The sequence below is a fragment of the Papio anubis genome, chromosome 8 (assembly GCF_008728515.1).
Source record: "Papio anubis isolate 15944 chromosome 8, Panubis1.0, whole genome shotgun sequence".
Taxonomy (NCBI): domain Eukaryota; kingdom Metazoa; phylum Chordata; class Mammalia; order Primates; family Cercopithecidae; genus Papio; species Papio anubis.
In genome coordinates, this window is record NC_044983.1 from 25,942,654 (window position 1) to 26,075,575 (window position 132,922).

At 39.9% G+C, this 132,922-nt stretch overlaps 3 protein-coding genes, 1 long non-coding RNA gene, 1 other non-coding gene and 1 pseudogene across 16 annotated transcripts; 3 read left to right on the plus strand and 3 right to left on the minus strand.

The window, feature by feature from the left end:
• Window positions 1-4,128: 4,128 nt before the first annotated feature.
• Window positions 4,129-45,933, minus strand: CCDC25 (coiled-coil domain containing 25). Of its 5 annotated transcripts, XM_021942164.2 has the most exons (9): window positions 45,781-45,926; window positions 38,082-38,129; window positions 33,716-33,755; window positions 28,004-28,055; window positions 23,824-23,899; window positions 19,799-19,902; window positions 19,382-19,584; window positions 11,483-11,528; window positions 4,129-7,322 (listed from the first exon to the last, which is right to left on the minus strand). In XM_021942164.2, exons 1-9 carry the CDS (start codon window positions 45,806-45,808, stop codon window positions 7,293-7,295), a joined length of 627 nt encoding a protein of 208 aa, XP_021797856.1. In that variant the 5' UTR covers window positions 45,809-45,926; the 3' UTR covers window positions 4,129-7,292. The 5 variants fall into 5 exon arrangements, with proteins under 5 accessions (XP_021797856.1, XP_021797855.2, XP_021797858.1 ...); XM_021942163.2 differs by lacking the exon at window positions 11,483-11,528 and having other exon boundaries at window positions 45,781-45,927; XM_021942166.2 differs by lacking the exon at window positions 28,004-28,055 and having other exon boundaries at window positions 45,781-45,916.
• Window positions 26,318-26,408, minus strand: LOC116268776 (annotated as a pseudogene).
• A 963-nt stretch (window positions 45,934-46,896) lies between the features above and the next one.
• Window positions 46,897-46,998, plus strand: LOC116268690. Its single transcript, XR_004175863.1, has one exon. It is a non-coding gene; the product is annotated as a U6 spliceosomal RNA (small nuclear RNA).
• A 643-nt stretch (window positions 46,999-47,641) lies between these two features.
• On the plus strand, window positions 47,642-85,692 carry ESCO2 (establishment of sister chromatid cohesion N-acetyltransferase 2). 6 transcript variants are annotated; one of them, XR_002523739.2, is made up of 13 exons: window positions 47,642-47,854; window positions 48,743-48,811; window positions 49,602-50,406; window positions 53,390-53,483; window positions 57,200-57,257; window positions 61,104-61,221; window positions 62,355-62,486; window positions 65,465-65,554; window positions 66,169-66,312; window positions 73,294-73,469; window positions 77,012-77,098; window positions 81,488-81,633; window positions 84,637-85,692. XR_002523739.2 is itself a non-coding variant. In XM_021942160.2 (13 exons), the coding sequence occupies exons 2-12, from the start codon at window positions 48,759-48,761 to the stop codon at window positions 77,053-77,055; spliced, it is 1,761 nt and encodes a 586-aa protein (XP_021797852.1). In that variant the 5' UTR covers window positions 47,642-47,854; window positions 48,743-48,758; the 3' UTR covers window positions 77,056-77,098; window positions 81,488-81,769. The 6 variants fall into 6 exon arrangements, 5 of the variants coding, with proteins under 5 accessions (XP_021797852.1, XP_021797851.1, XP_017817374.1 ...); XM_021942160.2 differs by lacking the exon at window positions 84,637-85,692 and adding an exon at window positions 75,422-75,468 and having other exon boundaries at window positions 81,488-81,769; XM_021942159.2 differs by lacking the exon at window positions 84,637-85,692 and having other exon boundaries at window positions 81,488-81,769.
• Window positions 83,176-105,424, minus strand: PBK (PDZ binding kinase). 3 transcript variants are annotated; one of them, XM_009212749.4, is made up of 8 exons: window positions 104,973-105,424; window positions 100,128-100,205; window positions 95,174-95,267; window positions 90,467-90,609; window positions 89,729-89,898; window positions 88,009-88,138; window positions 84,287-84,466; window positions 83,176-83,780 (listed from the first exon to the last, which is right to left on the minus strand). In XM_009212749.4, the coding sequence occupies exons 2-8, from the start codon at window positions 100,183-100,185 to the stop codon at window positions 83,584-83,586; spliced, it is 972 nt and encodes a 323-aa protein (XP_009211013.2). In that variant the 5' UTR covers window positions 100,186-100,205; window positions 104,973-105,424; the 3' UTR covers window positions 83,176-83,583. The 3 variants fall into 3 exon arrangements, with proteins under 3 accessions (XP_009211013.2, XP_009211012.2, XP_009211014.2); XM_009212748.4 differs by having other exon boundaries at window positions 105,031-105,404; XM_009212750.4 differs by having other exon boundaries at window positions 105,310-105,330.
• LOC103886699 lies at window positions 105,403-116,880 on the plus strand. The gene is made up of 3 exons (XR_650479.4): window positions 105,403-105,912; window positions 111,906-111,981; window positions 116,257-116,880. It is a non-coding gene; the product is annotated as an uncharacterized LOC103886699 (long non-coding RNA).
• The last annotated feature ends 16,042 nt before the right edge of the window (window positions 116,881-132,922 follow it).

Genomic DNA, 132,922 nt, shown 5'->3' on the forward strand with positions numbered 1-132,922 from the left:
GGGAGGACAAGTCATGTATCTAAAGTCACATAGAAAAGGAGCAGAGGCCAGGCGCGGTGGCTCACGCCTGTAATCCCAGCAGTTTGGGAGGCCGAAGCAGGCGGATTGCCTGAGCTCCGGAGTTCGAGACCAGCCCGGCCAATGTGGTGAAACCCCGTCTCTAATAAAAATTAAAAAATCAGCCGGACGTGGTGATGGGCGCCTGTAGTCCCAACTATTCAGGAGCCTGAGGCAGGAGAATCGCGTGAACCCGGGAGGCAGAGGTTACAGTGAGCCGAGATCATGCCACAGCTCTCCAGTCCATGACAGAGCAAGACTCCATCTGATGCATAAAAAAAAAAATTAAAATTTAAAATAAATGAAAATAAACTCTAAAAGAGCGAACTGTATCCTAAATGCACACTGTGGAAGGTCTAGGAATGGAAATGGTGTGTGCCCCCTTTCCTTCAGTAGACAGTGCATTCAATATCCTCACCCACACATGAGCTCCTCTCCCATCCTTTCTGATGGGGTAAGAAGAGGCGGCAGCCCCGAGAAGCTCTGGCAGGCTGGGCGTGGGGAGATGATCAAAGGGGAGCTGGAGGTGCCTGGGGCCAGTCCTGTTCCACACGTCACCTGCAGACCTCCCGCTTTCTGTCCACCTGCCTCAAGCACCCGGGATGAGCTTGTGGCTTTCTTCTTTGAACCATTACAGAGCTCAGATTTTAAGCTGGATCAGAAAATTTTAACCTAAGAAACGGTAATTCACCCTGTAACTCGAACATCCAAATAGAGGCCCACTCAACGGTAGGGACACCAAGGGGCTCCTAATCTTGTTCTTCTTCATTTCTCAACTCATTATCTTCACCTCAGCCCCATAGTGCGGGAATGTGGTATTCTCTCTCGATTCTGAGCCCAGGATACAAAGCCAGAGAAGCTGGCCCCTCCCTCTAGCTAAGCACTTACTTCTGCCAGGCCTAGAAGCAGGCAGAATTCCCAAGTTCAGCTGAATCCAGAACAAGAGCTTCTGCCTTTGATTTTTTTTTTGTTGAAACCGGGTCTCACTCTGTCACTCATGCTGGAGTGCAGTGGTGAGATAATGGCTCACTGCAGCCTTGATCTCCCAGGCTCAAGCAATCCTCCCACCTCAGCCTCCTGAGTAGGTGGGACTATAAGGCAAGTGCCCACAACCTGGACTTTTTTTATTGTTTTATTTTTTGTAGAGATGGGGTTTTGCCATGTTGCCCAGGCTGGTCTTGAATTCCTGGACTCAAGTGATCAGCCCCTCTTGGCCTCCCAAAGTGCTGGGATTACAGGCATGAGTCCACTGCGCCTGGCTGCCTTTGATTTTTAAAAAGGTAACACTGATTGTCCCCAAGCAGGGGAACTGGAAACACTTTCACCCTATACCCTTTTATACCTTTTGATTTGCACCCTAAGTACCTATGCTTGTAGATTTTAAAAAATTAATTTTCCGAAAAGAAAAATTCTTCCTGACCTCAAAGCCCAGGAGATCTTTGGGGGCCACTCCTCCAGGACCTCCTGGGCTTTGGGGGCGTTAACAGAGGGCCTGAAGGGAGGTGGCAGCAGCTAAAATGAGGGGAGATTTGTGTGTTTTGTTTACCCGCTTTTATCTTTTTTTTTTTTTTTTTTTTTAAATAGAGACAGGGTCTCCCTGTCCCCCAGGCTGGAGTGCAATGGTGCTATCACAGCTCACTGCAGAATCAAACTCCTGGGCTCAAGCAATCCTCCCACCTTGGCCTCCTGAGTAGCTAGGACTATAGGAATGCCTAGCTAATTTTTATACTATTATTATTTTGTAGAGAGAGGGTCTCAACATCTTGCCCAAGCTGGTCTTGAACTCCTGTGTTCAAGTAATCCTCCCTCCTCGGCCTCCCAGTGTTGGGATTACAGGAGTGAGCACTGCACTCCTCCACCTCAGCTGCTGATGTACTGTTTCCACAGAAGTAAGGGAGACAAAAATTCCAAGTAATTGATGCTATTATTCTGGTTTTTTGTTTGTTTGTTTGTTTTGTTTTTTTAAACTATACCCCATTTCAGCAGTAATTGTTCTTTTAACTGAGGTTTTACTATGTTGCAAAGCCCCAATGGCTGGTTTTAAACATAGCAGGTAATTCTCTACCTTGGCAGAAAAGGACCCTGTGCCTCCTGCCCCCTTCTTGTTGAAAACACAAAACATTTTCTAAGAATAGGCACCAGTAAAGGTTTTTTGGGGGCTGGGCGCAATGGCTCACGCCTGTAATCCCAGCACTTTGGGAGGTCGAGGTGGGTGGATCACCTGAGGTCAGGAGTTCGAGACCAGCCTGGCCAACATGGCAAAACCCTGTCTCCACTAAAAATAAAAAAATTAGCCAGGTGTGATGGTGTGCACTTGTAGTCCCAGCTACTCAGGAGGCTGAGGCAGAAGAATCGCCTGGCGGGCAGAGATTGCAGTGAGCCAAGATCACACCATTGCACTCCAGCCTGGGCGACAGAGCAAGACTCTGTATATAAAAAAAAAAAAGGCTGTTTGGTAACCAGATTTAAGCTTTGTCTATTTCAGACCTTCCAACTGATTCCAAAGACTCTCCTAAAAGCAATTCCAGTTTTGAAATGTTATGTAAGTCTCACGGATGCAGAGTACATAAAATAAAATACAAACTTCAGAGTTTGGAAGGGCTATTACATGAAAATCAGGGCTTCACAGTGGAAGACGATTTTGGCAAGGCTAGGCTGGTTCCAGGGCACTGCACGGTGCCCCAAATATTTTCTTTTTCAGTCTGTGGTTTTAATCTGTTGACCCTGCACTGTGTCTTCACCAAGGGTCAAAAAGCTTCAAGTCTGACAGATCAGCCTTCACCACCTGAAAGATCCCAGTTCTCTTCTGAAATCATAAGCAAATGTTAGCCTTGTCTATGGAAAGCAAACTGCTGATGCAGAAACCAAAACACCAGCAGGAGCCCAGGCAGCTAAGGCCTCATCCAGGCAGGATGTGAAATGTCAGGCCATTTGTCTAATATTTTCACTGCAGTGGTTACTTGATGTTGGAACAAAGCACAACACTGACTTTGGAGAATTCCTTGGTTTTTTTTTTTTCAGCTTTAAATATTGGCATCCACTCACCAGGCTTGAGAACTAGAAAAGCTACATGGATTTCTAGAGTGAGCAACAATTTCCTCTGGCTGCCATTTCTTGCCAGGTTGGTGCCACTCAGCACACGCCAAGGGCAGAGACCAGCTTCTTGTTTCATCTGGCTATGGTGTAGACCTATAGTCACACCACTAAGGTAGAAAGCTCACAGCCCCTTCAATAACTGACACAATAATGAAATCAGAAAGATAAAACTAAACAATCCATTTAAGACAGAAAAAGAGGTATGTATAATCTAACAATAGACCCCAGTTAAAAGATGGCATTAGGTAGGTATTTGTATTGTCACTGCACTGCTAAGTCACCTAGTATATACACACATCTCTAAATTTTTCTGTATAAAAATTCTGGTTTCAAACTACATTCCTTATATAGACTAATTTACTTAAACATTTAAACCCCAGAACGCTAGCAGCTAAGGAAGTTAAAATCAATGGATGCTCTGACTAGAAATGTAAACCAAATGTGCTCTAGTAAACATTTAAGGATTCAAATATGCTTTTACAGCTGGGAGAAAAACTTATATGTTTGTGTGGCTCCTCTGAGCCTAAAACCTCCCTGCAAGCATTCTCACAATAGCATAAGCTCCATCAAAAAAAGAGGTGAAAATCTATCAACAGAACACAATCCACAGCCCTACAGTCATCCATGAAACCATCCAGAAAGTCTTCACATTTGCAGGCTCGCCTTGGCCAAAATTTCAGGCAGACCCCCCGGAATTTGGGGAGAGCAGAGGGTCAAGCTGTAAACTCCAAGTGCTAGTGTTCAAACACCGAGGTCTTTCAGCTCTTTCAATCCGCTTCCTGGAATTCTTGGGTGACCTTCCCTTTACTATGATTTGCTCCTCTCCTCCTGCTGTGACTGTGTGAAGGGCATCATCACATGGGGAGCAAGTACCTCTGTCTCCCCACTTGCCTGAAATAAGCAGGCACATCCCATCCGTGAGACTGGAACTTGCAGGAGAAAATGAGAAGTGAAATCTTTCACACACACACACAGTTCTACTCAAACTATAGGCTTTTATTATTGTATTTTACAGATCATTCATTCAGGACATGCTGCGTCTGGGGTTGGTATCGTCTCCCTTTTGAACGACAGAATGTGCATAAAAGTCTCTTGCCCACGCTGAACTCACACGTGCCTGGCAGGAAGGAGCTCTCACGAAGTGCCAGCTGGATGGGAGCTTGCCCGGGCAGCAGCAGTGCCGTCCTTGTTTCTGAGCTGCCACCTATTCACTGGAGTTAGGTGGGTCAAAGCTGAAATTTAGCTTGGAATTTAAGTTTCTAATTGTATACTTTTGGTTGTAGTCTGATTAGGTTTTAGTCTGCTTTAAAATCAAAAGGTCATCCAGTCACTCTAATATGATCATTTTGAATATGGAAATTTGTTATTCACATGCTGTACCTCAAATCAAAGAAAAAGCAGGCCTCAGTATCACGTGTCAGGAAAAATTAGAAAATTGTTCCTTTTCCATTTTGCCACTCTGCTCCGTTTTCCTCATAAACAGTTCCAGCTTGGAAAACAAGAACTTCCCCCTCTCAGACAGATGCAATAGTGAGAGGAAGGGCTTTGGTCTTAAACTAGAAGCTGCAGCTGAAACTCTCCCCGTCTAATCCTGCCGGCTGTGTGCATGGCTCACGCCATCTTTTCTGAGTGGGGAAAACCGCTGGCACTGAACAGCTGAAAGACTCGCTGCAATCTATGCTTCAAGAACAAGTGAAAGACAATACAACAAAACACATAGACACTGAAGAGATTCAACTAATGTCCATCACCTATTCTGCTAATGTCAGTGCTTTTCGATAAACTTCTCAACATCTGTGTTGGTAAACTTCTTAAGATTTGTTGTAGCCCAACCACGGTGACAAAGCTCCCCTGCCCATAAAGCCTAGACAAAAGTGGATAAGAAATATGAAGTCCAAAGCTATAGAAGACAGCAGTTAGGGAAGTAAACTAAACATGCCCCTCGCCTGCATGCTGATCAGAGTGGTGAAACTGAAGACAGTGTTGGCAAAGTGACTCAGACCCACAGCACAGATTTGATCAAGGGCACAGCTCATAAAAATAGCAACAATTTCGAATTCCCCTATCTAACGTTTAGGAAACAATCCAATAGCAAGAAATGAGAGCGGTTCAATGCCAACAGTTTGACCTGTGGGCGATCAACCTATAAGTCCTCAAAAGAAAACGTCCTCGCTTTCCCTGGGACCAGCAGAGATGGGGAAAAAAATAAAACACAGAGGCTGGGGAGTGGGGGCGTAGGAATCAACACAGATGAGGTTGGACAGTTACGAATTCAACAAGAGAATTCAGCAAAGAGACCTGGACATTTTAAACCAATGTAAGCTGAGAGTTAGGAAATGTTTAAAATTTGAGCCCCAGGACTTCTCATACTATAGTAAAAATATAGGTATTCTTCAAAGGCGCTATCTACACGTGTTGCAGTGTGAGGTACAAAGGAATTCTGGAGAAGCCGGACTCCTTGGAAGTATGGAAGGAGCACAGCTATGAATTCACAGTCAATCAAGAGTGTATCTGAGAAAGGACATCCCTTTGACCCAGTGAGCAGCTGGAAGAAAGAGGCATTTAGCAGAGGAGGAGAAAGATGATAGCCCCCTACAGAATCTGTCAGACTAAGCCTATGATGAATGAGGTTTTTTACAGTAAGATCACCCTCAAAATCAGCTTGTGGAATGGGGGCTACCCTTTTTATAGCAAATTCTAAGAATACATATATCAATGTCCTTCCAGATTAAAAAAATGATACTTTATTATAACTTTTAAAATTGCAGAACGTCAGACTGAATATCATGAGACACATAAACAAAACCACTCATCTCTAAAGTCATCTTCTATCACCTCTCAAAATTTGGCCAGTGAGTTATGCCTCCGTGAATTTTCCAGTTCAACCCCATTCACCAACGTGAAATAAATGGAAACACTAGCCTTTTGGTTTTGCCCACAGTTCCAAAGTGCTATTACAGGTGGAATATCTGCTGCAGGTCATTCTTGCTGCTGTGGGTGTGAGTAAAATATCCATCTCTTCGCCTCTGGTCCGGCAGGCTTTGTTCTCTTTCTCCTTGTTTTGTCTCCTTCTACAGGGGTTGCCTTACATACTGCAATCAAATCTTCTGCTCAGAATCACAACAGATAGCGAGTGGTTCACGTGAGAAGTAATGTTACATACTAAGTTACTGAATCTACAATGAGAAATTAACTCTGGGGTTACAACTCAAATATGACTTCAAGGTAAAGAAAATAATTACTTGGCTGGCTAGTGAAACGCTTAGTTCCTTCTAAAATCATAATTGCAATATGGACTTCTGTTTCACGCTGCATCCCAAGGCACAAATCAGGTAACCTACATCTCCCAAATGATCAACAGAGCACTCCATCCTATTTTACCCTCAATGCTGAGAAATTACTCCTGGGCCCAGAAGTTGTCGCATAGGTGGCTTGGGTTACTTGGTGCTCAGGCAACAACTGCCACAGGCCCCACCTTGATGAACACCACCAATTTCTTTAAATATGATGATACTAAGATGGCGGCCCCTGCTCAGAGGAAGCAAGGATATAAAAGCTGGGACAGACTGTTGAGGGTCACTACACTACAGACTCAGATGACACGATGGAACGTGAATACTGAAGCTTACAATCTTCTGAAAAATCTCTTTTTCAAAACCCATACGCCCTTTTTTCTAATCGGGAAATCAGGGACAGGGAAACATTCGCATAATTACCCACCAACATGTTCTTCTTAACAGAAGTGAAGATTATTTTAAGAATATGAAAAGTGTTTCAAGACATCTGTTTTCAGGGACAGACCAGAGCAACAGAAGTACTTTTCAGAGTTGGTTCATTTTAAAGTCTATCTCAAGAACAAGCCTGCTTGACACCAACCTGCTTTCACAAGGTACCAAGACATGTTCTGGCAAAAACATTTTCATGTTAGGTTATATGCTGTCAAGTTCAACTATTTTATACATATCTGATCCTTTTTTGTCAGCAAAAAAGGTACAATTTTTTTAAAACTCGAAAATCAATAATTTCTGGGTAAGATGAAGGTAGAATTTTGGTTGTATTTTATACTTCAGAACACAGATGAAACCAAAAGGTCTGCAATTGTCTCTACATTCACATCTTTCAAAGGTCCTTTTCTCCTTTTACATGAATTCATCTGAATCATTGCCATCCTGTAGGAAACAAAAAAATGAGACCATAAAAGCCTTGACAATAATTCAATATTTAAAATTTACAATTATCTTAATTAGCGAGCTGCCTTCTCATCTCAGTTGCTGAGTTCACAAGGTAAAATAATTAAATTCACTCATCACTTCTCCAACTTAAGTTGTCAGTTTCCTGAGATAGCTGAATTAACAGCTATATTCCATGAGGTGTCATTACATGGCCTGATTACACAGCAATAAGTGACCACTGATTTCTAAATAATGAAGTAAGTCCCACCTGACCTAGTACAGTGCAAAACAAATGTGACTGTAAGAAAACATGACACGTCCTTCAACAAATGTACCAAGCAAACACCACCTCAATATCCTCATGCCAGCAATTCTGCCAATATGCAAACTATTTCTGGCCTAAGTTCCAGTAATCTGAGCCTCAACATTGTCACAGATTTGGGACTTCACAACATGGCTCTGATTTCTTCTTCTTTTTTTAATAGGAAAGGCCATTAGGAAGTCAAACATAGGCTAGTTTACCAAGTTAGCTGGTTTGTGACATTTTTTAATTTAAAAAACCTGCATAACGGTATACAGCACAAAGGGACTGATTTCATTGCGTGGCTTATGAGCAAGTCCTGAAGGCCACACACAAAGGTAGAGCCCTGACTCCTTTTTGGACAACATTCACTAAGAGTGTGCATTCTGATTTGCTTGCCAATGTCACAATCTGAACACTCCACTTGTTTTATCTTCTTTCTCTTTCCCATTGCTTGACACCAGCATTGTTAGAGAAAGGGATCAGACTAAGGCTTATCTAAATGGCCCTTATTAAAGATGGTAGAGAAATACGATACGGGTAGAAAACATTAGTTCCTGTGAAGTCTGGTTTTAGCTCCAGCTTCACTTAGTGGTTTTCTCTGTGCTTCTCTTCCATTAGCATAATGAACAGAAGCCACGGTAAAAATGTCTTCGATAATTGTACAAAGAGCAGACTAATGACTGTGTTATATCCAGGCGCCAAGAGTATGATTGCCCTAGAGTCTTAATCTGAAATAAAAGCAGTAGCAATGTTTGAAAGAGTCATTTAGTATCTTCAAATGCCAGCTTTAGATCCCAAACACTGAAGATGAACAACTCAGTAAGACAGTCTGGGTTGTTATCAACGAGAGTTTAAGCCATTCCCTGTAAAGGCTGTGGGTTAGATGTGCAGAATTCCCACTTGTCTGGGGCTATGTTTTGGAATTACAGTAATTACTCTTCTTGATGAACCTGTATAAGCTAAATTAAAACTTAAGTCCTCTATTACATAAACACTTGCCCTTAACTGAAAAATCAACTGATCACGTTCTAAATTGGATCATAAAACATCTGTATTGCTTACACTTCTACACTGCTGGTGGGAATGTAAACTAGTACAGCCACTATGGAAAACAGCCTGGAGATTCCTTAAAGAACTAAAGTAGAACTACCATTTGATCCAGCAATCCCACTACTGGGTATCTACCCAGAGGAAAAGAAGTCATTATTCAAAAAAGATATTTGCACACACGTTTATAGTGGCACAATTCACAATTGCAAAATCGTGGAACCAACCCAAATGCCCATCAATGAATGAGTGGATAAAGAAACTGTGGTATATATGTACAAAGGAATACTATGCAGCCATAAAAAGGAATATATTAACAGTATCTGCAGTGACCTGGATGAGACTGGAGACTATTATTGTAAGTGAAGTAACTCAGGAATGGAAAACCAAACATTGTATGTTCTCACTGATATGTGGGAGCTAAGCTATGAGGATGCAAAGGCATAAGAATGATACAATGGACTTTGGGGAAGAGTGGGAGGGGGTAAGGGATAAAAGACTGCAAATATGGTACAGTGTATACTGCTCGGGTGATGGATGCACCAAAATCTCACAAATCACCACTAAAGAACTTACTCATGTAGCCAAATACCACCTGTACTCCAATAACTTATGAAAAACAAAACAAAACAAAACACAAACATCTGTATCCCTTAACAGAAGATGGTTACAAGGAGAATTAGTCTATTCTTTTAAAGTATGGAGAAAAACTATAAAAACATTTTCACTGAAAGAGAGAATAAAAACACCCAGTGCAAAACTTCCTTGGAATCTTGAACCTGATTCATACTTGGAGCTCAGGAGCAGGGGTTGCAAGCAACAGAGGGAGAGTAAGGGTAGAAAGGTTAGCAATCTTTTGGGCTACAAATTCAATTTCCTAGTCTTAGGACTTTTAACATCCATCACTGATCAGATGGTGTTTGTATATGTACGTATGTAGGTGGGTAGGTAGGTATGTATATGTGTGTGTGTATTTGTTTATTTCTCAACTCTAGAATGATATACAAACTTTAAAAATCCATAATGAGAATGAAATGACTAAGGTCATGAAATAATATGGGGGCTAGATTTCTGGTGGAAAGTAGCCTCTAAAATACAGAAAAGTTCAAAAAGCAAAATAAGCCCAACAATGACATCTGAGCTGTGGTATGTTCAAGACTACTGTTTAGCGATAAACTGTTCCAATAGTTTCAAGAAATCTGAAATTAGCTTCCAGAAAGGATTAAACACATCTCATCTTTTCATAATGATACTCTGGAAAAATAGCAACCAAAGACTATATGAACAAGGGATAAAAATATGACTATTTACAGAGTAGGTCAAGGAAGACTTTCACATCGATGTGTCTTTGCTTCAATTCTGAAGCAGCCCTGTGGAATAATATGTCTCCAGTTTACTGATGATCAATACTCCCTCAGAGAGTTTAAATGACCCAACCACTGTGACAAAGCTCCCTTGTCCAAGGGATTTTTAATCCCTCACGATTAGCAAATGATAGTTAAGTCTCTGAACTTCAAATTCAAAGCTCTATTTAATTTAATAATGCTATTCTGGAATTTTTCAGGAATAAATTATAAAGAAACGTCTCCGATTCATAAAGGAGCCTCATAAATTTAGTTCTTCATAGATATGGGATTAAGAATGTTGTTCTTACAAATTTTTAGAAGCATATGTAGATATAAACAAGATGTAAAATCCTATTACTTCTAATTCATGCATTAAATCTGGGGTTTGACTAGATGACTTATAAGGGATCTTAAATTCTGTTACAGTTGGCCCTTGATTTCTTTATCTGTGAATTCAACCAACCTCAGCTCAAAAATATTTAGAGGAAAAAAACAATTTAAAAAATACAATTAAAATAATATAAATTTTAAAAATACAGTGTAAGAACTATTTACATAGCATTTACACTATTTAGGTATTATAAGTAATCTAGAGATAAAGTATATGGAAGGATGTGCATAGGTTATATGCAAATACTACTCCATTTTACACAAGCGACTCAAGCATCCTAGGATTTTGGTAGCTTCAGGAAGTCCTGGAACCAATCCCCCACAAATACTGAGGGATGACTATATTTTTTAACTATACTATAAAACATGCAAAATCCCAAATATATCCACCCAGTTTCCATTTTTTGCAGACTGCTCAATAGCAGCTAAATTGTGCTATCTCTAGGTACTTCAAGACAAATTTTGGGAAAGACAGCCTCAAGGACAACAATTCTCCGACACAGTTCCAGTCAAATAATTAGATGCGATGTTAAAAAGATCCTTTCAGTACTGTGTCATAGGTCACCATCCGTTTTTATCCCAGGTCCTAAGGAACATGAAAACAACCAATTTTGTCACTTAGGCTTCACTTAGTCACATAAGATCTTAGGGTAAGTACTTTTATTTTAATTGAAGGTGATAATTTTGTTCTCACTCAATTATAATATGGACTCTACAGTCACAGTGATATAGAACACTAATAAATGAAGGCACTTTTGCATGCCTGCAACCAGAAAAGAGGGGAAATTGAATAAAGTCCTGTAAATATAAAATGAATAGACCTGTATTCCACAGTAGACAAGCTCTGACAATCTCCTTCCCTGAGATGAGCTACTTAACAACACACATGAGGAAGTCCACAGGGAAGGAGGCGCAATGCCTAACACACTCTAGCCTGAGTGGTGTCCTGGTTGCCAAATCACAGTCACCTATTTGCAACATGTAAGGCAATAATGGCCAGTAACACAATTATTAAAAACCCTTAGTGAATTATTTCAAGGCAAACATTCATGCAAACCACCTGAACATACCTGATTTGAAGACATATTTTCAACTTTCATTAGTGATGAATAGCTCCTAGAAGGAAAAAAAAAAACACACACACATACATTTAAAATATGGTGATCCAGTCAACAAATATTTGATGAACATTTCCTGTGTATCCAGCACTGCTCAGGGGCTTTAGAAGAACCGCAAGAGCTATTAGATATAATCTCTGAGCTCAAGGAGATTGTAACGTTCAAAGGATACATATTTATAAACAATAAAAAAGATGTGCACAGCACTTAATAGTTTACAAAGTGCTTTCTCCCACTTGTTTCATGTCACCACCTCCACAATAACTTGGCGAGACAGGTGGCATTATTCCTACTTTTTAGATGGGGAAATTCACCTACGGCAAAGATCTGATATGATTCACTGCTTAGGTATATAGCTCAGACTGTAAATGCTACAGGAATTCAAAGGAGGAAACACATCAGTGTGGGCAGGAGCTGTCAGGGCACCCTTCACAGACAAGGGAGAACCCAAATCAAGCCAATCAAGTGGGCAGGATGAGTGAGGGGGCATTTCAGATCCAGAGAGCGGGATGAGCAAAGAGACAGAGATGGTATCTATATGACTTGCTGAAGATCCAGCTAACTCGGGCAGGTTCTCAAAGTAAAGTAATGGGAAATCAGGCTGGATGTGGGGTCCAATTATGTTGTCTTGATTGCATGACTGAACACAATGTGTTCAGCAAGAAGCCATAATACACAACTGTGTAAAGCCATAATGAGGTTCGATGGGTATTTATTAAATATCCATGATGCATAAGACCCTGTGCTAAGCCTGGGTGGAGGGTCGGATGAGAAGAAAACAGAAAATGATGACTAACACAAAGCCTGGACCCACAGAACTTACTAGGAGGGGAAATAAGACTTATTCATCAATAACTACAGTGAAAAGTACTATTAAAGAATACACGGCTGGGGGCAGTGGCTCACTGTGTAATCCAGGCACTTTGGGAGGCTGACACGGGAAGATCACGAAGTCAGGAGTTTGAAAGCAGCCTGACCAACATGGTGAAACCCCATCTCTACTAAAAATACAAAAATCAGCCAAGTGTGGTGGCGTGCGCCTGTAATCCCAGCTACTCAGGAGGCTGAGGCAGGAGAATCACTTGAACCCGGAAGGCAGAGGTTGCAGTGAGCTGAGATCGCACCACTGCACTCCAGAATGAGCAATAGAGCAAGACTCCATCTCAAAAACAACAACAACAACAACAACAAATACACAAAGAGACAAAGGAAAGTGAGACTACATAATACCAATGTTTTGAAAAGAATAGTCTGTAGCAAACAAGAGTAGAGAGAGGAGAGAAGTGGTCAAGGCAAGAAGGTCCATTCAAAATAACAGTATTTACCATTTACTAGGTGTCCTTTATTTGGTAAGAACTGTAGAAAGCGCTTTCTACATAAATTACTGCTAACCTCTACAACCACCTAATAGGTCAAGGAGTATTTTAAGCCCACTGTACAAAATAAGAAAGCAGAGTCAGGGTGGTTAAGTACATTGTCCAAGGTCTTAGAGATAAGAAGATATGCCAGCTTTTGAACCCAGGTCTGACTCCTAAGCCCACACTCTTACCAGGCCACAGCTTACTGCAATACCCCAATTTGAGGGCATGAATCCCTGCAGTCAACAGCTGTAATGGTAAGACGGAATACAGAGAAGAAACAACAATGACATCAAGGTTTGTTGCTTGGGTGATTTGAAAAAATTAAGAGAAATGGGAAAATGTTGCAAAGAAGATGTGCCTGGTTTGAGACACGCTGCATCTGAAGTCACAGTGAGACACCCAAGTAAATATGAACTGTAGAAACTGAAAACTGAAGACCAGTGGGAAGGAGAAATGTCACAGTCAAAGATAATGAGTTGGGAGACACCGGAGGGAGAGACCAGGAAGACTTTCCCTCTGGAGAGACCTGCAAGCTTGTAAGAGTAAGTGGTATCCCCAAGGAATTAAAAACAAAAAGAACAACAACAACAACAAAACACCAGACAAGATCAACGGGTTGCATGAGCGGGAGGAGAAAGACATGTTGATGAAACGAAAGTGGTGAGAGCAGAGAATGTCAATCCTGACTGCATCTGAAAATCACTCGTGAAGATTTAAATGGATCCATATGCCCAGTTGTGGGGATCTACCCAGGCTGAAGAATCACTGGGTCAGAATTGCCATCTATGCGATAATGAGGCACAAATTCACTTTTCTTGGGCCAGGAGCAGTGGCTCACGCCTGTAATCCCAGCACTTTGGGAGGCTGAGGCATGCAGATCACTTAAGGTCAGGAGTTCAAGGCCAGCCTAGCCAACATGGTGAAACCCTGTCTTTACTAAAAATATAAAAATTAGCTGGGCGTGGTGGTGCATGCCTGTAATCTCAGCTCTCCAGGAAACTGGAGCAGGAGAATCACTTGAACCCAGGAGGTGGAGGTTGCAGTGAGCCGAGATGGTGCCACTGCACTCCAGCCTAGGTCACAGAGTGAGACTCAGTCTCAAAAACAAAACAAAACAAAACAAACAAAAAAAACAAACAAAAACAAATTTACCTTTTTTTTAGTTTCCTCTGAGCTCCATTTCCATTAGTCCAACTACCTCCCTGACATCTTTTTGGAGATCTCAAGGGTATTTTCAGATTCCTATGTCCCTATCCAACTCATGGTCTTCCCCCTACCAAACCAGTTTAGTTCTTTTCCAGTGTTCCCCAGCTCAAAGAATGGCATCACTATCCATTTCATTTCCAACTGGAAACCTAGGAGTTCCATTCTTAGCCCCCTTTTCCCTGCCCTTCACCTCAATCCAAACTATCATCAAATCCTAATGTTTTACCTAGAAAATTATCTCTCATTGATCCACTTCTCTCCACCCCAAGTCACCACCATATTCTAAGCTACCATCATCTGTGATGTGGAATGCTCTTAACCTAGTCACACCCACTCCGGTTCCCTTTACAATCAGGTCAGCAAAGTGACCTTCTCAAAACACAAGCTTCATTGTATTAACCCTTGCTTAAAACCTTTTGATGGCTTCACAGTGCTCTTAGGATGAAGACAAACACGGCCAGCAAGGCCTGCGTAGACTGGCCCCTTGATCCAAGTGCCCTCTCATCCCTGCTGCTTTAGACATTTGGGACTTTAGTCCTGCATTTTGCCTTGCTGTCCCATACAAGGTCTTTGCATAGATAGTTCCCTCTGCTTTAGAGCACTCCTTCCAACTCTTTAGCTATCAGAGTTTTGATCTTAACTTCAAGACCACCATATCAGGGGACAAGTGTGGTGGCTCATGCCTTTAATCCCAGCATTTTGGGAGGCTGAGGCAGGAGGATCACTTGAGCTCAGGAGTTTGAGATCTGCCTGGGCAATATAGCAAGACCCCATCTCTACAAAAAATAAGGATATTAGCTGGGCATGGTGGTGTGAGCCTGTAGTCCCAGCTACCAAGGAGGCTGAGGTGGGAGGATCACTTGAGCTCAGGAGTTTGAGATCAGCCTGGGCAACATAGCAAGACCCCACCTCTACAAAAAATAAGGATATTAGCTGGGCATGGTGGTGTGAGCTTGTAGTCTCAGCTACTAAGGAGGCTGAGGTAGGAGGATCACTTGAGCCCAGGGATTGGAGGCTGTAGTGAGCTACGATGGCACCCTGGCATTTCAGCCTGGGATACATTTGGCATGTGTTTAACAGAAAGAGACATACCAATTGTTTCTAGTTTTCTGAATCCATGGAGATTATTAAAATATACAAGTGATTAGCAACCGCTTAGAAAGTGGGACTAATTAAACTTTTGAAGCAAAAATTGTATTCAATGAGACTGAGAATTATTTCCCCTCAGTTAAATACGAATATTTTATATGTTGAGGATGCTATGGGAGAAAGCCCAGAAGATACAAAAACTGTGTTTTGCTTTTTAAGTTTTGTTTAAATACAATTTCTGAAACTCATAAAATCATACGAATGCCCTAAATTTTAGTAGCATGCAGTTTAACGTGAATTATGCCATATATAAGTTACTTGGTTTTTATTGAATAAAAATTACTTTAAAATTGAAACATAAAAGGAATCACCATACCAGGGAAGCTAATCTTAGTACATTCATGATGTACGACTAGTCACTCACTGCATAGACAAAGCACTCTGTCACCTGTAAGGGGACGCAAGGATGCACGAATGTTTCCCTGAAGGAGCTCACAGGTAACACGAGGAGGCACAGCACACAGTGTTATTTACAGTAGAAGGCAGTGGCAATGTGTATAAGATAAACAAAAAGAGGTACAAAGAAGTCGGTTCTTCATGAGACTGTCACCCATTTAATTAAGTTAATGGTTTCACCATTTCCTCTCCTACATGTTACTTCATTCATCCTGTAAGTCTACCTTTTCCCAATATTCCACAAAACCTATAAAGGCTCTTTATCACTTACAACATGAAATTCTGGACCAAAGGAAACCTTTAAGTCACTCTACAATATACCGAATTTTTCATTCTTTCACTTGCCTACGTGTGACCTTGACTCTGGCCTTGCCGGTTTGTTCATTCCTTGCCTCAAAGGAAGCATGATACAGACTATCGGCTTCAGGATTAGACTTGAGTTTGGATTCCTGCTTTGTCAGTTACGGGCTAAAATCTTTCCACATTATCCTCCATGCTGAAGTAAGCTTTGCCTGAAAATCAAGTTCATGTCAATGTTCAAACTGATGATACATTTTCTGACTTACCATTTCACCTGGGTCTTGTACTTCTCTCAATCCAATTACCTGAGCTGTGGGTTCCAATTCTGATCTCCCAGTCTCTATCACAACTTTTTATTTTTATTTTTTGAGACAGAATCTAGCTCTGTCACCCAGGATGGAATGCAGTAAGCTCACTGCAGCTTCAGCCAACAAGTCTCAAGCAATCCTCCCACCTCAGCCTCCAGAGTGGCTGCGACTATAGGCTTGTACCACCACGCCTGGCTAATTATTTTATTTTTTGCAGAGACAGAGTCTAATTTTGTTGCCCAGGCTGGTCTCAAACTCCCAGACTCAAGCAATCCTTCTGCGTCAGCCTCCCAAAGTGCTGGGATTATAGGCATAAAACACTTTGCCCGGCCCCATCTCAACTTTTAAATATCCCTCTCTCAGGTAGCCATAGTCCTTACTCTTTGTTTTGACTGCCTTAACCTCTCATCTGTTACTCACCCATCCTCTATTTATGATGCTTCCCTGACTATTGCTTATTTCTTCTGGTTTCGACATCTACATGGGTTGACTTAATTTTGATGTAATAAATGTTTGGTTCAGTAACATAAAAAGCCAAATAAAAGAATGCAAAATTAAAAGACGGTAATAGACATAGATTTCTATATCTTGGGTGGAAGATTCAAAGACAGAAAATTAAAATGATGCTAGCACTGCAAAATGTAAAAACAGATTACAAAACAAGTCAGGAGCTTAGAGCCTATTGCCGGAATTTCACAGAAGCTGCGGAACACAGCAAACAGTAGCTCCGGATGTGCCAAGCAAACCCTTGCAATGTCACCGCGTCCCATTCCCGGCACTGCAGCCCTGTGCCACGTTCTTCTATCTTCTGCAGCATGTGACAGAAAGTTGTCTGTGTGGCATATGGTTAATGGAAATAAACATAGCGATTGTTTTTGGTTTTCTGAGATCCATGGAGATTATTAAAAAATACAAATGACTAGTGACAACTTAGAAAGTGGGACTGATTAAATTTTTGAAGCAAAAATCTTATATTCAGTAAGATTGAGTTTTCCCTTCAGTTAAAAGGAGTGTTTTATATGTCGATGACACTATGGAAAAAAACCCAGAAGATCTGAAACTGTGTTTTGGTGGACAAATTTTGTTTAAATGCTTGTAATTTTTGAAACTCATAAAATCACATAAATGTCCTAAATTTTAGTAGCATGCAGTTTAATTTGAATTATGACATCTATAAATTACTTGACTGATTTAAATTGAATAAAAATTACTTTAAAATTGAATAAGTTGAACAGAGGGCAGAAGAGTATAGTAAGTAATATGTGTAGGTTTGAGAATCAGACTGAGACTAAGTAGCCACATGAGCTTGTAGCAAGTTTCTTGATTGCTTCTCAGGCTCAGTTTCCTCTTCTATAAGATGCAGATAAAAATCTGCTATGGCTATTGTTAGCATTAAATGAGAGAATGCAGTAAACCACTTCGCAGTGCAGTGTTTGGCAGAGGGAAAATGTTCAGAAGGGTTAGCTATTCTTCCTTATTCAATGTTATAAGTAAATTAGGTGATCTTATGTTCCCAATATGATGTTCCATCATGTTTCTAAACAAAATTATGTTCGATTCATACAAAGGGCACTAAAAGGCATGTTTTCAATTTCCCCCCACTCCAAACTCAAAACAAAAAAGAATTAACTACTCTAAATCCTGCATCACTCAGAATTCCACACATTTTACCTCACTGATGGCGTTAATACCGTTTCTTTCACTTCAAACACAAAGCAGATTCACAATTCTAGGCCATATCAAATATTTAAACATATATGTTAGTTGGCCTCATATTAGCAGATTGTAATTCAGGGTAACGTTTCTGAAGCTCTCCATATGAACACTGTATTTTAAATGAAGCTACTAAGCCTGTTTTAGCAGAACCCCAACCAGAAACACGTGCATGTGAATAATAAATAACAGTATGTGTTCATTATACCTACATTCTGACCCAACAATCTTTCTAAGAATCCACGGCATTCCAACGAAACTGGGTTAGGACGTGCCCACGCAACATGTTTCTGATTCCACACCATTTCCAAAGGCAATATATGTTATCAGTAACCCTTTTTTCTTTTTGGTATATGTATTGCAAATAACAAATCATGGAAAAATCTAGGAGTTCTGTGATGAGAATTTGCAGGATTAATTTCGTTTAATTAGAACAACTAGGGGCCCTTCGGGTACAGCACTGTATGGCAGAACATCCACATTCTAGTTTCTAGAACCTATAAATATGTTATCTTCTATGGCAAAGTAGACTTTGCCGATGTCATTAGTTAAGGACCTTAAAATGGAGAGATCATCCTGAATTATCTGGATTAACCCAATCTAATCACACTGTTCCTTAAAAGCAGAGAAGGCAGTGGTCAGACAGGGGACTGTGACTATGGAAAGCTTTGGAGAAGGAGCCACAAGCCAAGAAATGTGGGTGCCTCTCAAAGTTGAAAGGAAAGATTCTCCCCTAGTGCCTCCAGACACTTTGATTTTAGCCCAGTGAGAATACTACCGGACTTCCAATCTTCAGACAATAAATCTGTGTTGTTTTAAGCTACTACATTTGTGGCAATTGGTTTCAATGGCAATAGAAGACTAACAATCATTATTGTCATGGCTTCATTAGAATTCATGTCTTCATTAGAATTTCAGGAGCCAAATTGTACTTGAAATATTTAGCTGTTTAAAAAGGTAGTGCTTTGAAACAGGCCTTACCACATTACTTTAAACTTTCAAAACGTAGAAAAAGAGTTTTAAAAACAGCTTTGAGAATTACTAGCATTGGTTTTTAGAGCCAACACAACTTTATTTAAATAGCACAGCTAGTCAATAGTAAACCCCTCCCAAAGCACCTTTTCCTTTCCAGAAGAACTTTACAAACCAAACCAAACTAGGGATAACCTATGAAGGTTTCTCTATGAATAAAATTAGTTATTTTATTTCATCCACTTTCATATCCTGCCGCCATAAACAAGCAATTCTTTTAACCAACACATTAATATAAATGCCTTTTTTAAAAAACTGATTCAAGGTTCTGAGCTTGTTACATGTCCCTCCTTCTACCAATATATCATTTTTAATGGCTAATACATGATTAAAATAATCAGGGAATAATCTTTGAGGCCAGTCTCAATGCCACAGCTCCGACATACCTAAGTTCATCCATTTCCCTCTTCTTCTTCATTTCTTCTTTTTCTCTCCTTTTCATTTCCTGAATTTGGGCTTTTTTCTCATTCCTCTCTTCACGATCTCTGCATTCTTTCTCTGCTGCTAGGTCTGGGAACCGCTCCACTTTGGTCTTTTCTAATCGGTTCAGGATCTCATTTACTTTCTTCTCCACTGTCACAATTTTTACCTTTAAGGGAGATAGGAGAAAAGATATTGCATCTTTTTGTTTTTTTCTCCCAGAAGAGGGGTGAGGCTTTCCAGGGGTTTAGCAACCCAGTTTAATTCCCTTTAGAAAACACACATCATGCTCAGCCCTCAACAACAATGGTGTCAGACAGAAAAGATAGGATACTCCATTCAGTATCAGGGCTCCGCCTCCTTCAGTGGCACAAAACACTTACATCCTTCTGCCTGTGAAAGCCTATCTGCCCCACATCCATGTCAGCTGTTTTCTTCAGGTTAGACCACGGCGTATATACCACATTAACGTTGTTCATCTTGCAGCCTGCCAAGAGAGACTGTCTTCAACATGCAGGCAGGATGAGACTGAGCAATGTGTTCCCTTACCCACTGGCAAACTGCCATAAGCCGACAAGGGAAACGGCTTAGAATGAACAGGCCACCCATTGTTTTAAACCACCAATACTTTTTCAGAACCACCCACAAAAGGCAAATGGTAAAGCTGACAAAATTCAGACGGAAGTATTACTATGGCAAGTAGGGGTCCATGGATTAGCTTCAGGGACTTCTGAGGACTCTCTAACATTGGATGCAAAATGTATCATTGTGGTTTTTTTTGAGAGAAAAGGACTGAATACGTTTCCTCAGATTCTCAAAGGACTCCTTGACTCTGAAGGTTAAGCAGCACTGGAAAGCCATGGCCTGGGACTCGCAAGCCCTGGACTCTAGCCGGGACTACCATGAGCTACCCAAGTCCCTCTGGAGAAGTCCCCCGGCCCTCTGAATCGCATATGAAATGTGAGGAAATTGGACTAGTTGAATAGATTTTTTGCTTATATTTTCTTTCAGCAGTGGAACCCTTTTACTAAAGAAAATACAGAAGTCATCAGAGCAGAGGCACTCTGGATGGGAGGAGTGCCAGGTGCCCTGTTCACTCCTCCTCCTACCCCTTCCACCACCTCCTCCACCACTCATGCCCTCTACCCCCAATACCCTCCCTGGCGGCTCTGGAAATCGCAGTTTAATCACTAGTCTGATGCTCTCTCTGGTCCTTTCAAATTAGATGGCAAGAGATTTCAATGCTTATTAAATCCCCATGTACACTGTAAAAAGCTGGAAGACGACTTTACCCAAGTGTTCAAGGTTAACACCACCAAAAATGGCACAAAATGACATCATGTGCTGCCTGACTATAATGTGCAAAACTTCACTTATGTAATATTTCTGCCCCAAAGTGCATGATGGGATTCTAATCCAGAGGAAGCGTCAGACAAACCCCAACTGTGGGTTAGTAATCCCATTACTACAACTGGTCTGCACTCTTCGAAAAACAAAGCAGCATTTCTGGATTAAAGGAGACTAAATACAGCACAAGTAAATACAGCACATGGCCCTGGATCCAAAAAAAAGAAAAAGCTATAAAGAAACAGTAGTGGGACAAGTGGCAAAACTTAAATATGGACTGTATATCAGAACACAGTATTCTATCCATGTTAAACTTCCTGAATTTTACCACTGTAATGCAGTTATTTAAGACAATGTCCGTGTTCTCCAGAGAAACATGTTCAAGGGTCATGATATCTACAATTTCCCTTCAGATGGTTCAGCTAAAAAGGTTAATGAGTATGCTATATATAAAGCAAATAAATATGGAAAAATTTAAAAATTGATGAATCTAAGTGAATGGTATATGGTAGCTGTACTATTCTTGCAACTTTTCTGTATATCTGAAAGTTTTTTCAAAATAAAATTTCTTTAGAAAATCTCCATGTGCAAGGCACTGTGGGGGATACAAACATGATTAGACAATGACTCCTGCTCTCCACGACTCTAACGGAGCAGGGCAAGCACATAAATAACTTGGATTAAAAGGAGAACTGATCAAATGCTGTTGGAAAGGTAGAGGAAAGTGCTGAGACAGCACAGAGAAAGTGGGGCCACTCACAGCTGAAGAAGGAAAAGCCTCCATCGAGGAGGCTCACAGAGCTCAGGGGTTATGCCAGAAGACTTGAGCCAAATGGGGTGACATCAAATCCAGTCTCTACTGCACTTTAGACCTCTAAGACCTTGAAGAAGTTCCTTAATTCTCTTTAAGATCAGTGTCCTCCTCTATAAAATGAAAATAATATCTAACTCAACAGGGTGGATAATTTGTACTTAGCACAGGGCCAGGCATGTAATTAATGTTTCATCAATGTTAGCAATTACTACCACCACTATACCTACTATGTGGACCTTGAACCTTAGCTTGCATCTGGACTCTGATGACTGACAAGGACAAACCTGAAGGCAGAGGGAACAATACAAGCCGGGTGCAAGGTCAGAAAACAGCAAATATTGGCTTTGGCTGTAGGGTGAAATACGTGAAGGAAAAGAAGTCCGCAGTCAAATCGGAGATGCTTAAATACCAACTTCAGAAGTCCGGACTGAACAGTTTAGGCCGAGGGGAGTCAAGAAAGTTTCTAAACTTTTAAAAGTTTAATCTGGAAAGATTCATTGGGTGAACAAAGAACAGGCTGACCTAAGATTCTAGACCTATGACCCAGAACAGGCTGATTCTACAGTGATGAACGAGTTTACCCCCAATGTCCTTGGTTCTGATCACTGCAGGTGGTCAACCAGGGGAAAATTTTGTCCCTACAAAGTGCCACAAGCGGAGTGTCCTCTAGAAATCTCAGAGCAAAGACCGTTTTCTCCACGCCTTAGCACAGTATCTTCTACTGACTCACAAGAGCAAGACCCTTGGGCTTAGCTCCTTATTTGCTAGCCGAGCTATCGTCGCAGAAGGCTGAAGAGGAGAGAAAGAGTAATTCAAGGTCATGACTCTTTGCTCCTCTTTGTTTTCTCTAGAACTAGTAAACTAAGAAGAGATTAAGAAGAAAGCAGCTGGGCCAAGAATAAGGCCTCCAAAGCTCTTTTGACAAAGGCATGTCTGCTAGCCAGGGGCATGGGAAGGCATAAGGACATGTGAAGGAAGTTGGAACACAGAAGAAAAGAATACAATGACTGTTTCAATTCTTATTATTTCAGTAACTGAAGATCTTTGCTGAAAATCTTAGAAAATTCTGTTCTACTCATAAAATGGAATGTCCCAAAATGTATTACAATTTGTTGACTTATAGAGTTGAAAATCAGTGGCTCTGTAAAGCAAGAGTTCTACCTTCTCTGGCTAGGTGCTGACTCATCATTCAGGCCGCCTAAGTGAAGGTGTGGGAAGCACAGTCTGAGTGACGGGGAAAGGGGAATGCTGCGCTGCTCTTGTCCTGTAATTGCCAACCCCTGGTACCTGTTATCAGCTGTGGGTTTGCCCCATGTTTATCTTCTACCCAAACCATGATTGCTTTCCAACCCTCTGGAGCATCCTTCCACTCCATCTCAAGCCACAATAACCTCTACCTGATCTAGACCTATGTTCTACACCCTAAAATCGGATCTACTGGCTCATCCTTAGCAGAGCACCACCTCCTAGTTTCCCTTCTTAAACCCCACCTCTAACCTAATAATCATCCTTCTTAACCCTTCATGACGATTAGATGAAATCTTGCATGGCATAAATAAATACCAGGTAATCACCAAGCACAGTATGCCAGGCCCCACCTAAAACACTTAGGCTAATTGTTCTCAACCCACACTGCACAGGAGAATCACACAGAGGACTTTTAAAAGCAGTGATACTTGGGAATCACCCCAGACCAACTAAATAAGATTCTCTTCAGTGGGGAGGGGAAGTAACAAGATCAACTGACTTGACAACTTCACAATTTAAGAGGGAAAAAGTATGTAAGAGGAGGAGAGAAAGAAAAAGTAGAAAAGCACGATTTGGGGACTTTTCTAGAATCTAATGACAAATAATAGAAATAAAGGTATCAAACAACATTAAAAATAAAGCCACAAAACACATTGTTCTTGCTTAGCTATCAACATCACCAAATTTCCCAAAGTCTTTTTATAATAACACTAAGTACAGACAGATCTAGACAACCTTCTATTCAAGGTAAGGAAACAGTAAAAAGAGCTGAGACTCAGATAGGACCATCAAAATGACAGGGGTGGGGAGATCAGTTTTCAGTTATTTGACAGGTAGTAAAATTGCCATCCATCTTAAAGAACAAAACATGGCAAAGGCACAGCACGTGTTATTCCTTTGATGGAGGCCAAAGTCAAGAGCATGCTCACTAAAATGTAATCCACTTCAGACACAGAGAAAGTTAATGCTAATTCTAAAAACATCACTAGGAAAACTGACCTTGAATGCTATTGGCCTTCACAAGGTGGGCACAGTCCATCAGCACTTCCTTTGGGATGTCTTCTATATTCTCTCCCTGAAATACAAAAATAAACCAATTGGTCTACTACCTCATTATCCATTGACACCGGAGCACTCAAAGGGCATCTGCTGCCTTATCTACCAGGTATGACTTTATTATAAGCGAGGTTCTTCAACTGTTACAGAACACTGAAAAGTAAATTTACTATGTGCATTATGAGAATGTTTAAAATAAGAGAACGCTGTAATATGAAAAATACTGACACTTAATAAGTAAAAACAAAACAAAATAGGAAATGAAAATAACTGCCAGAATATTAATTATAATTATGTCTGAGTAATTTTTATTCTCTTTCTTCTCATTCTGACTTCTAGAAACCTTGTGGGAAAATGGTGCCTATTTTTGACAACTGGATGTCTTCCTGGCCGAGGTCCCTATGACCTTCCTCTCAAAAGAAAATGTGTAGTTTTAGTTCTCAGACATCTGGTAGGTCATCTATCCTCAGCTTTAATCAGGAAAAAAGTTCTTGTTGTGTAGATCTCAACCATTCATTATAAGGAAGAAATAACAGAAATGACACTGATCCTTTTTCTCTACAGAAATTTGTATCAAAATCAAAGATGAATAAGTGAGGTGATGCCCCTTTTACAGACGCAGAAACAGGCCAGTTAAGTAACTTGCTCAGAGTCACGTGGTAAGTAAGCAGCAGAACCAGAATTCAAAGCCAGCAGTCTGGCCCCAGAGTCTGAATAACCCCTTAGTCTTACTGCATTTCCAACACTTCCTTGGTACCTACTAAGTACAACGGCTATGTCATTTACTGCAGGAAATTAATCAGGTAAAAGTTCCTCAAGGAGCACACACTTTCAAACTGGGCACATTAGGCTGGGTTTAGGGGCTCATGCCTGTAATCCCAGCACTTTGGGAAGCCAAGGCAGAAGGATAGCTTGAGCCCAGGTGTTCCAGACCAGCATGGGCAACACAGTGAGACCCCATATCTACCAAAAAAAATTAAACTGGGCTCATTATGTGCTTCCAAAAGAAAGTGAAATTGAACTTCAATTCAAACAAGTAATAATTGGTGATAATGTGAACTTAGGACTACCACCAGTATTTTCCATCTTCTGACACAGCAGATTCCCCAAAGAAGACATTAATCTGACCCAAAATGAAACTTGGTAATGCCATAATTTGTTTTCTCTAAATCTAATAGTTCCAAAATGGCAAGAAGTTGCCTAAAAGAACTCAGAATTTTGCTCCAGCATAGAGTTCATAATCCTCTTTTCCTTCACCATATAGTCCTCAAAAACATAAATAGTATGAGATGGGGCAAAATGTTTAACCTTGCCAGTAAACTAAAAAGTGAGTATTATCGCCATAATGAAGTAGCATCTTATATTCATCAAAATGGCCAAAAGTTTTTTTTTTATTTTTTAAGTTATAAAACCCAAAAAGATTTTGGTAAACCTATAAACAGTAGAGAGCATTTTAAATAAGCACTGTACTTTCAGAGAGCAATCTGGCAACAAAGCAGTTACCAAACTATGTACATCTTTTGACCCAGGAAATCCATTCCTAAGAATTATTCTAAAAGAATAATGAAAAACAAAAAAACAAAACATAGAACCAGAAGGTAGATCATGAAAAGTTATTTCTTGGGATTCATAATGCTGGAAAATTGTAAACAACCTATATTCTAAGAAGGGAGTTTCATATTAATTGCAGCATATTATTAACTCAATGCAGTCAGTCAAAATAACAAATATGAAAATTATATAGCAACATAAAAAAGTTCACAAAATGTCACGTTAAAAAGTAATCAACCAAGGGATGTCAAGCTGGAATGTGGACAAAAGAATTTAACTGTGTTACAAACACAGGACATCACATCACTGAAAGGGGTGGGGAAAAAAAAGGAGCTTACAGCTAACTTTGGAAAATGATGTGTTTTTGTTGTTGTTGTTCTTGAGACAGGGTCTTGCTCTGTTGCCCAGGCTGGAGTGCAGTAGTGTGATCATGGCTCACTGAAGCCTCAGCCTCCGGCCTCAAGTGAGCCTCCTACCTCAGCCTCCCGAGTAACTGGGACCACAGGTGGGTATCCCACAACCAGCTAAATTTTCTTTATTTTTTGTAGAGACAGGGTCTCCCTATGATGCCCAGGCTGGTCTTGAATTCCTGGGCTCAAGTGATCCTCCTGGCTCAGCCTCCCCAAGTGCCAGCATGGAAAACAACGTTTTGACTGGAAATGCTTTAAGGCAAAAAGCAAAGGATGACAATCAGAGCCATCCCCATGAGCTCATGTTTAGCTTAGTATAAATACAGATGGAGAGATACAGAAACAATTACGGATATGTGCATATGCATGGGTTAGTACACATACATGTATCTCCTTCTCTGTCAGCTCAGAGGGCCGAAAAGCAATGACACTCCAGTGGTAACAGGCACACCCAGAGCCTAGATCTTTTTAAATTTTTTCACATCAGACATGACAAGGTTCAAGGGTGGCACATCTCATACACGCACATGAACAGCCAATCACCACACTCATAAACTACAAAAGGATCTGTCTAGATCTTGATTTCAAAACACCATACCACTGAAAAGAACCAAGGTTCCTTGGAGAAATGCCTGATTCTGGAGCTGGGACAGGGAAAACACAAGACGAGCCTGGAACTCTCCGTAGTGCCAGAAAGCAAGGATGTGCTCAAAGAACAAAAGGATGGGAGCAAGTCAGAGGACACGGGAGCACACGGAAGCCCACTGAAAGAGTTCCAGCTGAAGCTGCAACGATATCAGAGTAAAATAACCCGGTTCCAGAACATATCTCAAAGGATAAAATAAACACAGGAGTCTAGGCTGATGCAAATAAATGACAGAATACATAAATAGGGGAAAAGAGAAAAATGTTCCTTCCAGAATTCCAAATAATGTATATGACACTCCCATATCCAGGAAGTAGTGCTTAATTCCATCCTCCACCTCCTTGAGTATGGGCTGGACTTAGTGACTTGCTTTCAAATAAGAGTAAAGAAAGGGGGAGAAAAGCGACCTTGTAGTAGAGAAACCTCCAAACGCTACGCTGGCCAGGCCATCAAGGCCCACGTCATCAATGATAAGTCATGGTAATGCACGCACCCGATACGCTGTGATGAGACAGGCACTTCACTCTGTGATATTCTCCCCCTAAGCCCATAACCCATCTAGTCACGAGAAAATATATCAGATAAATGCAAACTGAGCTACAGTCTACAAAATACCTGATCAGTACTTCTCAAACTGTCAAGGTCATGAAAAACAGAGAAAGAATGGAGAAATTGTCAAAGACTAGAGGAGACTAGGCAGACACAACTAAATGTAATATGGTACTCTAGACTGGCTACTAGAACAAAAAGAGGGCATTAATAGAAAATTGGTGAAATCCAAATAAAGTCCAGAGTTTAGGTGACAGCAACATGCCAAGGTTTGTTTCTCCATCTTGACAAATCTGCCATAGTAATGTAAGACATTAATGATGGAGGAAACTAGGTGAAGGGTAGATGAGAACTCTGTATGACTCCTGCCACTTTTCTGTAAATCTAATATTTTTCCAAAGTTAAAAGTTTATCAAAAAGAAAGCAGTACACTCACAAGCATATATACCCTATGATTCAACTATATAAAATATACGAATAGAGACAGATTGGAAAAATAGTGGTATTGCATTACTAGAGGCCATTAAATATTTTTTCCTTTATTACTAGCATGTTCTTTTAAACTTCCTAAAGAAGCCCAGGATAGCTGGGAACACAGGCCCTTCACTGAGGCAGGAGAATCACATGAGCCACACATGATATCCACTGGAGGAGACAGAAAGTCTGGGAGTGTCAACTGAATTGAAAGAAAAGGAAAGCAGAGATGACAGACAGCACACCAGAAGTGGCAGAATAAGCAGTGCGTCTAGCTGGGAAATATGTACACTACCTCCTTCTACATCTCAAAAATCATCTAGAATGTTACAGAGTGATTTTCTGGGTCAGAGGGAAGATATGTCTTCATTTGTTAACTTCTAGATTTGCATACCGACTTATTACTTTAAGCAATTTAATTGCAAAAGATAAAGAACAAGATACGACGCATCATCAGGAGAAAAGTCAAGAATCCATGTTTAAATTCAGTTACCTTATGTAATCGAAGGTATACATGAGCCGAAGAGAGTTTGTCCACATGAAACCTACAAAGAATGAAAACCACTTTTAGCAAGAGGTACAAGACAATTATCTCCTCAGGCCACATGCCATTTAAAGCATTCTGTTCTAAAAAGTGTTCACTCCATGCCTGCCACATGTGAAGCATCATGAGGAGTATACAGCAGAGTCACCACCTCCAAAGGGCTCCCCATCACCATGAAGAGGTACGAGAAACACTGAGTTATGGAGCTGTGAGTAAGGGCCAAGATGAGCAGAGATACTAAATATTAACTTGCTGGGAAGGGTGATTTTTCAAGATATAAAAAGAACTATCAGTGACCAAAGGCTTCATGATTAAAAAGGAGGCAGTGAGATTTGCTTGACCCCTGACTGAAGCATAGGACTTAGAGCAAAACCAAGGAAAGGAATTTCAGGTGAAAAGAGTGGGGAATGAAAGAAGTCAGTGAGTCTCCAATGCTGCCAGCCTGGGAGATAAGCAGAACCACAGCTTGGGGGAAACAGACGACAGTTTTGTGACATCCCAAATTTCAAGCGATAGCAAAACAATCCAAAAGAATGTTGAATAGAGAGCTGGAAGAGTGAGGTGGGGCCTAAAGATGCTAAGCAGAACACATCATTAAATGGGTTACAATTCAATAATGTAACCCAATAATTCACAAGCCCAGTAGTTCATCCAGCCCTACGTTCTGACAGTGATACTAATATATGTCTCTTGGGTGAGCACTGTCCTTTATTGACATTGTCCTAAAAACATTCAGAATGTCCCCCACCCCTTAAATTTACCTTTCATTATGACTCTATCAATCTATCAATTTAATTAAACCTTTTAAAATCTATGCAACATTCAGGATGTGAGATTTTTATGTTTTCAGTTCACCAAATGAACTTGACTTTCTCTTTCCAATACCCGGAAATGCCCCCTCAGAATCCCAGCATCACACAACAAACAAGGTAACGCGATTGTCACTTCGTGATTCTGTTAACTTTAGTTGATATGGTTTGGATTTGCGTCCCCACCAAATCTCATGTCAAATTGTAATCCCCAGTGTTGGAAGTGGGGCCTGGTGGGAGGTGACTGGATCATGGGGGTGGATTCTTCATGAATGGTTTAGCACCATGCCCTTGGTGCTATTCTTGTGACAGAGTTCTCATGAGATCTGTTTAAAAGTGCATGGCCCCAGCATCCTGCTCCTGCCATGTAAGACGCCTCGCTTCCCCTTTGCCTTCCACCATGATTAAAAGTTCCCCAAGGCCTCCCAGAAACAGACACTGCCATGCTTCCTGTATAGCCTGCCAAACCACGGCCAATTAAACCTCTTTTCTTTACAAATTACCCAGTCTCAGGTACTTCTCTATAGCAATGTAAGACGGACTAATACATCAGTCATACTGCTTCCTTGGTCCTTACCTTTCCAGACTGAAGAATGTTCAGAAAATCCTAAAGAGGCACCATTACATCCCACTAAGTTTCTCTAGCCATTTTCTTAAGCACTAATAAATGTTTTAGAGGTGAAAATGGTCACCTTCACACCTAGTACAAGATGTAGACTGTAAGATTCTATATAAAAGTGCCTTCTTTAAAGATGTTAATCATCTTGCTATTCACTATGAATACAGAAAAATATTAGGCACTTTTGGCACAGTCTGTGATGACTCTAGGTTTTACTCTTAATCATTAGTAATAGCCAGAAATGGACATAACATCTTAGTTGACTTATATTTCTCCAAGTGGTTCACTTACTCATTTGCATTCCCATGTGAGAGATTCAAACTAATTATCACCTTCAGCTGGACATTTTCCAGCCAGAAAAACCTGTGTTTTTTGCAAATCTAAAAATTACATATCTCATTACCGTCTTTCAAAATCTTAGGAAAATATCACACTAGTAACCAAGATAACTGAGAAGTAACTTCTCCCATTCCAACTTTTATTTGCCTTAAGCCAGTTCTCTATTTACAACATCTCCTTCCCCATGGGCCTACAGTAGATTACATTCTGATTTTTTTCTTAAAGGTCTCTGATGTAGATTTTGTCAAAAGAAACACCCAAATAATTCAATATATATTTAATGATATTCATACATAAGGAGAGAAAGAACCAAAACGTACACAGGAATATCACTGCCAAAATACAGCAACTTTACTAATATACACCAGCTTCAGGTTTGTATATGATAGATACACCTCTACAAAGGGCAGGGGAGAATGGATGAAACTATAAGAGAAAAAAAAAAATCCAGCTCTATAAATAATCTTGAGCAAGTTTCCTTAAAAAAGAAACAAACGACTTCTCAAATCTTTCTAAACATTTACTCAAAGTTTAAACTATAACCATAGTTCCCTCTTATCCTTGTTATCTTCCTCTCCCTGTTACCCTTTTCTGAATGCAGAGACCAGAAACTTCCCTAAATGAGCATAAACTGAGGATACACGTTCAGGGCCCTGGAGCTGGGCTGTCCAACTACTTAAAGCGGAGTCTGTGGAAATACTAATCGTTAGGAGGTCTGGACACAGTAAATGCACACTATTTCTATTTTCCTACATTTAAAGATGAATTTAGGGCCAAGCACGGTGGCTCACGCCTGTAATGCCAGCACTTTGGGAGGCCAAGGTGGGCAGATCACTTCAGTTCAGGGGTTGGAGACCAGCTTGGCCAACATGGTGAAATCCCATCTCTACTAAAAATACAAAAAAATTAGCCAGGCATAGTAGTGGGTGCCTATAGTCCCAGCTACTTGGGAGGCTGAAGCAGGAGAATCACTTGAACCTGGGAGGTAGAGGTTGCAGTGAGCTGAGATGGTACCACTGCACTCTAGCATGGGTGACAGAGCGAAACTCTATCTCAAAAAATAAATAAATAAATGAATAAATAAAATAAGCCTGTTGTGGTGGTGCATGCCTGTAATCCCAGCTACTTGGGAGGCTGAGGCAGGAGAATAGCTTGAACCCAGGAGGTGGAGGTTACAGTGAGCCAAGACTGCACCACTGCACTCCAGCCTTGGTGACAGAGCAAGACTCTGTCTCAAAAAAAAAAAAAAAAAGAAAAGATGAATTTAGTTCCATTCTCACTGATTCCTAGGAAAACCCTTTGCTTAAAAGAGCCTCAGGAGGTTTTCCGGGATAAATTCAGATGCTGACATTCACAGAGGTAATGAATGATTCAAAAGCTCCACAAAGTGAAGCAGGCAAACACGCCACGCTGGAATGGTGATCAACTCAGGATCATTCTTAGCACTCCCTGGAATATGTCCAAAATTGACAGCTGGAATGGGTTTTGAGGTCTACACCTACTCACATCACACCTCAAGTGTAGCTTCTGAAGGTAAAAGCCAGTCACATCCAACAAGAGTCATTCATCTCAAGACTATTAAAGGGGGTCAAAATGGGCCTCTCGGTATCTGTAGACCAATTTGGGAAGTACTAACCTTAATGAAATGAAAAACTGAGGTCATAATTTATTGGATGTGGGTTGTAAACTGGAAATTTCTCTTCCATTTATTTAATTAAACAAGAAGTCAGGTAGAAGACTGTGGTACACTGATTTTCAGGCTGCATCTGATTATGTAGCCTTCTCTATGCAGGTATTTATGCCTCAAACCTGATAGGTTAAAAATTTCCATCAGCTAACTGCCTAACAGGTGCAGCCATTCTTATTTCCATGAGAGTCTAGAGATAGCTGGTCTTTAAAAACAACTGAAAATCATCCAGCTGCAGGTGGCAGGAGCTCAAAATGAAGATAACTGTGATGTGGCCATTGTAGGGAAGTGTTCATGGGGACTATTTCTATGCTGGCAGAGAGTCAATTAGGAAATCAACAAATATTTACTGAATACCTACTATGTGCCAGGACCTATGCTAGGTACTGGGAACATAGTAGTTAATGAAATAGGTGGTCATTGTCCTCATACAGCTTACTGTCTCAGGCCCCAGGAAGGCGGGCAGCCCCAGTCTGGCTGTTTTCAGCATTGCACACTGCCCACATGAGGCAAGAGAGCACCAAGCAGGGTTTAACTTGAGGACATATTTGGATTTAGAAGACAGGCTATTGTGCTGGAATAGGGACCAGATTTTAAAAAGCCTTTAAAATTCCTTTGTTCCAGCCAGGCGTGGTGGCTCATGCCTGCAATCCCAGCACTTTGGGAAGCTGAGGCAGGTGGATTGTCTGAGGTTAGGAGTTCGAGAACAGCCTGGCCAACACAGTGATACCCCAGTCTCTACTAAAAATACAAAAAAATTAGCCAGGCATGGTGATGGGCACCTGTAGTCCCAGGTACTTGGGAGGCTGAGGCAGGAGAATCTCTTGAACCCAGGAAGCAGAGGTTACACTGAGCCGAGATCACGCCATTGCACTCCAGCCTGGGCAACAAGGGCAAAACTCTGTCTCAAAAAAAAAAAAAAAAAAGAAAGAAAATTAAATCAACTCTACTAAAAAGCAGCAGCCTCAGCTCCATCACTAGAGGGAATTAAGTGAGGGGTCTGTGTCCACATTTGGAGAAAAGAGGTCCAGAGAGAGCTGCAGCAACAGCCTGGGAGAAGAAAGGAGTTGAAGCCAAAAGAGTAGCAGTCTGGAGGAGACAGAAGCAGTGACTTAGAACCAGAGCCGGCGCCAGTAGCAGACAGAGCAGACTCTGTCAGTTTCTCTTAACCTTAATTTCCTCATCTGAAAAAATGGGCATAATATTAATACCTATTTCACAGGGTTGTTGTGAAATTAAATGTACTACTGGAGGTGAACACTTAGTAGTATTTGGCATATAGTTAAGTGCTTGATAGATGTTCACTATCATAATAAAGCAAACGGGACCGAGGTGCCTTTATCTTCAGGGATAACACTTAGTAGGAGGTATGAGGGGTCGGGAAGATGATATCCCACTCCATAGGCAGGACTGTGCTCCAGAAGAGAGACAACACTAGGGTCAGAGTCAGTGGTGGAAGCTGAAGATGAAGACAAATAAAGTAAACTGGGTGTGAGAGTGTTATAGGACAGAAGCCCACGTGTTCATAAACGGTCCCAAGTCTGAATGGTAGAAGTCTAAATGGTGTTCTAAGACAGAGAAAAGAATTCAGCTTAAATGAAGTCTTTTTGTTTGTTTGGTATTCTTTTTTTTGGACTGGGTTTTGTGAGCAAAATAAATCATCTCAAAGGGAGACTAAGAAAGTATATGTTATTATTTAAAACAGTTTGCATACATTGTTTTAGACAGAAGGCGTTGGGATTGGATCAAGACAGAGCTAAACTCATCAGGGAGTTTAGAAGACAAAGGGGAACAAGTGTGCTTCCTTTAAAGTTGGACCGGTCAGAACCTCCATCTATTCCATCTACATGGATGCCTGTATCTATTTTCTTCATTGCTTCATGTGGAGCCTTCATTTTACCACTCAAGAACAGTGGCCTGAATATTTAAGTGAGGTGTGGTCTCAGTAACCTACTACGGCGTGGAGACAAAAGGAGGAAAAAGAAGGCCTGTGTCCTAGAGGCCTTTGCTCTCAAGCCTGAGATCAAACTCAAAAACATCATTTCCAACTTGCAAGGTAATTAGAAATGAAGGGAACTGGCAGTCAGCTGTTTACCCCTGAAGACCCATAAACCACAGTACAAAGCACGATTCTAGTTTGAATGCTTGGCCAAGTCTAAGAAAGGAAACGATGATCTACAGAGAGCAGAACCGAAATTGTTACTTACCAGATATCTTCAGGCCAGCCATGCTTGATCAGATCTTCATCTGCAATGAGACATGAGAAAACAAAGAAGCAAAAACTGTCAAATGAAGATATGCCAGCGTTCATAAGTTAAGAATGGGAGAAATGTCAGCTCCTCCCACAAATTTCTCTCTCCCTCAATGAAGAAGAGTAATTCAGAGGCCTTGATGCTTGAAAATACAGAAAAAAAAATAATTTTCAAAATTGGACAATATAGACCTATAATTTTTATAAATTTATATAATACTTCTAATCTAAGGCTCAGATATTTCTATATGAAGAGAATAAAACTAACACTGACAAACAATGCAGCCACATTAGATGTTTCAGAAAATCAGCTCACCTAATAATACTTAAACATTAAAATGATCTTGCTGAAACTTTAAAGCACTATTTTACTTAAGAAAAATAACTTGATTATAAAATTATAGAAAATTTAAAACAAAACAAACAATAGAAGTATAAAAATAAAATAAAAATCACCTAAAATTCTATCACATATGGAAATAAAATACCAGAAGAAATAGCTAACAGAGTGAAAAGTAATTATCTGGGGAGGTACAGGGTGGGGTGGAACATGGGTATTAAGAAGTATTTTTTTTTTTTTTTGAGACGGAGTTTTGCTCAGTCACCCAGGCTGGAGTGCAGTGGCGCGATCTCCGCTCACTGCAAGCTCTGCCTCCTGGGTTCACGCCATTCTTCTGCCTCAGCCTCCCGAGTAGCTGGGACTATAGGCACCCACCACCACGCCTAGCTAATTTTTTAATATTTTTAGTAGAGACAGGGTTTCACCATGTTAGCCAGGATGGTCTCGATCTCCTGACCTTGTGATCCACCCACCTCGGCCTCCCAAAGTGCCGGGATTACAGGAGTGAGCCACCGTGCCCAGCCGGATTTTTTTTTTAATTCTAAGCATTCTATTACTACTTAACTTTTTAAACTATGTATTTATTAGATAAAAATAAAAATAAAGTTCTTTGGGAACAATGACCACCTAATTCTTTTATATGAATACACTTTTCTATTGTTGGCCTTTGGGTTGTTTCTAATTATAAATGCTTCAATAAATGTTTTAAATCAAGTTGTCCATATTTCTGATTATTTCCTTAAGGTATATTTCTAAAAGCTAAAGTATTCGCTTAAAGTGAATGCACATTTTTTAAGGCTAATATATATCACTACATAAAGGTTATATCAATAAATATTTCATATAGCCATAATAATTGGTAATAATTCTGTTTAATACAGAAGTATTTAAGTATTAAATGCCAATTTAAAAATTGTAAACGAGGCTGAGCACAGTGGCTCACGCCTGTAATCCCAGCACTTTGGGAGGCTGAGGTAAGCAGATCACCTAAGGTCAGGAGTTTGAGACCAGCCTGGCCAACATCGCGAAACCCCGTCTCCACTAAAATTACACAAATTAGCCAGGCATGGTTAGCACGTGCCTGTGGCCCCAGCCACTTGGGAGGCTGAGGTGGGAGAATTGTTTGAACCCAGGAGGTGGAGGTTGCAGTGAGCTGAAATCACGCCACTGCACTCCAGCCTGGGTGACAGAGTGAGAGACTGTCTCAAAAAAAAAAAAATTGTGAATGATTCATATGTGATGATTTAAAATGTACCCAAGAAAGTATGGTCTATATAATTTGAATGGGGTATTTACTGTCCAGAAAAGGAAAAGCAAAAGGAAGACATATCTTGGGTGAAGGAACTCATAACAACTGTAGACACCATCAGTTTTCTGAAAGGCTTTCGAATGCTTTAAGTACGACTGAGCAAATAGCCAAAAGGTAAGCAGAAAAAGGAAAGAGAAATTTTAAAAATCTCTTTCCCTCAGTCAGGCAAAGTTTGGCTCCCTGATGACACCTGCTGGCTGATAAAAAGAACAGACCTGAAAGCTTTTCAGTGAAAGTAAATCATTCCACTTAAATTGACGGTTCTAATGAGTTCTTGGTCTGAAGTCATAAAGACTATTAGAAATAAATGCAATGGGCTAGGAATGCCAGACAATGGGGTGATTTAGAGAAGTAATGTCCATTCTTACAAGGCAGCCTAGGAAAAGTTGCTACCTCCAAATGACTCTAAGAGTTCCTAGAGAAAAAGTGTTCCATACATACATACACTATTTCAGACAACAGATTCTCGCTCTGTCACTCAAGCTGGAATGCAGTGGCACGATCACGGCTCACTGCAGCCTACCTCCCAGGCTCAAGCCATCTTCCTGCCTTAGCCTCCTGAGTAGCTAGGACAACAGGTGTGTGTCACTATGCCCAGCTAATATTTTCTTTTATTGTTGTTTTTTGTAGAGACAGGGTCTCCCTATGTTGCCCAGGCAGGTCTCGAACTCCTGGGCTCAAGTGATCCTCTCGCCTCCGCCTGTCAAAGGGTTGGGATTACAGGCTCACGTGAACCACCATGCCTGGCCTCTTACATTTTTTTCTACATGGGTTTTAATGACAGCAAAATGCCACTCCAGAGAGCTCTAAAAATATCATCTAAATTTATATCTGTGACATAAATTATGTATCTAGATTTGTATCTATATATTCCTACAACAGACATTCAAAGGATTCCACAATCTAGTCCATCCTAACCCACTCCTCCACAAAGCCTTCTCAGCTTTCAATCACATTTACTATCTCTCATCTGTCTACTTCTACAGCATTTACTATTCATGTGACTTCATTTTGTCTATAGTTTTTAAAAAATAGACCTTACTTTTTGGAGTACATTCACAATAAAATTGGGGCATACTTATTTTTGTGTGTAAGTCCACCTGAATGCTGTGAAAGCGCAAACTAAATCTTCCTCTTCGGATACCTGACACAGGCTGGAACGTGGTCCCATAAAGACAAGCCCCCAGCAAACAGTAAATGAACAGAGAAGGACAGAAGAGACACAGTGGGAATGTCACTGGCACAGCTGCCTTAGGCTGGCACCACTGCTAGCCCATTCGTGTGAACCAGAATCAAGGCAGCCCTTCACACCCCACCCACTAGGTTGCACAGTGCAAAACTCACACAAGCATATGTGGCAACTAACTCTGCTTTAGTGCTTCTCAGTAATCTAAGCCTCAGGTTCCCACTCTTGATATGGTACAAAGAAAAACATATTTGGATTTGTATTCACGACAGATAATCATGATTCCTGCTACTCCGCCTTATTGTTCAACATAACATAGGGAGACAGCAGCACCTCCTCAGCTACATAAGAAAAATGCTTTAATAGTCAATGTTACTTGTGATGATTTATGGGTAAGAGAAATACAAAACTCAAGTATTAATATGCTGCAGACTGCTTCACCATTAAGTCACACCCAAAGTTAATGTCATAACTTTATTATCATGAAATCCTACTCTTTTTTTAAACTTTAGTTCAAATTTATTAGTGGGCCAAAAATTTTATTTAGCAGATTGAGATTAGCTTTCAAAAATGAAATAAAACAGAAATAGTAAAAAGAGGGAATAGCAAGTAGTATGAGTAATTTCTGTAAGTTTTTGTTTTAGCGATATGAACGTGTACATCAAAACATAATGTACTTCACACTAAGAAAAGCGGTCAACAAAGTTTGAAAAATACTAGTATTTCTTAACTCAAAAAGAGCATTTTCAGCCTCAAAAGCCCCAGTAAGTATGTTTTCACTAATTTCACTAATTTAACCATTTTAAAATGGTTGTAAAAAATAGATGGGTCAGGCTCAGTGGCTCGCACCTGTAATCCCAGCACTTTGGGAGGCTGAGGCAGGTGGATCACTTGAGGTCAGGAGTTCGAGACCAGCCTGGCCAACATGGTGAAACCCTGTCTCTACTAAAAATTAGCCAGATGTGGTGGCGCATGCCTATAGTCCCAGCTACTCGGGAGGCTGAGGTGGAAGAATTGCTTGAACCCAGGAGGCGGAGGTTGCAGTGAGCTGAGATCGTGCCATTGCACTCCAGCCTGGGCAATGGAGCAAAACTCCCTCCCAAAAAAAAAAAAAGACAGAAAATGATCTCCAAAGTTCAAACCACAGAGGATTTTTTTTAATTTGAAGTAAACAGAAAAGGTTAATCTGTGATTCATATTACTGTAAATCAAATAACAACACAATACTTCTTGTAAAGTGTAAGTTTCTAATCAGCAACGGATGGACCAATTAGTTCAAATATTATTTTATACAATTAAATTCTAGGAAAGTTAATCCTTTGGAGTTCCTTATAATGGATGAGCTTGTTTTGTTTCTCATAAGCTAGTTTATCAAAGTAGGTGAAAACTTAGAACCAACAAACCGGGTCGGGGGCATGGAAGGTGGTGAGAGAGACATAACACTTACCTGCTGAAAATTTTAAAATCAAATGCTTTTGAAAACTTACTTTCATATTTATCTTTTCCCATGTAAATAGTGTAGGCAGATGAATTAACTAAGATAAAACAAAAATAAAAAACAATTAGTAACTTCATTACCAACAAAATTGTTCCATGTGAAAAACAAGTGACAATGCTTACATTAGGGGTTGGCAAACCATGGCTCATGACCCAAGTCCAGCCTACCACCTGTTTTTGAACAGCCCTTGAGCTAAGAATGGTTTTTACGTTTTCAAAGGGTTGGAAGAAAAAGCAAAACAAAGAAAAATAAGCCACAGAGATTGTAGGTGACTCACAAAGCCTAAAATATTTACTATCTGGCCCCAAAAGAAAAGGTTTACCATTCCTATCAATAGCTACTTCCCTACTTTCTCAGGGTTACAGTTCAATGGTATCACCAGTCCAGTCCTATACTTTTCCCTTCAAGATTAAAAAAAAAGAAAAGAAAACTAAACCCCACAACTAAGTTCCTATGTTCATGAAAGTTTTATTTTGCATAATTTTTTTAGCCAATATTACCCATCATATTCCAGGTGTGCTGCAAATTCTAACAGGCTCTCTATTGCATTCAGGGAGACCATGATTCTCCAACTTCTAAACCAGTGACTCTGACCCCTGATCTACATTAGAATCACCTAGATTCTAATGTAGATCAGGGGTCAGAGTCACTGGTTTAGAAGTTGGAGAATCATGGTCTCCCTGAATGCAATAGAGAGCCTGTTAGAATCATCTAATTATGCCCCAGCTTCACCTCAGATCAACTAAATCCAAATCTACGGTGGGCAAGAGTGAGCATTTGTGTTTTCTAAAAGCCTTTCAAGTAATTCTAATGTAAGGTCAGGGTTAGAAACAACTGTCCTAAATCAAGTAGAATCTTCTGGGTATGACTTATCCTAGAAATGACATTTGCTTTACCAAGGTAGTGTTTTATTGCAGACATCCCTGATCTTGGATTAAAGTTTCCTATTGAAATTATAACTGAGTGCCAGGTTTCAAAGCTAGTCTACCAAAACTTGTTTGATCCAATTAGACTAAACTCCTGAATTTACAGACACTGGGCCCTCAGGCTACAAAGCCTGCGACGAAGAAGTACTGAAGCGTAAATACACACTGAAGCAAAGTACGAATAAGTGCAGGGTTGGGCTGGACAGTCTGTTGGCTATGATACCACAGCACAGAACACACACATGTACCTGGAGCCCTGAAGGACAAAGAGCAATACGCTCTCCTAAATTAAAAAGTCTTGTATCAGAGAGATTTCCTGTACTTTCAGTAATGAAAAGTTTCTTAAGTGATCAATCCTAGTTGCCTTTCTTGGGGGAGAAAAACCTAATTCCTTTGTTTGACATTTATAGTAACTAAGTACAGAAGTAGTTGAGAAAGGTACCTTGAAAGAATGTGTGCATTGCCAAGTTTACAGAAATGCTTGTCTATTACTGACCACTGTAGTACCTTGATCAGGCCTTAGTGTAGCACGTAACAAATGCCAAAAGGGTGGGAATAAAACTAAAAAGCATTTCAGATTCTCTCTGAATGGCCTGGCAATAGTTCAAGTGTATACCCTTTCAATCCTATAATGTCACTACCTATAATGTCACCATAATAGAGTACCAAAATACTCCACCAAGCAATAATCTTTTTACAACCTAAACACCCCTTAATAGAGACTCTTTAGATATATTACAGATTTGAACATCCATAAACAAAATACCATGTACCCATTAAAAAGAAATGGCAGGTGAAGAAATTAAGTACCAGAACAGTATTTTTGTGTATCTATATATAAGAAGATTCAATTTATAAAAAATAAATTATAATGGTATGTGTATGTGGTATACACACACACGTTTTATTTTTACATAAGCACATATTTATATGTATGGAAGCATAAACATTTTTTAACAACAGTTACCTTGGTTAGCCTGCTATAAAACGTACAGATGGCTTTTGCAATTAGAACAGAATTTTCAAAATAACGATATAGGCCAGGTGCAGTGGCTCACGCCTGTAATCCCAGCACTTCAGGAGGCTAGGGTGGGCCGATCACTTGAGGCCAGAAGTTTGAGACCAGCCTAGTCAACATGTTAAAACCCCATCTCTACTAAAAATACAAAAATTACTGTCGGGCGCGGTGGCTCACGCCTGTAATCCCAGCACTTTGGGAGGCCGAGGCAGGTGGATCACAAGGTCAGGAGATCGAGACCATCCTGGCTAACACGGTGAAACCCTGTCTCTACTAAAAATACAAAAAATTAGCCGGGTGTGGTGGCAGGCGCCTGTAGTCCCAGCTACTCGGGAGGCTGAGGCAGGAGAATGATGTGAACCCGGGAGGGGGAGCTTGCAGTGAGCCGAGATCTCACCACTGCACTCTAGCCTGGGCGACAGAGCGAGACTCCGTTTCAAAAAAAAAAAAAAAAATTAGGTGTGGTGGCACACGCCAGTGATTCCAGCTATTGGAGAGGCTGAGGCATGAGGATTGCTTGAACCTGGGAGGCAGAGGCTGCAGTGAGCCAAGATTGTGCCACTGCACTCCAGCCTGGGCGACAGCAAGACTGTCTCAAGAAAGAAAAAATAACAACTGACATAAAATATTAATAAAGTTATCTCTGCAGGCCAAGCTCTCTAAGCTACAGTCAAAAGAATAACAGAGGAATGTTTTGATGGTTGACTTATTAAATGAGGTGATTAAGAAAATGACCATAAGAAACCTAAAGTGAGGGGCATTCTACAAAGTAATTCAACTAACAATGCCATGAAAGACAAAGACTGAGCAACTGCTCCCGATTAGAGGAGGCTACAGAGTAATGACACCTAAAGAATGCAACAATGATTTGTATGGTATATTTGTTACAAATACATCATTACAACACTAATAGGAACTGGATAAAGCCTGTTCATTAGATAATAGCCATGCTGCAATGTTAATTTCCTAATTTTGATAATGAAAAATGTCTTTTGAGAAGAGAATGCCCTTGATTTTAGAAAAACAAATCTGAAGCATTCAGGGGTTAACTGCAACTTACTAACAAATGGTTCAGGAAAAAGGTGTGTGGGAGAGAAAAAAATACAGAAAAAGAGAAAGGGAAAAAGAAAGACAAGGCATGTGGTAAAATGCCAGAATTTGTAGTCACAGTGGCTCACGTCTGTAATCCCACCACTTTGGGAGGCTGAGGCAGGCGGATTACTTGGGCCCAGGAGCTCGGGACCAGCCTGGGCAAAATGAGGAAACCCTGTCTCTATAAAAAAAAAATTAAAAATTAGCTGGCTGTTGTGGCTAAAGTGGGAGGATCACTTGAGCCCAAGAAATTGAGGCTGCAATGAGCTGTGACTGCACCACTACACTTGCCACTATACTTCAGCCTGGGTGACAGAGTGAGACTGTCTCAAAAAAAAAAAAAAAAATTGGGAGTACTCTGGGAGAATATACATGAAATCTTTTACTAGTAACTTCTCTGAAAGACTGAAATTATGTCATAATAGAAAATTAGTCTGCCACAGTGGCTTACGCATGTAATCCCAACACTTAAGGAGGCTGAAGCAGGAGGATCACTTGAGGCCAAGAGTTCAAGAACAGCCTGGCCAATATGGCGAAACCGTCCCCACTAAAAATATAAAAATTAGCCAGCCATAGTAGCGCATGCCTGTAATCCCAGCTACTCAGGAGGCTGAGGCAAGAGAATCACTTGAACCTAGGAGGCAGAGGTTGCAGTGAGTCGAGATCATGCCACTGCACTCCAGCCTGGGCAACAGAGCAAGACTCCATCTCAAAAAAAAAAAAAAAAAGAAAAGAAGATGAAAAATATAAAGGAACATCATTGTTGCGCAACAAGTCTGAATTAAGTTCCTTTCCATGTTAAGAAGGAAAAGTAAACTGAATTATTCTAGTTCATTTGTTATTCTCATCTAAATAATACGGCTGACTAGTACTGGAACTCATTATTTGGAAGACACTTGACTTACGGGTAGCAACCAATCCAACTTCAGAGGTGATCTGATTATTTCACAATTTATAGAACAACCTACTTTTAGGTAGATGACATTAACAGGTATTAAAAGTACAAGTGGACTTTGAGCCAAGTATCTACAATCAGATGGTCTTGAATTTGACATATTAGACTAATGTTCAATTATTCCCTTATGAGACAGCATGAAAGAATGAAAATGGAACACATTTTAGTCAGATATTAATCTTAAAACGTAAAAGAACAACTTCCTATGAAGATTTTCTTCCCATTTTAAAAAAGTTTTTATGCAGTAAAAACCATCAGTTAGTTGAAAACTTGGCAAGCCATACAAATTCATTTCCTGAAGATTCTATGTATTTGTTGTTTCTATACTGCCAATATGTAAAGTTTTATTACTATTTTACTGAGAAAGTTATGATTTTTCCATTAACTTTGCGGTTGTAAAAGATCAGCTGCACAAGTGCAGTTTTATTAGGCTTAGAGGCCAAATATTTTTCTAACAGGAAACAGTTCTGATATTATAATGGAAGTCAATTAAAAAAAAACAGGACCCACAAATCTAGTGAAGCATTTTGTTCTATTAAGGGCAGCTGTGTATGTGTGACTAGCACTTAAAGAATTTAGAGTAACTTTACGGGGAATAGAATAGCATAAAATACATTCAGTACCTACACACCCTGCCTGTATATGTTTTTCCGTTGTTGGGTTTATATGGATATCTATGTTGTTGAAGATTCACGAGTGGAGAAGTTATAAAGAGATGCCTGAGTTGCCAAGAATGAAAATGCTTAGAGGCCTATAAGGGTATATGATTTTTCAGGCTGGTTTTGAATTTTGTTTCTAGTAATTTTAATAATATGGGTAAAACAAACCACATGTACAGAAACAGAGAAATAGCTCACGGCGCACACTGTGGAAACCTAAACTACTGACAAAAATAAGGAGATGTCAGTGTGATGACGGTAGAAGAGTAGGGTCTGTGAGTTACAACTTACCTGGGCCTCCATCTTATTTCTAAAGAGAAAGTATCACCTTATTCAAACCCACACAAACAATGTGGAACTAGTTTCACTTAAATCTTACCTTTTGGCCGAGCGTGGTGATTCACGCCTTTAATTCTAGCACTTTGGAAGTCCGAGGCGGGTGGATCACCTGAGGTAAGGAGTTTGAGACTAGCCTGGCCAACATGGTGAAACCCCATCTCTACTAACAAAATACAAAACTTAGCCGGGCATGGTGGCGTGTGCCTGTAATCCCAGCTACTTGGGAGACTGAGGTAGGATAATTGCTTGAACCCAGGAGGTGGAGGTTGCAGTAAACTGAGATCACACCACTGTACTCTAGCCTGGGTGACAGAGGGAGAAGTCATCTCAAAAAAACAAAAAACAGAACAAAACAAAAACTCAACCTTTTGTAATTCCAGAACTTTGGGAGGTCGTCGAAGTGGGCAGTTCATTTGAGCTCAGGAGTTCAAGACCAGCCTGGGCAACATGAAATCCCATCTTTACTAAAAATACAAAAATTAGCCAAGCATGTTGGCTGGTGCCTGTAATCCCAGCTGCACCAGAATCACTTGAACCCAGGAGGCGGAGGCTGCAGTGAGCCGAGATCGTGCCACTGCACTCTAGCCTGGGTGACAAAGCAAGACTCTGTCTCAAAAATAAATACATAAAATAAATCTCACCTTTAGGCCAGGTGCAGTGGCTCACGCCCGTAATCCCAGCACTCTGGGAGGCCAGGGGGGGGGGGGGGGGGCGAATCACTTGAGGTCAGGAGTTCGAGACCAGCCTGACCAACATGGAGAAACCCCATCTGTACTAAAAAAAATACAAAACTAGTCAGGCTTGGTGGCACATTCCTGTAATTCCAGCTACACAGGGGGCTGAGGCAGGAGAATTGCTTGAACCCGGGAGGTGGAGGCTGCAGTGAGCCGAGATCGTGCCATGGCATTCCAGCCTGGGCAACAAGAGCAAACCTCCGTCTCAAAAAAAAAAAAAACAAAAAAACCTCACCTTTAGCATATAGAGTAGCAACAGAATAGACGGTGCTATGAGTAAGAAAAAAATGGCATTCATTTTTTCAACAAGCGTTTATTGAGAACTACTAGCCAGTCACTAAGTTAGGGAAACAAGTACAGTAGTCCCCCCTTATCTGTGGGGGATGCCTTCCAAGATCTCCAGTAGATGCCTGAAACCGAGGACAATACTGAATTCCATATATAAAAGGGATTTGCCACCTAATGATGCTTTGGTCAGCAACAGACCACACATACTATGGTGGTCCCATAACATTATAACGAAGCTGAAAAATTCTGATCACTATTGCCTGATGACCTGGTAGCCATCATAACACCGTGGTGCAACTCACTTTTTCTAAGTTGAGCCCGTTTAAATACACAAATACCATTGTGTTACAATTGCCTACAGCCATTCAGCACAGCAACGTGCTGTACAAGTTTGTAGCCTAGGAGCAACACGGTATACCGTACAGCCCGCGTTTGTGGTAGGCTATACCACAGGTTTAAGTATACTGTACCGTGTTGCTACAACAATGAAACCGCCTAATGGAGCATTTCTCAGAATGTCTTCTTGTCATTAAGGGAGGCATGGTACTGGTATTCCCTATACATATATACCTATGATAAAGTTAATGTATCAGTTCGGTGGAGTAAGAGATTATCGACAACTAATAATAAAATAGAACAATTATAACAACGTACTGTAATAAAAGTTATGTGACTCTGCTCTCTCTCTCCCTCTCAAAATATCTTATTTTACTGTACTCACTCTTTTTCTTCTTGTGATGATGTGACCACGGAAAGCGAAACACAGGACAAGTAGGCACTACTGTAAAGAGATCCTGTCCACGCCCTCAAGGAGCTTACACTCTAGCTCAAGCAGACACCATTTAATACCACGTGATAAGTGCAATGCCAAAGGCATACTTGGAACGTTAAGTGGGTCCCAGAAAAGGAACAGCTAAGCAATCTTGGGGTGGGAGCTAGGATCAGGAAAGGCATCTTGGAAAAGATGGGCCAAAACTGTCTTAAGGGAATTAGCTGGGGGTTGATTTTAGGAAAGGGGAATAACAGGAACAGAATGAAACCAATTCGGAACATGGCATTTCCTGGGAACGAAAAGCACCCTTTCCTTATCTGTCAAAGATAAGTCAGAGCATTATCACAGGTCACTTCTGAGATCTGGGACATCAACTGCCCAGGGAGTGGCTGAGTGGACATTCCAGGGTCTTTTTATTGTTTTCTGTTGCATCCCAGACCCTACAACCCCTTCCTGAAAGGGTAAAGCGCACTTCCCTTAAGAAAAAGTTGTTAGCAGGTGTGTCCTTTCTCACGGGGGATAATTATCAGGGCGCAGCCACAATAAAGGCCGCAGATGGAAGGTGGGAAGAAGACTTGGGATAAGGTGTGTGGAGGAGCCCACGGCTCTGGCCCAATTCCAGGGAGTGACGGGACGTCTTTCCGATTGGAGGACGAGAACTCCCCGATACAAATACAGCAGTGGCATCGCCCCTCCGCGCCCCCCACGCCATGACGAGGAGACGCCGGGGGAAACCCTGCAGTTGTGGGAGGGACAGACGTGCTGGGGGAACGAGAGGCCGCGGGAAGAGGCACTCGCATCGAGGAGGCATTTTAGAGCGAGGATCAGGCGCAGCTGCGGACTGGGGGTCCCGGCTTCGGAGCCCGCTGTCCAGCAGGGTCCCGGAGGGCGCGGCGCCCACTCACCGCTGCTGCTGGTGAAGTAGAACACCATGATCACGGGAGCGATGCGGTGACTCCACCGCGGAGCAGCAGCGCTCAACTCACGAAGCTCAGGATACCAGACTCTCGGCGGCCGCCTGGTTCTCGGAACTCCTCCGTGCACTTCCGGCGGACGTCGGGGCGCGTCATAACGCCGGCCGTGGGCGCCATCTTTAGTCCTGGCGAGGCGAAGGGTATTGGCAAGGAGTTTGGTTCAATGATTTGTGGGTTAAGGGAAAGAGGCATCTTGGGCACATTAGTTAACCTATCTGTGCTTCACTTTCCTCAGCAGCGAAATGAAGATGATACTAGAGCAGCTAAGTCACAGGATATTTTTTAGGGTTAAATAAGTTAATGGGCGCGAAGGGTTTAGAACATAGCACACAAGCGAGTTGTTTCTGATAGTCACCTGGAGAATATGCCTCTTGGGGATTGGACTGTGTTCTGGCTCAAATCGAAGGCCTGCCATCCCAAACCTCTGAACCTCAGAGGTACTCCTGCTGTAAAGTAGGAATAATCATACTCATGTAAGGCTCCTACAGCACTTGGTTTTGCCCTGATTATTTCTCTTTTGAGAAAGCACTTTTATCTGAGGAATGTGAGTCCTTTTAAATTACTAGGTCTGGAGAGGCATTAAAATGAGACCCCATCATGTTCTACTATCCCCTTGAGCTATGTATTCATCTCCTGAAACTACCTGCTTCTGCCACAAGTAGCTACCTACTAACCTCACACTGCCACACAAGACACTATGACCCACACCCTACAGCTTAACAATGTCTAGCCAATCACTGATGCATGTAGTTTCTATAAATGAAAATGCTTGACAGTTGTGTATCAGCCCACTTCCTGTCCTCCTTTTTCGTCTTTAAAAACCTGCTTGTAGCAAAGGCCGGACAGAGCTCATATCCAAAGCTACTGGTGGAGGGTGAGGGGTCGGGGGGGTGGAATCTTCTGGGCAGCTGTCTCCGCTTTAACTCAAGCAAACTCTACATTCTTATTTTTTTGCCTCAGCCTTTCCTTTTAAACTGACACTCTTAAATCACTCTCACTGACTTCATTCTATGACATTGAGGGCATCACTTAACGAAATTTATTTATGTGCTCGCTTTGACAGCATGTGTACTAAAATTGGAATGATACAGAGAACATTAACATGGCCCCTGCTCAAGGATGACATGCAAATTTGTGAAAATTAAATTTGAAAAAATAAACATAAAACCCTAAACTTATTTGAAACTAAAAATGTGCCAGAAACACTGTACCAGGAGCTGGTGACACAAAGATAGTAACAATAGCTAACAATAAACGTTTTAGGAACTTTCTGGTTTTCCAAAGTAAGAATTTAACTCTGTTCTGTAAATAGCAATTGTGTTGGGGTTCTCAGTTGTATTATTTGTAAAATGGAAATGGCAATAGATATTAATACCTTATGGATTGTGGTGAGAAGTAAAAGAAACAAAACATGTAAAGCATCTAAGAATGCCTGGCACATAGCAGGTGTTAAGTTTTATATTTTAATTTTAAAAATAAAATAGTGAATAGAAACCTAAAGTTACTGATAAAAATGAAACTAACAAGCTTCAAATGTGAAAAATAAGTGCATTCAGAATCTTGGAGAGGCCTGTATTTATTTATTTATTTTCGAGACGGAGTCTTGCTCTGTCGCCACGTTGGAGAGGCCATTTTACAAAAATTTCTTACCCCAAGTGACCCCAGAGTGTATATCGACTTCAACCGGACCGAGAACTACAATTCCCAGAATGCACCTAAACAAGGCCCCGGGAACGCAGCCCGGCGTTGCTGCAGGGAATTGTGGGTGGCGTGGTTTCCCTCAGCGCTTTTCACCTCACCAGGGCGCGAGAATCTTGGACACAGCCGCCAGGGTGGGCGGGGTAAGGGCTGGTGCTCCACCAATCACCGAGCCAGCCCCTGGAAGCGTTGAGCCGTGGCCAATCGGAACGCAGCGGCTTCCTCCTAGCCTGGCGCGCGATAATTTGAAGACGCTCACGGAGCGGCTGGCTGGGCTGAGGAGAGCTTGCCGGGTTCTGAGGCGCAGGTAACCTCTGGAGTAGGCCGAGGCAGGGCTGTGGAAGGCTGAGGCGAGCGGGAGACCTTGTGGGACGTGGGGACCAATGTCACGGGAAAAGAGCTTTTGCTTGGCGCTCGGCAGGTCCGCGACCCCGAGATCGAAGAAGCCACTAACCCGTTCTCCGCGCTCACAGGCGCTGGGTTTCCATCTTCCCGACGTCGGCGTTTCCTTGTTTTGGATTTAGGGTTGGTTTGTTTGTTTCCCTGACCGGGTTCAGGGTCGGGACGCTTTCCTCTCCTACCTTTCCTCGCTTAGCCCCAGAGGGGCCATCCCTTAAGCCGCAGCTCGACCTGAATTCCCAGAGACCCTGGCCTTTCAGTTTGTTCATTTATTAATGGCTTTGAAGTAACGCTTGTGTGCTGCTTTGGGGGGAATTTTCCTGATGCCAGGAAAGGGGAAGGAAATGAACTCTGACGAGCCACATAGCCGCCTGCTCGTGCATTCTTGCATTTGTTTTCAGCAGCCTCACGACTTTAAGGGATTTTTATAAAAAAGGAAGCAAACGGCATGCTCCAGGCTCCTCAGCTAGGAAAATGGCAGAGGACTGTGCTTCACCCATTTTCTTGCTGGGCTCTGATGAAAAGTTACAAACGGTCTCTGCCTTCATTGAAGGCTGTTGAGATGGGGAAACAAGAAGAAAATGTCTTAAATGGACTATTAGGAAAATACAGGGTGCCATGGAAGCAGAACAAGCGCGTGTAACCCTGGGAGGGGTGGAAGGAGAGCAGTGTCGAGGAAGGCCTCCCGGAAAATAGGGTTTTAACTTGGTGTGAAATAGACTAATTAAAGGGGGTGTAATTTTGATAAAGCGACTTTTAATATTTTGATGAATGTGGTTATTGTCATTTCTTTTAGGAATTCAATAAAGAAAATGGCAGCTCTTACTCCAAGGAAGAGGAAACAGGATTCTTTGAACTGTGACAGGTGAATCTCAGCCTACGAATAGAAACTCTTAGAAAAATCCACCTTGTCTCTCTTGTTCTCTCCCATTTTCTAAAATTTTTGTTCTTCCACTAGCCTACTCCTTGTGGCTACAGTGATAACCTATATTTTAATTTTAGCTAGGAAATACATTAAGTTTTCATAACGAATTATTTAGTCCTTTTCAAGGGAATCAAAGAAGGCTGTTTTTTGGTTTTTGTTTTTTTCTTTTGACATAGAAGCAGCCTATTGAAGAAAGCTATTTTCTATGGCTAGGAAATATACCAGATCAGCTATTACCTTGTTTCTTTCTGTTCCCCTATAATATTTTATGTAGTGTCTTGCATACAGTAGATGCTTGTCTGGAAACAATTCTAGAAAGTTTGTGTACTCAGATATTAATTACTCTACCCAGGAAAAGCCCCAGGGGGTCAGTTCATTACAGACAATTATTATAGGGGACTTGTAGAAAATAGAGCAAAATATATGAGCTGTCATTTATATATGGCCAACACATAGAAATAGATTTTAAAACACATGCATATATGTCTAGCAAAGCTTCTTTGTGTATGGTGTTTGTTTTCATGAACATTGGGCTCTTTGGGAAGATATTTGAATGTTTTATTTGATAAAGACAGAATTTGAGAATCCTACTGTTAAACTAATAGAAAATTGTGTGTATGTTTGGGGGTACATGTATTAATATGACCTATAAGTAGAGCTTATTACTTAGCAGTAGATTTATGTAAATTTTGACACAAAATAATCTTAATGGACTTTTTTTTTTTTATAGCCTTTTACACTTCACTGAAAATCTGTTTCCATCACCTAATAAAAAGCACTGTTTTAATCAAAACAGTGATAAAAATGAAGAAAACCTGCATTGCTCTCAACAAGGGCATTTTGTTTTAAGTGCACTCAAAACAACTGAAATAAATAGACTGCCATCAGCAAATCAAGGCTCACAATTTAAATCTTCTGTGTCCACTGTATCTTTCTACAACCAAAATAAGTGGTACCTCAATCCACTGGAGAGAAAGCTGATAAAAGAGAGTAGATCTACTTGTCTAAAAACTAATGATGAAGATATATCTTTTCCCATTGTGACAGAAAAAACGCAGGGAAAACCAGTCTGTTCCAAGAAGAACAACAAAAAATCACAGAAGAGTTTAACTGCTAAGTATCAACCAAGGTATAGACACATCAAGCCTGTATCAAGGAATTCTAGAAATCTCAAGCAAAATCGAGTGATCTATAAGCCAATTATGGAGAAAGAAAATAATTGTCACTCAGCTGAAAATAATCCCAGTGCTCCTCGGGTTCTAAGCCAAAAAATAAAACCACAAGTTACGCTCCAGGGTGGAGCAGCATTTTTTGTTAGTAGAAAAAAATCCTCTCTTAGAAAATGGTCCCTGGAAAATGAGTTGTCACGGGGCACCCAAAAGAATAAATCAGAAGTGATTGAAGATTCTGATGTAAAGACTGTCAGTGAAAAAAAAGCTTTTGAGACAAGGCAGGTGCCAAAGTGCTTAATCCTAGAAGAGAAATTGAACATTGGACTAAGTGCAAGCAGTAAAAATCAAGAGGAATTAATAAAGGTAAAGCTAAATATATCACTTTAAAAATGGCTATATAATAAAACTCTAGTATGACATAGTTGAATAAAATTTTATTTTCTGGACTGCTTTTATAAAGCCAGATAGCATAGTGTTTAGTTATTGTAAGGAGTTTATTTATTTATTTATTTTGAGATGGGGTCTTTCTTTGTGACCCAGGCTGGAGAGCAGTGGCACAAACACTGCTCACTACAGCCTCAACCTCCTAGACCCAAGCAATCCTACCAAGTGACTGGTACTATAGGTGCACACCACCTCACCTGGCTAATTCTTGCATTTTTTTTTTTATAGAGGCTGGGATTTCACCATGTTGCCCAGGCTGGTCTCGCACTACTGGGCTACAGTGATCCACCTGCCTCACCCTCCCAAATTGCTGGGATTATGGGTGTGAACCAGTGCACCTGGCCCGGCCACATTTTAAGTTCTCAATAGGTACATGTAGCTGGTGGCTACCATATTAGACCATGCTGGTCTAGAACTTCTGTTGCTGATCTTCTCTCTATAACCTTCGTCAGAAAAAAAGTTGGGTTTTGTGGGGCAGCTAGGGACAGAAAGCCAATGAAGCAGCCTTAAGAAAGGTTGTCTCCCAGATCAGGGCTTCCATGTCTATGGTGGCTTGTTTATATTCATCACAACCCTTGTAGCTGGAGAAATGGTAGGCGTATGTGATACCCATTATACTCAGGCTTATAGTCATGTCTTTCCTAACCCACCTCTCATCGTTGCCTTCCTCACTCACTTCTCTCAAATTCAACCCCAGTTCATATCTCTTGTAATCACCTAAATTTCAAACCTCAGTGGCAAAGATTATAAACTGGTGGCCAGTAAACCAAATCTCGCCCATAAATGTTTTGCTTGGCCTACATAATTTTAAAATTGGAGTCAAAATTTTTTTTAAATACAAGAAATTTCTGGTGTCTCATGAAATATTGAAAATTGAGCCTTCATTTCTACATGGCAATAATCAGCTGAATATCAGGCTGAGTATCATACCATTTGACAAGTATGGGCTGGCTCTTCATTTCTCTAAGTCAGTGTATATTTAGATGAGTTTAATTTTGATAATTTTACTTACTGCTGCCCTTGTAAGACATTTAAGTTTTTAGTCCTCACTGTAAATATTTTTTTTCCTATTTATCAAGTATGGCCAAGTAGATTGTTAAATGAGATAGGTTCTTGCTGGCTAAGCCATGACAGTCTAATTTTACTAATTCATTTTCTGTTTATATCAACAAAACACTTCTGTGTCTTGATAGGGATTTTGATTACAAGAGTAAGCTTCGTCAAAATTTATTAAACTGTGCTTTATACCTATACATTTATATGAAAATTAAGTTTTTTGAAAGGTTGGGGCATAACTCAAGCTAAAATTGTCTCAATCCAGTAAAACAAAGAATCTGCAGTTTCCCTATACATCTCCTAATGATGATGATGATCTATTTGGTACAGCCTGGTGGTGTACCAAATGAATGGTGACCTGATGAGTTCTGTGTAAGCAGTGTAACAGAGAATTCTGTAATTCTCTTTTCTGTCTTATTTTCATTTTCTTAGCTTCACTTTATGGGTTTGGTATTGAGTTAGTTTTCAGTAGTTTGGGAGGCTGGGCTTTTGTCATTTTAAATTTGTGGAAAGGGACTATACTCTCTCAGGATATTGCTAAATACCCATGTCTGGAATTCATCTCTGCTAGCTAAGGGCGAATCTGATTTTCTGTTTTTTTATTTTGAGATGGAGTCTCACTCTGTCGCCCAGGCTGGAGTGCAGTGGCGCGATCTCAGCTCACTGCAACCTACGCCTCCTGAGTTCAAGCAATTCTCTACCTCAGCCTCCCAAGTAGCTGGGATTACAGGCACCCGCCAACATGCCTGGTTAATTTTTGTATTTTTAGTAGAGACGGGGTTTCACCCTCTTGGCCAGGCTGGTCTTGAACTCCTGACTTCGTGATCCACCTGCCTTGGTCTCCCAAAGTGCTGGGATTACAGGTGTGAGCCACCACGCCCGGCCGGTGAATCTGATTTTCATGAGGATACCCTTTCCCCAACTCATGGAGCCCTGAAAAGTGTTAAACTGATGGGTTATCCGACCTCTGCTGGGATATTATGGTTTTGAGTAGTAGAAGTTATATTTTAACCAAGAGGTTTTTCCTTTTTCCCCAAGCCGTATATTCCCTAGTAATTCCCAAATTAGTATGAGGGAAATCTGTCAGAATTTTTTCTACTTTGCTTTTCCCACATTCCTGCTACTCTCCAGTGACTCTAGAAAGTTATTCTTTCCTTAGCTGCTCATTTGAAAAGTTCATGGCAAAAAGTTGTCCCTTTCCAGTTTGGTGGCTGCTGGGGAAATTTTTGCCATTTTTACTGACTTTTTTGTTCATTTCATTATGAAAGTGATGGTCTGCAATCATTCTGCCATCTCTATCAGAAAGTATAACACATTTTTGAGAGGATGACAGATTACAACATGTGTACTCTGGCTTTTTTTTCTTTTGAGATGGAGTGTTGCTCTGTCGCCAGGCTGGAGTGCAGTGACATGATCTCGGCTCATTGCAACCTCCGCCTCCTGGGTTCAAGCGATTCTCCTGCCTCAGCCTCCGAAGTAGCTGGGACTACAGGTGTGTGCCACCAAGCCCAGCTAATTTTTGTATTTTTAGTAGAGACGGTTTCACCGTGTTAGCCAGGATGGTCTCAATCCCTTGACCTCGTGATCCACCCACCTCAGTCTCCCAAAGTGCTGGGATTACAGGCATGAGCCACCGCACCCTGCCATACTCTGGCTTTTAAAAGATAATGTACACTTGGTGCATACAGGGGAAGTTTTCCTAAAAATAGTTTGACAATTGAAAATCACATTATGAAATGTAATTCATAATAAATCCTTTGTTTTAGAAATAGATCTGGGATTCATTCACTAGAAAACAGTTAAAAATTAGATTTGTTCCTTTTTTTTTTTTTTAACCTATTTTCAGGATTCATCAGATGACAGAGTTTCATCAAAGGAACATAAAGTTGATAAAAATGAAGCTTTTCCTTCAGAGGATTCTCTTGGTGAAAATAAGACAAGTAAGAGAAAACTAGCATGAATTTAACTACTTAATGCTTTATTACATATGTTATATAATAATAATTCTTATAATAATTTTTGGGTCTTTCTTTTTTCAGTCGTGTGCCTGTAGTTAGTATCTTTGTTTTTATCTCTGTGACACTGTTTTCTGTAGTAAAACAGTGCACTGCATTTTGAAAAACAAGAAACAAGAAGATCCTAGGTTAAAATTTTAGACAAAATGGTAGTCTTAATTGGTCTATGGCTATGGCCAAGTTACTTAAGCTCTCTAGAGTTGAGTGTTCTCATTATAAAATCATACCTACTCTATCTTTCTCCCAAAACAATGTAAGTTAAAACTATTATGTATATTTGTGATCAAAGCCCAGTTGTGAGCAGAACTTACCAAGTCTTATAAATGACACTGAAATGTCAGGAACCATGAGATTTTTGTCTAGGTTTACTGCTAATTAGCTGTATGATCTAGGAAGAGATCTCTAAAGAGTTAAAGTTAATTTTTAAATTTCTGTCAGTTCTGAAATCGTATTCCTAATTTATGCTATCAGTGTTCAATTAGCTTAATAAATTATGAATACATAAAGCTTTTTTTATGATTCTGAGATATGATGCTAATAACTAGTATTTACTGAGTGCTGAATATATATATCAGGCAGTGCTAAGTATTTAGTATAAGTTATGTTTTTCATAGATTGTGCTCAAAGCACTGATACAATAGAACATATAACAGAAAAACAATGCCATCTACTTAAAATAGTTATAAATTTTTCTTTTAAAATATATTTTAGTACATTGTCTAAGTCCATTTAAAGAAAGATAGTGAATAAAAATAATACAATGGTATAAGGATATGGCAGAAATCATGAAAGTTATATAAAAAGACCAAAATTTTATTACTTAATAACTACAGTGTATCATTTAATTCTCCCAACTACTGTAGGTCCTGATATGCCCATTTATAGATGAGGAAATGGACTTGGGTTAAGTAACTTACCCATAGCAGCTCAGACTCTCACCTGCCTTGGCCTTATTTCTAGAGGATAAGCTCTAATTATTTTTCAGTGCAAAGTTAAAGTTTGTTTTTTTAGCCCACTCTCAACTTACTATTTTCCTCAAATCAGTCGCTGTTTTAACTTTGGTCTTTTCTTTTAATAGACTGTTTGTTTTGCCATAATTTTAGATTTACAGAAAAGTTAAAGTACAGAGAATAGCAGTGTATCTCTTACCCTGTTACCTCAGTTCTTAACATCTTATGTTATAATACCTTTGTCAAAACTAAGAAACTGGTATTAGTATAGAATTTTTTTTTTTTTTTTTTTGAGATGGATTTTTGCTGTGTTGCTCAGGCTGGAGTGCAGTGGCACCATCTCGGCTCACTGCAGCCTCTGCCTCCAGGGTTCAAGCATTTCTCCCACCTCAGCCTCCCAAGTAGCTGGGATTATAGAGCGTCCGCCACCATGCCCGGCCAATTTTTGTTAAGATGGGGTTTCACCATGTTGGCCATGCTGGTTTCAAACTCCTGACCTCAAGTAATCCACCCGCCTCAGCCTCCCAGAGGGCTGGGATTACAGGCGTGAGCCACTGTGCCCGGCCATAAACACTAGACTTTATTTGGAGTTTACCAAATATTGGTAGTAGTATATTACTATTAACTAAACTTTATTTGGAATCTTCTATTAATGTTTTCTTTCTGTCCCAGTATCCAATCCAAGGTACTGTATTATGTTTAATTGTAATGTGTCTTTAGTCTTGTCTGTGACATTTCCTGTCTTATTTCTTTGTTTGCATATCGCCAGCTGGACGTTGATATCTCCAACTCTAATCCAGTACTCCAGGATTTATTCTATCCTTTTTTCATCTGCAACTTCCCTCTCAGACAGTGAGAAACTTAGTTCCTACTATTCACCTACTTATTTGTTCTGTCCCAGTAAACATGTAAAACATTTCATAATTGTTAATTCATACCCCTGTGAGAAATATATTAACCAATTAGAGTGCAATTTTTTTTTTCTCTTTGAGACAGTCTCACTCTGTCACCCAGGCTGTAGTGCAGTGGTGCAATCTCAGCTCACTGCAACCTCTGCCCCCAGGGTTCTAGCGATTCTCCTACCTCAGCCTCCTGAGTACTTGGCATTACAGGTGTCTGCCACCATGCCTGGCTAATTTTTTTGTATTTTTAGTAGAGATGGTGTTTCGCCATGTTGGGCAGGCTCATCTCGAACTCCTGACTTCAGGTGATTCACGTGCCTCGGCCTCCCTTACCTTTCATCTCATTGTTCATGTTGAGGTTGAGATGAATCTTATCTAATTCAGTGTCTTTTTCTGTATGTAATTATTGCCGAAGTAAGCTTTTGTGGAATCCTGTATCAACTCATGCCATTCTTTTCTAAATGTGATATATTTTCAATTTTTTCCCTTTGTAGAATTCCATATATAGTTTAATAATATATATATATTAAATAATATACGTATTTTCTAGGATTATAGGCGTGAGCCACTGCACTCAGCCTAGAGTGCAATTTTAAGTAGTGTCTTTTTGTCTTTATCCTTATAACTTCTAGTTAAAACACCATTTGCTGAAGTTACTTAGGTCAGCTTCTCTTTTTCCCCCTACCTCCTTCGGTGTCATTATGCTGTACAGTTCTAATATAGTTAGGTTCATTTCTCACAGTATGCATTCCATCTTAGGCTACCTCAGTAGCCTGGTTGATATTTATACATATTTTTTTCTCATTTGATGTACATTGAAGTTCATTCTTTGTGATTTTTACAGTTCTGTGGGTTTTATCAAATGTATAGAATTATGTATTAGCCATTACAGTTCCTTCACCCTAAAATTTCCCTATGCCTACGTTTTGTTGTTACTGTCCTTCCCCACAGTCCCGTGGCAACCATTAATCTGCTTTTTATTTCTATAGTTTTACCTTTTCCAGGAAAAACATTACACATATGTATCCTTTGGGGTCTGGCTTATTTCACTTAGTAATACATTTAAAGTTCATCCATGATGTTGGATGTATCAGTAGTAATTCTCATTTATCACTGAACTGTCGGCATACCATAAGAATTCTTTATATATTCTGGATACAAGTTTTTGATCAGATACATGATTGCAAATATTTTCTCCCCTCAATCTGTGGCTTGTCTTTTCATTCTCTTTATTTTTTGTAGAGCACAATTTTTAAATTTGATAAAGTCTAAATTAATTTTTTATAAATGTATTATGCTTTTAGTGTTGTGTGTAAAAACTTATTACCCAATCCAAGTTCATGAAGATTATTCCCTAATAGTTTTCTAGAAGTTTTGTAGTTTTATGTTTTTACCTTATTATTTTTTTGTAGAAACACAGTCTCACTAAGTTGCTCAGACTTGTCTTGAACTCCTGGCCTTAGGCAATCCTCCCGTTTTTGGTCTCCTAAAGTGTTGGGATTACAGGCATGAGCCACCATGCCTGATCATAGTTTTACATTTAGATCTGTGATCCATTTGAGTTAAGTTTACATAAGGTTTGAATAGGTGTAATTTTTTTTGCATGTGGACGTTTAATTGGTCCAGCACCATTTGTTGAGGACTGTTTTTCCTCCATGGGATTACCTTTGCCTCTTTGTTAAATCTCGATCTTGAGTAGTATTTTGTCTTAATTAACCTTTGAAATCTTATGAATTAAAGGTTTGATTTTATTTGGTAATACACATTATCACAATTTTTCCCCTACCAGTTTCTCCTAAGTCCACTGTCTATCCAATCTTCAGTGCATCTTCAGTCAATTCAAAAAGGTGAGAATTGTTACTGTTTTAAAGTTCAAGCCTTATAAATTACACAGGTCCTCTGGGTCTCTTTTTCAGTCTCGTGCTACTTAATTTGGGGAGTTTTTTTTCTTCCTCACTAAGGGGAATAGGAGAATAATATTGAGAATAGGGTGATGAAATCAGTCCCTCATGGAAACATAAGAACTTAAGAGTTGAGAGATGGAAAAGATCTTTATATGCTTGAGTAAGAGTAATTGCTAACATATAATACCTTACCTGTAATAAGTAGCTTTTGTATCTATTATCTTAATTTTCACAACAAATTAGAAGGTAGATACTATTATTCTATTTTTAGCCTAAGAAACTGTTAGTAATTTAGCCACAGTTGCACAGCTATTAGGTACTAGGACCAGGACTAGAATCTATATCTGAACCAAATGCCCATTAAGTTATATTTCCTTCCCTGGGTGATAGTATAGTAGCTATAATTTAATAAGCATTTATAGCTTCATGATGTAGGTACCATTGTTACCCCATTTTGTAGATGAGAAAGCTGGCTGGAGGAGTAAGTAACTTGCAGCAGCTTAATGTTTTCATAAAGTATAGCTGAAGCTACCAATATCGTATTCAAAGCTGAAGACTGCATTGGGGGAGGCACGGATGGGTAGAGAGCATGATAGGCAGCAGAGCTCTGAAAAAGTAGTTTCTTATAGTCTAAACATCTTCTTCCTAAGTAGCTTTGATCCTTCTCTCTCCATTTGATTATAAATAACTCCAGATATTAACTAAGGAACTTCCCGGCTACATTTTCCTTACTCTCAGAGCACCTCATCTTAAATTGCCTCAGTGACTAGGTTGAGTGGGCAGCTTTTCCTCTTCAAAGGTTTGTTTCTAGTTTTTCTCACCTTTCCCATTTTTCACCTGTGTTGTTATCTTTCATGACCTTTTATTGAAGATGCGAGCTGTCTTAGTTCATTTTGTGTTGCTATCACAGAATACCATGGACTAGGTAATTTATAATGGACAGAAATTTATTTGGCTCACAGTTCTGGAGGCTGAGAAGTCCAAGATCAAGCAGCCACATCTGTTGGGTGCCTTCTTGCTGCATGATCCCATGGCAGAAGGCAGAACAAGAGAGTGTACATGAGAGAACAAGAGAGCTTGGCTTGCAGCCTCACGTCCTTCAATAATCAACATTAATTCATTCATGAAGGTGGAGCTATCATGAGCTAAACACCTCTTATTAGGCCCTACCTCCCAGAACTGTTGCACTGGAGATTAAGTTTTCACACATGAATTTTGGGGGACATGCTCAAACCATAGCAGAAGCCTACCACAATTAACTGATAAAAGTGTATACTAATTTAGTCTAGTATAAAGAGACAGGCCAGGCTCTGTGGCTCACGCCTGTAATCCCAGCACTTTGGGAGGCCAAGGTGGGTGGATCACCTGAGATCAGGAGTTTGAGACTAGGCCAACATGGTGAAACCCCATCTTTACTAAAAATACAGAAATTAGCTGGGCATGATGGGGCATGCCTATAATCCCAGCTACTCAGGAAGCTGAGACAGGAGACTAGCTTGAACCCAGGAGGCAGAGGTTGCAGTGAGCCAAGATTGCACCACTGCACTCCAGCTTGGGCGACACAGCAAGACTCTGTCTCAAAAAAAAAAAAAAAAAAAAAAGACAGTGGGATACTATTTGTTAAATAATATGATATTACTCTTTTTGCAGACTCCAAAATGTCAGTTATCAGCAATTTGAGATTTAATCTGTTACTTCAGATAGATTACAGATTCTCAAAGTGCTTAGTCTCACATTTGTTTTTTGGTTTTTAAAATTCATTCAGTGAACATTTAGAGAGTATCACATGCTATTGAGCTATACTGAGTTCTAGAGATGTGAAGATAATTAATGTGGTCTTGCTATCAAGGTTATGGTTAGAGGAGGGTAGACATTTAAACTAGTATAATGTTACAATTGCTAAAATGGAAGCAAAGAGATGGTTATCACACATGCAGGGTCAGGGAGAGCTGAGTTAGCAAAGGCTGCATAAGGTGAAAAGGGTCAGTAACTTGGACAAATGTTTTTTCATACTGTAGGTAGCAGCCCATTAGTAGTTCATCAGACCAGTTTAGGGTGTCATATCTTGTGACTGTTACTATGGGACTGAACGAAGGTGGACGAACACAGAAATGAAGACAAAGACAAAAGGATCTTTTTAAAGAAGGGGTTGGGAGCTTCTCACTTCTAGTGAGCAAGGGCCCTGAGCTGCTACAGCCTTTCGTATTTATTGGGTAGAAACAGCAGAGGGGAGCAGGTAAAGGTCAGCTGCATGATTTATCACAGGTTCACTTGATTGTTAACAAGCTTCAAATGTGCCTGTAGATAATGGCAAGAAACACTGTGCCTGGGCATGACTGCCCTCAGCATTCCTTCTGGGTGGCAGACGCAGTTGGTCAGTTTGCCAGCAACCTGCATTCATGAGAACAGTTTGCTGTTTGCTCATATGGCCTCCAGTGGTATACTGAATTGGTCACAACCCTCATTCTTTGGCCTCCAACAATAGCATTTATTTTTAGCGGAGTAGTGTATCTCACACAGCAAGTATATTTAGTGAAACTTTGGTTTTATGTCTATACTAGTCATGTGAAATGTATTTCTTAGCATAGATTTGTGAAGTCAATTTGAAAACTACTTTTCAGACAAATGGTAAGAAGACAGCTTGACTTAGCTTAATGCAGTAAAGCTAATGCTCCACTTTTTTCTTTTCTACTCTGTCAGGTTTTTTTTTCCCCCCTGTTGTTTGAACCTCTTACTTTGGGCACTAGGGGTTTTTTTTTTCTTATTTACTTCTACTCTTTAGGGATTTCTACTCCTTTCATTACAAGGCAAGGGTTACAAACTCAGTACCTATAGAGCCAGCAGGCTGAGTGGAAAGTAGGGCCAGCTGAAGAATTGCCCACTTAAAAGGGCGTGTGCTATTCCAAGTTCGAACTTGTAGATTCTTTGATGGAATAGAGGTTTAGTGATCTTACAGTCTCTTTTAATATTGGAAATACACATTTTTAAGTGAAATCTCTAAATTTTAAAATATTGGAGGCTAATCCAAAGTTTTAAATAACATATGGGTCAACCAAAACATGTCTGCTAGCTAGATTTGGCCTGAGGGGCTCCGGTTTCCAACCTCTGTAAGTCAATCTCAGCATTCTTTCCTAATAGGTAAAGGTTGTCTCAACTACATCTGTCCAGCCTAAATTTTTTTTTTTCCTTAAGAATTTCAGAGTAGTGAGATGCTGCTTTTGGTATAAGGAAAGGCAAATTTAGTAGCTTCATTGCCCAGGTAAAACGTTGCTGGGTCATAATATGATGGTGACTCTGATTTCCTGTGGATCTGTGAAGTTCAGTATTATACTTATTTCCTCCAGTACCCCAGGAATTTCTTTATAACTGTATAGGTGAATATTATCCTAAGATTTGATAAAGCAAAAAAAATCTTTTTTTAAAGGGTGAAGTCAGTTTCCAAAGTGTGTATCTTTGTGCATCTGATATCGTAGAAGGAAGTCCCTGGGACTTGGAGTCAGAGGACCAGGATTTGAGTGTTAATGCTGCCATTTACTAGTTACTTTACCTTGAGTAAATTACTGACCCTCTCTGAGTGGGCCTCAGATTTCTCATTATTCCTGTCCCTATTATCTCATCAAGTTAATGTCAGAAAGCACTAAAAATTGCAAGGTACTCTGTTAAATGTCTGCTTTCTTTCCCTTGTAATTCCGCAAAAATTATGAATTTATATATTTATCAACTTATAATAAATATCAAATTGTGATATTTATCAAATTTATATGATATTTATCAACTTTCTGTGTCAAGATCTTTAGGTGAAGAACAGCTTTCTGTGGGATCTATCAACTTCTTGAAACAGACCAATATCCAGAAAAATACTAATACCAGAGATACAAGTAAAAAAACAAAAGACCAGCTCATCATTGTGAGTAAATGCAAAACAAAGCTTCTCCTATCTAGCCCTTTACAGAAAAACCCCTGTATTAGACAGTTCAGAACTTGGTATTTTCAATGGCATTAAGCAATGTTTTATGTGACAGAATGGGAGTTATAGGTGGTGACACTGAATATTCTTGAATTTATCTGTGCTTTTCCTGAACTTTATTTTTTGTCAATTCTTGAGTCAAATAATTTTAATATTCTTTAAGAATAATTTAATATTCTTAGCCACTTAAGGAAAAATATTGTATAATTAATATAGAAGTCCTAAAATTTTTGCTCTTCTCTTTGAAAGAAGGCTTTTTCAGGTCTTTAAGAGTTTCATTAGGCCGGGTGCGGTGGCTCAAGCCTGTAATTCCAGCACTTTGAGAGGCCGAGACGGGCGGATCACGAGGTCAGGAGATCGAGACCATCCTGGCGAACACAGTGAAACCCCATCTCTACTAAAAAATTACAAAAAAAAACTAGCCGGGCGAGGTGGCGGGCGCCTGTAGTCCCAGCTACTCGGGAGGCTGAGGCCGGAGAATGGCGTCAACCCGGGAGGCGGAGCTTGCAGTGAGCTGAGATCCGGCCACTGCACTCCAGCCTGGGCGACAGAGCGAGACTCCGTCTCATTAAAAAGTTCTGTTGTTCGTTTTAGCTATAATTTCCACAGTTTAGTCTTATTGCTTCTTAGAACCATGGGTCTAGTAAGGAATCTTGTAAAAATAAAAGAATCTTTGGTTTTTACACTGTGCATTCAAATAAACAATTCCCTTCCATCAATTTATTGCATTTTTAGGTCTCTTCTACGCCGCCGCCCTGGCCAAAGAGATGGAGTCTCACCATGTTGCCCAGGCTGGTCACTAACTCCTTGGCTGAAGTGATCCACCCACCTCAGCCTCCCAAAGTGCCGGGATTATAGGCATGAGCCACTGTGCCCGGCATGATCTCATTTCATTTCATTTTGTTTTGGGGGAGGGAAGGAGGATATAGTAAGCAGACTTTCATTTAGTTTTTCTCTTGTGTCAGCAGAAAAAAAAAAATTAGGTGAAATTTGAATGAATGGTTATAGGTACGTAATTTAGAGCTATTTGTGCTATATTTAAATGGGCTTCTTTTTATACCCCCCAATTATAGGACGCTGGTCAGAAACATTTTGGGGCTACTGTGTGCAAGTCTTGTGGTATGATATATACTGCTTCCAACCCTGAAGATGAAATGCAGCATGTACAGCATCACCACAGGTTTCTGGAAGGAATCAAATATGTGGTGAGCCAAAAGATAGTCTTTCAGTTTGCTCTAGAAGTAGAACTGCTTTAAAAGAGACATTTCTTTTCCACCATCCAGCCTGAAAAGTTAACTTTTAATGATGATGTTTCAAGCTTATCTTCTCAATATAAGATAAATATTTTGTAAACACTGCATTCTGAGCAGAGCTGAACAGTCAAGATATACAAAATTCAAAGACCTGAAGAGATACCCTCTTCCCACTATAGTGTTGTCTTTATGGATAGCCTTAGAAAAAATAGCCTTTCCATGACTTGTCCAGGTTTTTTCTGAGAGGTGAGGTCCCACCCATTAAACACCTTTCAAGTCCCAACACATCCTATCATTGGCCCTATCTTTATGATTGTACCTGCTACTCATTCCTTTTCCCCTATTTTTATTGCCATAGTTAATACCTTCACAAAGTTTTTAGCCTGTTTATTGAAACAGCTTGCTTTCTGGGTTCCCATAGTGCTACCAGAAATAATGTTTTAAAACGTAAGTCTAGGCTGGGCGCGGTGACTCACGCCTGTAATCCCAGCATTTTGGGAGGCCGAGGTGGGTGGATCACCTGAGGTCAGGAGTTTGAGACCAGCCTGCCCAACATGGCGAAACCCCGTCTCTACTAAAAATACAAAAAATTAGCCCGGCGTGGTGGCAGCCGCCTGTAATCCCAGCTACTCAGGAGACTGAGGCAGGAGAATCGCTTGAACCCAGGAGGCGGAGGTTGCCGTGAGCCGAGATTGCGCCATTGCACTCTAGCCTGGGTGACGAGCTAAACTCTATCTCAAAAAAAAAAAAAAAAGCCACAAATAAAACATAAGTCTAGTATAATTCTACATACTTCTAGAAAGAAAAAGTTCCCACCAGCAGTTTGGTGCTCTTTAATCTGGCCTTAACCTTTTCTATATATGTGCATATAAAATATATACAAAAGAGAAAGTGTATATGTGTATAATTTAAATTCTTGCCCTCTCTGATATCTCTACATCAGCCAGAAAGTTCTAAAACATAGGTTCTGACATTGTCTGCTTCACACATGGCAGCTTTCTGTTGCACTAGGAATAAAACCGAGACTCCTTACCTTGGCCAGCAGATCTCTTCATATCTGGCCCCTGCTCACCTTGTCGCATGACACATTCCCTCTCCAGCTCTAAGCTCCTGCCGCTGGAATAAGCCACATTCTCTGATGAAGCCAGACTATACTATGTTGGATTTCTTTCTTTAATTTGTGGAAACATACTGGACATGTTATCCTTTATATATTTTGTATATTATTCCTGTGTTACAAATACATTCTCCCTGTCCCTTTTTTTAAGGTTTGAATTTATATTTTTGATATAGTCATACTTTCACATGATTCGAAATTCACAGAATGCAAAAGTATATCCAGTGAAGTGTTTCTCCATACCCCTTCCAGAAACCTTGTTCCCCTATCTATAGGCATCCAGCATTCACAGGTTCATCTATATATCTTTCAGAGATATTTTCTGCATATACAAGCAAATACCATTACTTGGATTTTCTTTAACCTTTTTATGGTGTATATTGCTACAAAGAAAACAAAATTTTTATTTAGCTAATTTGTGACCTTTGGTTTCTTAAGTCAGGAACATCATCTCAGTCCCAAAATTAGTAAGAAGTTTTTCCTACATTTAAAAAAAATATATAGCTATAAATTTTATATTTAGACCTTTAATCCACTGGAAGTTTTTCAAGACATAGTGTCAGAGATGGATCTTAACTTTGTATTTTTCCTAAAGGACTGCAAAGTGTGCCAACATTACTGTTTGACTGGTTTATCTTCCACACTGATTAGCAATGCCACCTTTAATGCATACTAAATTCCCACATATAAATGGGCTTGTTATGGGACACTTCTGCACCATCCATTATTTCCTGGCCAGTGCCATACTTTTACAAACATAGCTCCATACTGTATTTGGATGTATAGTTAGGTAAGTTCCCTTTCATCCTTCTCTGTAAAAAATGTCTTGACTTTTTCTGCACATTTACTCTTTCAAATTAAAAAAGGAGCCTATCACATTCCCCCCAAATAAAAAACCTATTCTAATTTTTATTGAAAGTAGTCAAACTAATGCCATTTATTTCTAGGGAAAAAAAATCTTAGTATAACTTAGAAACTTAGTATAGTACATACTATAATATAAACTTAGTATATACTATAATATAAACCTAGTGTATACTTAGAAACTTAGTATACCTCTGATTGATTCATGTCTTTGATGTCTTTCAGGAACATTTTATAGTTTTGTCAATGTGGATCTTATTAAATTTATTTCTAATATTTCAGCCTCATTTTTTCCAGTCAGTTATACCACATTTTTTTTTGCCATTCTCTACACCTGTGCTTATTCAGTTAGTTGCCTTAGCCTGAAGGCAAGTTAACCACTTTCCCCATTATGCTCATTGACATCTTACCAAGGTTTTTAAACCCTTTTCAAGTACCATAACACTTCAGTATCATTCAAACACTAGGGCCACATGCCAAAGCACTATGCTGGGGATTGAGATTAAAATAGTTGTAAGACTGCGCCCTTCCATGGTCTTGTTAAACATAAGGGACAAACATATAAGGACTTTTATTTAGCCTTTTCTTGGAATTTGGCTTATTCTTCTACCCCTCCCCTACCTGCCCGCTCGTCTCAAACTCCTGACCTCGAGTGATCCACCCGCCTCAGCCCTCCCAAAGTGCTAGGATTATAGGTGTGAGCCACCGCACCGTTACCTCTTTACCTTGCTTTATAATCATATACATGTCTCCAGATAGGATATAAGCTTGTTGAGGCCAGGTACCTGTTTTAGGCGTCTTTTATGTCTCTTCCCACATTACTTTTAGTTGGATTTCATCTTTTTTAAATATCTTACTGTTTAGCCTTTTGTCTTCTGCACATCAAATTATTTAGTGTTGGTTTTTTTCTCTTCACAAATTAAACTGTGACCCTTTTTTCCTTTGGCAGGGTTGGAAGAAAGAACGTGTAGTAGCAGAGTTTTGGGATGGGAAAATTGTGTTGGTTCTGCCACATGATCCAAGCTTCGCTATCAAAAAGGTATGGAACATTATCTTTTTAACTTGCATTTCCCCACCCCCAAGAAATCAACCTATGTTGAAGTGCACACTGCCTTTGCTGACATAATTCACTTGGGTACCTGCTTAATGATTACTTTCGTAGCAATTTATACAAAACTAAACTTAGAATTGTAGGACAAAGGAGTAAAGAAGGCAGATAAGGCTCCACAGCTTATCTTTTATGTTCATCTTTCCCTTGTGAAAGATAAACTAAGCTTTCAGTTTGAGAAATTAATGGCCCCAGGGTCTATTTCTTACATTGGTGTTGCCTGTGTTTCTGAGGTTGGATGTCTAGCCACCGTGAATAATGAATAAAGCTAAAACAAATCTGTTTTAATGCTTTCTATTCCTTATCCCTCCCAGGTGTCTGAATTTCTACTGAAAGTGATCTTTAAAATAGGTTCTTAAAACCTTGTTTCCACAGTAGCAGCTACATGCATCAATAGTGAAATAATTTTGGAGGTGTGTCAATTTAAGAAATAGAAATTAAAGACACTAAAGTAACAGTAATCACACATTTTGTGTATATAAATATGTATAGTTTCTATTGTACTTTTTAAAACGTTCACCTGTCTTGGTTTTTAAAATCATTAGGTAGAAGATGTCCAAGAACTTGTTGATAATGAATTGGGCTTCCAGCAAGTTGTTCCTAAGTGTCCAAACAAAATAAAAACTTTTCTTTTTATATCTGATGAAAAGAGAGTAGTTGGGTGTTTAATTGCAGAACCCATCAAACAGGTATGGTATATTTATTTTAAATTATTGGCATAATTTGCGGGCAAAATAAAGAGAAAAGTTGGGAGAAGTCTCAGCATTTAAGATTGCTACCATTAATAACATTCTGCTGGAATATCTTGACCTTGTGGATAATTGAAGTTATTTATTTCCATTAATATTTGGAATTTTGCTTTATGTAAACAGGATAGGTAAGCCAGTCTTATGTTCATGTAATCATTTCCACAGCTGGACTATAAAGTATATTGATTTTAAGTAAGCAGATCTATAAACCAAAGTTTTTAAACATGTGGCTTAGTGAAGGTTAATATTTTTGGCAAAATAGTCATTATCCCTTAATTAGAATCTAATTTGGGTACTAATTAGCAATGTTCTAGAAGACATAGTTTCTCCTTGTGTTATTAGAAGTTGGAGAGAAAAGCAGGTTGTTTGTATTTTTGCCAGTATAAGTGATCAGTTTGGCCTTTCCCTTCTCCCTCAGCTTTATTAAGGTATAACTCACAAATAAAAATTGCAAATATTTATAGTGTACAATGTGATATTTTGATATAGGTATACATTGTAAAATGACTAAGTCAAGCTAATATATCTTTCACCTCACATACTTATCAACTTACTGTGATGAAAACATTTAGATCTACTCCCCTTGCAATTTTCATTTTCTTCTTTTTCTTTCTTTCTTTTTTTGAGACTGAGTCTTGCTCTGTTGCGCAGGCTGGAGTGCAGTGGTGTGATCTCGGCTCACCACAACCTCTGCCTGCTAGGTTCAGGCTATTCTCCTGCCTCGGCCTCCCAAGTAGCTGGGACTACAGCTGCGTGCCACCATGCCTGGCTAATTTTTGTATTTTTAGTAGTAACGGGGTTTCCTATGTTGTCCAGGCTGATCTTGAACTCCTGACCTCGTGATCTGCCCGCCTCGGCCTCCCAAATTGCTGGGATTACAGGCATGAGCCACCGTGCCCGGCTTCTAGCAATTTTCAAGTATACATTAGCTATAGTCATGCCGTACAATAGATCTGCAGAATTTATCCTAACTTAAACTTGGTACCCTTTACCAACGTTTCCCCATTTCTCCTATCTGTCACTCCCCCAGCCTCTGGCAAACTACTCTGAGTATTCTACTCCTTGCTTTGCTAGGTCAACCTCTTTAGATTACCTGTGGGAGATGTTGCACTATTTTTCTTTTTTGCTTGGCTGATTTCACTTAACATAATGTCCTCCAGGTTCATTCACGTTGTTGCAAACGTCAGGATTGCCTTTTTAAAGGCTGAATAGTATTCCACGTGTATATGTACCTTACATTTCTTTTTTTTGAGACGGAGTCTCATTTGTCACTCCAGGCTGGAAGTACAGTGGGCCGGATCTCAGCTCACTGCAAGCTCCGGGCCTCCCGGTTTACTTCATTCTCCTGCCTCAGCCTCCCAGGACTACAGGCGCCCGCCACCACACCCGCTAATTTTTGTATTTTTAGTAGAGACGGGGTTTCACGGTGCTAGCCAGGATGGTCTCATCTCCTGACCTCGTGATCCGCCCGTCTCGGCCTCCCAAAGTGCTGGGATTACAGGCTTGAGCCACCGCGCCCGGCCCACATTTTCTTTATTTATTCATCCATTGATGGACACTTACGTTGATTACATATCTTGGCTCCGAATAATGCTGCCTTGAACATGAGAGTACAGATTTCTATTCAACATACTTTTTTCAGTTCCTTTGGATATACACTCAGGAGTGGGATTGCTGCATATGGTGATTGTATTTTTATAGTAATCATCCTGACAGGTGTGAGGTGATCTTGTTTTAATTTGCATTTCCTTCATGAATAGTAGTGTTGAATGAGCATTTTTCATATGCCTGTTCCTGATTTGTATGTCTTTTGAGAAATATCTATTCTGGTTCTTTGTCCATTTTTTAATCCGAGTATTTGTTTTCTTGCTATAGAGTTATTTATATATTTTGGCTATTATCCACTATTGTATATGCAAAATTTTTTTCCAGTCAATCAGTAGGTTGGTTGGTTTGTGTTTATCCACTCTGCTATGCAGAAACTTCAGTTTGATTTTACATTTCTTTCTTTTATTGCCCACACTTTGGGAGTCATAGCCAGAAAATTATTGCCCAGACCTATGTCAAGCTTTTTTCTCATTTTTTTTCTTATAGTTTTACAGCTTCAGGTCTGTCATTTTAAGTCTTCAATCCATTTTGAGTGGATTTTTGTATGTGGTTTGAGATAAGGCTCCAATTTTATTCTTATTTTGTCATATTCATTTTTCCCAACATCATTTATTGAAGAGACTGTGTCCTTGCCCCATTGTTTGTTCTTGATGTGTTTGTCAGATACCAGTTGACTCTAAATGCCTGGATTTATTTTATCTGTTTTGTTCCTTTAGTTGCTATGTTTTGTTTTAATGCCAGTAGGAGTGCAGTGCCCCTCAGCTTTACTCTTTGGTCTAGATTGCTTTGGCCGTTTGGAATTGCTTATGGTTCCATAGGATTTTAGGACTTTTTTATATTTTTGTGGCAAATGCCATTGGAATTTTGATAGGGATTGCATTGTATTTGTAGATTGCTTTGGGTAGTATGGACATTTTAACAATATTAATTCTTCCAAGCCACGAACACTGGGTATCCTTCCATTTATGTGAATATTCTTCAGCTTCTTTCATCAGTGTTTTCCGGTCTTCAGTGTATGGATCTTTCACCTCCTCGGTTAAATTTATTCATAAGTGGGTTTTTTTTATGCTATTGTAAATGGATTGTCTTCTTGATTTCTTTTTTAGATAGTTTGTAGTTCATTGTTCCTATATAGAAAAGGTACTTTTGTATGTTGATTCTGTATCCTGCGCCTTTTCTGAATTTAATAGTTTTTTTGGTGGAGTCTTTAGGGTTTTCTGTGCATAAGTTCATATCATTTGCAAACAGATGATTTAACTTCTTCCTTTAAATTTGAATGCCTTTCTTTTTTCTTCCTAATTGCTCTGGCGAGGAATTCTAGAACTATGTAGAATAGAAATGATGAGAGTTAGCATCCTTGTCTTATTCCTGATCTAAGAGGAAAAGCTTTCAATTTTTCATTGCTGAGTATGATGTTAGTTGTGGGCTTGTGATATATGGCCTTTAGTATACTGAGGTACATTCCTTCTGTGTCTAATTTGTTGAGAGTTCTTATCATGAAAGGATGTCAGATGCCTTTTCTGTATTGAGATGATCATATAGTTTTGTTCTTCATTCTGTTAATATGGTGTAACACATTGATGTGCGTGTATTGAGCCATCCTTGCATCCAGGGATAAAGTCCACTGGATCATGGTGTACTATTCTTTTAATGTGTCAGTTTGCATCTGTTTATCAGGAATATTGGCCGGTCTTGTAGTGTCCTTTTCTGGCTTTGGTATCAGGTTAATTCTGGCCTTGTAAAATGACTTTGGGGGTATTCTTCCTCTTCAGTTTTTTGGAAGAGTTTGAGGATTAGTATTCTTTAAATGTCTGGTAGAATTTAGCAGTGACGTCATTACAGATGGGCCTTCTTATGATGCAAGTTGTGTTTGTTGTTTTTTTTTTAACTAATTGAATCTCCTTTCTATTGGTTTAGATCTTCTGTTTCTCCATGATTTGGTGTAGGCAGGTTGTATGCCTCTCGGAATTTGTTTCCTGTAGGTTACCTGATTTGTTGGTATATAATTATCCATAGTGTCTTACGATCCTTTGTACTTCTGTGATAATCAGTTGTAATATCTCCTCTTTTTGTTTGTGATTCTGTTTAGTTGAGTCTTCTTTTTTCTTCGTCTAGCTAAAGGTTTGTCAATTTTATTATCTTTCAAAAAACCAATTCTTCCTTTTGTTGATCTTTTCTATTTTTCGAGTCCCCGTTTAATTTATCTCTACTATCTTTATTTTCTTCCTTCTACTAACTTTGGGCTTTATTCTTTTTCTAATTCTTTGAGGTGTAACATTAGGTTACTTGAGATCTTTCTTCTTTTTTATGTAGAACTGCTTTTGCTGCATTCCATAGGTTTTGGTATGCTGTGTTTCCATTTTCATTTGTCTCAAGAAATTTGTCAATTTCCCTTTTAATTTCTTTGATCTGTTGGTTGTTCAGGAGCATGTGGTTTAATTTTCACATATTTGTCAGTTTTCCACTTTTCCTCCTGTCATTGATCTATAATTTTATACTGTATGAATGTTCTGTGTGCACTTGAAAAGAATGTGCATTCATTCTGCTGCTATTGGATGGAATACTATATGTGTTTCTGTTAGGTCCATTAGGTCTGAAGTGTAGTTCAGTGTTTACTGGCTGAACTCAGTGGCTTACAGCTGTAATCCCAACACTTTGGGAGGCTGAGGCAGGAGGATAGCTTGAGGCTAGAAGTTCAAGAACAGTCTGGGCAACATAGTGAGACCCTGTCTTTACAAAAATTTGCCAGGCATGGTAGTGCATGCTTATAGTCACAGGTACTTGGGAGGCTGAGGCAGGAAGATCACCTGAGCCCAGGTGTTCAAGGCTGCAGTGTGCTGTGATTGCACCAGTGCACTCCAGTCAGGGCAATAGTGAGACCCTGTCTCTTAAGAAAGAAAAAAAATGTTCAGCATTTCCTTATTTATTTTCTGTCTGGATGATGTATCCATTGTTGAAAGTGGGATCTTGAAGTCCTCTTCAATTTTGTATTCCTATCTATTTCCCCTTTCAGAATCCTAAATATATATTTAGGTGCTCCAATGTTAGGCGCATATATATTTACAACTGTTTTAATGAATTGACCTTTTTATTATATAATTACCTTCTTTGTCTCTTTTGATGGTTTTTGACTTGAAATCTGTTTTTTATGATGTAAGTGTAGGTACTTCCTGTTGTCTTTCGGTTTCCATTTGCATGGAGTATGTTTTTCTGACCCTTCACTTGCAGTCTGTGTGAGTCTTTTGTAGGCAATATTTAGTTGAGTCTTGTGTTTTTATCCATTTAGCCACTCTGTGTGTCTTTTGATTGGCAAATGTATTCTATTTACATTTAAAGTAATTATTGATAAATAAAGATTTACTATTGCCATTTTGTTTTGTTTTCTGGTTGTTTTATATATATTCCTTTATTCCTCTCTTGCTGTCTTCCTTGGGATTTGATGATTTTCTGTAGTGGTATGCTTTGATTTCTTTATCTTTTATGTATCTACTATAGGTTTTCGCTTTTTGGTCATGAGGCTTACATAAAATATCCTTTAATATAGCAGTCTATTTTAAGCTGATAACAATTTATATCACCTACAAAAGCTCTGTACTTTTTCTCCCTTCAACATTACTAATTTTACAGTTTACATCTTTTTATGTTGTGTATTTATTTAAAAGGCCTTTTCCTTCTTTGATCTCAAAGAAGTAGACTCTTATGTCCTGATAATAGGCAAGATGTAGCCAACTATTCTCTTCTACTCTCAGGTCAGAAACAATGTTTTGTTTTTGGTAATTAAAAACTAAATACACACCTGTCAGAAGAGGTAACAGTATGTAAAAAATTGAGACAATACCAAATGCTAGTGAGGATATGGAGAAACTAGATATCTCACACATTGTCGGTAGGAATGTAAAATATTACAGCCTCTCTGGAAAAAGTTTTGAAGTTTCTTTAAAAACTAAACAGGCTGGGCGCAGTGGCTCACACCTGTAATCCTAGCACTTAGGCTGAGGCAGGCGGATCACCTGAGGTCAGGAGTTCGAGATCAGCCTGACCAACATGGCGAAACCCCGCCTCTACTAAAAATACAAAAATTAACTGGGCGTGGTGGTGCATGCTTGTAATCCCAGCTATTCGGGAGGCTGAGGCAGGAGAATCACTTGAACCCAGGAGGTGGAGGTTGCAGTGAGCAAGATTGTGCCACTGCACTCCAGCCTGGGCGACAGTGAGACTTCGTCTCTTTAAAAAATAATAATTAAAAAAAAAAAACTAAACATGTATTTACCATATGATCCAGCCAAAACAAAGGAAAACTGATGTACACACAAAAACCTGTACAAGAATGTTAATAGCGGCCTTATTTGTAATAGCCAAAACCTGGTAACAACCAAAGTGTCCTTAAATGCTTTAAGTGAATGATAAGCTATGATACATCCATATGATGGAATACTACTTAACGATATAAGGAACAAAGAATTGATACCCTTAACAACTTGGATGAGTCTCAGGGGCAGTATGCTGAGTGGAAAAAAGCTAATCTTAAAAAGTCATATGGTGTGTGATTTCATTTATATAATATATAACATTCTCATTATAGCCATGGAGAATAAATTGGTGGTTGTCAGGGATTGAGGTTGGGAGACGGGATAGTGTGGATGTGACTATAATGAGCAAGAAGATCTTTGTGGTGACTCAATAGTTCTGTATTTGATTGTGATGGTAGTTAAATGAATATACAGGTATGATTAAGTGTCCTGAAACTATACACACACATTTTACCAATGGTAATTTCATAGTTTTGGTATTATACCAGTTATGGAAGATGTAATCATTGGGGAAAACTCAGGAAAGGACACATGGTCCTCTGTAGTGGTTTTTTCAACTTCTCATGAATCTATTTCAAAATAAAAATGTTTTTTAAGAAACTTGCAATGCCAACCAAATTTCATAGTTAATAGATAAAAATCTTTAGTGTTACTGGTTTCTTTAGGTGGTCATATATACATTTTAGGATAGAGAGAATGCTAGAGGTTGATATACTTTATTGAAAGGAAGAGTCTAATGTCTACAATTGTTTTAATTAAAGAGGAAAGTTTCATAATGCTATGGGACGCACTAGAATGTGTGAATGTCTCAACACCATTAGTTTTTTTTAAAGCATTGTGTGACTAAATGGATAAGAATTGAAGAAATAGAAAATATTTTTAACATATTTGGTGGAGATATAAGTTAAATTTTTGATACTTGTTTCATTTAAGGAATTTTTTTTAAAAGCAGTGTGAACTCATCTGTGGTGTTAGCTATAGATGCTTCTATATATCATTGCAGGCCTTTCGTGTCCTGTCTGAACCAGCTGGTCCGGGATCCCCAACCTCTACAGAATGTTCTAGGGCTTGGCAATGTTCAGATGTACCAGAACCTGCAGTCTGTGGGATAAGTAGAATCTGGGTTTTCAGACTGAAGAGAAGAAAGCGCATTGCAAGACGACTGGTTGATACCCTGAGGTAAGAAATAAAATGGATCTAGATCCAGAACCTTAGGTTCATAGCTTTCCCAGTACCTCTCGGCTTCTGAGCTAAAGAGAAGGATATTGGTAAGATACTTCTGTATAAATACTATCAAAGTCAGACTAAGGAAGGTATTGGCACTAGAAAAACCATACTAGATGTACTCAGTCTAGGGCACAACATTCCAGGTCTGAAACATACTAGCCCACTGCTTTTCAAACTACCTGTGCTAAAGGACTAGTTTAATTTGTCACAGATCAACACTAATAAAATAAAAATGGATTGCTAGAAAAAAATAGAAAAACAAAACAAAAATACAATCTCAAATTGTTATTAGACTTAGCAGATGTGAAATTATGCTTCAATAAATCTATACAAAGTAAAGGTTTGAAAAATTACAGAAGCTGTACATGTTCATTGACAGTGACTAGATAATGAAGACTTGCTATAACTCATAAGCATAACTTAAAAAGTGGATTTGTGAGACAGTCCATAGAACGAGAGAAAATAGTTGCAAATCATTTGTCTAAGGAGGGTCTAATACCCATAAAATTCTTAGAACACAATAAAAAGACAACCCAATTTAAAAATGGACAAAGAATTTCAGTAGATATTTCTTCAAAGATGAATTGCAAATGGTTAATTCAACATAACAAGATGCTCAACATCTTTATCAGGGAAATCACAAAACCATAGTGAGGTCCCACTTTATACCCAGTAGGATGACTGTAATCAAAAAACAGACAAGTGTCCGTGAGGATGTAGAGGAAACTGAAACTCTTGTACATTGCTGGTAGGAATGTAAACTGGTACAGTTGGTGTGGAATACAATCTGATGGTTTCTCAGAGTTAAACTGTTATGTGACCTAGCAGTTTGACTCCTAGGTTATATATTCAAGAAAAGAAAACATGTCCACTCAAAACCTTGTACATGAAGGTTCATAGCAGGATTATTTATAAAGGCCAAAAAAGTATAATCCAATCTGTGATTAATGGATAAATATGGTATATTGATACAATAATAACAATGAGATGTTATTCAGCCATAAAGGAAATTCTGTCACACGCTGCATCGTGGAGGAACCTTGAAAACATTATGCTAATTGAAATAAGTCAGTTGCAGAAGATCGCACATTGTGTGATTACATTTATATAAAATGTCCATAAGAGGCAGGCAGATCCAGAGGCAGAAAGTAGATGTGTAGTTTCCAGGGACTGAGGAAAGATGGAGAGCAACTAATGAGTGCTGCGTTTGGGATAATAAAAATGTTCTAGAATTAGTGGTGGTGATTGGACAATATTTGTTAATATACACAAAACCTCTCAGTTGTACACTTTTAAAGGGTGAGTCTTACGGTATATGAGTATATATATCTCAACCAAAAAAATTAGTCTCCATTTTTAATTCCCATGTACACACTTTGAACTAACACTATGTATTGCTGTTTAAAGTTTCCAATGTCGCAAAAAAACTTGTTTGCTAATTTACCTAATCTAGGTTATATGGATGAATTTCACAACACTTACTCTCACAATTTCTACACATATTTCATTGTCTAGATAATAGGTTACAAACCAATAAGCACACTTTGACCAAACCAAAGACCACACTTTGGAATACTGTTATTCAAGCCTCTTGCATTCTATGCCACTTTTAAAAAATAAATACCAACACCATTATGGGGACCCAATCTTGGGCCATAAATCCTAGTCAATTACACATACTTACAAAAGGGATCAGTAGGAAAAATTGATATCTTAAAGATTTTTGATTAGTTATGAAATACTTTTCTATGCTTTATATTAGATATATAAATTTGGTATGAGGAATACCAGTATCTAACCTAGTTCTACCATATTATGTATTTAATTATAGTATTTAATATATTAGAAGCTTATGTCTTCTAATTGAATCAAATTCTAATTTTTTATTCTGAAATAATTTCAAGCTTACAAAAGAGCAGCAAGAGTAGTAAGAAGCCTTTGTCAAGATCTAGTAAGTTCAACGTTTACCTCATTTGCTTTACCATTCTATGTTTAGATAAACTTCCTGAATTATTTTGTTACATATATTACGCTCCTTTACCCCTTCATGCATTGGTGTTTTTCTTAAGAACAAGAATATTCTCTTATATAACCATGATACAATTATCAAATTTGGGAAATTTAATATTGATATAATGCTTTTATCTGACAGTCCGTATTTCACTTTTGTCTGTTGTCTCAAATGTCCTTCATGGCTTTTTTTTTTTTTTCCTGCCCAGTATTACATACTGCATTTAGTCTCTTTAATCTTCATCTTCCCTAATCTGGAACAATTTCTCAGTCTTTTGACATTGAAGAATTTGAAGAGTGCAAGCCAGTTATTTTATAGAATATCCCTCAATTTTGATTAATTCTATTTTTTTCTTTCACAAACAAGTTGTGGGAGATGTTGAATTCTTTTAACCATTTCCTTATTACTTTTAATCCTAAGGTAAGCAAGATCAAGGAGAGTTGTAGTCAAAATGCAGATTAGTTTTTCCCTTCTTAAAGCTCTCAGTGGATGTCTTCGTTGAAAAAAGTATATAGGCTGGGCAGTGGCTAATGCCTGTAATCCCTGCACTTTGGGAGGCCAGGGCGGATTACCTGAGGTTGGAAGTTCAAGACCATCCTGGCTAACATGGAGAAACCCTGTCTCTACTAAAAAAAAAAAAAAAAAAAAATTAGCTGAGTGTGGTGACACATGCCTGTAATCCCAGCTACTTGGGAGGCTAAGGCAGGAGAATCACGTGAACCTAGGAGGCGGAGGTTGTAGTGAGCCAAGATCGCACCACTGCACTCCAGCCTGGGTGACAGAGTGAGACTCTGTCTCAAAAAATAAAAAAAAAATATATATATATATATGTGTGTGTATATATGGTTACTGCTTAAAATTGGTGATTTTTTTTGTTTGTTCTAATTATCTGTTGCTTTTAATTAGCAATATGATGTGCTGTTTTTTGGTTGAGTTGGAGTCTCACTCTGTTAACCAGGCTGTAGTGCAGTGGCGCAGTCTGGGCTCACTGCAACTTCCGCCTCCCGGGTTCAAGTGATTCTCCTGCCTCAGCTTCCCAAGTAGCTGGGACTACAGGCGTGTGCCACCACGCCCGGCTAATTTTTGTATTTTTAGTAGAGACAGGGTTTCACTGTGTTAGCCAGGATAGTCTCAATCTCCTGACCTCGTGATCCGCCCGCCTCAGCCCCCAAAGTGCTGGGATTACAGGCGTGAGCCACTGCACCTGGCCTAGCAGTATGATCTTATATTAGTTGCTCTTTACCGTGGATATACTAGAGTTAGGTGGATGGTTCCCTTTGCCCCTCAGCAGAATTTTTTCTGGACCTTAGTTTTCTCATCTGTGAAATGATATAATTAGACTTCTTTCTCTAAAATATAAGGCATTTTTTCACTTACTAAAAATAAAGTTGATTTAAGTCAAGAATATTTACTTAAGTTGTGCTCATGTTAATTAGAATGTTAAGTTGCTTCCATTATTAAATTATCTTTTCTTCTCTTTTAGGAATTGCTTCATGTTTGGCTGTTTTCTCAGCACTGATGAAATAGCATTTTCTGACCCAACACCAGATGGCAAGTTATTTGCAACCAAGTACTGCAACACTCCTAATTTCCTTGTATATAATTTTAATAGTTAAAGTTGATTTCAGTTATAAAGGAGTTACTGTCTGGATAAGTTGAGAGAGCTCCTTATTATAAAATAGAGACTATTTAATAAATATCAAAATAAAAAAGACCAACACTCTCATACACACACACGTACGTCAGTTTTTGTTCCTTATGAGTTGAAAAGTCAGGAATAAATTTGTTGAAAATTATCTGGGGATTCAAAGAAAGGAAAAACCTTTGAGTGATTCACTGATTAGCACTCTGAATTTTTAATTATGAAACTTTGTAGCTATAACTGGAAAATTACCTGACTCTTATGTAAGAGTATTGACAAAGTGGTTTTTCTCTAGAAATGTGACCTGGTCTTTTGTAAAGTACATTCTTGGACCAGGATTATCTAATGCCACATCAGAAGCAAAGAGGCAAATTTAAACTTGGGCAAGTAATTTCTATGCCCAATTTGTAAAGGGAATTCCTGAATTTTTTTTTTTTTTTTTTTAATCGAGGCATGGTTCTCACTATATTGTCCAGGCTTCTCTGGAACTTTCGGGCTCAAGCAATCCTCCCAAAGTGCTGGGATTACAGTCATAGCCACTGTGCCCAGCCTAATTCCTGACTTCTCTATGAAAGTCTTCACTTGATAGGCACTCATCTGTTGTAACTCAGTTTGAATATCTTTAGAAAATGTTTAGAATTTCTTACTTGTAACAAGATGGTAAGGAATAAGATTATCCCATATGCATTTCTGTAGAGCAGAATTCTATAGCTTAATGTTTAATCTTTTTGAAAATAAAATTAAATGTTTACCTGTCATCAGATTTAATTAAAATTATACTTGGTAATTGCACTATTATCACTTAGTTAATTTTTGTTGTATGGAAATGTTGGTAGTACTACTTTAGGAACCTGTTACTGACAATTGATGTCATTAACAAAATGCCTAGTTGGATTAGATGTTTCATTTTCTAGTTTTTTGCTTGTTTAAAATGCACCTTACTTGTTCTGAGATACCTGGCAAAAGTCTTTACAAAATGTATGGTAATAGAACCAAGGTTAGTAAATATACATAGGCTGGTGGATCAGAGACCATGGAACTGTGTAAATACACTTAAATGTTCACACATTTTTCTAGTGTAATTCTTGGATACTTTAAAAAGCAAAACATTGTTCAAATTATTTTGATTCTAAAAAATCATTCAACTGCTAACTGGCAGAAGGATTATAGGCAAGTCGTTTTCCAGATTGTAATTATATGTAGAAACTATTCATCTGCATTCACTTTATTTGCCAGTGAGTTAACATGTTTCCAAAATTTAAAAGCCTGGGTTCCCAAAAGAATGTGGAAGTATTAAAATGTATGTAATTATGCAAACATTTTAATGCTATTTTCTGCACTTGTTTATTTCTTTTAATTTATTTAAAATTTTTAATTAACATTGTTTAATGCTTTTGTGATGAATCAATTAAAATTCTTTAATATTTTATACAACTAAATCTGATTTTAATTATATTTTATTATGAAAATTGTTTATGTAACATAAAATTCAGATAATACATAGAGATGACCAAAAGGCTTCCCATAATCCTACTTTTAGTGCCTATTACTTTAGATAAACTAAATACATACGCAGTTATTTTGCATCTTGCTTCAATTCAGTATGTCTTAGATATGTTGTATTTCAAGAACTATTTCTATTTTAAATATTTAGCATGATTTGCTGTTGATACTCTTGGCTTGGTTGGGTGTGTTTTTGTTTTATTTTTAAGTGTAACACATAGAAGAAGCAAGTGCACTGACAAGGTCTCAAAGCAATGATACCCCAGTGGCAATGAGCACACCTACCATCCAAATCTTGGTTGGTTTCTTTTTTTCCCACCCTGGGCTGAAGTGCAGTGGTACAAACATGCCTCACTGCAGCCTCGACCTCCCAGGTTCAAGTGATCTTCCCGCCTGAGCTCCCTAAGTAACTGGGACTACAGGTGCGTGTCACCATGCCTGTTTAATTTTTGTATTGTATTTTTAGTAGAGACAGAGTTTCACCAACGTGCCCAGCCAGTCCTTAAGCTCCTGAGGCCCTTGAGCTGAGCTCAAGTGATCCTCCCACTTCAGCCTCCCAAAGTGCTGGATTATAGATGTGAGCCACTGCACCCAGCCAGATCTTGCTTACTAATACCTTCCTCCACCAAAGGACCTGGGGCTCTTGGGAGAAATGGCTCATTCTAGGGATAGGGCAATGAACGTACAAGATGAGCCTAGATCACCTCGTACAGCAATCCCCCCTTATCTGCAATCTCGCTTCCCACAGTTTGTTACCAAAAATATTACATGGAAATTTCTAGAAGTAAGGAATTCATAAGTTTTACTTACCCACCATTCAGAGTAGCCACAGTGGGTGATGAGTGCTCAATTAAGATGGAAAAGGCATCAAATTTGTCAGCAGAAGACACGCACAGACATATATTCCAATTGGGGGCAATCAGGTTCAGTACTGTCCATGGTTTCAGGCATCCTCCTGGCAGTCTTTGTCATAAATTGTGCCCATATATGTGTATGTCTATTTCTGCCTGTTTATTCTTACTAATCTTGTATAGTTTATAGTTATGCCAATACCAGACTGTGTTAATTATAATATTAATGTTTGCTATAGTATTAGTACATGGTCCCACCTTTTTTTCTTCAGGAATAGTTTGTCTATTCTTGGTCTTTGCATTTCCGTATACATTTTGAAATCAATTTATTCCACAAAAAGCTACCAACAACAAAAAAGCCTGTTGGGATTTTACTGGAACTGTGTCAGATATATAGATCAATTTGGGAGGATTATTTGATAGTTGTTTTTTTTTAGACGGAGTTTTGCTCTTTTTGCCCAGGCTGGAGTGCAATGGCGTGATCTCAGCTCACTGCAACGTCCGCCTCCCGGGTTCAAGCGATTGTCCTGCCTCAGCCTCCAGGCTAATTTTGTATTTTTAGTAGAGATGGGGTTTCACCATGTTGGCCAGGCTGGTCTTGAACTCCTGACCTCCAGTAATCCACCCACTTCGGCCTCCCAAAGTGCTGGGATTATAGGCGTGAGCCAGTGTGCCCAGCTGATACTTTTTTTTTAAGCCATTGGGAAAAGTGTTTTAAGTTACATCTTGTTTGCTGATACATAAAATACAAGTTTTCTGTTTTGACTTTGTATTCAGCAATCTTTCTAAACTTATTTAATTCTAATTTATTTTTATCTACATAATGTCTATGAATGAGTTTTCTTTCTTTTAGAAACTTACAGCTTTTATTTTTTGTTCTTACAATATTGCATTTCTAAGATCGCCAGTCTAGTACAGTGTTGAATAAAAGCAATGGTAGGGGACATATTTGTTTCATTGCTGATATAGGTAAAGTTTTCAACATTTTACTATTAAATATAAGGTTTACTATAGTTTCTTTGTAGATAAATTTCTAATATTAAGGAAGTTCCTCTGTCTACTCCTAGTTTTCTAAGAGGCTCTCAAACATCTTGAACAGATACTCAGATTTTATAAAAAGTCTTTCTTCTATCTTTGGAGATGATTTTGATTTTTCTTCATTGTTAATATGGCAGTTACATTGTTATTTGAATGTTAAAGTAATCTAGCTTTCCTGAACTAAATAAACCAAACCCAATTTGGTCTTGATGTCTTTCTTTTTTATGTTACTGGCTTCAGTTAACTACTTTTTTTTTGGACTTTTCATGTGTTCATAAATAAGATCGGCATCTGTAGGATCTGTAGTAAAGTTTTTTCACTCATGACATGTCTTTTTTCTCCATAGATTAGTTTTGCCTAGGAGTTTATCAATTTTGTTAGTATTTTTAAAGATTGGCATTGTTGATCCTATCTATCATAGATTTGTTTTCTGTTTCCTATAAGTTTTAATTTTTTTCCCCTCATTGGAAGGGAGGTACTATGGTCTGAATGTGTTCCACCAAAAATCACGTTGAAACCCTAACCCCCAAGATGATGTAATACCATCGTAAGTAGTGCCTTAGGAAGGTGAATGGGTCATGATGGTGGAAGGAACCCTTAGGGATTAATGGCCTTATAAAAGAGGGTGGGGGAGCTCCCTTGCCCCATCCACCATGTAAGGACACAGCCAGAAGGTGCCTCCTATGAGGATGCCCTCACCAGATACCATCTTGATCTTGGACTTCCTAGTCTCCAGAACTATGAGAAATTTCTGTGGTTTGAGGCACCTCGTTTATGGTATTTTTGTTATAGTAACCTAAGATGGGAGGCTTGTTTTGTTTTTCCTAAATTCTTAGCTGATATATACAGCATTTTTTATATATAGTTTTTATGTGTAGCATTTGTTTCATTTAAAATCGTTTCTAATTTTTATTCTAATCAACAGATTGTAGAAGATTAAATAGGTACCAGGAGACATGAAAGAATGATCTTCAACATTTCTCAAGCAGCTGCTGATTATCTCCTTTTATGGAGGCATAACAAGCTCCTGGAGGCCTTCTACAGATTCTAAAGGGAAAGATTTTCTGGGAGGTGAGAAAGCCACTTGAGAGAAGGTTATTTTGATTTACTAATTAATTCAGTGTAAAGGTAGTACTGGGCACGGTGGCTCACGCCTGTAATCCCAGCAGTTTGAGGCCTAGACGGAGGGTTGCTCAGGAGTTCCAGACCAGCCTGAGAAACTTGGTGAAACCCTGTCTCTACAAAAAATACAAAAAAATAATTAGCCAGGTGTGGTGGCATACACCTGTGGTCCCAGCTACTCAGAGTGGGAGGCAGAGGTGCGAGGGTCACTTGAACCTGGGAGGTCAAGACTGCAGTGAGCCATGATTGTCCCACTGTACTCCAGCCTGACAGAGCAAGACCCTGTCTCAAAAAACAAAAACCCTCAGCCAGCCAAGTCACATGTTGCTCTTTTGAGAATGAGACAAATGTCCAAAAAGATAACATCTGAGATTTAAAGAGCAAGTTTAGAAAAAGAATACAAAAATTTCTCCCAGTTGGTAGCAGATTATCTGCAATCTTGTGTTCAGGATTTCTAGGACCTCACCAGACTCAAGGGGCAGTGCATGCTGGGAGTATTTTATAATGTCTACCATAGATAAGGGCTGTGAATTTGCTGGCCTTGTCCTTGGTATTACTTTATTCCTATTAGATACCCCAACTGTAGGAACTAGAAACAAATTTCTCAAAAGCAATGGCTTATGTGTTAAAGAGCCAATTCAAGAAAGATCCAGTTCCTGCTTTGTCTTATAAGCAGGAACTGCTATTACTGCTAGGAAAAGAATGGCCTGGAGAAGCTGCTCTGTTGGCTCGGCAAAGAAGAGTGACACATGTCAGAGTGAGGATAAGAGACCCTATTGAATATCAGGATGCAAAGTTATACATATGTTTTTCTACAGATTAAGACAACTTCCAGTTTGTCACATTAATATTTTGATGGAATATATGCAAATTAATGATCTGTGTCCTATTGCTTGGTACAATCTTATACCAAAAGGCCTTCAGTGATTTCTAGGCATTTTTAAAGTTCAGAGTGCAGTTGTTCCTAATGTTTCTAAGAACCCCCCGTGTCGGTAATTTTTAAAATTCTGTCTACACCCAAATCTAGGTATACCACCTACATTGGCAATTCAGTAATTTAGAGAATTCCCAGGGGACTGTGGCTTACAGAAACTACTGATCCAAAACACTTTACAGATTAGCAAAATAAGGCCAAGAGAGGGAAAGAAACCTACTCACATTATTCACTCAACAAGTTTAATGACAACACTCAAATCAAGTATAAAATAATGTTGAGACACCTTATGGTACCCAAAGTGTCCTTTATTCTATATCATTCTATTTGAGTTTTATTGCTTTTATGCAGCTGGGAAATGCTTAAGGTACAAATTAATAAATTTTAAACTCAGTATGGAAAATACATTTAATAAATTAAAGCAAAAAAGATCTGAGGAGATCCAAGAGCTCAAGATAAGCTGTAACCAGAGTCTAAAGTATCCAAGGAGCTATTCTTTTTGAGGCATGTTCTCCTCAGCTTCCAGTTATCATTTGATAAACACATCAGCAAAAGGGTCAGTGTTTTAAACAAATGTAGACTTTATTTTGTACTGTACAAAGTGCTAATTTCAGTAGATCCATTAAAATAGAGAATAAGCAAGATCATTAATAAAAGTAATGGTCGTTAAATTAATGTTAGACACAATTTACAGCGTTTTACTGCTAGTGTTTTAAGTTACCATGAGCAGTATCAAAGTACTTATGTAGCTAGTTTCTAATACTTTACAGAAAACCCAGTACAATTCCAAGTGCTTATAGCCAACATAAGCATATTTCATATTGGAAATAGTTATCCACATGTTAACAAGAAACTATGGTCCTCAGATATGCCAATTTTAGAGAATCTAACAACTACTGATAGTAACTATATAAATGTTTTAGAATAAGTTATTTACGCAAGCCACACTTCAGCTGAGGTGATCACTAGACATCTGTTTCCAGAGCTCCAACAATGTGTGCAGCAGAAGGACGATCTTTAGGGTCTTCATTAGTGCATACAGAAAAGAGTTCAATTACTTTCTGGTATGATTCATTGAGTTCTTCCATATTAATAGGTGGCCTAGTTCCCAAGGCTGCATAGTATGCTTCATCATCAAAATCGCTTTCATCAAAAGTTTTATCTTGAAGGAGTTAGAGATTGAAACAATAAACAAAATCACTTTATGTCATGGAAAAGTTTAATAGTTCACCCTTCTCCTGAAACAAGAATTTATGGTCCAGTATGCTTTCCATTCTGCCATAGACAGAATGGAAATGTCTTTAATTGTCCTGCTATCAAGTAGATTGGCTTTAGTCTTGGATTTATAGGTTATCGACCCCTACTACCACCCTTCCTATGATAGCTTTCCAGTCATTTTCTCAGGTAAGGAGAGTTTTTAAGGCAATTTTTTGCTTCTCTGGATAGCCTCAATTTTTCCCCCTATTCTCAATCTATGTCTCATTTTTGTGAGATTAAACCTTGGTGTTACCAAATCAGTCATCAGTACTAATACATATCTTAGAAATTACACAACTAAAGATCTTATAACTTGCTATTTTAAGTTTTAACAGAAAGATAAAAATTATATAAACCAATCTTTAGTGTGAATGAAGAGACTGGGATTTATGTTAGAAATTGTATTCATACCTTCATCATCATCATCATCATTTGAAAGATTAACGTGTGGAATCGATAAAGTCATCATTTCCCACAGAGTAAGGCCAAAGGCAAATATGTCTGCCTTGTCAGTAATAACACCATTCTCCTCCAAAGCTTCTTTGGGTTTCCATGGCTCTGTGCCAATGTAACAAGCCTCAGGGTCAGTCACTGAAACAAGCAAGATGGTTATGAAGGCAGGCACTACAAATCACAAAAAGGCGAGCAACTCAAAGGAAAATGGGCAAATGATTTGAACCAGTAGTTCACAGGTTAATCAGTATAACCAGTAAATGTGAAAATACACTCAACCTCAATAAGGATTACTTTCTACCTTTCAGGTTGGTAAATATTCAAGAAGCTGGTCAGTTGGCAGGTATGTAGAGAAACAGCACTTCTCTTAGAAATTAGTAGGAATATAGAATGTGGATGTTGAGATTACAGACTCTGGAGCCAGACTGCCTTGCTTGGGTTGGTTCAAAGACATGTGCAAGCTGCATGACCTTGAGCAGATCACTTCTAGACCTGAATTTCTTCAGTTTGTGAACAATATTAGGCTGAGAGAAGTACCATTTCTATGCTTCCATGATTGCTATATCAAGGAAAAGGGAAGGGGAGAAATCACACACTGGCTCTTTTTTAAAGCCCAAGAAAAATAGGTCCACTCACATTTCCATTTAAATTTTAGTCAACTTGTCAATTTCAATGAAAAAGCCAGCTAGAATTCTCATTAGGATTGGACTGACTCTCTAGATCAATTTGGTAAGCATTAATATCTTAATAGTATTGAGTCTTCCAAACCACAGTCATATATTTCCCCACTTAGTTATATCTTACTGAATTTTCTCAGTGATACTTTATAATATTCATTACAGAAGACTTAGACTTTTTTGGTTAGATTTATTCTGAAATATTTTGGGTTTTGGTACTTGTAAATAGATTTTAAACAATTCCATTTTCAATTATTATTGCTAATACACAGAAATGTAATCACTAACTTCACTATAGCTGTTTTATAGATTCCTTGAGATTTTCTACCTAAACAACATATCAACTGGAAACAAGGACAGTTTTGTTTCCTTTCCAATTTTGCCTTCTCCATTTTCTTGCCTTATTTTAGTGGCTAGGGCTATAGGACTGTTAAATAACACTGGCAAGAGCAGGCATCCTGGCCTTGTTCCCTACTTCAGTATGACACCTGCAGGTTTTTCTTGTAGACAGCCTTTCTCAAGCTAAGATCCCTTCTATTTCTAGTTAGCTGAGAGGTTAATCTTTTTTTAAATCAAAAATGGATGTTGAGTTTTGCAAACACTTTTTCTGCATCTATTGAGACGATACGTAGTTTTCATATTTGATTAAAGACTTAAATGTTAGACCTAAAACCATAAAAACCCTAGAAGAAAACCTAGGCAATACCATTGAGGACATAGGCATGGGCAAGGACTTCATGACTAAAACACCAAAAGCAATGGCAACAAAAGCCAAAATAGGCAAATGGGATCTAATTAAAGAGCTTCTGTACAGCAAAAGAAACTACCATCAAAGTGAACAGGCAGCCTACAGAATGGGAGAATGTTTTTGCAATCTATGCATCTGACAAAGGGCTGATATCCAGAATCTACAAAGAAACAAACTTACAAGAAAAAAAACCATCAAAAAGGCAAAGGATATGAACAGACACTTCTCAAAAGAAGACATGTATGCAGCCAACAGACACATGAAAAAATGCTCATCACTGGCCATCAGAGAAATGCAAATCAAAACGACAATGAGACACCATCTCACACCAGTTAGAACGGCAATCATCAAAAAGTCAGGAAACAACAGATGCTGGAGAGGATGTGGAGAAATAGGAACGTTTTTACACTGTTGGTGGGAGTGTAAACTAGTTCAACCATTGTGTAAGACAGTGTGGCGATACCTCAAGGATCTAGAACTAGAAATACCATTTGACCCAGCAATCCCATTACTGGGTATATACCCAAAGGATTATAAATCATGCTGTTTATTGTGGCACTATTCACAATAGCAAAGACTTGGAACTAACCCAAATGTCCATCAATGATAGACTGGATTAAGAAAATGTGGCACATATACACCATGGAATACTATACAGCCATAAAAAAGGATGAGTTCATGTCCTTTGCAGGGACATGGATGCAGCTGGAAACCATCATTCTCAGCAAACTATCAGAAGGACAGAAAACCAAACACTGCAGGTTCTCATTCATAGGTGGGAACTGAACAATGAGAACACTTGGACACAGGGCAGGCAACATCACACCCTAGGGCCTGTCGTGGGGTGGGGGGCAGGGGGAGGGATAGCATTAGGACAAATACCTAATGTAAATGACAAGTTAATGGGTGTAGCAAACCAACATGGTACACGTATACTTATGTAACCTGCACATTGTGCACATGTACCCTAGAACTTAAAGTATAATTTTAAAAATCTGTTAATATGGTGAATTATATTGATTCCCCCCTCCCAGCTTTGAGGTATAATTAACAAAAATTATATGTTTAAGGTATACAACTTGATATTTGATATACATAAACACTGTGACCTGACGGCCACGATCAAGCTAATTAACATATCTATCACCTCATATAGTTACCATTTTCCTTTTTGTGTGTAAGAATATTCAAGATCCACTCTCAGCAAATCTCAAGTATACAGTATTGTTAACAAAGGGCACGAAGCTTCCATTAGGCAGGATGAGTAAGTTCTGATGACCTAACATACAGCACAGTGAGGACATTCATTCTTGAATGTTACAACTTTTCCTTCCTGGAATAAGTCCTAGTTGGTCAAGATGTAGTGTCTTTATGTAGTATTAGACTGAATTTACTAATATTTTGTTAAGGATTTTGATATCTATGTTTGTGAAGGATATTGGACTATGAATTTTTTTTTAATGTCAGTTTATGTTTCTGGGTACATAGCAGATGTATATGTTTATGTGTTAATGAGATATTTTGATACCAGCATGTAGTTCATAATAATCACTTCAGGATCAATGGGATGTCCCACAATGTGTCAGGTTTTGATATCAGAGTTATGCTCTGATATCAAAGTAGTTATATGTTCTAAACAGCATTTATTAACCATTTGTTTAACTTCTGTTCATATAAAGAGACACATTTAAGTATTTACTAAATAATATGTTGCAAGCAGAGGCTTTCTCTTGAGGCTGGCTCTTGTTTCTCACCAAGAACATATCTTGAATTCCCTGCGAAGCCAGTGATCAGTAGTATATACAATAGAGAAGAAAGGGCAAAGAGCCAAAGACCAGCCTTCATTAGCATGCCTCTTTTCTGCTTCATTCCAGTTTCTTCTACCAGTTTCCTAAATCTTGTCACTTTATTGATGCTAAATAAACTGCTTTACACAACCTTACTAAATTTTACTTTCCTGCTTAAAGATCCCAGATGCTTTCCTGCTTAAAGATCCCAATCCAGTTACAAATCTTTCCCAAAGATAACTCTAGTTAAAATATATACTACTACTACTACGACTACTAATACAGTAATTTATACTGTACGTGTAGCAAGGGAGAAGACTGCAGGCTGACTGGGAGAGAGAAAAAAGGGGACTTTTTACCATACACTTTTTAAAAATAGTTTTTGATTTTTGATCCATGTGGACTTACATATTTAAAAATGTAAACACTGTATTAAAAACAAAATTTTAAAACTTGAGTACAACTTACCAGTCATATTTTCATCCAGTGGTAGAGAGACTCCTACATCACAGATTTTAATTGTTGCAAAATCTCCTTTAATTACAACATTTGAAGACTTTATGTCTCCATGAAGCAATTTCTTTTCTTGGTGCAGATACTAAAATAGTAAAATATTTAACACATATGAGCAGAAACACAAACTAATAAAAAAATGTGATAACCTCCAAATATAACTACTTGAGCTCCCTTCCTAAACTCTAGGCTTACATTTGTCCAGCATTTCAACCTTTTTTTTTTTTTTTTTTTTTTTGAGACGGAGTCTCACTCTGTTGCCCAGGCTGGAGTGCAGTGGCACGATCTTGGCTCACTGCAACCTCCGCCTCCCAGGTTCAAGCGATTTTCCTGCCTCAGCCTCCCAAGTAGCTGGGACTACAGGTGGGTGCCACCAAGCCCGGCTAATTTTTGTATTTTATTAAAGACAAGGTTTCACCATGTTGACCAGGCTGGTCTGTCTCGAACTCCTGGCTAAAAGTAATCCACCTGCCTCAGTCTCCCAAAGGGCTGGGATTACAGGTGTGAGCCACTGTGCCCGGCCCAGCATTTCAGATTATTTGAAACCAGAGAAGGGAACATACCGTGTTATCTCAGTCTGCCGTACTGACCAGAAGTCTAAAAGTTTCTTTAGAAATAGATACTCCCACTAACCTTTTATACTTATAAAATAAATAATTATAAGTTAACTTTTTTTCCAAGACGACAGAGTCTTGCTCTTGTTGCCTAGGCTGGAGTGCAGTGACGTGATCTCGGCTCACTGCAACATCTGCCTCCCAAGTTCAAGTGATTCTCCTACCTCAGCCTCCAGAGTAGCTAGGATTACAGGCGCCCGCCACCATGCCCGGCTCGTTTTTGTATTTTTAGTACAGATGGGGTTTCACTGTGTTGGCCAGGCTGGTCTCAAATTCCTGCCCTCGTGATCTGCCCGACTTGGCCTCCCAAAGTGCTGGGATTACAGGCGTGAGCCACCACACCCAGCCAAGTTAACTATAAGTATGTATATATACTTATAAGTTTACTTATTAATTAGTTAACTTGGTAAGTTGTATCAGAAGATACAACTGCAGATTTCAAAAGATATCACAATTTTGAGGCTAGTCTAGTAATTTTTAGAAATAATTTTGGAATCTTCAGTGAAGCATACATAAATTGTTGAGACCATGTGGGACAATGAATGACTAGGGCCACATGTACATATAAGGATGTTTTGGTTGATGATGGACAACATATACAACAGTGGTCCCACAAGATTACAATATCTTATTTTGATTTTACCTTTTCTATGTTTTGATATGTTTAGTCACACAGTACTTACCACTGTGTTACGGTTGCCTACAGTATTCAGTAGAGTATCATTCTATACAGGTTTGCGGCCTAGGAGAACTGGGCTATATATACCACATAGCTCAGGTGTGTAACTGGCTCTACCATCTAGGTATATGTAAGTATATTCTATGATGTCCACACACACAGTGATGAAACTGCCAAATGACACATTTCTCAGAACATATTAAGCTACACATGAATGTAATTCGGAAGCGGAAATGTAAGCCTCTATTTTGTACTGACCCCTTTTTGGAACTGACAAGTAACAATATCCATCCACGTTCAAAGATGTCCTGCAAAGTGATTATTTGTTCATTTAAAATATGAACAAAAACAGAAGTCATTTAAAATATAATGGCATAGTTACCTTTAACCCTCTTGCCATATTCAAAGCAACTTTTAAAATTATGGCTGCTGGAAAAGGATCTCGGCTGGCTTTATATCGTTCTTCTATTAAGTCATTTAGAGACTTTTCACCTCCATATTCCATAGCAAGACACAGACTGCCATCACTGGCTTCAGTAAAAGCACGATAACCTTAAAGAAAACATGACATTTCTTCACTAATATAGAGAACAATAATATTTAAGTCCTTTATAGTAATGTGATTGAAAACATGGATCTGGACTAACACAAATATACAATTAAACAGCTACTATATACAAGACTAATTCAGTAGATCTCATTTAAAACGCCTTCAGTGTTTGCCAGTAGTAACACAAATTAAAATACTTTTACTTTCCTTTGCTTCCCTAAATATAATGGTTTCGCCAGCCCTACTTGTATTAAAAATGAAAAACAAAATCCAAGAAATTACCTAAATGGATTTAAATTATCTAAATGACGATCATTTTATATTCCTAAAATCTTCATAGAACTAGCAACACAATTTTATCTATTCCCAGGAAGTTTAAATATATACTTAGGCATCAAAAAATATTATATGCAAATTTTTATTTTAGACCAATCACATTAATTTGATTCCCATTAAACATCCAGCCCCTTCCTCTTCATTTCTATTAGTGAGACCAGTTAAGAGAGCATATAACCTTTTTCTGAATAAACAAAATAATATACCAGACACTACTACCAAATTTAAACTTACCAACAATGTTTGGATGATGAAGGCTTTTCAAAATCTTAGCTTCATCCATTAGTCTCTTTTGATACACACTTCGATAATGATCATTACATATAGGATTAATCTTTTTTACAGCCCAAGGAGAATGAGACAAACCTCTTGGAGATCTAAGAAAAAAATTCATTTAAAAAGGATAGAAAACAATACAACCACTATACTTTTTAAAATGACTTCCAAATTTTTGGGAAAAAACTTGAAAGAAATTTGTTTTAAAAAACAGTATTTAAGATGTTTTGGACTATGAACACCTCTGCTACATTTCCATTTCAATTGGGAGATAAGATCTAATAGACAAGTCTTACTATCTATACAGTGGAAGGGAGAGGATAAAAAGAACTTGAAGGGTAAAGATGGAATGTTACAAACTTTAAACCTGAAAATTGTTACTTTCCAATTTTTCCATTTGAGCATGTCGGACTACTACTTATTAAATATTGTATGTATCAGAGATGAGTTGTAGGATGCTAAACAAAAAAAATTAGGAAATTTAAAGAAGAGATAATCAAGAACATTTTGCCCATATATCATCATCTAAAGAACAGCATGCTGTTCTTGCTTCACTACACACTGACCAATTCACCTTATACCTTTTCCACATATTCAAAGATATGTGCTTAAGGAGATAATGATGAACATACAAATGAGAAAAATTTAAACTTTCTATTTTCTAGGAAGATTCAGCCATTTTAGAAATATCTAAGGTATAAATGTTTTAAGGCCTCAATAAACAGGTCAAATAAAGTCAGGGAAAGATTTACCTGAGGTGGTAGATATTTATGAGTACAGCACATCACAAAATACTTAAGTATATGCAGCATAACAGCACAAAACCTAGTGAAAGAGCCTCAGAAGTTTAAGACAGAAAGTTTAATGGTAAGAACACAAAACAAGAGATTGAACCAAAGATCTATTTAGCTTTGCACTCTCTCACAGGCATAGCTCTATGACTGCAGAACCTTTTTTGTTTAATCAAAAAACCTATACTAAAAGGATCACAAGATTTCTTAATTCATGCACATCTATCATCCGTAAGTTGATCTAAACTATTCTTAAATCTCCAGTTTGAGATAACAGCAGCATTTGAGGATAATGATGAGCATCTACATATCATTTTATTATGAAAAATATATTTTTCAAGTTTTAAGGGTTGAAAGTTTAGCTCTTGAAAGTTTAGAATTTAGTAAACAAGTCAATCTTCACCTTTTCCATAACATATTCTAATCTATAGAATAAGAATAGATTTATGAAATCTGAATACTCGACCATGCAAAAAGCTGGTTCATTAAAAAGACTAATAGAAAAAAAGGCAAATTTCTGATGAGATTACACAAGAAAAAATAATGACAATATCACAAATAAAAATGGAAACAAAACTACAGATACAAGAAAGAAAATATATAAGTAAATAATAAAAGCTTTATGCAATCATTTAAGACAAAATGGACAAAGAGAAATCTAAGAAAACTGATGAATAAATTTAATCACCAGTTTAAAATGTTCCTACTAGAAATACAAAGTATAGATGATTTTACAGGTGAGTTTACTAAGCTTTCAAAGAATTTACCATTCAGTCTTATACAAACTGTTTCCACAGGGAACAGAAAAGGGACTATGAGTCTCATATAACTTCAATTTCAAAAAATAAAAAGGGACAGTAGAAAAAGGAAAACCACAAGCCAACCTCACTTAGACATAAAAATTGAAACAAACTTTAATATTAGCAAACTGAATCCATCAGTTTATTTAAAAATACTACTACATCAAAACTATGTTGGATTTAACCAAGGAATGCAAACTTGATTTAACAAAAAAATATAGACTTCTGGGTTAAAATTGTAGCTTAAACATACACATTGTTTTTATCCTTTCCAAACCCACTAAAATAATAGCAAATGGATATTTTAAGACATACTAGCCAGCAAGAATGGAAATAACAGCAGAGGAGACAACAGCAACAAAATTTCAGAAGCTGGAAAGCAGATGAAAGTAACTGGCTTAGCCCCAATTAACTGCTTGCAAGTTATTTAAAAAGCAAGTAGGGCTGGAAGGGGTAGCACACAACTGTAATCACAACACTTTGGGAGGCCAAGTCAGGAGGATGACTTGAGACCACGAGTTTGAGACCAGCATAGGCAATACAGTGAGACCCCTTCTCTACAAAAAACTTTTAAAAGCCACATGTGGCGGCCCACACCTGTAGTCCAGCTACTTGGGAGGCTGAGGAAGGAGGATTGCTCAAACCAAGGAGTTTGAGGCTGCAGTGAGCTATAATGGCACCACTGTACTCCAGCCTGGGCAACAAAATGAGACCCTGTCTCTAAATAATAATGGTAAAAAACCGGTGGACTCCTAGATACCCTCCTTAATTCTGCACTAGCTGCCCATCCCCCATCCCCAGCTTCTAAAGATGGTAAACTAGCTTTGGAAGGTATAAAGCAAGTCTTCAGCCTGAGGTTTACTGTCAGTTGAGAACCTGTAATACAGAAGCAGGGTAATAATTAATCACCATATGCATACTAAGTGCTCAGTGAATTTTTACATGTGCATATACCTGTGTTATCAACACCTAGATACTGAACATTTCTAGCACTCCAAAAGACTAAACATGCTTTTTTTCTAAAAAGGACAATTAATTTAAAACAAGATAAAAACTCAGTAGAAGTGTTGAAAGATAAAGCTGGGGAAATCTCAGAAAACCGAGAAGATAGCAAATAAGAAAACCAAGAGGTAGATGAAGAAATCAGTAAGTTCAAAACTCAAATGATAGGATTCCAGATGGAGAACAGAGAAAAACAGGGTGAAAATCATCGACAAAGTAATTTTTAAAATAATGTCTCAAAAATTGAAGAACAGGAACTATTCAGATTCCAAGAGCACTAATGTCATTGTGAAATTTCAAAATGCTAGCAACACACAGAAGATCATACCAGGATCCAGGACAGTGGGAGGGACAGATAACATAAAACGGATTACATATGAAGAATCAGCAGTCAAAAAGGCTTCATAATTGTCAACAACAACAATGTAAGCTAAAAAAAAACTGTCAGTGACTGATATTCTCAAAATTCTGGAGGGAAATTGTTTTCAAATGAAAATTGTAACCCAGAAAACCAAAAAGGGCCATTCGAGTATGAGTAAAATGAAAAAATTTTTGGAAATGCAAATTCTCAAAAAGTGTATCTTCTGTGCACTAATTCATAGGGAGCTACAAGATGTCCTAAATGAAAACAGGATGTAAATCAAGAAACAGTAAGACACAAGATAGAGAAAAACACAGGATCTAATTCAGCAGAGAAGCACAGGAAATTTGCAGGTTATGGATAAAAGACATCCCAGGTTGACAGGGCTGAATCATGAGGAGTGGTAGGGTCAGGCAGGCACTGCTGTTCTTCAAGATCAGCTATTTGAAGCTTTCTGACTAAACCACATACAGTGTAACTTTGTTAAAAACACTTTACATTTAAAAAGTTTTTTTAAAAAGGGGAAAAAAATGAAACTAGCCATAAATCTATGAGAATTTATTTCTTTCAAAATAGGAGTTAACACTAAAAAACAAATTAGAAAACAAATTAATACCACACATACAAAAAAAGTGTTTAAACTGCAAAAATGCTTCAGGAATACCCATTGTATATAATTACTAAATTAGTCTTAATTAGCCTCTTATTAAAGAAAGCATTTCTATCTGGAAACAATGTAAACCTGGATGAAGCTAAGATACGGAGGGTTAGACTAGTCAGACTGATTCCAAGAATGCATTAAGTAAGGAATATATATTAACTTAGTTTTTTGCCACTTAATAAACATGAAACTAGGTACAGTGTAATGATTAAAAGAAGTAATTTTGGGCTGGGCATGGTGGCTCACACCTGTAATCCCAGCATTTTGGGAGGCCAAGGTGGGCAGATCGCTTGAGGCCAGGTGTTCGAGACCAGCCTGTGCAACATGGCAAAACCCCATCTCTACTAAAAATACAAAAATTAGCTAGGTGTGATAGTGCACACCTGTAATCCCAGCTATTCAGGAGGCTGAGGCAGGAGAATCGCTTGAATCTGGGAGGTCGTGCCACTGCACTCCAGCCTGGGCAACAGAGACTCTGTTTCAAAAAAATATATGAATAATAAAAAAGTAATTTAAAAAAACACTTTATTGACAGCTATATTGGCACCACACTTGTTCAATTATTTCATTTTTCTTTTAACTCAATATTCGTACTTTAAAATCATGTATTTACCCTTCTTAATAACAATGCTATAAACCTTTTACTTCTTTTAGAAGAGAATATCTTAGGAGGGCAACGCTGCAGAAGAGACAGCAGTTACTGACATCACCCAACACTGGCTTCCTCTTTGAGGTTTTGTCATGAAGAATCTGGTTTACCACAAAGGTACCCTTTCCCCTGCCACTTCCTCTTCTTATGGAAGCCAATGAAAAATTAAAAAGTAAATGACTTCCCCTTTAATAACGCATCAGGAGGAAGCTAGGAGAAAAGCAGAGGCAGAGCTACTGGCAAAGTTATGAAAGGGTCTAGGGACTGGAATACAGCCGTCAGCCAGGATCAGGAACAGACACTGAATCTACATACTGGAATTTTCATACTACTTTTTTGTCTCCAAGTACAGTAGAATTATAGTTACATGTAAAAAGGTTAATCTGAAATCTTATACTTACCTTTTCATAAGGTAAACATTTACCCCAGTACCAAAGCCAAGCTTCTGCATAAACGGAGAGGCAGGGATATTTATAGTTGGAGTTGAATTTAATACTAAATGTCAGAGAAATAAAAAATAAAATTAATAAAAAATAAAATAACAAAACCTCTTAACATTCTCAATATACTACTGCCAAGAGTATTAACTGGCACAGTCTTTTTGGAGAGCAATTTGACAACATATATCCTAATTTTAAATGGGTACCCTTTGACCAAGTCTACTTTTAGAGTTTCATCCTACAGTAACTCTGAAGCAGAGGTTGGGAAATGCCCTGTTTTTGTATGGTCTACAAGCTACGAACTGTTTTCACATTTTTAAAACATTGTTAAAAGACAAAGGGATTGGATGTGGTGGCTCATGCCTATAATCTCAACACTTTTGGAGTCCAGGGTAGGAGGATCACTTGAGTCCAGTAGTTTGAGACCAGCTTGGGCAACATAAAGAGACTCCATCTCTACAAAAAAAAATTTTTTTTTAAATTAGCCAGGCATGATGGCACACACCTGTGGTCTCAGCTACTTGGGAGAAACGCTTGTGCCCAGGAGGTTAAGGGTACAGTGAGCCATGTTCATGCCACTATATTCCAGCCTGGGTGACAGAGCAAGACACAGTCTCAAAAAAAAGATGAAAAGATGGAGTTCTGCTTCTACTCATGAAAAATAATTAACTACCCCTGACAATTAACTGTTCCTAGAGTTACCACTTCGCCATGAACTAGAAAACTAGACAAAATATAATTGTTTTCAGACACTTGACAACAGGCAGAGCAGCGCTGTGATCCCTGAGAGAAGAGAAACAAATGAGGTGAGCCCTATCACTGCCCTAACTTACTGCTTGAAGGCAGTTTCCAGACTGCAGGACAGAGGTTACATAATCCAGCAGTCCTGTCACATTGAGAGAGAGATCAGAGGTCAAGAAGGACTAGGTGGCTAGAATTTGTGGAGCAGAGAACTAAAGAGAGCTCCAAAGAGAGCACTTCAAAGATCTGAACAGTCTCCCTTTGAGTGTTTGGCCAAGTACTTATCCGCACATAACAATGTGTAGATGCCCCAAAGCTGGGAAAGCACCAGAGGAAAGCAATTGGCTCAACAATTACCAGAGATCATACAGGTCTGGGAACACTTCATGTCACCATAAGTCAGAGGATGGTAACCCTGTAACACATAGTAAAGTCCTCTGAAGGGTCACAACTAGATAGTACAGCTAGATTTTAGCCCCAGATAAACATTCATAACAAAGCTTAAAAGCCAGTCTCAAAAGGAAAGAGCTAATGTGCAGGTAACTTAACCTCAGACCATAACTAAATCAAACCCTCTTTAAAGAAATAACAAAATCCAGTATTAGACAATGCAGAATATCTACCACCCAATCAAAAAGTACCAGGCGTGAAAGCAGCAAGAAAATATGACCCATACAAGGAGAAAAAGAAATCAATAGAGGCCCAGCATGGTGGCTCACGCCTGTAATCCCAGCACTTTGGGAGGCCGAGGCAGGCAGATCACCAGGTCAGGAGTTTGAGACTAGCCTGGCCAACATGGTGAAACCCCATCTCTACTAAAGATGCAAAAAATTAGCCGGGAGTGGTGGCGGGCACATGTAGTCCCAGCTACTCAGGAGGCTGAGGCAGGAGAATGGCGTGAACCCGGGAGGCAGAGGTTGCAGTGAGCCGAGATCGTGCCATTGCACTCCAGCCTGGGCCACAGGGTAAGATTCCGTCTCAAAAAAAAAAAAAATCAATAGAAACATACTGTAAGATAACAGGAGGCCAAGCATGGTGGCTCACACCTGTAATCCCAGCAATTTGGGAGGCCAAGGCAGGCAGATCACTTGAGGCCAGGAGTTCAAGACCAGCCTGGTCAACATGGTAAAACCCTGTCTCTACTAAAAATACAAAAAGTAGCTAGGCGTGGTAGCACATGCCTGTAATCCCAGCTACTCGGGAGGCTGAGGCAGGAGAATCACTTGAACCCAGGAAGTGGAGGTTGCAGTGAGCTGAGATTGCACCATTGTACTCCAGCCTGGGCGACAGAACAAGATTCTATCTCAAGAAAAAAAAAAAAAAAAGACAGGGATGGCAAAATTAGCAGATAAGAACCTTAAGACAAATATTAAAAATATGCTCAATGATATAAAGGAAAGTCTGAGCATAACAAGGAAGAAAAAGACAAAATAGAAGGAATGAAAAATACAATGGATAAGAATTATATCATCTTAGAGCAGAAGAAAGAATAACTAAATCTTAAGACAGAGCAACAAAAACTATCAAAAAATGAAGCAAAGAGAGAAAAAGATTTTAAAAAATCAATGAGCTATGGAACAACAGCAAAACAGCAGATTTACATCCAACAATAGACAATTACATTGAGTATAAATGGTCTAAACAGCTGTCCAATACATCATGCTGCTATGTGGAAATGTCTACATCTGTGCTGTCCAGTAAGGTAGTCAGTTGCTACTGAGCACTTAAAATGTGGCTAATACAACTGAGGAACTCAATTTGTAATTTTATTTAATTCTAATTAATATGTATCCAAATTTAAATAGCCACATGTAGCTAATGGCAAAACAGTCAAATTAAAGGAAGTTAAAGTTGTCAGAATGGATAAAAACAACTCAAGACATGCCATTTATAATAAACTCAATTTAAATATAAAGACACAAATAGGGCAAGAGTAAAGGGTTGAAAAACATCATTAAAACACAAAATAAATCTGGAGTGGCTCCATTACTACCACATAAAGTGGACTTCAGAACAGAGTACCACTGAGGATTAAGAAGGGTATTTCATAATAGTTAAGGTATAAATTCATCAAAAAGAAATAACCATCCTAGGCCAGACAAGGTAATCCCAACACTTTGGGATCTGACTTATGGTTTATGTATCTTGGTGAACGTTGCATGCACTTGAAAGGGAGGCCAAGGCGGGTGGATCAGTTGGGACCAGGAGTTTGAGACCAGCCTGCCCAACATGGCGAAAACCTGTCTCTACTGAAAATACAAAAATTAGCCAGCCATGGTGGTGCATGCCTGTAATCCCAGCTACTTCAGAGGCCAAGGCACCAGAATCGCTTGAGCCCAGGAGGCAGAGGTTGCAGTGAGCCGAGATCGCACTGTTGCACTCCAGTATGGGCGACAAAGGGTAACTCGGAAAAAAAAAAGAAAGAAAAGAAATAACCATCCTAAATGTGTATGTACCTAATAACAAAGCACAAACCTTCAAAATACATGAAGCAACAACTGATAGAAATTGAGGGTGGGGGAAGCAGACAAATCCACATTGTAGTTGGAAACTTCAACTCTCTTCTCTCGTAATTAATATAAAAAGTACACAGAATATCAGTAGGGATATAGAAGACCTGAAGAAAATAACACAGACAGGTCAATCAGCTTGACCTATTGACATCTGTAGAACACCGTGCCCAACAAGAGTAGAAAAAAATGCCCTTTTCAAGTGCGTGCAACATTCACCAAGATATATAAACCTCAAGTCATACTGATTAAGGAAAAAAATTAAGAAAATATAAAATACTAGTACCAGATATAAAAAAGGACACTAGAAGGTTAATAAGAGTATATCAAGAATAAATTTACACCAGTACATTTGACAGTTTAGAAGTGATGGACAAATTCCTTGAAAAACACTAACAAAATTCACAAAGAAAATAAGAGATCACTTGAATAGCCCTATATCTATTAACTGTGAAATCACAGTTAAAATCTTCCTACTAAGAAAACTCCAGGCCCAGATAGCTTTACTAGTGAATTCCACCAGTTTAAGGAGGAATAATAACAATTCCACATAAAGTTAAACAAAAATATATTTCTATTAAAAAAATAGAAACATTTCTCACCTTACTTTATGAATACAGAATAACCTAATACTAAAACTAGACAGATATCCCAAAAAGACAACTGCAGTCCAATATCCCTCATGAATATAGACAATATGAGCAAATCAAGCAATACATAAAATATATCATAACCAAACTGGCTTTACACAAGGAATGGTCAGTTTAACACTTGAAAATTAACATAATTTACCACATTAAGAGATTTTAAAAGGAAATGTAATAGATTCAGAAAAAGCGCTCTACAAAGTTCAATACCCACTCACGATAATAACTAGAAATAGAAGAAAACTTCCTCAAACTAATAAAGGGCATTTGTGAAAAACCTACATCTAACATAATACACTGGGAACAAGGCAAGTATTATCCACTAACGTTTCTATTCAAAAACATACTGAAGGCAGTGCAATTAAAAAAAGTAAAAGAAACAAAGCCATACAGACTGGGGAACAAAGTAAAACTGTCTTTATTTATCCACAAATGACCAACCATATACAATATCCTAAGCAATCTATTAAAAAGCTAATGGAATAAGTGAGTTTAGGATGGTTGCAGGATACAAGGTCAATATGAAAAATCTGTCACTAGAAATGGACAACAGAATATTTTCTCATGTTATTTTCTAGAAATTTAATTTTAGCTATTTTTTATATAATGGGAGTTAATGGTCAAGGCTTATTTTTTGCACGTGGATATCCAGGTGTTTGTTGAAAAGATTGTCCTTTGTCCATTGAGTTGCCTTGGAAAATATCTTTCCCTCATAAGAGCGATGTATGGATGAGAGGGAGAAAGGTAAAGCAGTTCTTTAATGGGTCAAGCTAAGTTGATTATTGAGCAGGGAGAGCCTCCAAACCTGTTAGATTGTCAATAAAATTAGTCCAGATATGATCAAACCCTGACCTATAAAATGTCTTATTTGTTAATATTAACATCATAAAGAGGATTTACGCTAAAGTTTCTAAGTGACCGATAATAAAGAATCAAACTAAATATTACTAGGACATTTCTAAGAGAAACAACAATAGTAATAGTAAAAAAAAAAAAGTCTTACATCTGCTATCTTACCAGATTTCTTTTTTTCTGATAATTTGCATGGTGTCTTGAAATTACTGATCCCTTCCATTGTGACAACCACTCTCAGTCCTATGATGAAAACAAATTGCAAGTTACACAGCAGATACAAAGAATACAACTCTCATTCATGAAGAAAAATGCCTATAGCTGGGCACAGTGGCTCATGCCTGTAATCCCGGCACTTTGGGAGGCTGAGGTGAGTGGATCATCTGAGGTTGGGAGTTCGAGACCAGCCTGACCAATATGGAGAAACCCTGTCTCTACTAAAAATACAAAATCAGCCAGGCGTGGTGGCGCATGCCTGTAATCCCAGCTGCTCGGGAGGCTGAGGCAGGAAAGAATCGCTTGAACCCGGGAGGCAGGGGTTGCAGTGAGCCGAGTTCGTGCCATTGCATTCCAGCCTGGGCAATAAGAGTGAAACTCTGTCTCACCAAAAAAAAAAAAACACAAACAAAAAAAAAATGCCTATAACATTATCACTCATTTTATCACAAACAAAATTTGAGAACTAAAAAAGACCTCAACAAACATTTCGTCGAATTTTACTTAAAATGAGGAAACTAAAACCAAAAAGTATAATTACTTACCCCTGTCATAATATTAGTGATTCGGTATTTTTAATTATAAAGTAATATATGCACTTAGCTAAAAAAAAAAAAAAAAATCACCTAGTACAACAAGGTAATCAGTATGTCTCCCTCTCACACTTCCCAGGAGTAGTTGTTAACAGGTCTCTTATATCCTTTAAGGAAACTGTGCAAGCAGCATTTTTCATAACAGTCAAAAGGCAGAAACAACAGAACTCTCCATCAGATGATGAATGGATAAACAAAATATGTGACATAGCTATACAATGGAATATTCAGTCATAAAAAGGAATAAAGTGCCAATATATACAAGAATGAACCTTGAAAACATTATACTAAAGAAGCCAGACACATAAAGGCTACATATATGATGATACCATTTTTTTTTTCTTGAGATCGAGTCTGGCTCTGTCACCCAGACTGTAGTGCAGTGGCGTGATCTAGACTCGCTGCAACCTCTGCCTCCCAGATTCAAGCGATTCTCCTGCCTCAGCCTCCTAAGTATCTGGGACTACCGGCACCCACCACCACGCCTGGCTAATTTTTATATTTTTGGTAGAGATGGAGTTTCACCATATTGGCCAGGCTGGTCTTGAACTCCTGACCTTGTGATCCACCCACCTGGGCCTCCCAAAGTGCTGGGATTACAGGCATAAGCCACCGTGCCCATCCAATGATCCCATTTTTAGGAAATGTCCAGAACAGGCAAATCATGGAGACAAAAAATAGCTGAATAGTTGCTAGGGGCGGGGAGACAAAGAATGTGGAATGACTGCCAGTGGGTATGGGGATTCTTTCTGGGGTGATGAAAAGGTTCTAAAACCAGATAATGGTTTGATATATTAATCTCTGAGTATACTAGAAACTACTGAATTTTACACTTTCAAAAGATGCATTTTTATGATACATCAATTATCTCAATAAATGGTTATAAAAATTGTCTATGAAAATAAAATGAGGCCGGGTATGGTGGCTCACACCTGTAATCCCAGCACTTTGGGAGGCCAAGGCAGGCGGATCAGTTGAGGTCAGGAGTTCGAAACCAGCCTAGCCAACATGGCGAAACCTCGTCTCTACTAAAAATACAAAAAAATTAGCCGGGCATGGTGGCCTGTACCTGTCATCCCAGCTACTTGGGAGGCTGAGGCAGGAGAATCGCTTGAACCTGGAAGGTGGAGGTTGCAGTTTGCCAAGATCACGCCACTCCACTCCAGCCTGGGCAACAGAGCGAGATTCCATCTCAAAAAAAAAAAAAAAAAGAACGAAATAAAAGAAAATGTACATACCACATATATAAACAAAGCAACTCAATGTGTTTCTTCCTTCTGTAACATATTTAAGAATTTTTTTATTTTAAAAATTATATTTCTTTTTAAAAAATCAGGTTTCCTATTAGATTTATTTATTATAAAGCAAAACTGTTCCTACATGTCTATAAGCTCATTTATCTATATAAAAAGTTGGGAAGAAGGGGGATTTGCTTAAATTTTTTATGGAGCCCTTAATAATAGCATCTTTAAAAACTGTGTAGTAAGGGGAAGAAAATAATCTCAAAGGCCTAGCTTTAACTGTCTATTAATGACAAGTTTGTTCATCTTGTTTAAAATGTAGCTACAATCACTATTGTCTTTAGATTTACCTGTACTGAGAACACTGAAGAGCCCCTTTACATGTATTTGTCAAGAATATAATAATTTTATGAAGTGATGCATTTAACTTGAAGGCAGGACAGCAGAATTTCTGAAACCAGTTTCAGAACTTTGGGGAAGGGATAAACTATTTAGCAGAGTGGTTGCAGGAGGTATTTCTACTTCGGAAATAATTTCCCCATGTCATTCTGACTCCCCTTCTTCCATCTGTGTTATCTTTCCCCACAGGACGCTGTGATGTGGCACCTCAAAGATCTTCTAAGACTTTTTTTTTTTTTTTTTTGAGACAGTTTCACTCTTGTTGCCCAGGCTGGAGTGAAATGGTGCAATCTCGGCTCACTGCAACCTCTACCTCCCAGGTTCAAGCAATTCTCCTGCTTTAGCCTCTCAAGTAGCTGGGATTACAGGCATGTACCACCATGCCCAGCTAATTTTTTGTATTTAGTAGAGACGGGGTTTCACCATGTTGATCAGGCTGGTCTCAAACGCCTGACCTTAGGTGATCCACCTGCCTCAGCCTCCCAAAGTGCTCGGATTATAGGCGTGAGCCACCGCACCCAGCTTTCTCTAAGATTTCTACCTACCTGTGTGAAGCTACTCTTCATTCACTCAATCAATAGGCACACACTGAGCACATACTATGTGCTCTAACAGTGCACTGTTCTACACTTTGGAAATAGAGCAGCAAACTAGACCCAAACAAGTATGAAGATAAACGTACACTATTTCAGGGGAAATATATATCAGTGAAGGGAGCAGAAGGCCTTGGGAAGGGGCTTAATATTTGAGTTTAAAGTGGTCAAGAAAGGTCTCCTTGAGAAACTCATTTGAAGGAAGTGAGGGAGCAGGGCCAAGCAAATATCTAGTGGAAGTATTCCAGAAAGAGGACAAGAAATACAAAGACCTGAGGCAGAAATCTTCACGAAGAGGCAAGCTAGCAAGGGGGAGAAAGAAACAAAGTCAGGGAGGCTGGGGGTAGGAAGTTGCAAGTCAAGTAGAGCATTGTAGCCACAGGACTCTGACTTCTACTCAACTGTAGTCACAGTCAAGATTTCAGCTTGTACTGAGAGAAAGCTGTTGGAGAGTTTTGTGGAGAGGAGTCAAATAGGTGGGTGGATACGGGTCTAGAATGCAAGCTGAAGATTTAAGTTTGTGGGATGGCAGCACGCAGACGTTATTAAAGCCAAGAGACTAGGTAAGATCATCTAGGGAGTAAACCGTAGAGAGAAGAGGGGTGAGCCCTAGGGCATCCAAGCATGAGAAAGGAAAAACAAAGCAACCAAGGAGGTGCCAACAAAGTAGGATGCAGAAAACCCGGGCGCATAGTGTCCTGGAAATCTTATAATGAGCCTTATAAGTCTCACTGCCTTTTCCCGCTCAGTCTACGGAGGATTTGATATTCGGAAGCAGCATGTTTTAAAAAAAGAAAACCTATCTCTAAAAACAACTAGGTTTAAACAGAAGTCTTAACATTTCATTATATTCTCCTAGGACTGAGTCCCACCTTCTACTCCAAGCTATTTGCACCTCAATATACCATGTCCTATTCATTTCACAGTTGTCTGAGGGCCACTTTTTTCCCGACTGCACACTCAGGTTTAGGCATTAACTACTGACAGATGGCTTTTGGCCAGTAGCCCAAACTCTGCCTCAGATTATGTATGTATTGTATATGCATTCTTAACATTAATTGTTAAATAACCATACTAATTCTAAATCACAAGGTTCTCATGAAGATGACAGCTAAAAAAAAGTGAATATTTAGATGAAGATATATTAGAAATGGCAGTAGGATGACCGTGAGCAGAATCTCATAATCTGTGGATTAAGATATTTTTAACAATCAAGTACTGTTTAAGAAGGGCATGAATGGGCTGTGGCTCAAAGCCTGTAACCGCACTTTGGAGGCCGAGACGGGCTGGATCACGAGGTGAGGAGATCAAGACCATCCCATAACACGGTGAAACCCCTGCCCCTACTAAAATACAAAACGGGGCCGGGCGAAAGTATGCATGCCTGGAGTCCCGCGCCACTCGGGAGGCTTCGAGGCAGGTATCGGGCGAACTCAGCGGGCGGAGCTTGCAGCAGCCATATCCGCCACTGCACTCCGCCTTTGCGATGACTCATTCAAAAAAAAAAAAAAAGCAGCATTGGCGTGAGCGGCAGCACCGCCGTGCTTAATCTGACAGATCTACCAGGTCAAAACGTCAGTGACCTTTGGGCCCTAAGCCTGGGACCCCGGGACTTGACAAAAACCTGATACCACGGGATTGCGCTTTGGCGCGCGACGGCAGCAGAAAACGGAAAAATAAAAGAATGAGAGGAAAAAGTAAAGGAGAAAAGAGAAAGTAGATGTAGAACGTCCAAGGGAAAGCAAAGGGCAAGTGTGGACCGCATGACTGCGCCCCTTCGGCATCCTCACACGCTCAGCAGGGTTCGAGGAGGTCAGGACTGGTTCATCCATCCAGGACTCGCTGGCAATAATATTGCCAAAATCCTTCTTCGGCTGTAACCAGATCCTACCCTGTCACGAAAGCCCCTGCAGAGGCCTCGGCTCCGGGCTCGGCCCCCGCCGGGGCTCGCAAAAAATTTCCCCTTACCAGAGTCTCAGCCCCGGGAAGGAAAGGTCGGAGGTGAAGAGAAATCGTGGCCAAGTACCTCTTTAAAATTGGTCCCGAGAGGCCCCCAGCGAGACCCTGTATCTGCCTCTAGCACCAACACGTACGCCCGACAGCGGCAGCGGCCGTTGCGATTCGAGCCCTCCCGGCTTTCAAAAGGTCGCGCGCTGCGCCAGCGCCAGCAGCCGGAGCTACGGGGCGGCGCGAAGGACATGCCCCGCCGATTCGCCATTCCTACTCCCTCTCCCAGGCTTCCCAGTGACCGCCGGCGCCAAAGACAAGGGAAGGAAGGAAAGGCGCGGGGAACACAAACACTTACAGGAACCATCAGCCCTTCCGAGGAGCACGGACCCGTGAATAGAACACACGTGCCTGTGCTGAAGGCTGAAGCGCTCTCCAAACGCTCATATCCGTGCTGAGTGTGTCGTGATTATGATGTCAATTTTATTTTAGGTTTATGAGGCCTTGAAACACTATCAGGACAAATGTGTGGCTTAAGAAACAATCATCTTTAGCCGAGAAAAAAAAAAAAGTTATTTAGAAATGTTGCTAACTCATGTAATTGCCACATTCAGTTCAATATTCTTTATTCAACGATTATTTAGGAACATCTGCTCCCCAGGAGGGGATGGGCCATGGGGCAGACCAGGGGGCCCAGTGCTCCGGGCAGGGGGTACCCCTTGTGGGGCCGCTCATTTCTGTTTTAAGGTACACCAAGGGTTGGAAAAACCACACCAAGCAAAGAACTTGCATCAAGATCGCGACTGGAATCCATTAATGTAGGTGGCAAAGCCCCACAAGTCTGATCACCGCCTGGTGAGAAGGCTTCTCCCCAGGACACGTGGAAGATGTGCCCTGAGGCATCCACCGAGGATGGCGCAGGTCCTGAGGATCGAGGAGATCAAAGAATATGAGCCAAGAGGTACAAATCACATGTTGGAGTTTGCCTTCCCCTATGTGACCACAGTTCTAGATGATGCAAAAATTTACTCAAGCCATGCTAAGAAAGCTACTGATGTGCAATTGCAATGCAGTGTGCGCCGACCAGCTTTTATACCTCTCCACCCCAAGAGATTTTCATTAGATATTGCAAGGCAAAGAAATCAAACCCCTTCGCCATTGATCAAGCCCTATTCAAGTCCTAGATTGCCACCCAATAGATATTGCTTAACAGCTCCAAACTATATGTTGCAGGGAAAACCCCAAAACTAGGGTACAGCCACAGAGGCTACCTGACTTGGAGTAGGAAGGAATTGAGAGCAGGCCCTTAGAGTAAAATGAGAGCAAATTTAATTAAGAAAGTAAAGGAATAAAGGGGTGGCTACTCCATAAGCAGAGCAGCCTGGAGTGTTGCAGGTTGGCTATTTTTATGGTTATTTCTTGATTATATGCTAAATAGAGGGTGGATTATTCATGAGTTTTACAAGAAGGCCCTGGGGATTTTCTGGAACTGAGGGTTCCTCCTCCTTTTAGACCAGAGAGGGCAATAACTTCCCGGGTTGCCATAGCATTTGTAAACTGTCATGGCACTCAGGGGAGTGTCCTTCAGCAGCTAAATCATTATAATTATCCTACAATGAGAAGTGAGGATGACCAGAGGTCATCCACTAATGGATTTCCGTTGCAATCTTTATCCAGGTTATTTGCCTGGAGTGGTTTTTCCAACCCTGGTATACCAGGAAAGGAAACGCTGAGTGGCTCCCCATGGGGTGCCCTCTTGGTTTTGGTGGGTTTGGGCCGCCCTCTTTACTGCGTCTGTTTTATCAGTAGGGGTCTTTGTGACCTCTATCTTGTGAAATCAGTCCTGTCAAACTCCTGTCTCATACATACAGGCTTAAGTCTTAAAAGAAAAAGGCATCAACTTCTGAGGGAAGAATAACAGTCCCCATGATATCAGTGGGCCAGGGGAGGTCCTCAAATGCCGGTGGGCCCTGAACCCCGCTCTTGACACCGTCTTGAGAATGAATTCAAAGATGAGTTGGAAAATGGTGAAAGTATGGAGATTTATTGCAAAGGGAAAAAGTACACACTTAAAAACAGGGATTGTGGGTATACTCAAGAGAATCACACAGTGGGGTTTGCAGTTTCTCTCTATAGGGGTTTCTTTAACCAAGGGGTGGAATATTGATGAAAATTCTTGGAAAAAGATGGAGATTTCTTGAACTGTGGTGCCACTCATTTTTACACCAATATGGGTGTTCCCAGAACTGTCACTGCACTGGTGGGTGTGATTTAGTGTGTTAATGAGCATATAATGAGGTCCTAGGTGAAACCTAGGTCAAATCCAGTGCATTGCGTCTAGTTGGTCTTAGCTAGCTTGGTCCACACCCTGTTTTTCAGGGGTTCATCAGCCCATAGCCCCTACTCAAGGGAAACTTCTGTTTGGAGTTTTTATTCTCCTGTGAACACCCTGCATTATTTCTGTCTCACCCAGGTTAAATGTTGGGTCAGTTACTAGCCCACCAGGTGCTCACACACTGGGCATACCACCCCCACAAACCATGTTTGTGGCAAGGACTCGAAACCATGTTTGTGTAAACACTCAAATGTCCCTCACAAGGCAAAGGTTTACAGTGCAGATGTCTGCTTCACATTGCCCTGTGAAGCATTAATTCCTGTAACATCAGCAATTCAGAATGTTCTGATTAATCCGCCACGAATGGTCCAGAGACATTCTTATTACACTAATATGGTGTCATCACAAACTACCGCCAATGAAAAGAAAACATGAAGAAGGTGATGATGATGATAATTTGTAATCTAGCTTTGATGTATGTAACATGTATACTTGATTTTGAATTCACTGTACTGAAATTAATCATGCATGCTAGATGCTTTCAAGTTGTGTTTTAGACAACTTAATTAATATTTCATGAGTATAGTTACTATATTTTCAACTGAAATATTAGATTTTCTTTAATAGGATAAGTAATGGTTTTTCATCAGCCTTTAAGTGTAAATAATAAAGTTGTCCTTCATCAATTAAAAAAAAACACATTTATAGAGCACCTACTTCTACCCTTCAAAGTCCAATCTTTCAGCATCCCTAAGCTTCCTTCCCATCTCAGGAGGAGGCAGGGGATGGGGGCTAAGGAAACTTAACCAAATCACTCCTCCTCTCCTAAGTCTTTACTTTCACCCCCTCTAATAGTCATTTTTCTTCAACATCAAACAATAACAATAATAGCAAACACGTATTTAGTATTTATTGTATGTCAGGTCTTGTTTCATGTATTAGCTCATTTAATCTTCAGAACTCTATGATGTAGGTTACTATGATTGTAAACTCCATTTTTCAAATGAGGAAACTGAGGCACAGAAAGGTTAATTTGCCTAAAGTCACAGGCTTTAGCAATTGGTAGAGCCTCAATTCGAAACCATGTTGCCCTCTTTAAAGACTTCCTCTTTAACAAATGTGCTTAAAATCTCTTCCACATTACACATATGTGCACACACACATACACCCCTCCACCTCTGGGGCCTTTCCATTTTTGGTCACCCTCTTTCAAGCACAGAAGCATAGTGTCTCAGCTCTCCTTCTCTCAACTCTTATTCTAATTTTCTTGTGCAGGCATTATATTATAGACCTCATCACCTTTTCTTTAAGGATCTATAGTGTTCTATACTTTTTATGAAGTCCTACATTTTTACAAGCTGATTTTCTACTCTTACTGGCTAATAAAATCCTGCCTAAAGCCAGAGCCTGAAAGCTTCATAATTAACCATTGCTAGTGAAAAGAAACTCCAGGGAGATCGACGCAGATGTAAAATGAGGCCAAAAGCATGCACGAGAGCAAAGGCCCTGGTGTAAAGCCTTACTCATAACCATCCTGTTCCCCATCTTGCAACCATAAAACTACCTCCAGAGATGAACCGTAGAAACATCTGAACTTCACAAGTGCAGTGTTATCATTTGTGAAATGTAACCATGAACTCAAAATCTTGTATACTAGTCAGTTGTCATGGAAAACAGCTTGCAACCCAGATCATTATTTATTTCAGTGTATAAGTGACCTGGTTTCCTTGGTTTAGCAAAAGAGCCCACAACTCTGACATTTGGCTGCCTGAGCCCAAAGAAACATCGGCACTGTCATCTTTTTACGGCATAAACTCTAACTTCTGGTCCATGCAGGACCTCACCTTTTGATTTTCAAGGGCCTAGTTTGAAAATGAAAAAGAAAGTTAACTTTTTTCTCTCTCTCTCTTTTTTTTGAGACGGAGTCTGGCTCTGTCACTTCAGGCTGGAGTGCAGTAGTGGGATCTCAGGCACTGTAAGCTCAGCCTCCTGAAGTTTGTTTCTGCCATTCTCCTGCCTCAGCCTCCCTGAGTAGCTGGGACTACAGGTGGCCCCACGCCGCCTGCCAGTTTTTTTGTACTTTTTTTTAGTAGAGACAGGGTTTCACTGTGTTAGCCAGGATGGTCTCGATCTCCTGACCTCGTGATCCGCCCATCTCGGCCTCCCAAAGTGTTGGGATTACAGGCTTGAGCCACCGCGCCCGGCCCTTTTCTCTCTTTTTTACTGCTATTGCATTCTAATTACTTCAAAGCTAAGTAAATTGCTGCCGATTGTGATATAGGAGTTAAGAAGAAATTAGGCAGATAGTGAGGGTAAGGAAGTCCTCAGTAAGGTTTCCTTTTAATGAAAAGCAGCCCCCAAATCATCTTCTCTTCTAACAAAGAGCAGCCTGTAAAATCGATCTGCGGACATAGACATGCAAGCTTCCAGCTGTGAATGCTGTCAGCTGTGCCAGTAGGAAAAGGCTGCCTGGGGCTAGGCATGTTCAACATGGCGGTTCCATCTATCCCTTTCCCTGTCAACCATGTGCACAGTAAGGAGCAGGCAACACGCACTGGCCAAGTAGAAACCCCATTTGCATAATAAAAGATTAGGGTAGGTGGCCAGCTATGTAAACGTCCCACCTGGTCCAACCAATCTTGGGCCGTATGTAAATCAGACACTGCCTCAAGCCTGTCTATAAAACCCTGTGCGCTCCACCAAGGGACAGAAGTCCCACTGGGTTGCCCCTCTTTCTTGCAGGAGAGAGAGCTGTTCTCCTTTCTCTTTCTTTTGCCTATTAAATCTCTACTCCTAAAGCCACTTCTTGTGTGTCCACATACTCCATTTCCTTGCGTAAAATGAGGAACCTCCGGTATTTACCCCAGACAACGACACTACTTCAATTGGTTAGGTGTGAACTTTTAGGAAAGAAGAGGAAAAATATCGAAACGTTAAGGTTTTGTCTTGTTACATCTGTATATCCAACCAATCAACTTAAAACATCCCTAGGGTGCTTCTCAGGTGTCCCAAAGCCATTAGGTCCTCAGATGAGGCCAACGAGCAACAGACTTGGATTAACCTAGAAATGTTCAGCAAAGAAGCTAAATGCAAAAGAATACACTATTGCATAATGCTATTCATATGAAGCTCAAAACAGGCAAAACAAAGCCATAGTATTTAGGAGTGCATGCTTAACCGACAAAAACATTACAAGGTAACACCACCAAAGTGACTACCATCAAAATCAGGTTCATGATCACTTTGGAGGAAGAAAATAGGAAGGATCAGGAGGAGAAAGAGAGGGGCTCCTGGGGTGCTGACATTCTAGCTCCCCACCTGGGTGATGCGACACAAGGGTTTGCTTTGATAAATCATTGTGCTGGACATTTTGTTTTGGGTACTTTTCTGTAGTGTTAAGTCCACAGGGGAAGAGCTTTTTAAAAGCAAAGGGACATGTACTCCATAAATATATACACCTACTGTGTACCCCTAAAAAGTTAAAAATTTAAATTTAAAAAAAAAGCGAAGGGAGAAGAAAAAAAGTGTGATGGAAGGTGAGCCCAGGAAGGTCTGTCACCCACATAGGGACACAGCAAACAGGTTCCGTTTATGAATTTGATCTTGTCAATAAGATGTACCCGGTGCAATCTGGAAGGCAGAAATGAGATGGAATCCCCTTCCTGCCCCTTGCCTGTTTCCCCTGGCAAGTACAGCTCGGTGGGGGCAGAGCGGGGTTGGGGGGGTGGTTTGAGGGTTTCAGCAACCACATTCCAGTATCTAGTCACTTACTTCATGGGTCTTGAAAGACACCTGCAGTGGCAGTGGTGGTCTCCCAATCTGTAGATCACAGCTACAATGGGTGTCCTTGAATCTAACATGAACCCAGCACCCCCAGTCCCAGTCTCCTGCCTGGCAATGGGCAGGTGCATAGTGGAAAAACAGTTTTTCTCTACACTCACACTCAACACTTCTGTGACCAGATGTGCACACTTTTTCCCATGCCAGCCACTTCTCCCACACCAGCTGGGTGTCATACAATTCAATTCAATTCTGACACAGAGCAGAATTACCACAGACCTCACAGGTTAAGGGCTCAGTCCCAAACACCAGCCCCCACTTCAGATGCCAATCACAAGTAGTAAGTCCCCAGGTTACCCACAACTTCTATCTGATTTGGCTACAAACTGGAGCTTCCCATGAACCCCACCTGGGGTTCAATGGTTTGCTAGAGCAGCAACCAGAACCCAGGAAGACAGTTTACTTACTGTTGTCAATTTATTACTGAGGATATTTCAGTCAGATGAAGAGGTACAGCATAGGGCAAGGTCTAGAAGGGTCCCCCCAGCATAGGTCCTCATAGAGTTAGAGTGTACTACTGTCCTGGCACGTGGATGCATTCACCAACCTAGAATCTCCCTGAACTCTATCTTTTAGGGATGTTAATGGAGGCTTCATCACAAAGGCATGATTGATTATTAACTCAATCGCTAGACCCTCTTCCCTCCCTGGAGAATGAAGGGTAGGGGTGAAAGTTCTAGGCTTCTGATCATGGCTTGGTCATTCTGGTGACAAGCTCCCATTCAGCAGCCCAGCAAAAGTCACCTACAGATAGTATAACAGATGCTCCTATCACCCAGGTCATTCCAAGGGATGAGGAGCTCCGAGTCCAAACCCTGGCATCTGGGAGAGGTGCAGCTGCAGCTGTGGAGCAAGGTGGGTGCTTGCAGGGAAGAACCCTTTGCACAGTCACCTTGGGAGGGCTGGTCTCCACCAGCTTTGTTCATCCTCAATGGCTAAAGGTTTTCATTTGCAGTTTTCTGACTTTTCCTACCTCCCAATAAGAAGTGAAATTAGCTGGTTCTGGGAACATGGGGCTTGAAAAACAAGAAGTGCTTTGGAAAATGTGCTGGGATCCGAGTTGCCTGTAATTGATGAGTTCCTGCCTCCATTGTGGTCCAGTGAACTGGGAAGATGTGGCAGGGAACTCAAACCCTCCCTAAAGGGAAGACGCCTACTTAATGCCTAAGGAAGATGAGTTTTCCATCCTCTGTGATTGTGTAAGATTTCTGGGCTGACCCTGACATCTGGCCACAATCTCAGTACCCAGTCATTGTTTTTGTTCCACAATATTCTTTGCTTTTCAACTCCAGAAAAAAAAATTGTCTTGATTCTCAACATGTTAGGGTGAATCAATACAGTGATTAATAGGAAATAATTTTTGGTGGTTTATACTTTAAGTACTAAGTACCCACCTAGAATGTAAAGGGGGGCCAGGAACTTAGAGGGAATGTAAATCCTCCTGCACACTGGATGCTGTTTGAAATTATCCTGCCACTAAGGCAACAGCAGCATAAACATACTGGGTGAAGAAAAATAAGCCGGATGTTCTCAGGACATCTGAAAATCATTGGTTCAGACCCTTTCCTCAAGGAAGATAGTTAAATGGAGAAGTTGGTCGCTTTAGAACACATGAAGCTGAGGCATGAGAACAAGCCCAGAGCTTTTTCAGCAACATGACACACTGTTTGTTTGTTTGTTTGTTTTAATTAAAAAAAAAAAAAATTGGCCAGGCAGAGTGGCTCATGCCTGTAATCCCAGCAGTTTGGGAGGGTGGGTGGGAGGATTACTTGAGGCCAGGAATTAGAGATGAGCCTAGGCAACATAGCCAGACCCTGTCTCTCCAAAAAACAAAAGGAGAAAAATTAGAAAAAGCAATTAGCTGAGCATGGTGACTCATGCTTGCAGTCCCAGAGCCTTGGTAGGCCAAGGCAGGAGGATCGCTTGAGGCCAGGAGTTCAAGATCAGCCTGGGCAACATGGTGAGACCCTGTCTCTACAAAAAAATAAAATAGCCAGGCATGATGGCGTATGCTTGTAGCCCCAGCTGCTTGGAAGGCTGAGGTGGGAGGACTGTTTGAGCCAGGGAGTTTGAGGCTACCGTGAGCTATGACTGTACCATTGCACTTCACCTTGGGTGATAGAATGAGACCCTGTGAAAAACAAAAAAGCAAACCAAAAGAAACCTGTTCCTCAGGCACAACAAAGGGGTAGGTGGATATCAGAAGGGAAAGGCCTCCTAAGGCCTTAATACCTATGCCCCTTCATGCACCTATTAATATTCTCAGCATAAATTTAGCAGCCCTCAATCAGAGAACAGTCCCAAGCTAGGCATATAGCTCATTAAATAGCTGCTATGGTGAATGAGACTTACATGTTTGTTTTTTTAAATTGTAAGCCTGAACTAGGAGGACTTTGATGAGTCTCTTCCCTGTGTGTGGGAGGAGAGATTGCATTTTAAGGGATGCTCATGAAAACTTCAAAAGTGGGAAAACTCATTCAATTCCCTCCCTCATTCTCTTATTTATTACTTGAAAAAATGAACCTGAGCCAAGTGTTGAATGTTAAAAAAAAATGAAAAGATTAAGAAAAAATAAAAACAAAACCCTGCTTTCAGGGAGCATTCAGACTACTTAGCAAATAGAGGTAATACAATGTGTCAAAGAGATAATGGATGATAGTGAGCCTGACTGTGCTGGGGGTGTCCTGCAAGATTTCATTGACTTGGGTCTTGAAGTATGACAAGTTTGCATGATGATCCCGATTCGTGGGCACAAGGGTAGGGCAGGGCTCACCAGGCAAGAGGATAGGATGGGTAGAGACATGACAAAAGATGCATAATCTTTGAACAATGAAGAGCAAGGAAGGCTGGGTGTGGTGGCTCACTGCTGTAATCCCAGCCCTTTGAGAAGCTGAAATGGGAGGATCACTTGAGCTCAGAAGTTCAAGATCAGCCTGGGCAACATGGGGAGACCCCATCTCTACAAAAAATATTTAAGAAATTAGGTGGGTATGGGGGCACATACCCTTAGTCCCAGCTACTCCTCAGGAGGCTGAGGTAGGAGGATCACTTGGGCTGAGAAGGTTGAGGCTGCAGAGAGCCGTGACCATGCCACTGCACTCCAGCCTGGGTTGCAGAGCAAGATCCTGTCTCAAGGAAAACAATAATAATAATAAGGCAAGGAAAAGTAATTGGGGAAATAGAAAGAGGCCAGACCGTGGCCTTTTCTGGTGTAGAAATTTGAACTTTGTTTTGTAGGTCTTAGGGAGTCACAGTAGGATTTAAAGCAGGATAGTGACGTGATCAGAATCATGTGTTAGATGGAGAAATCTCCCTGAGATTATTGGAGGGAGCAGGTAATGGGAAATAGTGATAATCCAGGTGACAGATCAAGAAGGATGACACTGGCCAGTCACAGTGGACTGTAAAGAACAAAACCAATTCTACCCCAGCATTTTTGGGGTAGAATCAATTGCAGAGCTTGTGAAGTCATTAGAAGCCTCTTGCCAAAACAAAAGTTTGGTCCCTCAAGAAGAGTACTGCAACATGGTCAAAAGAGAAAGGCCAAAAGGGCTTTCCTAGATATTGCTCCTCTGTGTCAGAAATAGGCAGAGAACCAAAAAGAAAGGAAGCTAGGAAGAGTATTTACCAACCTATACCATGCCTCTGAATTCACATTGTGGTTAGGCTAAAACTCTAAGAGAATAATAGAATATAGTTGAAAATTCCAGGTTGGATCAAGACTTAAGGCATATCCTTTTGCAAAAAAATAGCATTAAAAAATACTATTTTGGGCCGGGTGCAGTGGCTCACGCCTGTAATCCCAGCACTTTGGGAGGCCGAGGCGGGCAGATCATGTGGTCAGGAGATGGAGACCATCCTGGCTAACTTGGTGAAACCCTATCTCTACTAAAAATACAAAAAATTACCTGGGCGTAGTGGCATGTGCCTGTAGTCCCAGCTACTCGGGAGGCTGAGGCAGGAGAATTGCTTGAACCCGGGAGGCGGAGGTTGCAGTGAGCCGAGATCACGACATTGCACTCCAGCCTGGGCAACAAGAGCAAGACTCCATTAAAAAAATATATATATATACTGTTTTGAAAAATGTAATGCATTTAATTTGTATTGAGTCAAAATTCACATGCAACGAAATGCATAGATTTTATGTGTATAATTGATAAGTACACACACAATACATTACTGTGTACACTACTCTTTTGTATGTGATTGGAAATAGTTTCTCCCAGTCTGTAGCTTGCCTTTTGATTTTCTTGACATCTTTTGATGAACAGAAGACTTTTTTTTTTTTTTTTGAGACAGAGTCTCGCTCTGTCACCCAGGCTAGAGTCTAGAGTGCAGTGGCACGATCTCAGCTCACTCCAACCTCCTGGGTTCATGCGATTCTCTTGCCTCAGCCTCCTGAGTAGCCGGGATTATAGGCATGCGCCACCACGCCTGGCTAATTTTTATAATTTTGGTAGAGATGGGGTTTTGCCATGTTGGCTAGGCTGATCTTGAACTCCTGACCTCAGGTGATCCACCTGCCTCGCCCTCCCAAAGTACTGGGCCACTGCGCTAAAAGAATATTTGATTTTAATGAAATCCAATTTAACATTTTTAATGGTTAGTTTCTTTTTTTAACACTTTATTTTCTTAGAGCAGTTTTAAGTTTACAGCAAGATTGAGCAGAAAAGATGGTATTTCCATATACTTTCTGCCCTCCACATGCACAGCCTTCCCCATTATCAACATCCCCCACCAGAGTGGTGCATTTGTTATAACTGATAAACCTACATTGATATATTAGTATTACCCAAAGTCTATAGTTTACCTTAGGGTTCACTCTTGGTGTTGTACATTGTGTGCATTTGGATAAATGTATAATAGCATGTATTCAACATTATGGTATCACCCAGAGTAGTTTCACTGCCCTAAAAATCCTCTGTGCTCCACCCATTCATCTCTCTCTCCCCAGTATGCCCTGGCAACTACTGACCTTTTTACTGTCTCCATAGTTTTCCTTTTTCCAGAGTGTCATATAGTTGCAGTCATATAGTATGTAGCCTTTTCAGATTGTCCTTTTTCACTTAGTGCTATATATTTAAGGTTCTTCCATGTCTTTCCAAGGCTCAATAACTAATTTCTTTTTAGCACTGGATAATAGTCCATCGTCTGGATGTAACAGTCACCTACTGAAGAACATCTTAGTTGCTTTCAAGTTTTGGTAGTTATGAATGAATAAAGCTGCTATAAACATTCATGTGTAGATTTGTGTGTTGACATAAGTTTTCAACTCTTTCGGGTAAATATCAAGGATCTAAAAGGTTAATGTTATACCCAATGTCATCTAAGTTTTCTCCTGAGTTATCTTCTATGAGTTTCAGTTTTACATCTTACATTTAGGTTTGTGATCCATTTTGAGATAATTTTTGTGAAGGATGTAAGGCCTGTGTCTAGATTTATATTTTTTTGCATATGAGTGTCCAGTTATTCCAGCACCACTTACTGAAAAGACTGTCCTTGCTCCATTGTATCACGTTTGCTCCTTTGGAAAAAATCAGTTGACTATATCTGTGTGGTTCTACATCTGGGTTCTCTATTTTGTTCCATTGATCAATTTGTCTATTATTTCACCAGTATCACACTGTCTTGATTATTGTAGTTTTATAGTAAGTATCAAAGTTAGGTGGTGTTGGCCAGGCATGCTGGCTCACTCCTGTAATCCCAGCACTTTGGGAGGCTGAGGCAGGCAGATCACCTGAGGTCAGGAGTTCAAGACCAGCCTGGCCAACATGACAAAACCCCCTCTCTACTAAAAATGTAAAAATTAGCTGGGTGTGGTGGCATGTGCCATAATTCCAGCTACTCAGGAGGCTGAGGCAGGAGAATTGCTTGAACCCAGGAGGTGGTGGTTGCAGTGAGCCGAAATTGCGCCACTGCACTCCAGCCTGGGTGACAGAGTGAGACTCTGTCTCAAAAAAAAAAAAAAAAAGTTATTGTCAGTCTTCCAACTTTGTTGTTTTCAGTCTATTGTGTTGACTATTCTGGTCTTTTGCCTCTCCACGTAAATTTTAGAATAAGTTTGTTGAGATCTACAATATAACTTGCTAAAATTGTGATTGAGATTGTACTGAATTTATAGTTGGGAAGAACTGACATCTTGACAACATTGAGTCTTCCTTTCCATGAACATGGAATATCTCTCCATTTATTTAGTTCTTTGATTTATTTAATCTGTGTTGTAGTTTTCCCCATATAGATTTTGTATATATTTTTTATACAGAATTTATTTCATTTGGGAGAGTGCTAATGTAAATGATACTGTGTTTTTAAATTCAAATTCCACTTGTTCATTGCTGGTATATATGAAAGCAATTGATTTTTGTATATTAACTTTGTATCTTGCAATCTTGCTTCTGGTTCCAGGAGTTTGGTTTTTTTTTTTTTTATTTTTTTTATTTTTTGAGACGGAGCTTCACTCTTTATGCCCAGGCTGGAGTGCAATCTCAGCTCACTGCAACCGCCACCTCCCGGGTTCAAGCAATTCTCCTGCCTCAGCCTCCTGAGTAGCTGGGATTACAGGCACCTGCCACCATGCCTGGCTAATTTTGTATTTTTAGTAGAGACAGGGTTTCTCCATGTTGGTCAGGCTGGTCTTGAACTCCTGACCTCAGGCAATCCACCCACCTCGGCCTCCCAAAGTGCTGGGATTACAGGTGTGAGCCACCATGCCCAGCCATTCTTTCTTTTTTTTTTTTTTTTTTTTTTTTTTTTTTTAGGATTTTTATAGATTTTCTACATAGACAACTATGTTATGTAGATAGTTTTATCCTTATTATTTTCTTCCTTCTATTTGTTTTGGATTTAATTTGCTTCCCCTCCTTCTGCCACCAGCTTCTTACAGTGGAGATTTGGAAAATTGATTTAAACCTGTTTTCTTTTATAATATGAGCATTTAAAGCTATAGATTCCTTTGAAGTATTGCTTTAACGGCAGTACACAAATTTTGGCATATTGCATTTTCATCTAGTTAAAATTATTTTCTAACTTCTCTTGTGATTTTTTGATGCAGAGTTACTTATAAACATAATTTTAAAATTAATATTTTTAATTGACATCATAATTGTATATATTTATGGGATACAAAGTGATGTTTTGATATATGTATGTATACAACATGGAATATATTAATAAACATATGCAGCACCTCCCTTACTTATCGTTTTTTGTGACGAAACATCTGAAGTTCACTCTTTTAGAGGGTACTATACATTAATATTGACTACAGTCACCCTGCTGTGCATTAGATCTCAAAATGTATTTCTCTTGTCTAACTGAAACTTTATACCTTTTGGCCAACAACTTCCCATTCCTTCTCTCCCACCCCCACCCTCTCAGCCTCTCATAACCATCATTCTACTCTCTACTTCTAGGAGTTCAACTTTTTTAGCTTCAATATGTAAGTGACATCATACAGTATTAGTCTTTTTTCTCCTGGCTTATCTCACTTAGCATAACCTCTTCTAGGTTCATCCATATTGCTGCAAATGACAGGATTTCCTTCTTTTCTATGGCTGAATAGATATTCAATTGTGTATATATTTCCACCTTTTCTTTATCCATTCATTCATCAGTGGACCCTTAGGTTGATTCCATATCTTGGCTATTATGAATAATGCTGCAATCAACATTGGAATGCAGATATCACCTCATTGACTTTAATTCCTTTGGATACATACTCAAAGTAGGTTTGCTAGAACGTAAGTATAATTTTTAATTTCCAAATATTTGAGGGCATTTTTTCAGTATCTTAGAATTAGTGATTTATAATTTAATCTCATTTGGCCAGAGATCATAATATCAGGCTTGGAGTCATGCTTTGTTAGGGCAGGCCTGTTTGGTTCTGAGCATTGCCCCTATTCTTGGTCATTGCTATTTTCCTAAAAATATCTGGAAAATAGAGTTCGGGAAGGGTGCATATGTATATTAGGGTGATAGAGGAAAGTAATAACTCCTTCTCTTCCTTGTGGGAAGTTTCAATAGAAAATACCTAAAACTAAAAAATCAGTATATAACCATAGGAGATGAAATAGATAAGGTACTTGATGTATCTGAATGCTTGAATGAAGATTTAGATAATGGTAAAGCATTTCGGGTTGAATTAAGTAAGTCTGCAGAAAATGAAACAAAATTTGACAACTATTAACTCAATGGTGAGTAAAAGAATGTGCAAGAAATGAAAAGTAATTATATTCACTACATAGTTCACCTGTGAATAGTATTGACATAATAATATAAAGAAGTTGAACGAATATACAGTGAATACTTTTTTAATATATTTCACCTGGATTCATGAACTAAACAATAGATGGTAGTACACTTTTTATCATCAAGGTGTACAGAATGTCTGGTTGTCTGTCTTTTTATATTAGTAGTTATTGATGCTTAAATTCTAGATCCATTAATTTATTGAAGGCTACAAAATGATGATATGTTAATTCTGTCAATTCCCTTTTGTTGATTTGTTTCCTTTCTACTACTATTTTGTGACACAGTTATACCATTTATATACTTTTATTTTTTTGAGACAGGGTCTCACTCTGTCACTTAGGCTAGAGTGCAGTGGCATGATCCTGGCTCACTGCAGCCTCCATCTCCTGGGTTTAAGCGATCCTCGTGCCTCAGCCTCTGGAGTAGCTGGGATTACAGGCTCCCGCCACCACACTTATCTAACGCTTCAATTTTTTTCCTTGTATTTACTAGTTTTCAAAATAATGAATTAGTTCCAAATCATCCTCTAAAGGAGATCACTTAGGTTTTAAAAACTACATCATTTTGAATATATGGATTTCAATAGATTTACTGGATTTTAATTCATTGCAATTCTTATCCTCACTGACATTCACTGTAACATCTTTGGCCACCGGAACCTTTCCAAGCTGGCCCCTGATCTTGTTCACATGGCCTTCACAGTTTTTCATAGCTTCCTTTTTAACTCATATGACAACATGTTCCAGGCTCATCATGTGCATTTTTCACTGCAGACTTGGTATCAGCCATTTCTTCAAGAAGCCCTCATGTCTTTCTTTTGAAAGTAGAAAATGGTATTTCAAGAACATAATCTGAGTGCTAGGGATAATCATTGCTTCAGATGTGGTCACTGTTTCTAGGCCTGTTTCTTAAATTGAATTTTAACCAATTGCCTAGTTTTAACCACATGTTCACCTCCACTTCCAAAAGTAGCTCCTGCCACTGAGTCCTAAGCTTTTTGGGAATCCTGTGGCCTTCCTGCTTCCTGCTTAACACTCAGCCTTCTCGTGTCTGCTAAGTCATTCACTGTTGTGCGTCAGCTTTCCAGTTTCAAAAAGGCTGTTGGGTCGGGCATGGTGGCTCACGCTTGTGATCCCAGCACTTTGGGAGGCTGAAGCGAGAAACCCAGTTGAGCCCAGAAGTTTGAGACAAGCCTGGGTAACATAACACAACTCCCTCTCTACAAAAAATTTAAAAATCAGCCAGGACTGGAGGTACATGCCTGTAGTCCCAGCTACTCAAGAGGCTGAGGTGGGAGGATTGCTTGAGTCTGGGAGGTTGAGTTGGCAGTGAGCTATGATCGCAGCACTGCACTCCAGCCTGGGCAAGAGAACGAGACCCGGTCTCTAAAAAGAAAAAAAAAGAAGTTTACTTTTACTTATGCTTCTGATAGCCCATTGTTGTAGGTTTATGTCCATAAGAGACAAAATGGTTTTATTCTTGTTTTACTAAGAATGTCTTAGGAGGGAGTGAAAGAAGGTATTTATGTCCAATCTACCATTTTTAGCTTTGAAAGTCTCTCATTTATCTTTGTATTCCTGGTATCCTTATAGGTTTTGTTAGTCCATAGTAAATATTTTTGAAATATAAAGAGAGAGTATATCAAGAGAGTTACCCTCTCCTGGCCTTGCTTGTGACAAGATGGATCAGACCAGGAGATGCTGGGATAAGTTGTTCCAAGACACGTTTCTTTTCACTTCTGACTTCGCCTTGCATATTCCCTGGCAATCACTTCGTCACTTAGGTCTGACATCCCAAGGCTATGCTCCCATGAAGATCTCTAGATTCAGCAGATGTCTGGCTGATCTGGGCTTTCTGACTCCGTTCTTGGTTATTAACCTTCCTACGGACTGACTAGTTGCCAAAACTACACCCAGAGTTCTGGTTCCCAGGTGAAGTTACCAGTCAGGTGTCAGCTGCAACTGAAACCCTCACAGCTGATCCAGCTCTGAACGTGCTGACTGCTGAGGCCAGTGGGTCTTCTCAAACAGGAAGAAAATCTTAGGAAATGACCATTTCCATCCGTCTGTGAATATCAGACACAGAATATCAACAACACGGATCTCCTTTTGGCTTGACGGAATCTGACCTCTACTCCCCACTCTAAAGTCCAGGGGAGAAGACTTTGCCAGAATTATAATGTATCAAAACATGTTCTATTCTAAAGGGAAAAGGGACGTTGACAGTATTTGTTTGGAAAACATTTTGCTTTGCATCACTGATTCTTCATATTCCAAATAATTTGTGAGGTGAGTGAGTTACTTGATTTTTCTTGTAAAGGGAGAAAAATAAAAACTCTTACAGTTCTCTAGAGGAGCAGCATAAATTAAAAATGGAAAACGAGGCAGTAGTGATACATTCCATTTACCTTCAGCAAACACTGCACAGGGGACGCCCTGGCTGCAGAATCCGCAATGCCAGAAATCAGTGCCGACTCTTTTTTCAGATGTGACATATTTTCCACAGAACTTGATTCTCATCTTTGCTATGACTGCCTGTGGCCACTCAGTTACTGGAAACCTACCATGCCAGTTCTTTGCTAAGTGGCTTTGGCAAGGTCTTTGCTAGCATTTAATCACAGTGAGAAAACTCCAGAGACTTTATTAGCCGTATAAAGAATTATAGAGATATTAGCTTAAGTTGGATGAAATCCAGAGCAGCTGTACTGCTCTTCAAGTGCCTGAGAATTTCTAAGAGGTATATTATGCTAACAGAAAAGTATCCTGGGATTTTAACCCTAAATTATGTTAATACTGAACATAGGTATTCCTTATTTTACAAAGTAGCTATATTCCTGAAAACTGTTGTGTAAATCCGACTTCTAATACCCAATCCTACTTCCTCGTTCATATATTTTGAAAGTGCTTAATCTTCATTTATGGCTAAATATCAATGTATGTGTATATATATATACTTTTTTGTTTTTTAATTTTTTTTTAGAGATAATTTCTTGCTCTGTCACCCAGTCTGAAGTGCAGTGGTATGACTGTAGCTCACTGCAGCCTTGAACTCCTGGGCTCAAGCAATCTTCCCACCTCAGCTTCTCAAGTAGCTAGGACTACAAGTATGTACCACCATGCTCAGCTTGCCCAGCTAATTTTTAAATTTTTTTTGTAGAGACAGGGTCTCCCTATGTTGCCCAGGCTGGTCTCAAACTCCCAGGCTCAAGTGATCCTCCCACTTTGACCTCCCAAAGTGCTGGGATTATAGGTGTGAGCCATTGCACCCAACCTCAATGTATGTACTTTTTTTTTTTTTTAATTTTTGAGACAGGGTCTCTCTCACTTCCCTAAGCTGGAGTGCAGTGGCATGATTACAGCTCACTGCGGCCTTAACCACCCAGGCTCAAACAATTCTTCTTCCTCAGCCTCCAAAGTGGCTGCGGCTTCAGGCACACACTACCATGCCAGGCTTATATATATATGTATATATATATGTTGTAGAGACAGGGTTTCGCCATGTTGCCCAGACTGATCTCAAACTCCTCGGCTCAAGTTATCTGCCCTCGTCAGCCTCCCAAAGTGTTGAGATTACAGGCATGAGCCACCACACCCAGCTGATTCAACGTACGTACCTTTACTTCTCCAAGTTTCTTTGACAAGTACTTAAATATAAAAAGAGTAAATATACTAGTATAGCTATCTATTTAAAGGGACGTTTATTAAATATTTTGGTAATGAGTATTTGCTTATTATTTTGATTTTTATATATTAATAGAAATTAAGTCTCAGCTTCATCCAAAATGTGCAGTCTGGCTCACTTAACCTGGCTTAACCTTCCAAAATATATTTGCTTGTAATTCATAGATGCTGCCACTAGGTGGTGGTGGTCCTTTGGTCACTGGATGAGATTCGTATGCTCTTTCAAAATAATATGTAGGGCCTGGTGTGGCGGCTCATGCATGTAATCCCAGCACTTTGGGAGGCCGAGGTGGGTGGATCACCTGAGGTCAGCAGTTCAAGACCAGCCTGACCAACATGGTGAAACCTCGTCTCTATTAAAAATACAAAATTAGCCAGGCGTGGTGGGTGCGTGCCTGTAATCCCAGCTACTCGAGAGGCTGAGGCAGGAGAATTGCTTGAACGTGGGAGGTGGAGGTTGCAGTAAGCCAAGGGTGCCACTGCACTCCAGCCTGGGTGACAAAAGTGAAAACTCCGTCTAAAAAAAAAAAAATCATATCTAAAAATACTTCACTGTTGAAATAAGTGCAATCAGTATATTTTCCATTAATCATTCAATATGATCATTTTAAATTAATTTAATTCTCAACTTATTTCACTGCTTAATTAGCTTATATCAGTGTTTCTTAAAGTAAATTTTGTGGAGCACTAGTTCCCCACACAATACTTTTCTATGCCACATAAGAAATTACCACAATCTTAGCAGCTTAAAACAACAAACATTTACATTTCCACTTCCAGAATGGCCACATGGGGTGCTCCACAGTCTCCAGCAAAGCCAGCATAACTAGTGAAAAATACATTTCAAACCTCAGTATTTAAAGTCTCTGGAAATTGTCCTAAGAGTATATAGCAAATAAATAAACATTTATTCAAGAAAATGGAGTAAAATTTGGTGAGAACAGTGAGAGTCCATGGCATTTGAACCATAACTCCTTCCTTACCCAGAGTTGACTGTGGCAGAAACTCCAGTCTAGGCAGGCGAAGCCAAGAACACAAGGCTCCCTCTCCCCTCGGCTCCCACTTTTGGGTATGGTACGTTCCTGGGAGGGGCAAGTCACAGAATTTTTCATCAGCTGTGTGTTGTAAATTCCAGGGCTAAATTCCAGGTGAGTCCAGCCAAGAGGTCTGATGTTCTCGTCTTCCACCCAGCCCCCAATGGCAGGTGAAGGTTCTCCACCAGGCGCATCACACTGAGAACACGGAGGCTGTGCTCATCCTTGTTTGCAGGGTGGAGACTCCACGCTGAGAGGGATGGATGATGCCATCCTTTACTATCACGAAGTGTGGAGTAGGGGATAACAAAATGGGTTAATGTGGGAGGTGAAAAGGTTTTACATTTCTGCTAAAAGGAGGTCAGTTCTAAATTACTTTTATTGCACACTGGTATAATATCCATGAAGCCGACTTCTACAGTAATGATTGCTTACACATGTTGAAAGCTTGGTGCAACAGATAGGGTGCTAGACTAGAGGCTGGATATCTTTTACCTTAATTTTGTCATTTACCAGCTGTGTGACTTGAGAAAATTTACCTAACCTCCTGAATGTCAGTTTTTTCACTGCATAATGGGGATAATAATGACTGCCTTAATGATCTCACAGAGCAAATATGCAAACCAAATCAGGTAACTTGTAAAGCTGCCTTAAATTGATTACCCTATATGAATGTAAGTGTTTATTTTTATTGTTGATGATGACAATGTAGATGGTTAATCACTAATTGACTGAAAATAATTGGCTTAAAGAAGCATAGTTATTCAATTAAGTTATCCTTGATTGATTAAACAGGTTTAAACCCAGTTCTTGTGGTTGTTCATTACCATGGACATAGAACGATCAGTTATATACTAGGATGGTTGTTCTTCACCACTTTCCCACTTTCAAAGTGTTTTAGATTCATCTAAAGAGCTTATTGAAATGCGGACTTCAGGAACCCCTCCCCACCGTTTCTGATTCAGAAAGTTTGGATCGGGGTCTGAAGTTGTGCATTTCTAACAAGTTCCCAGGAGACACTGATGCTGTTAGTCTAGAGACCATAATTTGAGAACTACTGTCTTAGATGGACAGGACATTTTCAGTCTTGTTACAAATTGCTATAAGGGCCCTGAAAAAAATTCCAGGTAATATGAAAACATTTTTTTTAAAAAGGCACCTGCCCTAGCCTGGGAACTGCTAGAAATCGCAAGAAGGAAAGAACACTGGAGCTGAAATCTGGCAGGAAAGTGGTAGTTAATCAACACGGCAGGGTGGCAGAAGAGAAGAACTGCTAGACCAGAAAAGGAACATGTCAAAGGCTCTGGGGCTGGATGGAGCGTGACACTTGATGCTTCTGAGGAAATGAAAGGCCAGCATGCTAGGGGAGGCCAGAGTGAGAAGCAGGAGACAGCCCCTAAAGACTCTGAATTTCATCCTGAGAGCAATGGGAATTTGCTGAAAAGTTTTCAGCAAAAGAATGCAATGACCTAATTTGTGTTTTTAAAAGTCCTCTCTGGCTGCTACATGGAACATTGGCTGAAAGCAGGCAAGGGTAGAAATGATGAGACTAGCTAGGAAGGTACAGAAGTCCAAGAGAACTGGTATCAAGGGCTGGCTGAGAAAGTATAAGTGAGGTGGGGAGCTGCAAATGGGAAGAGTGAGGCACTTCCTGGAGTGGCGAGAGAGGGAGCTGTCACCTCCCAGCTGGGCGAAGTGAGCTGGAGGGTGGAGGACCACAGTGTGATGGTGGGGATGGGTGGAGGGACATCCTGATTTCACTGGGGACTTACTGTATTTTAATTTTTTAACTCACAGTAGAATTCAGGTTTTTTTTTTTTGTTTGTTTGTTTTTTTGAGACAGAGTCTTGCTCTATCGCCCAGGCTGGAGTGCAGTGGCGAGATCTCAGCTCACTGCAAGCTCCGCCTCCCGGGTTCATGCCATTCTCCTGCCTCAGCCTCTTGAGTAGCTGGGACTACAGGCGCCCGCCACCACACCCGGCTAATTTTTTGTATTTTTAGTAGAGACAGGGTTTCACCGTGTTAGCCAGGATGGTCTCGATCTCCTGACCTGTGATGCGCCCGCCTTGGCCTCCCAAAGTGCTGGGATTACAGGCGTGAGCCACTGCGCCTGGCGTTTTTTTTCTTTTCTTTTTTTTTTTTTTGTTTTGAGACAGACTCTTGCTCTATTGCCCAGGCTGGAGTACAGTGGTGTGATCTTGGCTCGCTGCAACCTCTGCCTCCCAGGTGCAAACAATTCTTTTGCCTCAGTGATCCAAGCAGCTAGGAGTACAGGTGTGAGCCTGCCCAGCTAATTTTTGTATTTTCAGTAGAGATGAGGTTTTTCTATGCTGGCCAGGCTGGTCTTGAACTCCTGACCTCAGGTGATCCACCCTCCCCGGCCTCCCAAAGTGCTGGGATTACAGGCATTAGCCACTGTGCCTGGCCAGAACTCAGAATTTTTTTTTTTTTTTAATTTGGAGAATATACATTTCTAATAATTTTGAACAATACATAGATCCACATCATCACTACTACTATTAGGACACATGATAATTTCATCTTCCAAAAACTTCCCCAGGTTGTCCTTGGTAGTCAGATCTTCTCCTTACTCCTAAAACTTGGCAACACTGGTATCATCTTGGCCTCTATACTCTTACCTTTTCAAGAATGTCCCAATGTGGAATCATACAGTGGGTAATCCTTGGGGCCTGGCTTCTTTCACTTAGCACAGCGTATTTAAGATTCATCTGTGCTCTTGTGTGTGTCAATAGTTCATTTCTTTTTATTCCTAAGCAGTAGTATGTTGTTCGGGTGTACCCCTTTGTTGTGGCATTTATGAATAACACTGCTATAAAGTTTCATGGACAGGCTTTTATGTGAGCTGAGATTTTCATTCCTCCAGGGTAAATGCCTAGAGTTGGGGTGCTGGCTCATATAAGCTTATGTTTAACTATATTTTCATTTTATCTTATTTATTTATTATTTATTTATTTTATATATTTTTTAACTTTTTATTTATTTATTTATTTTGAGACACCCAGGCTGGAGTACAGTGGCTCGATCTCAGCTCACTGCAACCTCTGCCTCCCAGGTTCAAGCAATTCTCATGTCTCAGCCTCCTGAGTAGCTTGGAATATAGGCGCACGCCACCACACTTGGCTAATTTTGGTATTTTCAGTAGAGATGGGTTTCGCCATGTTAATCAGGCTGGTCTCGAACTCCTGGCCTCAAGTAATTTACCTGCCTCGGCCTCCCAAAATGCTGGAATTACAGGTGTGAGCCACCGTGCCAGGCCTATCTTATTTTTTTTAGAGACAGGGTCTCGGTCATTTCACCCAGGTTGGAGTGCGGTGGCGCAGTCATAGCTCACTGCAGCTTTGAACTCCTAGGCTCAAAGGATCCACCCAACTCAGCCTCCCAAGTAGCTGGAGTCCTGGGCACATGCCACCATGCGTGGCTAATTTTTATTCTTATTTTTTTGTAGAGGTAGGGTTTCACTCTGTTGCCCAGTCTGGTCTCAAACTCCTGGCTTCAAGCGATGCTCCTGCCTTGGCCTTCCAAAGTGCTAGGATTGGGATGTGAGCCACCTCACCTGGCCTTTTTATAAAAAACAGCTCAACTATTTTCCAAAATGGCTAAGCCATTTCACATTCCCCCCCAGCAGAGTATAAGAGTTCCAGTTGCTCTGTACCTGCATCATAGTTGGTATTGCCAGGTTTTGTTTTTGTGTGTGTGTGTGGAAATTTTGACCATCCTATTGGGTGTGGTTTGACAGTGTGGAGTATCTTTTCATGCACTTATTTGATATAAGTATATCTCCTTTGCTGAACTGTCTTCGCAAATGCTTTGCCTAGTTTTTCACTGGGTTGTTTGTTTCCTTATGAGTGAGCTGGCCAGATTGCGTTTGAGAGGCCTTTGTGGTATCTGGGGGATAATGGAGGCCTTTGGAGACACGTGCTTGGTGTTCAGAGATGTCTCATCTGGAGATGTTCACTTGCAAGTCAGTGGCACATAGATGCATGAAATAGTCCAAGGAGTCCTTGTAGAACAGAGCTTTGAGGCATTCCAGCACTCGGTGGCCAGAGAAGAAGGTGAGCCTGTGAAGGATGCTGAGGACGGGCAGTAGCAGAGGTCAGAGGGAAACCTTAAACATGTGGTTTCAGCAAAGCCACAGATGAGGCTTTCCTCTTTTTTTTTTTTTTTTTTTTTTTTTTAATTGAGATAGAGTTTCACTCTTGTCTCCCAGGCTAGAGTGCAATGGCATGATCCCTGTTCACTGCAACCTCTGCCTCCCGGGTTCAAGAGATCCTTCTGCCTCAGCCTCCCGAGTAGCTGGGGTTAGAGGCACCTGCCACCACACCTGGCTAATTTTTTTATTTTTAGTGGAAATGAGGTTTCGCCATGTTTGGCCAGGCTAGTCTCAAACTCCTGAACTCAGGTGATCTGCCCGCCTTGGCCTCCCAAAGTGCTGGGATTACAGGCGTGAGCTGCTGCACTTGGCCAAGGCTTTGCCTCTTCTACAAACAGAAGAAGGCAGACAACAGAGTTGAATGCTGATCAGATATGATAAAGGCTACAAAAGACGTGTTTGGTGTACCAAGGAAGATGTCATTGGTAAGCCTAGGACTGTTTCAGTGGCTCTAAATAGGGGGATGGATTGGATCATGCTGAGGAGGGAGTGGAAGTGAGGAAATGGAGTCAGCAGGTCAACTCTTTTCATTTTCTAATTTTTAAAATTAATTTATTTTTTAGAGACAGGGCATTGCTCTATGGCCCATGCTGGAGGGCAGTGGTGTGATCATAGTTCACTGCAGCCTCGAACTCCTGGACTCAAGTGATCCTCCCATCTCAGCCTCCTGAGTAGCTGGGACTGCAGGTGCGCTCCACTATGCTCAGCTAATTTTTTAAATATTTTTTTTTTGTAGAGACAGGGTTGCGCTATGTTGCCCAGGCTCAAGTGATGCTCCTGTCTCAGCCTCCGAAAGTGCTGGGATTACAGGCCTGAGCCACAGTGCCTGATCCAGATAATCTCCTTTGAGATGTGGCTTTAAAGAGGAGACAGATAGATTAGTAAATGGAAGTAGGATCAAGGAAATCGCATTCTTAGGCTTTGCCAAAATTTGAGAATTTCTACATTAAGACATGACTCTTTTCATTTACTCATGAACTCAACATTTGAGGTCCCACTATGTGCCAAGTACTATGCTCCTTGCTGAGGAAAAAAAGCTGAATACAATGAAGGCCCCAGATGATAGGCCACTAACTATGTAGACGGCACCCCCATCTATCAACTCGAGCAGAACAGACAGTTCTGTTTATGGCATTAAGATGCAAGAGCGTTCTTACTGGTAACATCTTTCTGTAGAAATTGTGAGTTTTGTCTTAGGCTACATAGGTTTTGAGGTTATAAGATACCAGATCTGGGAGGGAACTGAGAGATCATCTAATTCAAAGGTAGGAATTTGAGTCCCAGAGAGGCGAAGCAGCTTGCCCAAGGACGTACATCTCCTAAGTGGCAGATTTAGTGACAGAGCCCTTATCTTCTGCTTCCCAGTTCAGGGAATTTTCCACTACTCCATGCCAGATGATACACATAAGTGTCACTTTCTGCATTTCCAAATTCGTATAGCTTAGCCATTCCTTTAAGTGGTAATGTTAATGAATTCCATGAGTTAGTGCTTATTTTCCATATTCTGCCAATTAGTTGTGGGTTGGGGGTGATCCATTCCAAGGCCCTGGATTATTAAGTGCAGTGTCAGCTGTTTTTTGAAGGTAATTCATTCCAAAGCTTGGACCAATTACACCTAACAGAATTGAGAGTTGGTTGAATTTGCCTCTAAATGTCTTTGAATTGAAAATCAATAGTCCTGTCTGCTCCCCCAATAGCATGGCTACAGGGAGCAACTGGGGCACGGGGGACGTGGTGTCTCCACACACTGGGGAGGTGGGTATCCTGAGGGGGCACAGGGGTCAGGCTCAAAGCAACTCCCCTCTTACCTGGTGGATAACAGGCTGGAGTGGTCTGTTTTGGGAGTTGGCCTTTTTATGCTATTCCATCTAGAAACAATAGTAAGAAGAATTTATGATTATTTCTAACCTTCCCTCCCTCCGTCATTCTCCCAGCCCTGAGCAATCTGGATTGGACTCCTACCATCTGGGAAATATCAATTTCACTTGGAAACCAGGAGCATCTCCTACCTCATCTAGAACTAGTTACTTCCCCAGCCAGCAGCACGTCAAGGAGAAACAGAAAAAGTGTATATTATCTATCATGCAAAACAGCCATTTTCATGCCCATGGCTTCTGGTGATCACATTAATCTTTGGTGGCCTCTGCCATCAACCTAATCATTTGAGGAGGCAAAGGCTTGTCCTGCACTGATCTGTCTAGCAGTGTGGCTCTGGGCAAGTGATGGCATCATTAAATAGTACAGCTGGAAACTGCAGGGGAGGAAAAAATAATTTCCCCTCTCTACTCTTCTAAGTTCTTGGCTGGAACCCCTGTAACAAAAGACAGATTAGTAAGAGAAAAATGAAGAGAAGTTTATTAACACACATATCTCATATGTGCATGGGAGAAAACTCAGGGAAAGAGTAACTCTCAAAGAGGTAGCTTAGAACTCCTGCTTATATGGCATCTTTAACAAAGAACAATACATTTTTAGAAAAGTGAAAAGGGCCAGGCGCGGTGGCTCATGCCTGTAATCCCAGCACTTTGGGAAGCTGATGCAGGCAGATCATCTGAGTCAGGAGTTCAAGACCAGCCTGGCCAATATGGTGAAATCCCTGTCTCTACTGAAAATACAAAAATTAGTTGGGTGTGGTGGTGCGTGCCTGTAATCCCAGCTACTTGGGAGGCTGAGGCAGGAGGATTGCTTGAACCCGGGACATGGGGATTGCAGTGAGCTGAGATCCTGCCATCCCCCTCCAGCCTGGGTAACAGCGAAACTTCATCTAAAAAAAAAATGTGACAAGACAAAGGAGAAGGATCCTGAGTCTCTAGTGGTGGCAAATTATGGCAAGTCAAATATAGATGCAGGCTAGTTAATAGAGTTTGTTATGTGGATTCCCCTTGTGTGGTCTTCAGGCTGTTAAGAGTCAAAAGTCATCTCCAGGGATCAACTTAGTCTTTCCTGGTTGGAGCAGGGAGGAGGGGCACCTTTGCAAATTTACGTCCTGCTTTTAGGCATAGCAGGGAGGGCAGAGAGCTTTCCTTGTATTTGCTTCCTCTCAATTGCCTTCAGCTCAAAATAATTCTTATGTCAAAGTGGTATATTTTGAAGTGCTATATTCTGCTACCCTTTGAAAGACTTTCCAAGCTCACATATTTAGATATTACCAACAAGGAAACCAGGCTTAGGAAAATGAAATTTCTCATGTTCTATACATTTGTGGTGGTACCTGCCTGCTCTCTCTGCTCTGTTTCTTCACCTGCAAAAAGGGAGATTCAGCACTTCTAACGCCCTTTCCACCTCTGGCATTCAATGCCCTGAAAGTCCCTTTGAGCCTTGCTACTCAACACATGGGTATGGACAGCAGCCTTGCAGCATCACTGAGAGTTTATTAGGAATGCAGAATCTTGGGCCCCACCCCAGACCTGCTGAATGAGGATCTGCGTTTCAACAATGTGCATATAAGATTTAGAAGACTCATACAAGCACAACTCATATAAGACGGCTTTAGAAATCCAGTTGCCCTTGGCCCTAAACATCCTGCATTTTTTCCCTAAAGCTTACAGTTGTCTTTCTCTCATCAACCTGCAGAGGTCAGGAGAGAGCCGATGGCGGTCTTAATGAAGAGGGAGGGAAGGACACAGCTTTTTTTCCCTCCCGCCCCCGCCACCCCCGACTTAATTTACTCCCTATTCCGCTTAATTTACTCCCTATTGGCCGGGCGCGGTGGCTCAAGCCTGTAATCCCAGCACTTTGGGAGGCCGAGACGGGCGGATCACGAAGTCAGAAGATCGAGACCGTCCTGGCTAACACGGTGAAACCCCGTATCTACTAAAAAAATACAAAAAACCAGCCGGGCGAGGTGGCGGGCGCCTGTAGTCCCAGCTACTCGGGAGGCTGAGGCAGGAGAATGGCGTAAACCCGGGAGGCGGAGCTTGCAGGGAGCTGAGATCCGGCCACTGCACTCCAGCCCGGGAGACAGAGTGAGACTCCGTCTCAAACAAACAAAAAAACAAACAAACAAACAAAAAAAACTTACTCCCTATTCTACCCTCCGGTCTTCAAGTTCCCTTAAGCTCGTTGGCCTGTTACCCAGTAAAGTTACAAGGAAATGGACTGTGTGGTGTGTTTTGAAGCTGTCCACGGTACAGATACTCCAGTGTCTGCCCTTCCAGAAAAGAGCTGGACCCAAGGGGTCCTCCTGTCTCACGTGCAGACTCCCAGAGTGGGATTAAAAATGCAAAAATCAGGGCTGGGCGCGGTGGCTCAAGCCTGTAATCCCAGTTCTTTGGGAGGCCGACGCGGATCACCAGGCTCAGGGAGATCGAGACCATCCTGGCTAACACAGTGAAACCCTGCCTCTACTAAAAAATACAAAAAAACTAGCTGGGCAAGGTGATGAGCTACTCTGTAGTCCCCAGCCAATACTCAGATGCTGAGGCAGGAGGCATGGAACCCGAGGGGCGGAGCTTGCAGGAGCTGAGATCCGCCACTGCACTTCCAGCCTGGGCGACAGAGCGAGACTGTCTCAAAAGCAAAAATCCCATGTTTCCTTGCAAATCCATGTAAATCTGTGGCTGATCTATGTGATGGAATGAAGCATAATTTATTTTGGTTCTATAATGTATTTATTTATCAAGGCATTTGTATTCTATTTTATTGTTGATCAATTCCCTATA

Bases quoted from the DNA above. Each gene is read 5' to 3' on its own strand.
- CCDC25 (XM_021942163.2), bottom strand. From the start codon at position 45,808: ATGGTGTTCTACTTCACCAGCAGCAGCG. The intron at 28,056-33,715 runs GTAAGTAACAAT...CATTCTTTGTAG, and splicing joins GGCTGGCCTGAAGATATCTG to GTTTCATGTGGACAAACTCT. The intron at 19,903-23,823 runs GTCAGTTTTCCT...CTCTCTTGGCAG, and splicing joins GAAGGCCAATAGCATTCAAG to GCTGCAAGATGAACAACGTT.
- ESCO2 (XM_003902589.5), top strand. From the start codon at position 48,759: ATGGCAGCTCTTACTCCAAGGAAGAGGAAACAGGATTCTTTGAACTGT. The intron at 53,484-57,199 runs GTAAGAGAAAAC...TTCCCCTACCAG, and splicing joins TCTTGGTGAAAATAAGACAA to TTTCTCCTAAGTCCACTGTC. The intron at 57,258-61,103 runs GTGAGAATTGTT...TTCTGTGTCAAG, and splicing joins TCTTCAGTCAATTCAAAAAG to ATCTTTAGGTGAAGAACAGC.
- PBK (XM_009212749.4), bottom strand. From the start codon at position 100,185: ATGGAAGGGATCAGTAATTTCAAGACACCATGCAAATTATCAGAAAAA. The intron at 95,268-100,127 runs GTAAGATAGCAG...TCTGACATTTAG, and splicing joins ATCAGAAAAAAAGAAATCTG to TATTAAATTCAACTCCAACT. The intron at 84,467-88,008 runs GTAAGTTGTACT...TGCTTGTTTCAG, and splicing joins ACTGGATGAAAATATGACTG to TGACTGACCCTGAGGCTTGT.